The sequence below is a fragment of the Candoia aspera genome, chromosome 15 (genome assembly GCF_035149785.1).
Source record: "Candoia aspera isolate rCanAsp1 chromosome 15, rCanAsp1.hap2, whole genome shotgun sequence".
Lineage (NCBI taxonomy): Eukaryota > Metazoa > Chordata > Lepidosauria > Squamata > Boidae > Candoia > Candoia aspera.
Window position 1 is genome coordinate 9,660,554 of NC_086167.1, and position 119,648 is coordinate 9,780,201.

The 119,648-nt window shown below is 45.1% G+C and overlaps 3 protein-coding genes across 9 annotated transcripts; 1 reads left to right on the forward strand and 2 right to left on the reverse strand.

Annotated features, from left to right (window-relative positions):
- Positions 1–2,063: 2,063 nt before the first annotated feature.
- LOC134505551 (tRNA (32-2'-O)-methyltransferase regulator THADA-like) lies at positions 2,064–33,757 on the forward strand. Its single transcript, XM_063315304.1, has 31 exons — positions 2,064–2,286; positions 3,777–3,954; positions 4,289–4,375; positions 5,849–5,876; positions 6,617–6,765; positions 7,290–7,412; positions 7,933–8,092; positions 8,393–8,535; positions 8,930–9,014; positions 10,497–10,633; positions 11,799–11,996; positions 12,822–13,530; positions 13,770–13,922; positions 14,276–14,385; positions 15,292–15,452; positions 16,940–17,106; positions 18,224–18,409; positions 20,380–20,525; positions 21,167–21,310; positions 22,106–22,210; positions 22,540–22,740; positions 23,057–23,207; positions 23,872–24,124; positions 24,820–25,056; positions 26,526–26,739; positions 27,262–27,468; positions 28,131–28,363; positions 30,017–30,193; positions 30,940–31,215; positions 31,762–31,967; positions 33,459–33,757. Exons 1-31 carry the CDS (start codon positions 2,156–2,158, stop codon positions 33,698–33,700), a joined length of 5,697 nt encoding a protein of 1,898 aa, XP_063171374.1. The 5' UTR covers positions 2,064–2,155; the 3' UTR covers positions 33,701–33,757.
- A 2,581-nt stretch (positions 33,758–36,338) lies between these two features.
- On the reverse strand, positions 36,339–67,510 carry SLC25A1 (solute carrier family 25 member 1). The gene is made up of 9 exons (XM_063315959.1): positions 67,345–67,510; positions 49,155–49,262; positions 47,671–47,770; positions 44,475–44,613; positions 43,195–43,279; positions 42,498–42,602; positions 40,699–40,814; positions 39,220–39,293; positions 36,339–39,043 (listed from the first exon to the last, which is right to left on the reverse strand). The coding sequence occupies exons 1-9, from the start codon at positions 67,472–67,474 to the stop codon at positions 38,929–38,931; spliced, it is 972 nt and encodes a 323-aa protein (XP_063172029.1). The 5' UTR covers positions 67,475–67,510; the 3' UTR covers positions 36,339–38,928.
- Positions 67,511–70,111: 2,601 nt separating this feature from the next.
- Positions 70,112–115,957, reverse strand: CLTCL1 (clathrin heavy chain like 1). Of its 7 annotated transcripts, XM_063315861.1 has the most exons (34): positions 115,864–115,957; positions 109,197–109,404; positions 102,919–103,187; positions 102,168–102,329; positions 101,925–102,038; positions 101,219–101,392; positions 100,358–100,555; positions 98,961–99,161; positions 98,175–98,327; positions 97,085–97,207; positions 96,563–96,700; positions 96,204–96,368; positions 94,837–95,017; positions 93,984–94,147; positions 92,553–92,678; positions 92,010–92,152; positions 91,317–91,551; positions 90,985–91,107; positions 89,960–90,105; positions 88,260–88,443; positions 87,223–87,415; positions 86,377–86,534; positions 84,661–84,825; positions 83,550–83,657; positions 82,761–82,928; positions 81,190–81,339; positions 80,764–80,895; positions 80,341–80,451; positions 79,312–79,482; positions 77,737–77,958; positions 76,849–76,869; positions 74,321–74,396; positions 72,890–72,922; positions 71,374–71,497 (listed from the first exon to the last, which is right to left on the reverse strand). In XM_063315861.1, the coding sequence occupies exons 1-33, from the start codon at positions 115,903–115,905 to the stop codon at positions 72,897–72,899; spliced, it is 4,950 nt and encodes a 1,649-aa protein (XP_063171931.1). In that variant the 5' UTR covers positions 115,906–115,957; the 3' UTR covers positions 71,374–71,497; positions 72,890–72,896. The 7 variants fall into 7 exon arrangements, with proteins under 7 accessions (XP_063171928.1, XP_063171929.1, XP_063171934.1 ...); XM_063315858.1 differs by lacking the exon at positions 72,890–72,922 and having other exon boundaries at positions 70,112–71,497; XM_063315863.1 differs by lacking the exon at positions 76,849–76,869.
- Between the last annotated feature and the right edge of the window lie 3,691 nt (positions 115,958–119,648).

Genomic DNA, 119,648 nt, shown 5'->3' on the forward strand with positions numbered 1-119,648 from the left:
CTATTCAACAAAGCTGCTTTGGCGTTCCCACCTATCTAACCATGTGGGCCCCATGCATTTAGCCTCTTAGTCTCCACGCTGATTGCTTTCTTTGATTTTCCCCACACCTTTCACTTTGGAAAAATAGACTGGTAATGCTTCTTTTATCAAAGAATTATGGGATTTAAGACCCAGATCTCAGAAAGAGGAGTTTTGATAAGGGCCGGTAATCAAATCCGAATCGGCTAGGGCTGCTTTGTGCCCAGGTCCTGGGGGAGGGGGGAGAAGGGCCGTATCGATGTGTGTTTATTGAGATAAGCATCTCCCTGGGCAATTCCATCTTTTAAAGAAGAAGAAGAAGAAGAAAGAGGAAAATAAAACTAGGGAAGTGGAAGCGAGGGAAAATGTATAGACACGCGCGAGACAATGGAGAGATATGGAGGCAGAGAATTGAAAGAGCGCCTTTATCGTTTTCTCATTGGGTAAAGAGATTCTAAAACCATTATGAGGATTAACCACACAGAGAGAGAAGGGGGGGGGGAGTTAATCTGCTTTAGCTATTCATTTGTCAAAAGTGAATTTATAGGTTGGATTCCCACCTTTCTCCCCCAGCCTGTGCAGCCAGCTGAGAGCAGTAATGCCATCTCTACCCACCGCTGTTCTTTTTTTACTCCAACACAGATGTCCAAGGTAGGCTGCGAAGGGTGGGCACTCTGACCCAATGCGGCAAGAAGATGCTACCTTAGGGAAGATTTCATTTAAAAGTGGTACAGGCCTGGTTCACCCCTCTCAAGGCTAAGCCATTGTGTCTGTGTGTCTGTAGGTATGTGAGAGAGTGTGTATGTTTGAACTCAGGATCAGCCAGTTGCTGCTGCTTCTCTAGATCATGGTTAAGCAAATGATGGCTTTGGATAAGGCGTAAAGCCAAAGACAGCGAGCTGTGCAGGCTACCTAGAAATACCTCACTATCCAGATACAACAGCTCACCGAAGCCTTTTGACTTTCAAAGCGCTGTCTAAAACTTCTTTAAAACTCAACTGATGCGGAGTTTGACATCTTAGAGAGGGAGGAATGGAGTGTGTTTGGAAACAGCAGCTGGTCCAAACTGGGGTAATTAGGTTCTTTAAGTAAGATATGGGAGTTGATCCCTGTTAGGTCTATGCATGTATTTCTTATTTAGAGCACTGAACTCTGCCGCAAAGATTCTCCGATTAGATCCTGGAAAACTAGTAACAAGGCCATCCTTTCCTGCATAGCTATATACATATCTAATGGAAACAACCCAAGAAAAGATAACTGAGTTAAAAGCAAAGATATTTCTTCTGAATAAACTTTACCGCATCGGAGTTCACTTGATCAGATGCCGCTGATGTGGGAACGCCACCGAGTTGGACTCCAGGCTTGAATAAGACTTGCGTTTGTGGAACAAAATGGCCCATGAAACTTTGGCCTGAACACACAACACACAACATCTGTAGTATGTCTGCCTTAACTTTTGCTTAGGCTGACTGTATCTGGGCTGCAAAAATCCAAACAACCACAAGATGGCCACCAAGTGATAGAGGAGACTGTCGCTTTTTCTGGCCACTTAGTGGCCCTGTGGCATTTTGCAGTCCAGACTTAGTAGTCCTGCCTAGTGTGTCGTGTGAGCCAAGCCACCGTAGTTTGTGAACTGTAAGCCATCCGTCAAAAGCTTAGGCTGGGAGATGAACTCACCAATTGCAAGGTACTTAATAAGCGAAGCAAATCACGGCATAAAGGAATGTGTGAATCCACGTAGGCGCTGACTTCACTCGCTCCATCAAGCTATAAGGTGATGACCTTGGTTTGGATATTGCTCAGTATGCAGACACTGGTGTGGGGGGGGGCGGTTCCAACCAAGATCTACGGGTTAGCGTGATGGAGCAATCCAACTAACAATGCTTTACTTCTGAAGCCACAACTCAGCGCAGTGGGTGAAGTAGCCAGTTTTCTCGCACCCTGATGGATGGCGTGGCATCTGTTGTACCCACTAGCTGGTGCTGTTGCGCCTGGAAGTTCAATTCTTTCCGGTCTGGGCTGTCTTGTCTTTCAGATTCATGCAGTACTCGCTGGTAAAGCCGTGTTGTGCTGCTACAGAAAGTTGGAAATATCCTTTGGGCTCTTGGGGTGATCCAGGAGTGGTCTCATCCTGCAAATGATGAATGTCGCAGTGCAGGAGCTTGAACGATGCACAGCATTCTACAAAAACCTGGACTGGACAGCTGAGCTGCAGGAAACCAGCAGGCAGATACTGCTTTTCTTGGAGAACCTCAAGCAGTTTGCGAAGTAAGTTGAAAAGTCAATGAATGAGGTTGATGCACAGGTGGGTGGTTAAGTTTAAGAAGAGAAGGTTTAAAAAAATGTTTAGGGGCAAGTTTCTCTGGAAGCCAAGGCTTGTGGCTTCTAGGTTGAAAGTTCCACTTACTCGCTTTCTATCAAGTTATGATCTGCAGCTGAGCAGGCAGAAGGTCAAAACCCATACATGGAGTTTGGGGCATCTGCCTTTCACCCAAAATACCTTGCCTGGGAAAATGGCTCTTAAATTTCCCCCATCAGGATGTGCCAAGACAATTGGGAAATGTATCTCAAGGAAGGGGTCACCAACCAGTTGACAATCTCAGTGCTGTGTCCTCTTTTGGGAAATTTAGAGATCCGATGGACAAAATCTGAAAGAACAATGCCAAATGCCAGCCCTTGAAAAGACAGTATCCTTTTTTTTTTTAAAAAGCATGAAAAATGTTCTTCTAAGAAGATGTTAACAAAAAATCACAGATTAAGCTCAAAGGGAGTTTGCAAAACTTGCACATGGGTGGCTCTGAATTGATTTACAGAAGGAATGGATACCGCTGATGAGCAGGGCAGAATGAGAACCAAGAGAAAAGGGACAAAGGATCTTAAGAGAGAAAAACAGGTGGTGGACAGTATGGGGGGAGGGAGCAGAAGTTTCATCTCAGTCTCCCTTCTTACTGCATCCTTGGTGGAGATTTTTTTTCTTCATCAGGCAAAATCAGTGTCCCGGTAAATGGAAGAAATTCAACATCTTACCGAGATGCTTTGGATGGGTTGGACAGATGAAAAGGGGTGTTCCTTCTGCTCATTTAAAATATTAAGCTGTACCTTGGAGGAGATCCCCTTCCATAGATGGGGTGTGGAGCGTTTGCCCTCCCCTCAAACCCTTGTCCGAGCATATGGCTTAGAGGAGGAGAATGATATTGATTGAAACATGTTGGGTTGGAAGGAGAGCTGATGGAATTCATTGAAGCTTCTTGATCAGTAAGCTTGTTTAGGATTATAGCCTTGGAAGGATTAGATAGTGAAATCCATGGGTCTTATTTCTGAGCAGACACGCTTAGCTTTAGATCATTAAGAAGAATTGGTTTGTTACTCGGGAAGATTTGGTTTATCACAGGTTACAGAGGGACTGAAGAATCCAGTACTTTGCTATTTCAAAAGAACATAACCATTCAATGATGATGATGGTTTTTTTTTTCTCTTTTAGACTCCTTCACAATCTGGGCATTATGTATCCGTCTTCCTGTGCCCTGCCCTCCAAATCCCAGAATCCCTAGCTAGAATAACCAGGTGCTGGCTTTGAATACTGGGAGCTGGCATCTCAATAAATTTGAGCAAGGGGTTGGGAAAGACTGCACGCCCCGTGCAGATCATTATTTAAGGAAGAACAGTAAGATAGCAAAGCAAGTTTTGGAGAAATTATGAAGCTAAGCGTGATCATTCATTACATGAAGTTCTCATCGTTGGGTTTTCTGTGTCCCCAGAAGTTCTCTGAAGCGATGCAAAGATAAAAACTTGGAGGAGGCTTCTCAGCTCTTGGCGAGACTGAGCAGGGGATTGTGGGAGTCAGATCGGGACACCATGTCACCGTTGGTGCGTTGTGTGCTCACGTGTCAGTTGGAGACCACAGCCAGCTCCAGCTTGTTCTGCCGACTTGAAAAGGTGCACAGAGCTTCCCAAGGCCGTTATCCATTTCACCTGACCTGGAAATGTGTTAACAAAATGATAGTGGGGGGATATGTGTACACACAGACACAAACCCACACATTCTCTTTCGGTGTGTTTCTTTACTCAGTGCCTACAGACCCACACAGTTCCCCACCAGTGAACTCCAACCTTTTATGCAAAGGTTGATTTACGTATTATCTTTCCCTCAGAAAGATCTTAAGGATGGACCATGGGTGTTGAAATCTTTTTGCCATCACAGCTCTGACTATCCTTTGAAAGAAATTCTCCAAGTTGTGGCCCTTAGAATTTTTTTCTTTCCTCCCCTTAGATTGTTGGGAAGCTATCCGAATGGAACAGAATCTTGGTCTCTGAAGAGCTGAATAAGGTGATGGACAGTCTGATTGAAGATGAAAAGGTAAAAGAGGTTGAAGTGAGGGAGGGTCAAGATCCGGAAATACATATCCCATAAAGGGGTTCATTTTTCAGAGAAACTCTGCCCAGTCTGGCCCTATTTAAACAAGCCCTTTATGCTGGTCTATGACCTAATAAAGATTTGATTTGATTTGAACAAGCCCTTAAAATCTGGCTTTGGGTTGGAGATGGACCTCGGGTGTGGTATTTTGGTCCTTGAATGGCTGTCACTTTTTCTCTGGACTCTGATGTAATTTCCTTGTCTTTAATCTTTTGTTTATGGTTGGATTTTGTAAGCTGCCCAGAGCCGTGGCAAGATTGGGTGGCCTATAAATTCCATAAATACATGAAAGAATTTAATTGCAGCTTTGGGCATATTTGGTGATTCTGCCCTTCCATCCACTGGTAGCATATGAAGTTGAGATCAAAACAGCAACGCAGCAAAATAGAAGGATTAATCTTTATTATTTATGGACAGTATTTTATACCACTTTTCATTGCAAAGGAGAACAAAGTGGTTTATAAGTCCAATAAATATTAGAATGAAAAAAACATGATCGTAAGTTTCTTTTTTAAAAAAACAAATCCTCTAAAGTAAAAGCAAAAGCTGGAGTGTTTCATTGCAACGACTTTCTCAGAATGCCACTAAAAGACACAACAGACTATTTGAGCCTTGGCATTTTCTTGCTAACTAGAACATGAAAATGAGGGCATTAACTGGATTTTTCTGTGAGGCATTTCTGTAGCAGCACTTAGATTATAGATTATTTGCCAATCTAACCTTTCTAAGTGGTTGATTGTACGATAGCACCTCTGATCTCGCTTTTCCACATACTTGCCTGAACGTGGGTACTTGCACCAACTTTTTTTTTTTTAATCCAGTCACTCGGGTCTGCAAGTCCCTGCAGTTTTCCTGGCAAGGTTTTTTTACAGAAGTGGTTTGCCATTGCCTCCTTCCTAGGGCTGAGAGAGAGGGACTGGCCCAAGGTCACCCCTCTGGCTTTGTGACTAAGGCGGGACTAGAACTCACAGTCTCCCGGTTTCTCGCCCAGAGCCTTACCCACTACACCAAACTGGTTCTCCTTGCCTTTGAGTCGGTCCTGACTCTTGGCATTTGCCAGGACAAGTCCCTGCAGTTTTCTTGGCAAGATTTTCAGAAATGGTTTACCATTACTTTCTGAGAATGAGTGACTGGCCCAAGGTCACCCGCTGGCTTCGTGCCTAAGGCGGGACTAGAACTCACAGTCTCCCGGTTTCTAGGCTGTTGCCTTAGCCACGACACCAAACTGGCTCTCACCAGCATTGTATGTGCATATAATAAACAACTTTAGAAAAAGAAAAATCAGGGTAATGTTTTCTCCACCCATAGCTTGCAATAAGCTCAGTGCTGCAGTTGGGAGCAGAGACCAAAATGTGGTGGGAAGTAATTTGGTACAAAGTCACCTGAAAATCTTAATGCGTTTCCTTCTCCTTTCAGCCAATGTCTTCCGAAGTTCTCCAGACAGGTCAGTCTTCCAACACTTCCATCCTTCCCAGTTTAGAAAATCTACCTTTGCCATTCCCAAACCAGGTCAGAGCCAGTGTTCCTTTTGCTCCAAAGGAATACAGCCACTGGCTTCAACGTGGCCAATTTTCATTTCTAAAAATCTAATCATTCCAACATGTAGCTCACCTTTTACTGATTGATACCCCACCTTATTTAGTTGATTTAAGCCCCAGAGAAAAGTACAGGTAGTCCTCACTTAACAACCATAACTGGGACCTGAATTTCGGTTGCTAAGGGAAGTGGTCATTAAGTGGATCCGATCCAATTTTATGACTTTTGCGGCGGTTGTTAAGCAAATCACGTGGTTCCCCATTGATTCTGCTTGCCAGAAGCCAGCCAGGAAGGTTGAAAATGGCAATCACACGATGCTGCAACGGTCATAAATGCAAACCGGTTGCCAAGCGCCCAAATCGTGATCACACGACTGCAGGGACACTGTGACAGTCGTAAGTGTGAGGACTGGTTGCAAGTCATTTTTTCAGCACCGTCGTAAGTCCAAACTATCACTAAATGAATGGTTGTTAAGTGAGGACTACCTGTAGGTCTTTTAATACGCCCCGGGCAATCTAATGAGCATGCTTCATGAGTCAAAGTCTCCCACCTCCCTGGAGAGGATTGTACCACGTTGGCTCCTGCTCACATACGTGTGAACTCTTTTAAAAAGTGGTAATCAAAGTTCTTTGTTCCATTGCTGAATAGTAAGCCTCTTTCTTGAAGAAAGTTCACTGGGACGCCAGTACTGGAAAAACAACCTGTTGAGGCTCTTGAAAGCCGTCGCTGCAACTTTTGATTTCGTCCTGCAAGACCAGATCACCACTCAGGTGGAGTGGCATTACATCACAATAAAGGTAAAGAAAAGGGGGCTATCACCGTGCTTGAAGCCTTTTTTAAAAAATTGAGTAGGGTCAGTGGTTGCAGCATGGCCCCACCCAAAGTTAAGCCTTGAAGGGCAAGGTAGAAATTTAAACTGAAGCATCTTCTTGGCTTCGGAAAAAGTTCCCTGAGCTACCATCCATGCGATCCAAAGTGTTTCAGGTGGAGAGCAAATGGTTGATAGGACAGATCACCCTCCCAAAACGAACCACGCAATTCCTTACAGGGCAGGGAAGAAAAAAATTAAATTCTCTTAACGCAACAGGGAATTGTCTGATCTTTTGCAGTCTTTAAGAGAAACTGCCCTGACTTTGGTTTAAAGCAGGGTTTCTCATCCTCGGCAGCTTTAAGATGTGGGGACTTCAACTCCCAGAATTCCCCAGCCAGCATGCTGGGGAAGTTCAGATGAGTTCAGATTAAATGTGGGATGGAGTGAACAACCCCAAGGAGCAGAAACTGGACTTTGCACTTGGTTGGTGTCTTCTCCTTGCTTCTTTAGGTGTGCCTGCATCTCTTCAAAGGGCTGTCAAAGGAACTTCAGCCACTTGTCTGGGAGGAAACAGGTCACAGTGAAATCCTGCAAAAGATCTTGAGGTCCCTGGTGCATACCATCACGGATCAGGTGAGGGTATCCTGGGAGAAGATGTGGATTTTTTTTTTTTAGTCCCATGTGACTTCCACAGTTTCTTGACCTAGTGTGTGAAGAAGTCCTTGGGTTTTTGTCTATCCTGAATCTCCCATCATTCAGCACTGGTGGAAGGTCCAGCTTTCTAAGATCGTGAAGGAAGGGGAAAGGTTTTACAGTTGCATGAGAAAAGAAAATCCAGCTGGTCTTCTTTTATTCTCCTATTTCTGGTGTTCAGGCTATAGATGCACGCATCATTTATGCCGCTAAAGGACAGACACCCACAGAGAAATCAGGATCCCCAGGTTTCCAGGAGACCCAAAATTTGCAGAAAAATCTGAAGGGGGGGGGAATTCTATGGGGGACTCCAAAATGGCCAGATCATGTCTGAGAGCTGTGGGGTGGGGGAAGAATGGCACGAAGCAGCTGGAATCTTGAACTGCATCATTTTGTAACAGATAAACTCTCTACTTAAACAAAAACTGGTTTAGGTTGACCTCCACGTTGTTGATTTTAGACTTCCTGCAAAGACAACCGTCTCCTGGCTGGGACCACAGTGAGCATGATGGTGAATACTGCCCCAGAATTTACAGCAGGAGCCAGAGCAGTCTTGAATTTTTACCTCCTAATGGATTTTAATGGATGTCCAGTTGCACAAAGAACAGGTGAACACAAAGGTGTGCTCACATTCTTTTTTTTTTTCTTGATGCACAGGGCCCACTCTGTTTCTTGCCCATTCATGTATTTTGGGGGGGGCATCATTTGGTTACAAATATTGGATAGCTTATCCCTCTTTCAGGAACTCAAACCAGGCTACATATTCTGTGAATCCAGGAAGAAAATTAGGCTGATGGCCCCAATGATCTCAGCCAACATGAATAAAGTGAATTCATAATTACATTGGCAGGATGATCCATTCTGAGTCAACTGAATGATGGATTTGGTGTTGATAGCACACTGGGGTTTTTTTTGCCCAGGTGGGTGCCAGTTTGGGGCCCTTTGGATCCCTGCTCCCGTCTGGAGGCCAGATGGTTTGGAGAAGCTGGTGATGACTCGTGGCTTATTAACCTGTTGCAAGAAAGAGATCCTGATCTGTCTTCTGGATGGTACCCCACAGAAGGTACCTTCAGCGTTATCATTTTTAAAATATTTTAAACAATAATTTGGTTCCAGCTAACATAAACCATAAAGCAAAGTTGGGTAAACATCAGGGCTGAAGAGATCTGTTTATTGAACTGATTGTGCTTTTTTGGGGCAATTGACCATTCTGGGAACTGACCAGTTCATTAACATGAAGAGCGATTGATGAGTCTATTCAGGTTCCATAAGTACCTTCAAATTCCATATATTTATAAAACTGTTTTAAACTTGCCTCTTGTCTGTTGATTGGCATGCCCTGCTTTCCAGGAAAAGTTGCCTTGTTTACAAAAACAGCCCTCCTAAATCCATAAACAGTCCAGACTTGATTGCATTTCCCCCAGTTTTTCCTTAACCTGATTATCTTTGCTCTGCAGCGATGCCTGTTGCTGGATGTTCTGTTCCCAGCTATTTTAGACCTGATGGAGGAGCCCACAAGCTGCCCTTACTACTGCTTTCAAGGTAGGCAAAACCGCATGCCAACATCCCGTTCAGAAGCAAGTCCCTGATAGGGCAGCCTGAGGTCTCTTCTCCCTTCCTGTAGAATCATCTATTCTCTGAAAGAGAGTTAAGAGGACCTTCTGAGGTCAGTGGTGATGGTGAGGAACCATGTATGGGGAATAGAACTATCAGTTCCCATCACAAGTGGCTGTTTGCAATAACTGCAATAGTAAGATGCCTAAGATGTTCCTCCTGCTCCTCCTGCTCCTGCTGTGTTGTGCACTTTTAGATTACAAGAGTGTTTTCTTACCCTGTAAGCCATTTTTGGAGCTTTTCCAGCTGAAGAATGGCATGTAATTATTGGCGTGAGTGACATTGTAGGAAGACAGCTGTGTTAGCCTGGTGAAGAAGATGGAACTTGCTGAGATGGCTAAATTGACTTCTTTGCTCAGAGAAAAGACAGTATCTATGTTTATTGCTGATTGGAAACCCCTTATGGGCATTTTGCGTGAAACAGAAAAAAATGAACTTAGGATTTATGGTTTCTGTGATTGGACAGAATTGATTATAGAAAGAAGGGAGCTACCTTGTAACTATAAATCGTACTTATAACTACTGTAAAGAAACTCAGATGCTACTTTTTTGTATCTTTTTCTTTTCTTATTTTCCTTTTCCTTCACTTTTAGCTTCCACTTTTAGCTTTCTCTTTGATTTCTCTCTCCTTCTTTTCTTTTTCTTATTTGTATTCATTTGTATTAGCTTTTATCTTCCTTTTTTAAAACAATCTTTAATTAAATCTTTAATTTAAAAAAAAGGGAGAATGCTGGGTTAGCCTATGGTGGCAAAAAATTGGGAATCTGGTAGCATCTTTTCCAAGTAATAGATTTGGTTTTAAAGACATCAGCTTTCTTATTAAGAAGTTGATGCCTTGTCATGAATATTTGTTAGTCAGAAAAGGTGCTACCAGATTCCTGACTGTAGGTGGCTGAGTGAATGAAGGAATCAATCATATTTTATATATACAGTTAAAATAATAGTGCATGTATTGCTTTGTTTATGGGGGGATTAAAATTTATTTTAAATTACTGTTGTAAACTGCCAGGAATTGTTGGAACTCTTCAGGATACAAATATTTGTAAAAAAATAGATAAATATTTTATAGCCGAAGGATGAGCAATTGTAAATCAAAGGAGAAGTATCAGAGTCGACCAAGGTTTATCAATATGGTGGACTTCCAATTTTCTTTTTCCCAGAGGAGTTGGAGTGGGATCTGGGCAAAGTCTGGGAAATAAATTGCAGAGATGTTCGAAACTGTCATGAACCTTCCTGTCAAAAATAAGACCATGTTGGTCCAAGATGACCGGAGCTGAAACCCAACATGTTTGGAGAAGACCAAGTTTGGATACAGGCCAAAGTTAAAGGAATATGAATAAGTAACTAGGTGGCAAGAATTGTTTCAACATTGCCTTTGACAGCTTAACAGAGCCCGTGTTGCCTTTCCAGCTTTTTCTCTGTGGCTTCAACGTCTCCGAGAAAATTTGGACAACATTTGGGAAGTAAAGGAGAACTTATTGCTGGGGGACAATTCGACACTTCTCCAAAGGCTAAGCAGGATTGTTTGGAACAATGCAGAGAGCCCAGTAAGGCATCGTGTTTATTTATTTATTGGGGTGGGGGGAAATGTTTTATTCTTTTTGCTCTCCAAATATCACCCAGTATGGCTTCCGTTGCAAGTTGAATGAACCCCACAAAAGCTTTGCTGTTCTTAAATCTGGGAGGAGTTGGCATGGTCTATAATTCCATCGCTGTTTTATATAATTTGGTTGTTTTGAATATTGATACCTCGTGGGGTTTTACCTTTGAGAGATGCCTTTGATCTTCCGATGCTAAATGGTGTATAAATAAATAAATACCACTTGTACATGATAGTATGGTATATAAATAAGAGAGCCAGTCTGGTGTAGTGGTCAAAAGCACCGGGCTAGAAACCGGGAGACCGTGAGTTCTAGTCCTGCCTTAGGCATGAAGCCAGCTGGGTGACCTTGGGCCAGTCCCTCTCTCTTGGCCCTAGGAAGAAGGAGGCAAGGGCAAGCCGCTTCTGAAAAACCTGCCAGGAAAACTGCAGGGACTTGTCCAGGCAGTCACCAGGAGTCAAGAGTGGCTCGAAGGCATATGCCCAAAAAAGTAATTAAATAATAAAGAGTGATAGCATGGGAGAAGACGCAAATAGCAAGTTGAATGAACTAAAAATAGATCTGAATGAAGTAAAGGTCTTGGCTGGACAGCAGTAGACAGGGAGAGAAGGTCAGGTCCAACATTTTAAGGGCTAATTGATTCCAAACTCCTATCATCATCTTTTACAGGTAGTCCTTGCTTAACGACCACAATTGGGACCGGAATTTCAGTCACTAAGCAATGTGGTCGTTAAGTGAATTTGACCTGATGTTACAGCCATGTTTGTGGTAGTCATTAAGCAAATCACTGTGGTCAGTAAGCAAATCACATGGTTGCTAAGCAAATCACGTGGTTTCCCCATTGATTTTGCTTGCCGGAAGCTGGCTGGGAAGGTCGAAAATGGTGGTCTTCCAACTGCAGGGACACTGAAATGGTTATAAGTGTGAGGACTGGCAGCAAGTCAGGTTTAGCGCCGCCGTAAGTCCGAACCGTCACTAAAGAAATGGTTGTTAAGCGAGGACTTCCTGTGGTCTTGAAAATGAGTCATCTGTATCTCTTTTCATGTGTAATAACTCCTGTCCTGCACCTCTTTTACTTGTCTTTATGTACTTCTCTCCCATGGTGATTCAGACAGAAGGAGTGAGTGATTTTGTCCACAGCTCCTTTCAGATTCTCTTAGAGATCTACAGCCTGGAGTGTGATCACTTTGAGGACCCAGAGAGACCTCTTTTTAGAGAGTACCTGCAAAGGGTTATTTTCATGCCTTGGGAAGCTAAAGCTCGGTATTTCGCACTCATTGCCATCCTTCCCTACCTGGGTCCTGAAAAAGTAAGTATCCCTTTTGCTATAAATGCAATTGTATTTATAGATTTCCTATTTATTGATAAATAGAATTGGCCATCTGGGTTTTGTTTTTTTTAATTACGCTCTCAATCTTCAGAATTGCCTGGGTGTGCAATGTTTGCCCCTTGCACTGCAGAACCATTTAATGGATTATTGTACATTTATCCCACCTTCCTACAATCAGGGATTGGGGATATTGTAATAAATTACAAATAACATCCAAAGGAAAAATAAAAATTAATCAGCACTGAAAATGGTAGAAACAAGATGCTTAAAAGCAACAGCAGTGAGCAACAGGGGCTGAGAGAAAATTATGAATATTATGATGGGCTAAAAGATGGCCTTTCTTCCTCTCCAGCTGCTCCCCTTTGTTCCAGTTTTCTTTGCAATTAACACTAAACATTCTGGGCCTACTTGCTCTGTTGGTGGTGTTTTTCTCATCCGAAAAGTTTGTTTCTGTTTCTGCAAAACTTAACATTCCCCGGGACATGCACAGATATCCCTCTCTTCTTTGTTAAAGTGTCCTGATTTAATTCCATGCCAGCTGGCACTTGCTTTTCTTCTCAGTGGAGCAGTGAGGTTCTTTCCATCATCTGCTCAAAATTCACCCAATAAAACAATACAACCACCTTGAGAAATAACTACAAGGATCCTTTATACTGTTTCTCCTTTATATCAGCACATTCCAGTCTTAATCTTTGTTCTTCCTGAAGTTCCTCCTCAACCTGTCCAGGTATGAAATATGTTGGGTAAAGGAAGCATGGCTTTTATGGATTCCAGTTACGTCATTTCATGGATCTTTTTGCCCAGGTTCTGGAGATCTACGTCGATCTCCCACAACATCTCCTCAACTGCTTGTCAACCAACTGTTTGTGCCCTGTGGCTTCGGATTTGTACAAAACTCTCCTACAGCTGCAGCGCAAAGCCTGGACCGAGGTGCAGGATGAAGTCTCCGAGGAACAGCTGGCTCACAAGTGGGCTTGTTATTGGTCACCGACCCTCTCTAGAGCCTTGACCTCTTCTGATTCATTCCTTCAAAGCAATACCTCCAGCCACCTTCTTGGGTGGACTTTGAGACTCTTTCCTGCTTCTTACACGTTGCTTGCCACCAGATTTGGTGGCAGAGATGCCTCTCAGCTCCGAGCATGGATCTCCTTGTTGAACGTTCAGAAGACAATTGCAGGAGACTTGCTTACAGATGGAGAGAACCTCAAGAGACTCACCTGCTGTCTCTTCTCTAAAGAAGAAAATGTCCGTCTGGCAGCGTTGGGCTTCCTATGCTCAGCTCCCAGGACTAGTCAAGCCTTATCTGAGAGGGAGATCCAACTCCTGAAAGAATTCTTGCCCCTGAATTTGAGTTGTGATTCTTCTTCTTTTCGACAACTCCTTCAGGCCCTGGTCAAGAAGGCTTTGGTGAGAATGAGGGACAGTTCTCTTGCTCTGCTTCGGCAACAGACGGTGATCAAGAAGGAAGGCTTGCTCGGAAAGGATCCAGAAAGGAGTCTCCTCCAAGCTGTAGGTGAGTTAACTCCTAGCCACACTTTGGAGGCTGTGCCAGAACCAATGGGTCAAGTAAGCCAATGTGCCATAGAAATTGCTGGAGGTCCTTACCCAGAACAGAAGACAAGACAAATCTCCTTCTCCCAAAGAGAACAGAACCCAACCTTTCTCCACCCGGATGTTCTCAGCACCATCATTCATCCTGCTTTGTGCAGGATCATAACATGTCATTAAAAATATATATCTTTCTGGATCTAGATTTTGTGGATTGGCTGCTGCAGCTCTGCATGACGTCTCTGATGTCCGGGTCCAACTACCAAAGAAGGAAAACAGCTCTCCTTCTCCTGGCAGCCATCATGGAGACCTTCACGGACACTTGGAGACCAGAGAGGAAGAAGGGGCAGCCTCCACGTAAGTGTCTTTACTCCAGCTCTCCCCAGCCCAGTGCTGTCTAGGAGTGTTGGGCTCCAGATCTCGGATTCCCCCGGCCAGCACAAGCCCACAAGGTGATAAACCCCTCAGAAATGGGGGTCCAATGAAGACTTGGCTTTCTGGGTTCATTGTGAATGCTCAGTCCTCAGTGTTAGAAGAAAATTGGAGGGTGGGTGGGATGTACAGAAGAGATGGAGTAGAATAATTTGGAAAAGGGCTGGGGTGGCAGGCTGAATAGCAATCTTCTACCCCACCATTTTCCACGTAAGATCTATTTCACGAGACATGCTTCAGATATGCTTCTTTCCAACCCATGCTTGCTGTCTCTCCAGGCAACATGGCTACGTTACTATGCTGGTCCAGAAGCACAGGCTACTGGGACTTTTTCTCTACAGGCAATACATTGACGTTGCTGAGCTGCTTGCAGGATAGCACAAATGAGGTATGGTGGTCCACCTCTCCTCCCCTAACATTGACCATCCACAAAGGTAAGAATTTACAGACCAGCTTCAAAGATCAGTCATGTTTCTGCAGCACACTCAGGTGAACAATTCAGCAGTTGAACTTGGAATATTCTTGCACAACTAAGAAAAGAACAGAAAAAGACACCTGGTGAATTAGTGCCTTGCTTCACCAGTTGACCAGATCTAAGCAATGAACGTAGCTGGTCGTGGTGCTCCAGCCCAAGCAGGGAGTATCAGATCCAGCCCAACCAAAGATTTGGCATCTTGGACACCTCAGTTTGGACCTCAGGATGAGCCCTTTTTTTTCAGCTTGGAGGGTGCACTTGAGGTGTGGCTGGTGATATTATGACATTGCCAGAGTGGGTGGAACCAGAATTTTCTCTTTTGGGGGTGTAGTTTTTTCTGGTCTGGGGTCAAAGGGAGAAATTGGTATCTTGGACCTTGGGAGGTTGAAGGCACTTAGGGATGTTCAGAGCAGCAATTCTGCTTCTTAAAGATTACCCTAAATCTCCAAAAAGTCCAAACTGTTAATTTCTGTCCACTGGGGGGTGGAGGGGCCTCTGGGGACTACAGATGGGGTGGGATCCTGCATGTGGCCAATAAGCCAATATTTCTGATCATGGTCTTAGATGCAGAGCTGGGAAAATTTGGGGAGCCACAACACTGATGCACTTTTAATAAAACCCCAAAGGCTGGTACCAAAACTGGCTCCAGAGAAGATTACATGTGTGAAAACACCTCCTCCCACCCTGTCCAATATTCCTTTCTGAATAGGCTTGGAAAGCTTGCAGACTGTTTCACAGTTTGCTGGGCCCAGGGCATGCATGCAATCCTACCATCTGCTAGAGGTCTTCTCCTTATGGAGTTCTCCTATCTTCGCACAGATCCGCGAGTTGGCATCAGAGCTGCTCATCTGCTACTTCCCACCAGCTTTCCCAGAATCCACTGCTGTAGCTCTGTTTGAATGGGCCCTAGAAGCCCTAAGCAGTCCCAGGGTTCAAGATAGTGAAGCAGGAGCAGTACTGATGAAAACCCTTCTTCACAAGTAAGACCTTGCTTCCTTGTTTTCTGAGCCTGTAAGTTACTGTAATGGTATGTGGGAATGATCTTGGGAGACCAGGCAAAGAGATGCGGCCAAGGGAATGGCCAGATAAGAGGCAGCATAGCCCACAGCTGGATGGTGGGTGGGGCAAGAGACTCAGGAGGGAACCTCCCTAAGTTATCGGGCTGTAAAGGAGACGGGATGAGTCTGAAGGGAGGGTGATGTAATAGCCTGTGAGAATGACCTCGGGAGGCTGAGTGAAGAGTTGCTGCCTAGGTAATGGTCAGATAAGAGACAGCATAGCCTGCAGCTGCATAATGGGAAGTGCAAGAGGCTCAGAAGAGACCCTCCCTAGTTTCTCAGGCTGTAAAGGAGATGGTGGGGGGGAGGATTGTACTTTCAGACTTCCAAGATTTTGTCAATGTAGCTTTACAATAAAGTAGAATTAGCTCATCTGGCCGTGTTTCTTGGCTGGTCTACCTGGTAAGTTGGCAGTTAGATTGCTGAAATAAAGATGCAGGTGGGGAGGAAGGCAGGAAGACAAGTAGTCATCCTTGCCCATCACTTAATCCCTTTTGAGCCATCCTAGTTTCTGTTGAAATGCCTAAATCACTTGCTCCTTTCTCAGATCATAGAGGGGTTGCATGAAGGCACCCATGTTGTTGGCACTGCTCACTGAAATTAAGAAAAGCAGAGATAAGAGGGGTCCTGTGAAGTCAACATGGACTCCAAATCCCGCTCCTAATCAGCCATTACCAGCTCAGATCCCATAAATGAGTAGGTGAATTTGGATTTGTTTTTTGTACCAAAGAGCATTATAAAATGTGTCAAGTTCTTGGCAGCTGACTACAACTGAAAACAAGATTTTCCCAGAATTTCCTTAAATAAGATTTATTGAAAAGGGATGAAATAAAGCATTAAGCCCCTGTTAACGGCAGGGCATGATCAAGGGATCAAGAACCACAGATTTCCTTAAGGGGTTTCTAAAGCAAAGATTAGGAGTAAGGTACAGAATCTTGGAAACGGTGATAGGACCTTGTAGCCCTCATTTATTCCTGAGTTCCTTGAGGAAGAACTTCTTTGAACTTTTTGAATCTCTTGTTCTCAGGCTTTCTGTAGACTGGACTGAGCTGCTGTTTATGAGATAAGCTACTAATGGAATCCTCTCCCATCTATTGATGGTTTATGGCTGACATGTTACAGAAATCTCAGCAACTGGGTTGTTTTCACTTTGGGAGCTAATTGATCTCCCATCATGTTAGAGATTTCTCCAGGTTTTTTCCTAGTGAATTCCCTGTGAATGGACATGGGGCTAATTGAATTTGCATGTTGTGAGATGTGATGGTATCTTCAGGCTCTGAACATATAATCACAGTGAGATTTCTTTGATTGAGCATCACTTGTTCCATCAACCCAACAGTCATCATTTGTTAACCTCTGTTCAGGGTTGAGCCTGTTGGGCAAACCTGACCTCTGTTTACCTCCACCAGGCTGGATAGACATATCTTGAAGCTGTTATTGCTGGAAACAGGGGAGGAGCTCTCTGTGCCATGCAAATACCTCTGTTTTCTTGAATATTTGCTCAATGTGCTACAGAAGCATTTTGTCACAGCTTGTCATGACTTATTGCTGGCAGCTCACACTACACCAATACATGGTCAGTACTTTGTTATTTTTTCTCTTGGAAGATTAGAATAAAAGGGGATGTATGTATATGGAAGATGACATTAGCAATTTTCCTTACCCTCCAGAAGGTTAGGATGCAACCCCCAGAATTTCAAGTCAACTTGCTGGCTGGGGATTCTGGAATATGCAATCTCACTCCAAAAGGTGATTGGGAAAGGCAGCTAGAGTGTTGGATGTGGGACTGTAGAGATCCAGGTTCAAATGCTCACCACGTTGTGAAGCTCACTGGTTAGTCTAGGGCAGTGTTTCTCAACCTCAGCAACTTTAAGAGATGCGGACTTCAACTCCCAGAATTCCCCAGCCAACTGAAGTTGAAGCCAGTTGAAGTCCTCATCCCTTAAAGTTCCCGAGGTTGAGAAACACTGGTTTAGGGGCAGTCCTGATCAGTTTCCTACCTTACAGATTTGTTCTGAGGAAACACGATGACAGAGATCCTTTTGCTTGTTTTCTTACAAAGACGAAAGCCCAGCATTCCTGTCCATGAGCGTCATTTAGTCTTTGCAGAAAATAAAAACTGAAATGCCAAACCGTGAATTCTGTACTTGATGCCAAATTCTACAATGGCCCAAAATTAGGGAAGCAGTGATCTTCCACCTCTTATCATCCCTGACTATTAACCATTTGGTTGGGGATAGAACTACAACTGGACAACAACCAGCATGGGCCATTCCCCATTAGGCGATGGCCTGTGTATAGAATATAAATAATTGGACCTGCAATTAAGCATTGCTACATGGAGTACCCCTTTATTAGGGTGCCAGTCAGTCTGGTGCCCTCTTCCAGGATTCTCCATTCCATTTCCCTATTCTTCCTTTCCCATAACATCAGTCTGCGTCTGGTGATCATAGGACACACTCAGTCCTCATAAAAAAAAAAACAACCCCAAAGAAATGTTTCTACTTCTTCCAGCTTTGGAATTTGTCCAACTTTAAGAGGTCTCCTTTGTCAGACACAAGTCGTACAGTTTGGGCTACCTGAGAACTTGTCAAATGAATTCAATATTAGTATCTAGGTTAGACTCCCCAAATGTGCAGCAGTCCAAACTGGCATGAGACTATGATTCCAGGCCTTCTGTTGGTTCCCTGCAGGGATGGTTTTGGCTCTAAGGCGATGCCTGCTTGAAGTACCGGAAGTTCTGTCTTCTATGTTAGAAGCACAGAAGATGCAACACTGGCGGTTTTTCTTCCAGCGTTTGGTGACAGCAATGAAAGACATCAGCAATTTGCTCTTGGGTGTGTTGCAGAGCAACCAAGCATCAAGCACAGACCAAGATGGTAAGCCCAACCTAGCAGGGGGAACCAGCAGCCAGCAGCTTTTAAGCTCTCTAAAGAAATAGTGGGGTGTCAAACAGACAGAGGCAGAGTTACTCCATTAATCTTAATGGTGACCAGGTTTGAATAAATAGATCCTTCACTGCCTAGTTTTTCTAAGTTCTCCCATGCTTTGGAATGCCACCAATGTGGTTTCTTTGATGGCCATTTTCCCCCCTTATTTTGAGAACTACCCAGAGTTGTGTTTAGTGAGATGGGTGGTCCTATAAATTAATTGCAATAAATAAATAAAGGGTGTATTTTAGTTGTCTAGTGATATGTGATAGAACACGCTTAACAACACAAGATAATCTCTGTAGCTCAGGGTTGAACTGTGGAGTCCTTGGTGCTTGGTGTTGGCTTGCAGACATCTCATTGCTCCGCTAGGTAACCCTATCAGTGCAGGGGAGGGTGGGGTTTGCTCCCTGTTTATATACAGTAGCTCGCCCTGCCAGTGTTGGTGGGGTGTGGTTTTCTCCTTGGCAGTGAGGAGGCAGGGCATTGTTTTCTGCTTCATTGTTTGTCTGTTTGATGGTTTGTCTCCTTGGTAGTTCCTTGAATCTGATGTTTTGATGAACTCGTAAAAAGACAGTTCCAATAGAAGAGAATCTCTGTAGCTCAGGGTTGAACTGTGGAGTCCTTGGGGCTCTCTGAGCTTGGTGGTTTCCTTGCAGACATTTCATTACCCAACTAGGTAACATCATCAGGGCTAGTGAAGAGAAAACAATGTCCTAATCAGGAACTACCAAGGAGAAAACCACACCCCGCCAACACTGGCAAAGCAAGGTACTGTATATAAAGAGGGAGCAAAGCCCACACTCACCAGCACGGATGGTGTTACCTAGTTAGGTAATAAAATGTCTGCAAGCAAACCACCCAGGGTCCCCTGTGTGGGGGAGATGGGCAGTGATAAAAATATGATAAATAAATAAAAATAAATAAATAAATCCCTTTGGGGGAGATGGGCAGTGACAGAAATTTGAAATATAAACAAACAAACCACCAAGCTCAGAGAGCATCAAGGACTCCACACCACACCGTTACTAACTGCAGAAACTTAATATCTTGCATTACGTTAATTCAGGTCTCTTAGAAAATATGGGCAATAAACCAACTGTGGAATTCCTGGTAAACAAATTGTTGGCTGATTTTGTTTTTCCAATTTCTTTGGGAAGTTTCAACCAGAAGCATTAATCAGGGTTAACTAATGAGGCAGTGCCCGCAAAAATGGTCACATACAACAATTGACTTACAACCCACTAACAGTGAGAACATCTGTAATTTAGGTAGAGGAGCATAATGCTGCCTCTGGTTTATCTTCATGCTCAATCCTTGTTGCCTGGCTGAAATTGATTGAAAAAGAATTACTCCATAAGGACTCTGAGGAGGACTGCCCCCTGTTCTCTTCATTCTTCAGTTTCTGACATAGCAACCTGTAATGGTATGTGGGAAAGACCTTGGGAGACTGGGCCAAGAGACGCTGCCAAGGGTTCCCCAGCATAGCCCGCAGCTGGATAGTAGATGGGGCAAGAGGCTCAGAAGAAACCCTCCCTAGTTTCTTGGGCAGTAATGGAGATGGCGGGGGGAGAGAATTGTGCTTTCCGACTTGCAACATTGATGCCGGTCTCGAGGGCATCAATGGGAATCACAACTAGGAATCACAACTAGATGAGCTAATTCTACTTTATTGTAAAGCTACATTGACAGAACCTTGCAAGTCAGGAAGGACAATCCTACCCCCCCTTGCCTCCTTTACAGCCTAAGAAGCTAGAGAGGGTCCCTTCTGAGCCTCTTGCCCTGCCCACTATCCAGTTGAGGGCTAGGTTGCCTCTTATCTGACCATTCCCTAAGCAGCGTCTCTTGGCTCAGTCTCCCAAGGTTTTTGCCTGTACAATTACACAACCTAATGCCTATTTTTTATTTTATTTCGGCAGCTGCATCACCTTCCTTTGCAGACATGGGAAATGCCATCGGCAGCCTCATCCGGCTAGGGAAAGGCTTGGGACCAGACATGGAGGATGCAGTCCTACTCTCAGAGGAACACAGCCTCATCTTGACCTGTTGCTGGGTCTCGGTGAAAGTGAGCCGTTTTGACAACACTTGAGTTTTTTGCATGGAAGATTTAATTCAGGCTCTCCATGGCCAAAAGGGCAGCTATCCTGGTGCTCCAGTGGGACATCTTTGGGAAGCTACCACAGTCTCATGGCTTTAAGCATGGCCCGACTTAATCTCCATGCCATTTTATTTCACCTTTTCCCCCAATCAGTTGTGGCTTTGATCAGTATCCAGGTGCCTTCATTTCAAAACAAAGATGGGGAACCTTTGGCCCAGCCTTTCCTGAGACCCTGCCCTTTCCCTAAAACCCCACCCCTTGGGCAGAATGATCTAGCTCTATGCAGGCAGGGAACTGAACCTGATTACCTGAGTTAGTGGTTTATAGCTTAGCATATTGCACAAATGTAGCCCCCTTAACATATGGTTCAGTGCCTTGGGCCAACTCAGAAAAATGGGTTAATTCAGTTATCCTCTTAAACCAGTCAGTAGGCAATGGACTAAAACGCTTTCATGGACTTTCCAAGGTTACACCAGCCCATAGATTGGCGATACGATACCACCGTTGGGATTAAGAACTATATACATCCAAGACCTCTGTAGCATCAAAGATGTGAGGATGCCTGTCTTCCCTGTAACTTTTTCTCACTTTTACTTTTAACTGCCAAGGAAATTGGGCTACTCTTGGGAGGCCTTGCAGAGAAAGTTCTACCTCGGCCGCTACCTGCAGGATGTGAGCCTCTGCTACCTCTTCAGGTTGTAAATATGGCTTCCAAAGCATTCCAGGACATCTTGCTGAAGTGCCGGCACTGGGTAAGAGATCCTCCAACAATTAAATCAAAACAGGCTAAGGGAAAGGACTTTGATCCTGGTGGGTTGCCACCAGTGAAATATGAGTTTGATTCATGATTTGGTGGAAGAGTGATGGGAGAATTAGACTTGGGCTGGAAGGACCCATTGTTTGACTTGGTTACGAAGGACAGTTGGTGACTTCAGGCCAGCCTCTGTCTCTCAGCTCCTTCTCCCTGAGCACAAAATAGGATGTGGGGTGAAGCACAGAATCAACTACATCAACTTGAACTTCAAGTTGTGTGTGTGTGTGTGTGTATGCCTGTGTCTGTGTGTGTACACACACACACACACACACACACACACTGTACATACATACAAAGATACATACTGTAATGGTATGTGGGAAAGACCTGGGTAGACAGGGCGAAGAGATGCTGCCTAGGGAACTATCAGATAAGAGGGAGCGTGGCCCACAGCTGCATAATGGGCGGAGAAAGAGGCTCAGCAGGGACCCTCCGTAACTTCTCAGACTGCAAAGGAGACAGCAGGAGATTTGTACTTTCAGACGTGCACGATTGATGTCAGCCTTCCCAGGTGGACCAGACAGGAAACACAACCAAGATGAGCTAATTCTATTTTATTGTAAGGCTACATTAACAGAACCTTGCAAAGAGTTTGGAAGAGTATGCAGTTCCTAGTTTCCCCACCCCTTCCAGATATGCAGTTTTTTTCCCCCTCTGTCCATGAATCTGATCTTTGGTGGCTGAGCTTTTGACAAGAATAAAGTCAAACTCTTTTCTTTTTCTTTTCTGGCAGGGAGCAGTGGAAGGCTGTAGTATGGGCTTCACCAAGTTTTGCACCACTTTGCTAAGTCACCCCAGCCCAGAGCTACAAAATATCCCAAGGATGATGCTAACACAGGTGGGAACTCATCTGCCATGCACGTATGAACATACGATTAGTGCTCCCCCAGAAATATTCCAGAAACAGTCCTAGAACTGGACTTACCAATGCACTAAGCCATGATTTGATCAGCTCTTCAATCACTGAATAAACTCCCCAAGGATTTGCATAACACACAAGGGTGATAAACCCCAAAGGCTGGGACAAGTTATCAGCTAAAAGCAAATCCAAGTGAACCTTGGCACACTCTATGAATCAGGCCAGCATCAGGACATTAAATGCAACGTTTAACTTTATTGTTATCTACTGGGTTCTTCTCGTTCTTCTTTTCTTAAATCTCCTTCAAGGGTTTGGCTTTGTTAAACAGCCCCAGGGGCAACTCCATTACTCGCAGGGCAGCTGGCTTCCCAATGCTCTTCCTATGCATTGTGGCTGGGGAAGACCCCGCCAAGTCACGGCCTCTTCTGGCTCACTGCATTCAGACGTTGCTCGCCTTGGCCAACGAGCCTATTTCCCACAGCTCAGACCAGACAGTGGATTTGCCCCAGGTAAGGACACGGCAGGAGCATGAGGTAGGGCCGTTACGTGAGTCCCCCAAATAAGGTGGGATCAGATATTTCAATAGAGTTCTGTTGGCTTTGCATTCATACATCACACTAAGCCATCTGACAGTTTACTTGGTTTGTTGTGTGAACTCAAATGGCTGAGGCTCATAAACTCTACTTTATGGTCCAGCAAATGTGTGAACCATTGAACCACAAAGACGACAAACCAGGACTTTGCGTGATGTCTGAACCCAGTCCTGATATTCTTACTAATTCTGGCCCAAGTGCAAGCTGATCTCTTTTCCTTTATCTTCTGTAGGTTTTGGCAGTCCACGTGCTTCAAACACTTGTCCGTGGTTCCAATCTTGGACCAGCTCTGCAACCATACATCACCTCCCTGATGACGTTGGTTCTCAAGGCCCTAAGCTCCTCTAGTTGGGCCATGAGAAATGCAGCCAACCAACTTTTTGGTAAATCATTCTCTTCCCTTGGAAGCTTAGATCTGTTTGATAGCTGAGTTGACTTCAGTCCAGGTTCTTGGTTTCTCCTTCTAGTAGATCTCAAATATTTTTAAACTGCCAGGATCACATCAAGGGAGTAAGCATACGTGTGGACATTTGCTGCCAGCTGTGTGCAGTTCCTGAAAGGAACAAAATCTTGCTTGTGCAAATGATAACTGGAAAGAAAACCAACACCCTCATTTTGATTGCATCTGCTTCAATGTAACTCCATCAAGATCAACAGGATTGCAAAACATAACTATTATTTCTCTTTCAGAAATCAAGGAGGGGGTCTAATATGTTTGATCACCTTTGCACATACAGACAGTCCTTGTTTAGTGACTGCTTCATTTAACAACTGCAGTTACGATGGTGATGAAAAAGTAACTTTGCGACCAGTCCTTGCATTTATGACCTTCGCAGGTCTGTAAAGCAAAGGAAAGCTGAAGGAAGATCATAAGCCCAGTCGTGGTTTCATTTAGAGACCGCTTCACTTGATGGCCTTGTTTAGTGACAATTGTGGTTGCTGAACGAGGACTATTTGTACATTCGTTGCTTTTTTTCCCCACCACTTCCACTACGAATGCAGTCCAGAAAACAGTTCTTTCTAACTTCCTATCTTGCTTCACTCCAGGTGCCTTGACTGTTCGCCTGCTTGGGCAGAAGTGGAGCCGGGATGATGGCCGAGCCAAGGATGGGGTAAGCCCCGAAGCTCTCTTTGGCCGATACCCTCATTTGAGAAGCATCCTACTTGGAGAATTGACCCTAGCTGTGGAAGTATCCATCTCTGAAGGACCCAGAAGGGGGAAGTTCCACCTCTGTCCTTCCCTGTATGCTGCCCTCACTTTTCTGGCCAAGCTGCAGCCCAGCAGAGACACCCGGGACAGGTAAGCTTAGAAATGGCGGAAGACTGTGGGGTAGGACATCAAAACCAAAGATGAAATCACCAAGGTGGGGTCATTGAATCATTCAGATTGGACAAACTGCAAGGACCGTTCAGCTCAAGGCTGTGCAAGGTGCAGAAGAACCATTTCAACAGCCGTGAGAGGTGACTAAGAAATGTTATTAAGAGGCCTAAAAGTCTGTGAGCTACATCTCACGACAGCTTATACCTTTAAATAAGGTGTATTAGTCTGAAAAGATACCGCCAGATTCCTTGGATTTAGGGTTAGCAGAGACTAAAACAGCCCTTCTCCTACCATATTCAGAAAAAGGACACTGTATTTTGGCCTATCTCAACCAAGACAGACATCAACTCCCAGCAATAATTTCCATTCAAGCTTTCCTTGTATAATTGATGTAGATTATATTTCCCGGGGCATCGCGTGCATCCTAATTATTCCAATTTCCTTTTCTTGATGGTATTCACAAGTCCCCACTCTTTGGCCTACCTCTGGAGGATAGCCTTATTCTGTACACATTCCACCCATCGTATGTCCAGTAACCTTTTTAAAATCCACATTTCAGAGGCTTCTGTTCTCAAGATTGGCATTTGAGTTTCTCAGTTGTCATTCATCATTCCTGAGCTCCCACCCAAAACTGATATTTTTTCTTCCCTTTTGCTTCTTTTTTTTTTTTACAGCACTCTGACCTGCTTCCTGGAACCCCTGATCCAGCTGTCAGGAAACCCCATTTATGCAGTTCGGGTGATAGCAGCCAAAGCCTTGGTGCCTTTCATTCTTGCAACGGACTATGGAAACATCCTCATGCAGTTGGCTTCCAGGTTCCCACAGCCAGAGACTGCTTTGTCCCATAATGCATTGCACGGATGTCTGTTGCAAATCCAGGCGACGTTGAGTCAAGCTCTGAGCGTGGATCAGTACGTTGCTTTCCAACAGTGCAAACATGGTCTGTGATCTTGGCATCACACGCACTGAGTCCAAGGGGGTCTTATTCACAGAGAGAATAGTAGGAGAGTGTAATGGGAAAGACCTTGGGAGACAGCGCCAAGAGATGCTGCCAAGGGAACGGCCAGATAAGAGAGGGCATAGCCTGTAGCTGGATAGTGGGTAAGGCAAGAGGCTCAGAAGGGACCCTCCCTAGTTTCTTGGGCTGTAAAGGAGATGGAGGAGGATGAGTCTGAAGGGGAGGGTGATATAATGGTATGTGAGAATGACCTTGGGAGATGAGGCAAAGAGAAGCTGTGAAGGGAATGGTCAGATAAGAGTCAGCTTAGCCCTCAGCTGGATAGTGGGTGGGGCAAGAGGCTCAGGAGGGACCCTCCCTAGTTTCTTGGGCTGTAAAGGAGATGGGGAGTGGAGAATTGTACTTTCAGACTTGCAAGATTCTGTCAATGTAGTCTTACAATAAAGTAGAATTACCTCACCTGGTCATGATTCCCATCTGGTGTACCCCACGAGGCCAACAAAGAGCACAGAAAATTTTTTCCATCCAGGGTTGCATTCTTTTCCTCTTTCTGTCACCCTTGGGAGACAGGAGGAAGGGCTGCAGGCTGAACAACCAGTGTATAAAAGGCATCTCAGCCCACAGAAGGAGAGGGGCCATGGGAAGCCTTTCAGAAGGGACCCTCCCTAGGTTTCTGAAGAGTAAAAGGAAAGGAGGGGAGAAATGCTTTCAGCCTTGCAAGATGCTGTTGCTGTAACCTTACAATAAAGATAGAGCTAGTGCTCCTGGCTGTGCTTCTTGGCTGGACTACCTCGAAGGGCTAACATCCATCTTGCAAGTGTGAAAGTATTTCTCCCCTAGTTTTCACTGAATGGAAAACTAGCCAACCACCTCTGAGTGTAGCGTTTTGCACAAATCCAGCCCATGTATTTAGTTTATGGCCAAGTGTGTCCTACAAAGCCAGAGCACCAGGAGTGAAGACAGTCTTCACCTCTGCCATACTGCTTCTCCCAGTTTTCCTGCCCCTCCCGTTTTCCTTTTCTGACCCTGTCCTTGCTGTCTCTTCACTGCGGGAACTGAATGCTAAGTACCCTGTTCATGGTCTGTCAAGCTCAGAGAGAAATAAAAACATGGCCAGAATCCATCTGCCACATCCAGGCAGGGGAAGGCATCACGAGTTTTGCACGCTTCCTCAATAAACATTTCTCCTTTTCCTGAGCATCCCCTCTCCCCCCCGATGTTGCCATTAAAAGACGGACATCAGAACCAATCCGGGTGCAAACTCTTTGTGCGCATCTTTTTTTAAGGATTTCGCTGCCGTTGAACAACTGAACTTCAGCGCACGCTGCTGAAATCTTCGCTGTTTCATTCTGCAGAACGTTGTTTGCAAGCCACAGTTTTGCCCGCTAACCTGACCTGCTGACGTTTCAACTTCTCTTTCAGGCTGTCTCCTGACTCGCTGGACTCCTTTACCTGCATGATGGAAAATCACATCTGGTTGCTGATGGGCACAAAACGGTGTCCTTTAATCTGCGCAGTTTACCTTCAGGTTTTGTCCTTGCTGCTGGAAAACTGTTCCCCGAGTTTTGTGCAGCGAGTCCGGGAGCTGGTGTGCAGGGCTCTGGCCAGTCCCAAACCTGGTTTCTCTCCAATCCAGGTATTCACGAATTTCAGGGCTGAGAGCCAACACAACGGACAAAAAAAAAGGTCCCTAGTTTTGCTCGAATTCCAATGTTTTAATCCAAAAAGGATAACATAAGGAGGAAATTGGGAGGCTGACATTCTCAGTGTGCTGGTGAAACTAACAGTAATAATTCCTGGTAACCCACTACTTTCACACCAGCGATGCTCACTTACTTGTATTTTATTAATTGTATTTCATTATTCTATTTTTGTTTGCTGTCTTTTATCTTTGGTGGTTTATTTTTAAAGCATTTAATTAAAAATATTAAGGTGGGAGGGAAGACAAAGACCTCTCAACATCCTTCATTCTTGAGATATGTGGGACTACAGCTTCCATCCTCCCCACCCAGCCTGCACATTGTGAGTGAGCGGGATGAAAGTCACATGCTGAGGAAGGTGGGTTCAGAAGCAGCTCGGGATAAAGCAATGGCTGAAGATGGCTTGTCACATTGGGAAAAAAGACATGGACCAGTGGCTTTTTTTGATCCTGTTCCAGCTTGGTTCTTCCATATTCTGCCAACGAGCTGTTAACTTCCTCTGCTACGAAGCAACAAGACAGGGATCTCCTGAAAGACTGAGTGAACTTAGCTTGCTTCTGCAAAAGGGAAATGTTGACATGCAAGCTGCCATTCTAACTTGGGTGTTGGACAACAAGGAAAGGAAAGGTTTGAAGCCCAGCAAGGAACTGCAGCTGGTGTTCATGGTAAGGTCTGGTTTTATCACAACAGCAGGACACATGGAATCGAGGGGGGGGGGTTCTACACCAACCCTGGGTCCATACGTGTTTTGCAAAATCCTGAGTCCTGTGGATAGGACTGCAAAAGACATGGTTCAAACTGGGGTCTACAAGTATTAGGGATTAGCCAGAAGATCTCCAGAAGAATTTCTGGTTCCAGTTTTGACCAGGGGCGATCAACATTCCTTTGCCAATTCAAGAAGCCAAGGACCAAATCCACAATGGTTGGGTTCACACGCTGCACAAAGCCATAATGTGAACAGTTTGGTTTAAGGTTTAATGCTATGTGTGAACCTAGGCATTGTGGCTTGCAAGCCATAGTGTAGAGCAGCATTTCTCAACCTTGGGAACTTTAAGATGCGTGGACTTCAACTCCCAGAATTCCCCACCCAGCATGGGTGAAGTCCACACATCTTAAAGTTCCCAAGGTTGAGAAACAGTGGTGTAGAGTGTCAAATATCAACTATGACTCATTCCTCAAACCATCAAACCATGGCTTAGCATGATATACAAAAACGAGGAACTCTACGCTACCCTTTTAATTTATATGAGAAGCCCTTTATATTCTCGATTCTGCTAGATGGGCATTTATTTTGGACACTAAATATGTTTCCCTTTCTTTGCCTTAGGAAAAATTCAGGGAGATCCTGAAAAGCACAGGAGACCCCACACTCCTGAAACTCTACTTGAACGTTTTTGTCTACCTGTTCGGCACTCCCCTTTCTCAGAGACAGCCTTTCCCAGGGAAATCACTGGCTCTGGAGTGCAGTGAAGCCCTGTTCTCTATGGTGGAAAGTGACCGTGAAAGCCCAGAGCTCCGAGATCATGCGCTCTGTGTCGCCACTTTGTTCCTGATTCAGCGGTAAGTAGCAGCTGCAGGTAGGAAACCAACAAAATCCCTTGCAAGCAGGGTTGTCCATCAGGTGTGGTCAGGAATGTCAAGGTGGTGGCCCCAGTGGCACAATCAAAGATTTGCTTTGGTCACACCATCACGGCCACCACCTTGACTTTTTTTATAGGCAATCAAATGTGATAAAAAAAAGTGTTCCATGCCCATAAAAATTGGACAGAGCTGTGATCACACTCTGATGGCCAATGACATTTTTTTACTCGATGAAACATGATAACAAAAGAGCATTATATGCGATGCCCATAAAAATGGGCAAAGCTTCACTGGCACCAGCATGGCAACGTTCTCAATGTTTTTGACCACATCCTATGGCCACCCCTGCTTTCAAGGCTCCATCTATCTTCTTCTCCAACGTTCCTTGTTCCATGTCTCGCCTCCATCTTCCTTCACTCTTCTCCGACACTCCATATTCTATGAACTCTGAGAATTACCCCTCCCGTTACAGGGGCCCCCTCCTTTAGATTTTTAAAAATTTAAACACTTCCTTAAGCGTGCTTCTCCACATCCCATGCCCACTTCTTTTAGATGGATGTTGCCTTTGTAGCTGATTAAGATTCACATTCAGAAAATGAAGCTTGCTATGTAGGGTATCCCCAGAAGTAATGATGAGTCAAAATTTGGCAATAAATCAGGATAAAAATTAAAAACGCCGTATCTATATATGTGCAGAAATAATTACTACAATAGTAATAATAAATTGCAGTGACCGATCCATGTTTAAGTGACTGCCCTATTATTTATGTGATGTCCTTTGTCTGTGGTTCTCAAAGTGTGGTCTGGGGACCCCTGGGGGTCCCCAAGAGCCTTTCAGGGTGTCCGTGAAGTCTAATCAATAAATATTTTAAAATTTACCAGTTTTAATTTCTAAAACAGTAAGTGTCAATAGATATAACCCACATAAACCAAATCTCTTTGGGGTCCTCTATCATTTTTAAGATGTAAAGTGAGACCAAAATATTTGAGAACCACTGGCCTATATACAAAGGGTGACAGCAGATGGTGGCTGACTGGTTGTTCTCAAAAAGGTTAGCAGAGTTAGATCTGGTCAGTATTTGGATGGGAGACCACTAGAAAATTCACTGGGAAGCCAGAACAACATGCCAGAAGGAAGCAACGGTAAAGCACAGCTCTATTTTTGCCAATAAACTGCACGGATGCTTCTAAGTCAGTGTTTCTCAATCTTGGCAACTTCAAGATGTGTGGACTTCAACTCCCAGAAATCCCCAGCCAGCATGCTGGCTGGGGAATTCTGGGCATTGAAGTCCACCCCTGCTGGCTAGGAATTCTGGGCGTTGAAGTCCACCCCTGCTGGCTAGGAATTCTGGGCGTTGAAGTCCACCCCTGCTGGCTAGGAATTCTGGGCGTTGAAGTCCACCCCTGCTGGCTAGGAATTCTGGGCGTTGAAGTCCACCCCTGCTGGCTAGGAATTCTGGGAGTTGGAGTCCACACATCTTAAAATTGCCAGGGTTGAGGAACGCTGTTCTAAATAATCACAAAGACTTGAATCTGACATAAGAGCAACTTTACCTTTATATATCTAACAGGGGATCTGGTTGAAAGCCAAAGAAATGAATCTGCAGTGTCACCTTCTCTCTTTTGGGACAGCCCCGGAGATGATCCTTTATGGGAACGATGGATTGCAGTGATAGGACAGTGGAGTTATTCCCTTTCAGCCGAGGTGCTGAGAACAGCTGCAGCGAAAGCTCTGAAAATGGGTGGCCCAGATTGGATTTGGAGAGTCCAGAAATCAACCAGCTCACTCCTCCGTTCCCGGGTTCTGCGGTACGTACCTTCAGGAACAGCATCCGTACCACCATCCGGCCCTTCAGAACAGTTGCCGGGGTCCCTGGATCCTCCGGAACATAACCAATTCCGTTCTGCCCCCATTTTAACCTTGTGCCTTTGCCTTAAATCCTCACCACTGGATCATTTCCCACAATGCTCCGATTGACAAAAAACCTGGGGCATCATGAGTAATGGAGTAAGATTTAGAGGGGTGGGGCCAGAATCAGCCAACCTGGGCTGCCTGGAGCATTATCACCACTACTCAGGTGGGTTCCCAAGTCCTTCTGAGAAGTTGGATTTGTATCAAGCCGGTAAGTGGGAGGATGGATAGGCCTGAACGGTGTTTCCTTTTCTATAATGAGTTGCCCAGCATGACATCCTTTCTGCAGCTTTTTCAGCATACTTGCAATTTGGTGAGCTCAACCCAGTGTTGCCAAGGCTAGGAGGGGAATGAAATTGAGGGGAAAATGGAAAAAGAGGAAAATAGCAGGGATGCGCTGGATAAATTAAATGTTTTCCCCTTGTTCCAAAGTTTTTTACCTCCACAGCTCAGTCTTCCTTATTGCTATCATGTCCTTGATTTAAAGGTAGCCAATCCAGCCTTGACCTCAACTTTCTTCCTTCCCACCACCATTTTTCTCTAATGAATGGGATTATGGAGATGTGAACCCTTCACCTTGCTTCCCTATCCCCCAATAACCCAAAACTAGTTTTTCTTTCTTTCCTTCTTACCCTTTCTTCAGAGTGATCGAGGCAGCGATCTGCCTGCTCCAAGACGAAGACCAAGAGGTGCGTCATGAAGCTGCTTCCTTCGCCAGCTGTTTGGTGCAGATGCCACCCCCTGTCCAGCAGGTTCAGCCTCAGCACAGTTGCCTTTTGCTCCAGAGCACGAAGGCTCTGCTAAGCCTGCTGCAGTTCCTGCTGGAAACCTTTGGGGACCATCCTTCAACATTTGCATCATTGATGCACCATCTCCCCATGATGGAGCTCCATGAAATCTTGGAGCTGGAGACCCAGGGGTAAGCAAGACAAGGAACATGGGCAGCCAAGGCAGGGATTCTTTTGACAAACTGTGATGCCAGCAGAATGGATACTTCTCCAACTCCAATTAGGAGCACAGAGATCTGCCTTCTCCATGGTAGACTGCTGATCTAGCTAGTTGAGTAGTTGAATCCTGACTCATCTCTCTTCCCCAGGGTTTGAAGCAGATCTAACTTCAACTTGAACTTGGTTCCATCACAATGCTTTAATTGAGAAATCCTAATTAGAGCACTACAATCAAGCTTTCCTCAGTTCTAGTGCCCTTGAGATAATGTGGGATGATCAAAATCAGGTTGACTGGGGAGTTATGGGAATCAAGGTCCAACAGGCTGCAGGGTGGGTAATGTTGCTGCAGATAATCCAACATGAGGTCCATTTAACCTTTTTCTCCCTGGCTTGGATTGCCCAACATGCCTCCTTATTAACCCACTTAGGCTGAGTTCACACAACACTTCTAAGCTGAAATGTGATTAGCCTGTTTGTGGTTCAGATGTTGTGTGAATATTGTGTTTCTCTCTTTTCAGAGCCGTCAGTCTCTACCAGGAGGATGAACCCAATGTTTACGCCGAGCCAGCAATCTTCTCCCAGATGTTGCTACCCTTTCTACTCCAACTGGTTGGCAACACATCCACCTCTCCAAAACTTTGGGAACCAATACAATCCTGGCTAGAAGCCAATGGAGCTGGGATCATCTCCACCATACAATTCTGCAGGCAGTGGTGGAGCCAAGGTGGGTTGGACAATGCTTCAAGACAGAGGTGTGCAACTTCCAACAGCTCAAGAGTCACACCCCCAAAGTGTGCAAAACTAAGTCCCATTTTGGAAGGGGTTTCGGGAAATGGACGTCTTGGTCATCTGCAAGGCTAAAGCAGCCATTTTGCCCTTTAATCTCCCCAGTGGGATCACCTACTCTTAAGAGGTTCTGAAGGCTACTCACAAGAAATGTGAGTAGATTGCCTGTGGCCTCTTATGTCGTACTTTTTGCCCCCCTCCTTTAAAGACACTGGCAAATTGGAATATGGGTAAAAGGCTGATTAGAATGGTGAAGGGTCTGGAAGTCAAGTCTGACAAGGATCAACTCAAAGTTCTGGAGATGTTTACCCTAGAGAGGGGACATTTAGAGGTAATCTGAGATGACTAAGACATTTCCTGAAGGACTTCATAAGAGGCTGTGGATTCTCCATCTCTGGAGGTTTTAAGAAGCCGGACAGCTATCTTTCAGAGATGATTTCATTGGTTTTTCTGCACATTGCAGAGCATTGGACTAGATGGTCATTGTGGCCCCAACTCCACAATGTTATGATCCTGTAAAATTCAACAAACCTGCTCTGTTAATCCAGAGGGCAGGACTTGAATCAAAGGAAAGAAAACACAAGGAAGGACGGACGGTTAGGGCTAAACATAAACAGAAGCTCTCTAGCAGTGAATGCTATTGGGATAGTGGGGTGGAAGGATTTAAGGAAGGACTAGACAGCCATTGACCGGGATTGTTATAAAGGATTCTTCCAACTGTACATTTCTGTGATTTCTAGGCTAAAAAGCAGAGATCTGGGAGAAGAAAGAGAGAAACACTGCAAGAATAGCATGTCAGAGGGGAAAACCCAGCAAGTCCTAATTGTAGTGAATTTTGTGTTGGTGTGGTTTAACCTCTGTCAGAAATGTGATTTCACTTAAAGGCTGAAATAGGACCATCCAGGGTGACATTTTGGAATCCAAGCATTTTATTCAACTGGGCAGTAAATGCGTAGTGAAATTTTAGAGTGCCTAAATGCAGAAATTGGGGTATGGAGTGGCAATAGGATTTGGGAAGAAGATAAGGCGCCTGAAGAATTATCCGTGGTGAGCAAGTTGTGGCCGTCCAGATGCTGTTAAGCTTTATTCCGGCCATGCCACAGCCAATGAAATAAGATGCTGAGAGATACCACTTCACAACCTCCAGACTAACCATCTGAGCTATAAAAAATTGTAGTTGGTTTGATATTCCCAGAACAAGTTGGAGCCTTCTCAGGTTTAGTGTGTTGGGCAAATTCAGGTTAAAGCAAGGGTAAAACTGATCAGAGTTAGTGTGTTGGGCAAATACAGCCAGGGGCCTTGAACTGACCCAGTAAAACATGGTTTGCAAACACCATGTTAATATGATAGCTTCACTGTCCACCTAAGCTTGACCTTCTGGATCACGGCATCATCACTCACTTCCTCAATCTCAATTCCTGTCTTTCAGAGGACAGCCCTTGCCAGCATCTTAAAGCTCTGTCCTGTCCTAAAGTACATTCTGCTATCACAACACTGTTGGTTAAGGCCGTCCTTGTGGTCCACATCCTGGAGGTCCTGGAAACTGAGAACCAGCCCAACTGCATCCAAGGAATTAGTGTCTCATCCCAGGAGCTGAGCTGCACCATCCAGTCCTTACAGAAGCTGCTCCATCAACGTGGAATAGCTATTACAGTCAAGAAGGAACAATAGCAAGCAGGACTACAGGAAACTTGTTAAGCATAAAGGACTTTTAATAAAGCTTTATTTTTTTAAAAAAAAAGCAATGGGTATATCCCAAGATTAATATATTCCTTACAGTAGTACTAGACAGCACACCGATATTCTACCTTGGACAGACCTCACTCTAAACAGCTAGGGATGTCAGGGGCAGTTCATGAGGCTTGCTCAGTGGGAGGCAACGTGGGAACAACACAGCATCCAGGATGTGATCAAGACAAGGATTTGCTACCAAATTTTAACTGTTTAGCATCAGGTTGCATGAGGACCAAACTGCATTCCAGAAGTACAAGCAGGTAACAAATATCTTGACCCCGGCTTGATGCAAGTGCCCAAGATGTAAATGGCACCGGGTGTATCTTTCCATCATGCTGGGTTCCCTAATCTTAAGGTTAGGTAAAAGTAAAGGTTTCCCTTGACGTAAAGTCCAGTCGTGTCCGACTCTAGGGGGCGGTGCTCATCTCCGTTTCTAAGCCGTTAGAGCCGGCGTTGTCCGTAGACCCGTCCGTGGTCATGTGGCCGGCATGACGACACGGAATGCCGTTACCTTCCCGCCGAAGCGGTACCTATTGATCTACTCACATTTGCATGTTTTTGAACTGCTAGGTGAGCAGGAGCTGGGACTAGCGACGGGAGCTCACCCCGTCGCGCGGATTCGAACCGCCGACCTTCCGATCGGCAGCGCAGCGGTTTAACCCGCAGCGCCACCGCATCCCATAATCTTAAGGTTACACAAGCACAAAGACTGTATGAACAGTCATGAGGTCACAAAAACCATGGGGTTAGGCAAGTACTTGTAGATGAACAAATGGGGGAAAACATTGAGAGGTCTGGAATGGAAGCCCAGGTGTGACTTAATGAATACAACCATGGCATTTTCTTGGCAGTTCAGAAGCCATTTGCCAATGTCAACTTCTGAGATGGTTTTTCATCTTCCCAAGTCTAGTCTATGTTAGAGTTTCTTGGACATCTCCCACTTAAGTGCTAACCAGGTCCAATATAATGCTTAGCTTTCTAATGTCAGCCAAGATTATTAGGCGTGGCCACCTGTTGCTGATGGTATATCCCAAATCCAGCCAGATGACATCATTGGACTCCACCAGGATGCTGCCAGATGCTTATGCTGTCCCAATCCTAGAATTCTAAAGTTTATTGATTCACCCAGACTCCTCTATCCAGAAGATGGATTCATGGGGTGCATATACAATATAGGATGCCATCCAATACTGTTCCACAGCGTGATTTCTTCCACACCATCCCTACCTTGGAAATGTCTTTATCAACCTGTAAGGTCTTCTCCTGGTGTCCTTAAAGTCCATTTTAAAAGAATTGGACAGAATCTTAGCCACCTCTGGCAACAACAAAATCTAGTTTAAAAATAAAGCTATTATCTCCTTGTAATCAATGTTCTCAGCAAGAGAACACAAGCTAAGAACAAATGGAAAATTAAGATGATTCACTGCTGACTCCACAGCTGGGCCAAAGTGCTGTTTTTTTGTTCCAGTATGCAAGCCTAGTCTTTTTATTTATTCAGTTGACGATATGGTTTCCGGCAAAGATCAACAAAACTCTTAAGAGCTCTGGGGACAAATTAATAAACATTTAGGATGATCTGAAATCAATACATTCACACTTAGGCACTTCCCTATTATTTCTATGACAGCTATGGGTGTCTTGGGCATCTGCAAGCTATCCACAAAAATCTCAACTGTACATCAATTATAGCTTAACATAATGGGTTTTACCTTATGAAATATGTGGGAAGGGAGAGGGGGGACTTTTTCAGATGGTGTACTCATTCTTTAAAAGGGTTCTCTACAGTTGGAAGGGGACACAAGAATCATGGAATCCTACCATCCAGAATAAGCAGAAAAACTAATTAAGCCATCCATGAGGTGGCTATCCAGCCTCTTCAAAATATCCAGAGATGAGGGACCCACAGCCTCTAGAGATAGTCTAATCCACTGTACAGATCTTACCATCGGGAAGGTTTCCTTGAACAAAACCTAGGTAACTGCAACTTTGATTGATTATGTGCCATCAAGTCAATGTCAACTAGCAACCACATAGACTTTCTCCATGATGACCAACCTGGTCTTTCAGTTGTTCCAACAGTACACCCATTGCCATTGTAACTGAGTCCATCACCCTGCTGCTGGTCATCCCCTTCTCTTTCCTTCCACCTTTCCCAGCATTATGGACTTCTCAAAGGAGCTGGGTCTTTCCATTGATTGAGTGACTGATGATGTGCCCTCAAGTCAGTGTCAATTCTTAGCAACCACATAGACTTTCTCCAACCTGGTCTATCAGATTTCCCAATGGTGCACCCATCACCACTGTAACTGAGTCCATCCACTGCAACTCAGACCTATTATCCTTGGTCCTAGTTGCATGGAAGATCGTTCCTGGCCATCTTCCCTGTAGCTTTCCTTCATGTATCTGAATATGGCTATCACAGCTCCTCTCATCAGCCTTCTTTCCTCTAGTCTGGACACCCCCATGCTCCTTCAGCCTGTCCTAACAGGGCACATCCATGGAATGGTACTGTTCAAAATAGCTTCTGCAGGAAAGCAACTTGGCAGTGTTTAAATGAAACAAAGAGGCAAGTGACTTAATAACCAGGCAACGTTGGTTTTATTGTCAACATCCATGCCGGAGAGCTCAGGAATTCCAAAACCATACTAGTGTTAGGCTGCCAGGGCATGCAGCGAGACATTTAGAACATTTAATTTAAATCCTCAACCTAAGAAACACCGGATCCTGTAAAAAATACAAGCAACAACCCCCTACCCTTGGCCAGCTCTGCATTAACTTTGTTGTATAGGTAGTATAAGAAAGCATCTTGGGAATTAACAGCCCACAGGAAGGGAAGTTCACTTACACTGACATTCAGAAAGAGAAGGGAAGAACAAGCAGGATCTCTATTTGGACAATGCTATGCCTCAAATACAATCTCTCCCTTACTGGTACCTCTGAGATTGGATACAAGCTTTGTCTAGAATCTTTCTGGACCAGCTTAGCCCCACAGGAGCAGCAAACCAGACTTACCGTAGCTCTTTCCACCCACAACTCCGTACCATGAAATGCAGGTTGTATTTAGCTAACCTGGGTTAAATTTGGAAAGTGGGCGGGTTGGGTAGGCGGGGGAGGAGGAGACCACCACATGTAACGAAAGGGACAAAGGATGCAAAACATTTGGCACTGATTAGTGGAATTATCCCAACTTCTCTTGGCACCAGGGCAGAAGAGACAAAGGGGCTGCCTTCCCCTTCTTAATACAGTACAAGAATTGGTAAAGCAGTGTTGTGTTTGCCAAATCCCAGGGCCTTGTTGAAGGTCTTCCTAAGGTTCTCAAACTAAGGCAGTGTCTAAGGAGGAGAACAAAGTCCCTTTGAAAAGGATGAATGGGGAGGTCTTCTCTCCACTAGATGCCCCATGGAGCATGGTCTGAAAGAAGAATCATGTCAATTGCTCCCTTTCCCCCAACAACTTGAAAAGCTGCAAACCAATGAATCCTACAGAATGAGTAAATGGGCACAGCAGGGCAGGTTCTGTCCAACGGGAAGGCAACATTCCTGCATGTTCCAGATAGAGGACAAAAGGAGGTCCTCAACATATCCATGTAGATATTTTTTTAAAAAATCACACACATTCATCTGAACAAAAACCCAAACTGCCAGGCATGAGGGTGGAGAGGCACATAAAAGCCAGGGTTTGGGGAAGAATAATACTGCAGTTTCCAGACTGGCTAGATCCTCCCTGCCAAAGTTTAGCATCTCCATCACCGAAGATCAATAGCCACTACTATTTCTCTAGGTAGTTGATACATTAGTGCCCACCTGGGGCAACTTCCCACCTGCCCAAGCAGCCTTGACCCATTCTGTCTGCTGCATAACTGACTTGCCAGCCACCAAGCTGGCAATATCATCCTCTTCTCCCACATCCTGAAGAACAAGATATGCAATGCCTCTTTTGGATACAGGGAATGAAGGCCAATGGGGGGGCGGGTCTGAGAAAACACAGCACAATAATAACTGCTGTTCTTCCTAGTTTCCCTGCATCTGTGTTATCGGAATGTGGCTAGGAGAAGACCTACATGGAGAATTTTTATCCTGCACTGGAGATACCTGTCTAAGCCAGAAGCCTAGGATGTCCATTTGTGGCTCAGAGGATCAGACTTGATCATGAAGGACTGCAACTTGCCAAAAGAAAATGATGAAAGGGTGATTCTTGGAATGTATTCAGTGTTTTGGTTTTGATTACCACTTCTTGAAGTCCCAGAAGTGGATGAATATCAGGTTTCCACCAAAGGAGTGGGGTGCCAAGAGAGATACAGACCACCTCTATCTCCTTTGGGATGGAGATACTTTTTCTGGGCATGTTTTAAGTCTCAGAGCTTGCCTTCCCTAACCTAATGCCCTGAAAGAGTGTTGGACCACAAGATCAAGAAATCCTAGCAGACCCAGCAAATGGTTCTAAGGACCTGGGAAGCATCAGATTGGGAAAGATGCTTCAGACCACCTTGCTGATCAACCTAAGTCAACTTGAGATCCTTTTTCTTGCTGACCACTGGGAAGACCTCCCTATGTTCCACCTCTCTCTTTCCAAAATGATCTTTGGTGGAAAGGCATCAAATAAAAATGGCACTACAAAAACAAATTAGCACTCACACAGATGCACACGCACACCCAACCATTCCAGCCATCAGCACATTCCTCAATTTGTCTTTTTTTGAAAAGGAAGGACTTGCCTTGAACTTGTATTCTAAGGGTGAACAAGTGAGAGAGCCAACGAGCATGTGTATTCCCTCCCCCCTTTCAAGAGTACCAAAGAAAACCACTTCACCCCACCCATTGACCTCATTCCCTGACCCACCACCGGAAGAAAACCATTTGAAGATGACCCATGAATTCATTCCCGTGACCCCATCCTGCTTACCCCGCCAGCCGTCTCACACAATTGATCATTACAGACAGAAGAATCCACAGTTCATTTCGATAAATAAGTATCATAAGATGTGATAGTGACTTGGGGACTGGATTCATGTCCTCTTTGCACCTGGGGCACCACTCCCAGTGAGAAGAAAAAGAATGAAGAAACGCACCACCCTTTCAGATGCCTTCTGCAGTTGGTCACGCCTTTTTCCCAGCTGTTGCCTGATGGGGTGGGCAGATGACCACCCAGCTCACGGCCGTGAGCTCTCAGTCTGTTTTCCACACTTTGTTGAGTACCTTGACCACTTCATCATAGATGATAAACACAATGGCTACATCTAAGCAGACCCTTCCCAGGCGAGGAATCGTCCCCTTGTAAAACCTACAGAGGAAAAGGAAAGGGAGTGAGAACCAGAGATATCTCAGGAGGCTTCTGAACTACACCCATGAACTTGAGAAGAGTCAGATGGCTTGGGGGTTGCTCACCCTTGTGGTAAGCATCCTGGAGAACCAAGTTGCCCACCACCCTTGTATCTTTCAAAGCCATGCCAAACTCACGCAAGAGGTCCTTCATGTTTCATAATTTGGTAGGCGCAATTCAAGGTGCTCTTGTACTTATGCGCTTCAAGACCCTACAAAAAAAAGAAGGGAGAAGGAAGGGGAGGTAGGATGAGCAATACTAACAAGAAGTTGGGTACTACATAATCCAACAGCTTGTCTCACTGGGGCTCAAGCTGGTCACACCCATTTCATGTCTGCTTCTGGTCTAAATCCAATGAGACTCACAACTGAACCTCCCCTCTCTTTTACCAACCCCCCCCCCGGAAAGTCACAAAAATCCTGCCCCTCCCAAATTCACAAAAAAGGTCCATCACCGGATCAAACCACTGCAGCATCAAATTCAGTATTCTTCCTCCAAGCATAGATAGGTTTTCTCCAAGAGTATCTCTCCCCAACCTGGTCTTCAATGTGTATCATGTGCATGTGAATGGCTGTGCGGGTGTATTGTTGCACTACATGCTCTAAGAAAGTAGTCAGAAAACAGCCAGTTATGTTCCTGGTGTTCTGGTGGAATCTTCGCTATGCTCTGACATGGCATATAAGGTACCTTTCTCTCTCATCCACAAACACCTTTAGACAGTAACCTATTGTGTCCTATTGGCTGATAGACATCTCCCAATTCTACTCTACATGGATGGCGCAGTTCTTCTCTCCTTGTCTTCTACAGCAGATGAAGATCATTGGTTGGTAGATGACAGCACATAATCTCAGGAATTAATAAACCACCTTCAGTCATTGGCCATGTTTGCTAGGCTGAGAAAGGTTAAGAACCCAGAATCATGTGGGGATCCTGTGGGTTCCCCAGTTCTGACCAACACAGAAAAATTTCTGGTGCATGGACCCCAATGTAGTCCAAACAACAGCCTCCAGGCAGAAAAGGGATAGGTTTGTAGAGGAGGAGGACCCTGAGTTTTGCAGAAGGAGAAACTCTGAAGGGAGAAAGGAAGTCTCTGTATGAGAATGAAAACTGAACATCCCGCAAGAATTCCACAAGGCTCTCTAACTCATGCATTCTGAACCAGACAAAATGCACACATCTGCTGAAAAACAGCTCAGCTAATCAAGAGATGCTTGGAATTTAACCTTCTCCCCACTGTTGGACCTAGCCAAAGACGCACGGGCCTCAAGGGTCAACCCGCTGCGTTCTTCTGATCATTGGAAGTGGAGCTCAGTTCTAAAACCCAAGCAATGGGTTACCCGAAGAGCTGATTAAGAGAGCCAGTTTGGTCTAGTGGTTAAGGCAACGGGCTAGGAACCAGGAGGCTGTGAGTTCTAGTCCCGCCCGAGGCACGAAAGCCGGCTGGGTGACCTTGGGCCAGTCCCTCTCTCTCAGCCCAACCCAACTCACAGGGCTGCTGTTGTGGGGAAAATAGGACGAGGAAGGAGTACTAGGGATGTTCGCCGCCTTGAGTTATTTATAGAAATAATAAAGGTGGGATAAAAATTAAACAAACAAACAAACAAACCCCAGCCTACCTGCATCCTGGTCTTCACAACATCTAACGGGGTGTTACCAAAGACGCTGGCAGCACCAGCGAGCGCCCCAAATACTCCCGTCACAAGTGGGTTCACCTCCTTGCTTGGATTGTCCCCTGAAAGGAAATAAATATGGGTAAGGAAAAAGAAAAGGGAGGGGTTGTTCTTCCTTTTTTATATATATAAATTTTATTAAAACTGCTGAAGAGAACATAAAAACCAACACAAACTAATACAGAATAACCAAAGAAAGAGAGAGAGAAAATAAAAAAAGACAACAGGGCAGAAAGAAAAAAGAAACAGAAAGAAACAGCTTTCAATTTCATTTGCAGCAGGTACAAGTCATGAAGAGTCGGAAGCGACTAAACGAATAAACAACAAGTATGATTACGAAGTTATCTCATGCCGAGATTACAAAAAAGGCTCACTTTTTTCTATTACCTAATTTTTTTTTCTAATCAAAAGCACAAGTCATAAGTGCGTTTTTTTCCCTGTTTCATGCAAAAAGTCTATAAGGGGTTTCCAGGCAGCCATGCATGTAGATGTTGTCTTTTCTCTAATCAAGGAAGTCAATTTAGCCATCTTTGCAAGTTCCATCATCTTCACCATTCCTCCATGGTGGGTAGCGTTGAGCCTTTCCACTTTTGAGCATATAATAATCTCACTGCAGTCATCATAAATAAAAACGAAGTTCCATGGCCTTTCTTCTAGTTGTCTATCCATTAGTCCCGAAAGAAAAGTCTCTGGTTTCAATTGTACATTAGTCTTTAAAATCTTCTGAATTAGTGTGGGGAGGGTATTCTTTCAATACATATCTGGCTTCTTTGATTAAATTAAATTTGTACTGATTTATGGTCAACAAGCCAAACCACCCCATTCATGTTATGCATTGGAAAGACCAATCTATACAGAGAATAAACAAGGGGTTAAGCATCCCTTCACTCAGGAAATGCCATCAGCACAAACTTTTCAGTCACCACCCTCCACTACAGGTAGTCCATGCTTAACAACCATTCATTTAGTGACAGTTTGGACTTATGACGGTGCTGAAAAAACCAACTTACGACCAGTCCTCACACTTAGGACTGTCACAGCATCCCCAGAGTCATGTGATCACAGTTTGGGCACTTATCAACCAATTCACATCTAACACCACTGCAGTGTCACATGGTCACATAATTGTCATTTTCAACCTTGCTGGCTGGCTTCTGGCAAGCAAAATCAATGGGGAACGGCGTGATTCGCCTAACGACCACACGGTTTACTTAACGCCCACAGTGATTTGCTTAACAACTGTCGCAAAAAAGGTTGTAAAATCAGGTTGGATTTGCTTCATAACCTCTTCGCTTAGCAATGGAAATTCTGGTCCCAATTGTGGTCACTAAGTGAGGACTACCTGTAGTTTAGAACAGTATTCTGTTTAAGATCCTTACAGCTTCTTCTCCACCAGGTTTTGGGAAGATGGGTTGACTGGATCTCTACGCCATTTTGGAAACTGCTTCTCGCCTTATCAATGTGAGCACCAGCATTCCCAGGGAGAGCGATTTAGGACTTCCATATTCCCATCTCAGACTAACTCCCTACAGCTATAGGCGGAAAGCTGTTGTTGACCTTGGTGCATATTAGCAAAAGAAACATCAAAAGTCCTATTTGTGTGTGTTTTAATCATGGCCTGGCCCCAGAAAACTTTTTAAAAGTTAAAACAATATATTATTCAGGACCCAGAGCAGGATAATAGAAGCAGAGGATCAGAGGAAAAGGGACAGGAAATAGTTTTCTAAACGCTGGGCGCTACTTACCTTTGTACCAGTTCCTAAGAGCTGTCATGACAAAAAAGCGGATGGCTTGGTTGGAACCTTGTTTGAGGACTGTGGCGGTTAAACCCTGATAGGTTCCTTTTAACCCTACAAAACAGGAGGTGGGGGAAGACAACAGCTGAAGAGTTAAGAGGAAAAATCCAGCATTCTAAAATGAAATCTCTCCTGGCCAGAAAACACACCCACGCAAGTTTAGTTTCTGGCTAAGCGGAGACCAGGAGTGTCAGCCCCTCCAAACTGCAGTCCAAGAACAGGAACATTTCTACCAGCTTTGCCAAATTGGACATTTTCCAGCGGGCAACCCCACAGCTCACAAACATCTCAAAACAACAGAAACGGATAGTAAGTGGAAGTCTGATGAATCCAGGAGGCATTATATTCGGCATGAGGTGGTGATCCCCATTCAGAAACCTCAATGGTAGAACAATGAGACATCCACCCAAGTAATCACCCAATTCAAGAGGAAACTGCCTCTTGAGTTTCCTAAGACTGACAATCATCTCATCCATTCTCCGAACTCTGGGATTAAATCGGTTCGACTACTTTCTAAATTATATTCAGCGTGTTCTAGATGAGACTATTCCATCCTGGTTCATGGATCTTTAAACACAGCCAATTTCCAATCATAGAGATAAGGAGACAGACCCCCATCCCACCACCAGTGATTTCCATTTCTCACCTTGTTCCCGAACTATCTCCCGCACGCCATGAAAGAAACCTCGGTATTTTGGATGGGGGGAACACTGGTCATGGATGAACTTCACCTGCAGAAAAATTGCAACAGAGAAGACAACAGGGGTTGTTAACTCCAGAGAAGGATTTGCGTTGATACTTTGCATCCTGGACTTGCAGCCCCTGATCCTCCTGTTCAAAGGACGCTCCCCAGGACCCAACAAGAGATAAAGATGAACTAAAGATAAAACTGGTTTAGATGATGGTTATTTGCATCTTACAAGAAAATACACACCTCCTAGCTACTTCTGCCTGATTGCCTATGGAAGACAGGACCTTTATTAGCTGTGAGATTAACTCAACAGAAGGAGACAATCCATCCAAAGACAGAAGGAAATGTGCCCTTGCAGTTCTTGCCATTGATCGCAAGGGGGCATCTATTGTAAGGTCAGTTTTCACAATTCAGCTGTGCAAAATCCTGCAGGAGTTCTGTATGCATTCTGCATACTAACAGTTACATGTTTAATATTATTACGTATTTGCACCCAGCTGTTTTAGTTTCCTGGATTGCCACATGCAACATGCCACGTGCCAAGTGACAAAACACAAAACACTTTACCCATGTTAAAAACTCACGTTTCAGCTTTCAAACACGCGAAGATGCAAATGTATTTTTTTCTCTCTCTCCCCCAAACAAAAACTCAGGCAGTTTAAGGGCCTTATTCTGGCCTGCTTCTTGCTAAGCCATCATGCAGCTCTGCTTGCTTCTGGCTTAATTTGCCTTGTGATCCCAGCCACTGTGTTTTCTAAACCATGGTTTTACCAGGTAGGGTATTGGCTGAACTTGGCCGATAGTGGGTTAGTCAACAAATGTGGCTTGGTATAAGGTGTCAGCCCAGATCCTGGGTCAGATCCAGCTCCTTGGAATGATGACCTGGTCTGTCTATTGCAACGGACTTCAGAGCCAGGAGGTGGGGAGTGTCGGGATCCCATCACCTTTGCTGTGAAACTTCCGAGTTCTCCCTTACTATCATAATTGATGGATGATGGTTCTTAAGTTGATGGTTCTTCACAGCCTCTCCAAAGGAAGGAACTGAGAAGAACAAGGCAGACTCAGGAAAGCCCTTAAGATGCATGGGAAATGAGACAGAGGGAGATGCCCCACCTACTCCTCCTTTTAGCTCCACCCACCAACTGACCCTTATCCCACTAGGGAATGCAAACAATGTTCTTCTCCACCGCCAGGATGCCATAAACAGCAGGTCCAGTTTCTGTCAATGCTTTTACCTTGATGGTTTCCATGGGACAGACCACCACCACAGCTTCAGCCACGCCAGCCCCCAACCCGGCAAGAAGGCCACGCGTGCTGTCCAGCTTCCCATCTGCATCTCTCATGTGGTTGCTCAGGAATTCAAACATGCCAAACCTGCGCAGGGGGAAAAGAACAGCCCGGTGGGCACAGGGAGAAAAATGAAAGTCATCTATCAAAGACTAGACCTGTACACTGTGCATTTATCATTCTGCAAATAGAGGAAAAGCGTCTTCATTCACCCTGAGCTGCCAACAGCCAATTTTCCATGAACATTTGAAGCAGTAACATCTGCCCTCCCTCTCTTTGCTGAAAGACAGTTTTAAACAAGCTGATAAAGCCATTGTTACAGTGGGTTTTAGCCACACCATCCTGAGGGCTGCAAAAATAAGGTTGGGAAGCAGATACAAAAAAAGTCCAGAAACTTGGTGGATCTGTCCTGGTTTGCCAGGGAGATCAAAGATGGATCACGGGCAAAAGGGTGAAGCAACACTGCCGTTTTGGATCTGGGCTGCCAGGTCTGAGACACCCGGAAGCACACTGGGGAGGCCACAGAAGGCCCAGGAGAGAGATGATTGAACTCAAGAAGTGCTGTTGTTTATCTACTGCCACCAAAATGGAGAAAGAAGCTGGTGGGTTCATTGGCTTGCCAGAATGAAATTCCATCCCCTCCTGGGAACACAGGGATGAAATTCTCTCCCCCCTGTCCAGGAACATGGGGACCAAATTTCATCCCTTCTACTTGGGAATATGGGGGCCAATTTCCATCTCCTCACTTAGAATCTGAGGCCAAATTCTGTCCCCCCCACTCAGAGATCTGGGGTCCGAATTCTATCCCTCCTACTTGGGAATACGGGGACCAATTTCCACCACCCCCCACTTAGAATCTGGGGCCAAATTCTGTCCCCCCCACTCAGAGATCTGGGGTCTGAATTCTATCCCTCCTACTTGGGAATACGGGGACCAATTTTCATCCCCCCCACCTAGAATCTGGGGCCAAATTCTGTCCCCCCTACTTGGGAGTACAGGGCCAAATTTCCATTCCCCACTTAGAATTTGGGGCCAAATCTTGTCTGCCCCCAGAAATCTGGGGACCAAATTCCATCCCCCCAACAAATCTCCAGCCCTCTCCCCTCCTGACTTTATTCAAATAAATCCTCTTTGCCCAACCTGATTATCCCTTCTCAAGGCCTCCCATCATCGCTAGATACACACAGAAAATCTGGCGTGTTTGAACTTTGAGCGAGGAAAGAGGTAAGAGAGAGGGGGAGGTTAACAAACTGTCAGCAAGAGCTATTATCTGAAGCTTTGTTCCCTCTAGAAAAAAGAATGAGTGAAAACAGCCACTGCTAAAACCAGATTCAAGGGATCACCCCAAGCAGGTTAGTTCAGCTTGGCCATTAAGCACTGCACACCCCTGAGCAAAGCCAAGATTTGCTAAAGCCTGGTTTGCTGATTTAAACCACAACTGACTGAGTACAGATAACCCATTAAATCAAATCTTTATTATGGCCACAGACCAGCATATAACACAGTAAGCTAGAAACCACAGCTTAGTAATCACAACAGGCAACATGAATCCATAAATGAATGAATTGCTTATTACGGTCACAGACCATCAAATTCCATAGAATTAACACATCAAAGAAAATGAATTATGGGATATGCAGTCCCCAAAGATGTTTATGATGCTTGGAATGTTATTAGAAAACATAACAAGGATAAGGTCCCTTAAGACTACAGAATACTCAGGTCAAACATGCAATCCAATGATTTAATATATTATGTCATGCCCACTGATTACTTCTTTTTATGAGCTGCTTATTGGGGGTTTTTTATAGGAAAAAAAAATCTTTGTTTCAATCCTTAATGTCTCCAGCATGTTTGCTGGTCTATCTTCCCTTTTATTGCTTGGCTAATTCAATTCCTTAGATTAGCTCTAAATTAAATTTTATCAGCTTAATTTGGCATCAACTGTTTCTCGGATTAGCTTTTTTTCTTTTCTTTTATGTTGCTTTTTGGTGACGTTTTAAGCGTAAGCAGCAAATGAAGGGAGTCCAGTAACAAAACCAGTCGCAGCAGACTGAGTTCATAAGTGCATAAAGAGAAAAGCAAGACAATTTAGAGCTGGGTTAATAATCCACAGACTTAGAGCAAAGTTTGTTATGTCACCAAAATGTGGTAGTAAAATGGCTTGATTTCAGCGGCATGATTTTCAGCTTTTGTCAGCGCGTCAAGGTAGACCAGATAGGGAGATACGAATGCTAATACTTATTATAAGGTTATAGTAACAGAATCTTGCAAGTCTGAATGGGCTTCCTCCCTCCATCTTTGTGAGAACTAGGGAAGGTCTTGTTGGAGGTGGTTCCTCAAATTACATTTCTGCCCCGGACTCAGATTTCTTTTATCTGATGGTTGTCTTGGTTGCGGCTCTTCCTTCTGTTCCTCAAGTTAATTCCTTCTTCCCGTTACAGTTTTTCAGATGGTTTCCACTCCTACCCATAAAATTTCTCTAAAGGCCAATAAGAAGAAAGAGGAGGAGGAGGAGGAAGAGGAGGAGGAGGGGGAAATGGCAGCCATGCTTCTGGGGATATTAGCCCATCACTAAAGGACCTCCTGAAGCCCTTTAGAAGGTTATACTGTGGGACATGCAAAACATTTTGATCGTGAAATATTTCTTCTGATTACTGATGCTCAAAACAGGTCTCTTGAGTTTGAACAGATTGTGTGTCACCAAGTCAGCGTCAATTTTCTCCACAATGATCTATCCCTAAGTTGGTCCTTCAGGTCTTACAACGGTGCACCTAGCACCACTATAATTGAATTAATCCCCCTTGCTGCTGGTTGTCCTCTTCTTCTCTTTCCTTCCACCTTCCCCAGCATTATAGACCTCCAGAGAGCTGGATCTTTGCCTCACATGTCCAAAATATGATGATTTGGGCCTTGTCCATTGTACCTGGTGGGAGAACTCTGGATTGACCTATTCTATGAATGATAAACTTGAAACTGGCCCATATCTAGAAGGAGGAGGAATAACTTTTCATCCCTGAAACATTTTCAACTCAAAAGGTTCTGCATACTCCTAAGGCCTGATGTGTGACTCCTGTCACACATCACCCACCTGTGTCTTCACACCACCCCTGACCCCCCAATGTGTGTCCAGTAGATGTTTACCTCACAGCAGCCTTCGGGATGGACCCATACACCAAGGAGCTGAGTCCTCGGTAAAGACCTTTGATCCCATGATCCTTCACCGTCACTTGGACGCAATCCACTGAGCATAAAAAAGAAAAGAATAAGGGAAAATACCTGCATTATTAAAAGGCAACCAGGTCAAATGGGTGAAAGTCAAACAGAGAGACAGAAGGAAACAAATCTGTAAAAATGAAGACATGTGTAATGGTATGTGGGAGAGACCTGGGGAGACTGGGTGAAAAAATGCTGCTGAAGGAATGGTCAGATAAGAGAGGGCAGAGCCCGCAGCTGGATAGTGGGTGGGGCAAGAGGCTCAGGAGGGACCCTTCCTAGTTTCTCAGGCAGTAAAGGAGATGGGGAGGGGAGGAAGAGCCTGAAGGGGAGGGTGATGTAACGGTATGCGGGAAAGACCTTGGGAGATGGGGCCAAGAGACACTGCCAAGGGAATGGTCAGGTAAGAGAGGGCATAGCCCGCAGCTGGACAGTGAGCGGGGCAAGAGGCTCAGAAGAGACCCTCACTAGTTTCTTGGGCTGTAAAGGAGACAGGTGGGGGGAAGATTGTACTTTCAGACTTTAAAAATTCTGTTAATGCAGCTTTACAATAAAGTAGAATTAGCTTATCTGGCTGTGTTTCCTGTCTGGTCTAGCCTTACCAGCCAAAAATACAGACAGACAAAACGAAAGGATTCCTTATTGTTACAATCAACTGAACACTTACACCAAAGACCTTGTTCTCATCACACCAGCCTTTATTGCAGGAGAGGTGTGTTAGTCCAAAGCAGTAAAAATCAGAAGGTGCCTGATTGATTTAAAGGCATACTATATATACTTACAAATAAGCCAAGAATTTTAACAGCCAAAATACACGCAAAAAGTCAGGTTCAGCTTATCCACAGGTGGGTTTAATATGCAATAATACTTCTTAAAAGTACCTGTATTTCCTGTATATACTCACATATTAACCCATCCGCGGATAAACTGACCCTTGAATTTTTAACCAAAATACCATGGAAAATGCAGGTCATCTTATCTGCAGGTGGCACATTTTTCACGTTATTTTGGTTAAAAAATCCAAGGGCCGGCTTATCTGCGGATGGACTTACCCGTGAGTATATCTGGGAAATAACCATTTTAAATTTTAAATAAAATGCATTCAGCAGAAAAGGGGCCACCGGAAACCGTGAACTAATATCCCTGAGAAATCAGTCAAAATTCAGCCTCTTTATAAAGACAAAAGATGGTTGAGAAGATTCCAGAGGCACGCAAGGGAGGTCACTAATAATGGAAAATCTTGCAATTCCGGGTTCTCGTATCATCCTCTGAGATATGGATGGTACTATGTAGTTCCCTCAAAAGGATTAGATGGGCTAATCTGATTGCTGGCTTGTTCCCAGGAATTTGGGGTAAGCGAATAGCGGTTTGGCGGACTGATCTAGAAACTGAATGGTCCAACCCAGTCTTACCGATGCCTTTATAGCGTGGCGGGTTGGCCTTCTCGTCGAGCTGCAGCTGCGTTTTCACATATTCCGTGGGGAACGTTATGCAGATTTCAATACCTCCCGCGATGCCACCTGGAACGATGAGCAAGAGAAGCGTGATGAATCTGCTGTGGGTATGTAGGAAAGAAAAAAATATTAATCACGTCAGCAGCTTTTTTTCCCCGGCTACTGTGAGCTTATCCTGTCAAGGAGGGGGAAAATGGCAGCCGCTTGGCACGGTTTAGATGGCACTGTGTTATGGACCAGGGCGCAAAACCTTTTCTTTTCCCCCAAGGTGACCTTCCAGAAATATGCCAGTGGGGAAGCAGGGCCAGGAAAAAAGACTGGGTAAGAGGGTACGAAAATGGCGTCAAATTAAATCAAACTGTGGTCCGTATGGCGTGCTCTGGATTCAGAGGCAAAAAGGTCCATCAAACTCCACGAGGCATGAACGGTGCTCCTTTGAGACTCCTTGAAACAGCCTGATTTTTCCCAGCACGTAAGGCTGCACAGCTTCATGCGTAATAATTTTTTTAGAAATCAGTGTATGGGCTGTGTCTCGGTATCTGGATGGAAATCTCAGAGCTAGAAGAAGGAAGTGTCTTGAGAGAAAGTGGTGACGTGCCACCTCCCAACTTCTTCCTAGCTAATTAGCAAGTGAGGTACCATTAAGTCAGGTCCAATGTCTGCTGAGTGCCTGGATGCCGGCTGTCCACCTTGAGCTACTTTTAGCAAGAATTAGCAGCAATTCCAAAGACAGAAGCTTCTCTGGCCCATCCACCCCAGTGATCCATTGTTTTCCACTTCTACTTCCCTCAACCTCCCAAACTGTGATCTTTTCCTTCTAATCCATCATCTGCTCACGTTGCATCATCTTCTCACCAAAGACTTGAGGATCTCCAAGAATGTCTGAGTCTACTGGGTGGGCTTAGCATGGTGTCACTCCCCCCCCCCCCCGCAGTGTAAGACCATAACATCTGTCTTGGAACAATTTGCCCACGCTCTAGGAATAAGTCGCTAACTTTCCCAGCTCCCCCTTGGAGGAAGGGTACATCTCAAGAGGAAGGATTTCCAAAGCAAATTTGCCCTGCAAGTTAAATTCTGCCAGTAGACATGTTAAGGCAACTTCACAGCTAGCTTTGCACCAAATTCTGAAGCAATAAAGCCTGAATAACTCAAGGCTCGGCTTGTTTGGCTAGTGTGGCGTGTAAAATCTGGCCTGAACCCAAGATCCTGGCAAAGATTTATCGCGGTTCACTGGACACAACATCGAGTGATGAGCAATGCTTTTGCTGCACTGCAGTCCCAACAGCTTGCTCCATAGCTCAGAAAACCTTCGCCCTCATATTTAGTCCAATGTTTCACTTCTTCTCCCTAGCAACGCCAGAGGCAGATTCAGACAACCCGCCTCACCCTTGAACGTGCAATGCTTGGGCTGGAATCACAAATGGACCAACCTCCTGCAGCAAACAACTAACATCCCCCAGCCATCAAAAACGCTATTCTTAAAGTAAAAGAGGTGTGTGCAATCCCATCCAAGTCTTAACCCACCTATTTTGCTTTGGACTGCCCTAAAAATAAGCCCAAACCAAATTAGCGGGGGCACCGGCTGCTGCATTTGTAAATTTTCCCCAGAACTGGAAGATTTCCTGAAAATTGCAAATTTTAATCTGCAGAAAGCCACGGTCCTTCCTAGGATCTATTATTACAGCCATCCTACAGAATATAAAACTTATTTTGCTGCAGAGGCACAGCACTGGCAGGCAAGCTTGAGTCCGGGGGTTCCGAGAGGCAGATGGGTGGGGTTGGCCTGCCCCCAAGGACACCTCCAGATCTCCTTCTTCAAGAAGGTGGAAACAAATGAAAGGGCAGGTTGCAAGCCCATCAACAAGGCGAGCTGTTTTTCTTCCTGCTATTGTCCACAGAGCCCCAGCTCAGCATGACTGTGCAAAGGAGGCTTTCTCTAGCGTCATTGGCTGGCCAGAGACACAACCTAGGAACACCCACAGCAAGGATTTAAAAGGAAGCCAGATCTGGATCCAGACAGCAACCTCACCATGACAAAGCAGCCGGAGAGCCTAGAGGGGGATTTTTCTCCCCCGGAATGAAAAATGCCCATTTGGCACTCAAGATGATTCTGGCCTGGCTTGGTCCTTTGGAGACATCATATCAGAAGCTGTCGTTCCAATCTTTTTTGTAGCTTACAGAATATTTTAAGATGTCACCACATCTCTGCCGTAGAACACCAATTGCTGCATCCTTTGATTCATGGAAAATATTGCCTTTCCAAAACAGATAAAATCACAACCTCTCCTTGACAACATTTATTGCATTTTTCAACTAAGAAGTGAAAGTGGGACCCACTGGTCCCACGTCTTCCCCACCTCCCAATGCCTGCAGTTCCTCATGAGTTAATCTTATAAAAGATTTCTTCCCTTACAAAAACTCTTTATGAGAACTCCCTGTTTTGAATGGATGATCTTGGGATTTATGGATTTAAAAGGGCGGCTTATGGGAAGAAGGGAACCATGATATGGAATTTGGGAGGGCGGAAATGGTAATAACCGTGTTTGTAATTGCTGCAAAGATGATTGGAAGTAGTTTCTTTAGATATTTTTCTTTTTTTTCTCTTTTCCTCAACTTTTACTGTTTCTCAAACTGTTTCTTACCTTTTTTAATCTTTTCGTATCTTTTTCTTTCTTTTAATTTTTTCTTTATATTTCTGTAGTTTTTAATCCTGTATAAAATTCTTTCTCAATAAAAATTGTATAAAAAGAAAATGAAAATTCTCCCTTTTTGTGTGTGGGGGTGAGTACACCCCCAACCCCAAAATACCTTGGCTTCAGCTCCAGAAAATATAAAAAGCCAATTTTTCTCAGGGACGAGAGTGACTCACAGTGACAGCTGGCTCTTTCATCTATCCCTGCAGGAATGCCATATTTCACCATCCTGACACTGGAAGGTTAGAAACAGTCTGGGGTGTTTCTCAGAGCTGCGTTGCTTGGAGGCCATCATGGAGAAGACAAGGATGCCTCAGGAAGAAGAAGGAAGTACACCATTCCTTCTTCAAACCTCCCAAGCAGGTGCAAAGTACAGCAAAGGTAATAGTCCTCTGTTTTTCCTGCCTTCTCACCCTCTTCTGAAGCAACCATATTTATGAACTTCTTATTCAACAAGCACCCCTTAAACCTGATAATGCTTTCCACACTTTTTCCTCTGCCCTCCCCTCCCCTCTTCCTCTCGTGCCATTCCTAAAAATTACAAAACTGTGAGAAGGCCCTCTTGCATGTTGATTTCTTTCCAACCTACTGTGAGAAGCTTTCTGGTGAAAATGCAGGATATGAATGCTTTAAATAACAAACATCACATGTCTAGACTTTGGGCCAACTTAGTTTAATTGGATGGAAGCAATGGGTTCAGCCTGCTGTTTAAAATTTAAATAAATACAAATCCATAATTTAAAATATAAATAGATCCCACGGGAAAGAAAGTCCTTGGCCTATAGGAAAGGCGAGAGGGAGATCTAACTTTCCTCGCTCCATAATTTTGAGAAAATTTGCTCGAAGGATGTTTTACAAGACTAAACAGCAGATTTAGCAAAGGATCCTTCAGCAAAGGATCGTTACCTTGCCGTGGTGCTGGAGCTTGAGCACCTCAATGATGCCATGAGCTAAACCGTGAAGGGCCACCCAAGACGGGAAGGTCATGACAGAGAGGTCAGACTAAATGCGATCCCTGGGGAAGGTGATGGCAACCCACCTCAGTATTCTTGCCGTGAAAACTAAATGGATCATTTAAAGCCTTTGACTGTGTGGACCATAACAAATTGTGGCAAGTTCTTAGTGGTATGGGGATACCAAGTCATCTTGTCTGCCTCCTGAGGAATCTGTATAACGACCAAGTAGCAACAGTAAGAACAGACCACGGAACAACAGATTAGGAAAGGAGTACGGCAGGGCTGTATACTCTCACCCTACCTATTCAACTTGTATGCAGAACACATCATGCAACATGCTGGGCTTGAGGAATCCAAGGCTGGAGTCAAAATCGCGGGAAGAAACATTAACAATCTCAGATATGCAGATGATACCACTTTGATGGCTGAAAGCGAAGAGGAACTGAGGAGCCTTATGATGAAGGTGAAAGAAGAAAGTGCAAAAGCTGGCTTGCAGCTAAACCTCAAAAAAACCAAGATTATGGCAACCAGCTTGATCGATAACTGGCAAATAGAGGGAGAAAATGGAGAAGCAGTGAAAGACTTTGTATTTCTAGGTGCGAAGATTACTGCAGATGCTGACTGCAGTCAGGAAATCAGAAGACGCGTAATGCTTGGGAGAAGAGCAATGACAAATCTCGATAAAATAGTTAAGCGCAGAGACATCACACTGACAACAAAGGTCCGCATAGTTAAAGCAATGGTGTTCCCCGTAGTAACATATGGCTGCGAGAGCTGGACCATAAGGAAGGCTGAGAGAAGGAAGATCGATGCTTTTGAACTGTGGTGTTGGAGGAAAATTCTGAGAGTGCCTTGGACTGCAAGAAGATCAAACCAGTCCATCCTCCAGGAAATAAAGCCAGACTGCTCACTTGAGGGAATGGTATTAAAGGCAAAACTGAAATACTTTGGCCACGTCATGAGAAGACAAGACAGCCTGGAGAAGGTGCTGATGCTGGGGAGAGTGGAGGGCAAAAGGAAGAGGGGCCGACCAAGGGCAAGGTGGATGGATGATATTCTAGAGGGGACGGACTCGTCCCTGGGGGAGCTGGGGGTGTTGGCGACCGACAGGAAGCTCTGGTGTGGGCTGGTCCACAAAGTCACAAAGGGTCGGAAGCGACTAAACGAATAAACAACAACAACAAAACAGCAGATAGGAAGCATTTTCATCTGCATAGGATCTCAGCATAGGATGGAAAGTTAAGATTTTCCCAAGCACCATAGCATATTCTCCTGGTTATTTAAATTAAAATAGGGATTAAAAAAACACCCTGGATACCTATCAGCTGCATTCGCACAACTATGATGACCGTTTGGGCCCAATGCAAGCAGTCAATTGCACCGTCAAGGGCTAAGCAGCTAATTTTATAAGCATAATCGTGCTAATAAGCAACTCAGCCAAAATTATTCCTTTCCCCCAAACAAAAACCAAGAAGGAAGGAAGAACTCTCAAACTACAAACTTCCTATTCAATGTGACTCTAATCTCCAGCATTCCCATTCCTCAACTAATTGAACAATCTCTAATTCTTAATTTTTCACTCCAGCCTTACAAGAAGCGACTGACGGTTTCCTGTTCCCCAAATGTTCCTAGCTGATTAAATTATGCACATTCCTGCAAAACTCCCATCTCTCGGTGATTACAGCTAATTTATAACTAGGTTCTTTCTGACCTGCAGTTTCCCTGACTTTGGCCCTTGTTCTTATTCTTCCCAAGTTTTCCTACCCCAACGTGTTTCAACGAAGCATAGAGGGTAAAAGTAATTCTCCTCCCCTGCAATGTTTGTCCTGCCAGGATTTCCACGTCACTGTGCCAAAGGACTGCAACAAGAACATCACCAAAAGAAAGAGGGGGCAGGGATCGGCATCACATGCCCAGGATGCAACCCCCCACCCAAAAAAAAAAAAAAAAGATTTAAGACCAGGCGTTGGAAAACTTTCTAGAATCACTTTATGTTGCGATAAAAGATGAGATATGTATGGGACAACAAGATTGGTTTTTTTTTAAAGAGAAAGTGGTAAGTTGTTAAAATTGTTTTTACTTGTTGGGAAGAAAGGGGAAGTTACTTCCTTATATTTCTTCTTTCTTTCCTTGTTTACATTCTTCTTTTTTCTTCCTTTTCTATTCCTCCTTTTCTATTCTTTCTTTCCCCCCCCCTTTCTTTTCTGCACTTTCTCTTTATTTTTTGTAGTTTGGATTAGTTTTCATCTGGGTAAGTGCAAGGTGTAATCACATTATTTTTAAAAGAAAAAAATAGATGGCTTTATGTTGCATCCAAGTTTGAGAATTCGCCCCACGCTGCACGGTCTTGGCAGGCTCAGAGCTGCCCAGTTTAGCCTAAACAAAAGAGTCTTTCTGCTCTGTGATTCTTTGAGATACAATTATCCAAGGGATTAAAAAAAAAAAGCCTCTTCTAGGATACATAGCCAAACCCCAAGAAATGCAAGGGATGGTGTGTGGGTGGGGGCAGGCTGGATAAGTATAAAACCAAGCGTAGAACAACAGCCTTCAAGGTCCACAATTCGTCCATGAACTACAGAAAACCAAAGGGATGCCACGGAAGCAGTATCGTTCAGGGCACCTAAATTCAGCGATCAACTGACCTTTAAAACACACACACACACACACGCACACACACAGCGTAGGCTCTGCAACTCTTGAAGCTCCAAAACTTTGGAAGAAAGCAGCTGAAAGCAGCTGTGTCTTGTGTTGGGGACCCTGCGGCTGCTCTACGCAACTCCCGTGCAATCCGGAGAAAAGACACAGCTGCTTTAAAGCCACAGCAGACGGGAGTCGCTGTAATGGTATGTGGGAATGACCTTGGGAGACGGGGTGAAGAGATGCTGCCAAGGGAAGGGTCCGATAAGAGGGGACATAGCCCTCAGCTGCATAATGGGTGGAGGAAGAGGCTCAGAAGGGACCGTCTCTAACTTCTCAGGCTATAAAGGTGACGGCGGGAGATCTGTCCTTTCAGACTTGCAAGATTCTGTTAATGCAGCTTTACTATAAAGTTAGAATTAGCTCATCTTGTTGTGTTTCCTGTCTGGTCTGTCTGGGAAGGTTGACAGTTATGACGAGGCTCCTGCACACTCCAAAGCAGCTTCCGTAGATTGACTCTGAAGCATCCCATAGCCCAACAATTCGGGTTCCCTCCTTCTTCTACCATCCCCGAAGACCAAAAAAAAAAAAGAGGGGAGGAAAGAAGATGACGATGATAAATCTTATAAAGGAATAGATGCTAGATAAAGTCAACTTAGACAGCTTGCTGGAAGTACTGACAGCCAAGCTAAACGTTTGAGGCCCATAATGCAGAGGGAAGCATCAGTGGAGAGGACCCCACTGCTTGGAAAAATCAAAGGCCATCAGAGAAGAACCCAACAGAAGATAAGGCAAGCAAAGAGTTGGCAATAATGAAGACTACAGTGATGGACGATCCTGCAAGATGATGTTCCTCAGGTCAAGAAGAGACAAAAGACACTGAACGTTTCAGTAACCACAAGCTTCATTCACACATTGCACCTACCGTACAGGTGGTCCTCACTTAATGACAGTTTGGACTTACGACGGTGCTGGAAAAAACGACTTATGACTGGTCTTCAGACTTAGGACCGTCACATCATTCCCCCAGCAGTCACGTGATCAAAATTCAGGTGCTTGGCAACCAGTTCACATTTATGACTGTAGCAGCATCCCATGGTCATGTGATTGCAATTTTCAACCTTCCGGGCCAGCTTCTGGCAAGCAAAACCAATGGGGAACTGCATGATTCACTTAACAATCGCGTGGTTCGCTTAACGGCTGCAGTGATTCGCTAAACGTCCGTCACAAAAAGCCTGTAAAATCAGGTCAGATTCACTTAATGACTGCTTTGCTTAGCAATCGAAATTCCAGTCCCAATTGTGGTCATTAAGCAAGGACTACCTGTATAGCATGTTCAGTGAACTCAGCTGTTTTGCTATCCAAACCACCTTTCATTGCTTAGCGTGGTGCACAAATCCAGCTAATTGTGGTTTATTCAATAGTCCGGGTTAAATATACCATGGCTTAGCATCACATACGGGTTGGAAGTTTGGGGCTTTTTAATTAAAAAAAATAGATTTTGCATTGTTTTTCAGTCACTACAGAAAATTATTTTGATAATTTTAAATTATGATTTTATTTTTGCGCCTTCGAGTCAGTGTTGACTCCTGGCAATTAACTGATATACTGTAAAGTGACAGTCTTTATTTTTGAAAATATAGACTACTAAGGATAAGGATAAAGTTAAAAACATATTTGGGGATTTTTTTGTATCGTGCATTGTCTGTCTCATTCTGGGAGCTGCAAAGAGCAACTGATGATTGCGGCAAGATAGAAATGCATTTACCATATAAATAAAGAAAGAAACATCAATCTGTCCTTCCAGCAACAGAGGATGGAGGGAAACAAAGCATCGCTGACCCATTTCCCTTTGTTTAAGCAAGCATAAGCCAAGTTTTTTAAGGGCAATCGCAAAAAAGGCAAAAATATATGGTTAGGAAAAAAAAACGTTTCAGGAAATAAACCGAGTGAAACTCTTAGAGGCTGATTTTTCAAATACAGTACAGAAGAAAATGGGAATTAAGGTCTGAGCAAAACAATCCAAGCTGAAAGCTACTTGCAAAAGCATTTGGTAGCTGAAAAGACACTCCTTCCTTCAGGCCATATTAGAGCTGGGCATTCTTGCATTCAACTGGGCATCCTGCCCAACAGAAATGCCCTGGGTCCAATTTGGCACCAAGCCCTCTATTCAGAGAACGAAAGAGACAGCTCAAACTATTCAGCTTGGAAAAAAAACAACCACCAAGCAACTCACACAATTAAATTTCCGAGCACATTTGCAAATGCTCTGGCAGAAAACCCAGCCTTCTCTCCGTTCTTTACCAGGAGGGCTCATAAGGACTAGCTACTTGGCTGCTTTTGTTTGTTTTTAAACCATTTCAAAACGGTACAGGTAGGTCTGAATGAAGGAGGTTAACAGATCCCACAAAATGGCCACCTTCTTTGAATTAATAACCATTTGTTTAGTGATGGCTCAGACTTACAACGGTGCTGAAAAAACCAACTTATGACTGGTCCTTACACTTATGACAGTTGCAGCATCCCCATGGTCACGTGATCATGATTTGGGCACTCCGCAACCGGTTTGCATTTATGACCACTGCAGCGTCACGTGGTCACACCATCGCCATTTTCAACCTTCCCGACCAGCTTCTGGCAAGCAGATCAATGGGGAACTGTGTGACTCGCTTAACGGCCACATGGTCCGCTTAACGCATGCGGTGAGCAATGTGCATCTTCCCAAAAACGCTTGGCTGGACGTGTTCTGCAAAACCTCCTCCTTGCCTTCGTGGGCTGTGACGTTTAGCTCAGTTTACTGGGCCTGCTCAGCCCACCACGGTTTGTTCAATACTCAATGGTGAAACAAGCTTTGTGCAATGTGGGAACTCAAACTCAGAACAATCTAGCCATTAAGAAATAAGACTGCTGGAGTACACCATGTGCCAAAAGGGCAGGAGCGCAATCTGCCAGAGTTGCAGCAAGCTAAATGAAACAACTCCAAAGGTAGAGTGACATCCCAGTAGCCAGGTGGGGCAAAGGGGAATGCATGGGGCACTTCCACGGCTTTGAAGAGGGATGGCTGGCTCTGACCTTCAGCAAAGAACGCTTGCCAGCGCCTCTTTGGCTGAAGCTCAAGATGAAAAATGCAAAATATGAACGTCACTCCTTTCCTTCAACCGCAGGAGGAGGGTCTGAATCTGGGGAGAGGCTGAGGATGGCCGGGGGGGGGAAATCAAGTCTGCAGGTTTAAGGTCCTTGCAGTGTGAACCAAGAAACAGCCCCGTAATTTTCTGTTTGAACATCCTAGAAAGAAGGCACAGTTTGTTCCAATTTTTTCACTCTTATCATCCCCGCTGCATTTTTCCCAGCTAGCTCCCTCCGTACAACGGCCCCAAGGGAAAGCACAAAGCAAACAAAACCTGGGCTTATCCCTTGGGCTAAACCACAGTTCGCTTTGGAACAGATCACCACGCGCTGACGCATGCAGAAAATCAACCCACGGAAGAAATTAGACAATCCCCTCTGTATAAATTGGCCTGATCCCACATCAGGCCAAGCCAACCCAACTCTACCCCCCCCTTTTGGTTTACCCCGTGGCGTGGATGCGGCCACCCCAGTTTGCAAGCCCTCCATTTATTCTAAAGGAAACCACGGCTTAATGCATGAACACAGCCAGGATTTGCTGCAAGTGTTCTGCCTCGGCGTTTTGGGCTTAGCCATTTTCTCAGGCGAGTGCCAACCTTTGCGTCTGGTGAGAACCGCAGATGCAGCTGCACACTGAGAAAAGGGCCAGGAACAGGTGGCAAAGCCCTGCTCTCTCTCCTGGGACTCTTCTCCCCACCCCTTTGTTGGCTCTGCCTTCCTTCTTCTTCTCTGGAGAGCAACTTCTTGAAGGGCCAAGTCAAGAACTGGAGGAGCAGGAAAAGAGAATTTACAATGGCAATAAAGCGCCTGGCCATTGTGAGAGCATAACAGGAAAGTGGGTCCACGTTGCAGAGGGCCAGGGGTTTTGGGCAGCACACAAAATGTGCTTAGCTATGCTTCGTTGAAGTTCCTGGGCTCACACAACCCACTGAGATGTAAACCCAGGTTTGAAAAGCACATCAGCAACAAGCCAGCATGTGGTTTAGGAGGTTTGAGCTTCTACAAGTAGCCCTCGCTTAACGACCACAATTGGGACTGGAATCTCAGTTGCTAAGCAAAGCAGTCATTAAGCAAATCCAACCCATTTTATGACCAGTTTTGTGGCAGTCCTTAAGCGAATCACCATGGGCATTAAGCAAATCACGTGGTCGTTAAGGGAATCACGCACTTCCCCATTGATTTTGCTTGCCAGAAGCCGGCTGGGAAAGTCAAATATGACGATCACTTGACCATGGGATGCTGCGACAGTCATAAATGCAGTCAAGTGCTCTAATTGTGATCACGTGACCTCAGGGACACTGCAAAGGTTGTAAGTGTGAGACTGGTCGTAAGTCGATTTCTAAGCACTGCTGTAAGTCTGAACTGTCACTAAATGAATGGTTGTTAAGCAAGGACTACCTGTATGCCAGTGTTTCTCAACCTTAGCAACTTCAAGATATGTGGAGTTGAAGTCCACCTGTTCTACACGGTGCAAACAGGTTGGTGCACACCCACTGTTGGCTAATCAAGCCGAATTTTAAGATCGCTCACCGTATCTTCAAACAAATGTCTGGTCCAGGAACCTGGCTCTAAATCAAAGCTTCTGAAATTAAGGATCAAAGGCTTTTACTTAGGGACAGACAAAGGGGGATATTTTGGTCTAACCAGCTCCCTTGGTTACAATCAGAAGCGCTTTATTTACAGAACAGAAAGAGTTTGCTGAATGATCTTTTTCTTCTTGTCTCTCGTCACTGGCTGTGGCTGCCGTGGGCCACGTAAAGATGTCACTGCTGGATGATAAAAGGGCCTCCCACACTCCATGCGATGCTTGCACCAGAACGGCAACTGCGAACGCTTCGGGGCCTCTGGAGCGATGTCGTCAGGCCGGTAAACATGGTGAGTCAACACTAGTTGCGGATGGAAGTTGAGAGGAAAGGATGAAGCAACGCAGCTTGTCCCTCATTTTACAAGAACTGGTTCCTACGCACAGCTTTCACAACCTGACGGCGTCAACACTCCCAAAAATCTGCCTTTGGAGCATGACTAGGTGTTCTCTAACATTTCAGGGGGAACAAAGTCAAGGCCCACCAGGCACCTTCAGAGCAAGGGTCTCCGTCCCCCAGAGAGGGAAATGCATGGTACAAATCCGGGATCTTGCAATTTGCAAATGGTTTCCAAATCTTCTGTATTTCCATTGCGATGCAGCAAACCAGGAGTAAAGCCTTCTAGATTCTTGTGGAGAAAGCCGTGAAGGCAAGCAGATCATCTGTCCTGCTACAAGTCCATAACTGAGCTGGTCTCCTGGGGAATCCAGAGGATTGTCCACATAGTTTTCTTGGTCGCAGGAAGACTTTACCATGGTCCTTCCCGCAAAATGGAGGGGTTTTTTCCCAACTTCCCAAACTAGCCTACAATTCTGAGATTTTGTGGTCATCTCCCATCCAAATCTAACCAGGTCCAACCCTGCTTTGCTTTTAGGGATAAGGCGATGTTGGCTAGAGGCTGCTGCCTATTAAGATAGGAACCTAAGGTGATGGGTTAAACCTTTGAAAGAGGCCTACAGAGTTACCACGTGGTACTTACATTGAAGTGGATCTTCTCCGTGGCCCCAATGGGCCCTTTCCTTCTTTATAATGCTCCCCGGGCATGCACCAACTCGGCATGCTTTCAATTTCTGTAAAAAATCTCTCTCTACATCCAAAGCTTTGAACTTCTGAAACTACTCTTAATTTTGATGTAATTGTTGCACCTTCTACCTGATGCTGTTTTGTGTTTGGGTATGGCTTGCTTTTAGATTTTTCTTCATCCTGCAAGACATTCACTTCCTCCTGGCAGAAAGTGGCACATATATATTGATTAAATAAAGACATGAAATAAACTGCAGGCACAGGAGGTTCAGAGGGACCTTGGTTTGGGGACGAGAGCTTCAACCTCCCCCACTTTGTTCCAGTGGGAGGGCAGGGGGTGCTGATATAGCCCCAAGTCCAGCATTAAGGTCTTCAAAAACAAAACACAGAAGCAAGGGCTAATTTTCTGTGAATGATCAAATCTATCTCTTTCAGTAAAAATGTTCAAGATAATACAACTAAAACGCTTTAAGTACATAAGAACCACTTGTTTTTAACTAGTCTGCCTGTAACTCCATGCTGCTCAAACATTTCTGGATCTGGACTGTTTCCAGATCAGCTTTAACCGAGTTAAAAACCCAGCAGCTCTGTCTGCACCACATGCCAATCTTGGTTAGCTTTAACCTCAGTGGGGGCCAGCTTAACATCTCATCACCAACCCTGTTCCCTTGACTGAGTCATAAACTAACGCACCGTGTTGGGTTGTGCAAAGATTTCATTATGGAATTTGATCAGAAGGCATCTCCATGTCCAAATCAATTCAGCTTTCCTTCCCTCCGTTCATCAACCCTTTTCTTCCCCAAATCCATTTGAACCAGATCAACAATCCAAAATGAACCAACAACTGGTTTGGAGCACGCCCGTAGTAAGATACCATTCACGATGCTGTTTGTTGTTTCTGCCTAAGATGATGTCTGAACATGACTACCATGGTTTGTAAACAGTGGTTTACAGCTAACGGTGATAGGCGATAGATTAACAATTAATTAACAAACTAACAATTAAATCTCGTTCAAGAAAACAGAGTTAGAACAACTTTTTAGCAGAGGTTGACAGGCAAATCCAGTCTGTTGAAAAGGCATGTTTTCCTAATTCCTCATTCTCCTCTTCCCTCCACACTTCTCCCCAACAACTGTCCCAGTGGATGGAAGGTCAGAGGACGGGTCTAAATACCCCACTAGCATACTGCCTGGTATCCTGAAGGACTGCTGTGAAACCCAGTATGATTTAGTAAAGCCTTCTCCAACTTGATGCCGTTGAGAAGGTGCTGGACCATTTCCAACCTCCATGGGGATGGGTTGAGAATCTGTACAGCTGGAGACCAAGGGAGGGTGGCTTAGTGGGAATGACACAGCAGATCTTTCTGGAGTGTCAAACGATCGTAACAAAACCAACTAAGGTTTAGGGCAACGTGACAGATGAATTAGCAGCAAAAACATGCTTAATGAGTTCTTTTTTCAGAAGAACACGGGATGACATCTTACACCCTTGGTTCATCTAGCGTAGATTCTCCATGATGCTCGGAGGCTGCTTCTAAGTGTTCCAACCATACCTGGGGAACGGATAATGGGACCCAGGGATTTTTGGTAGGCAAAAAACTGCTTTATCATTGGGCATGATGGGGAAGCAGCTTGGGAAACAACATGGGATTTGCTTTTATGCAGCAACAAGAATGTTATATGTACGAAGATGGAAAGATCCAGAAATACCTTCAGTGGAGGACTGGATTATCAAACTGATGGAGCTGGCCCGAATGGCCTAGTTCACAGCGCTGATAAGAGAAAACACTGTTTCTGGATTTGTTTCTACTTGGCAACCACTTTTAGACTACTTGCTTGTCTCAGAAAAAAATGAAGTTTTGATTTTGGGTATTAACGATTAAACGGCTTGATTTGATAGAAATAATGTGACTAAGGTTTAACTAATGGTAAGAGATGATACTTGTAAAGGTATTCATATCTGTATTGGAGAAGGTCAGAAGTCACTTTCTGTTTCTGTTCTCTCTGTTCTGCACTTTTATAGTTTTTCTTTTTTCTTTAGTTCTGTAGTCTATCTGTTCTATATTCTGTATTTTAATTACATTTGGAAAATTTATACAATTCTTATTAAAATATTGCTTTATCATTGAGCTACAGTTCTTCCTATTTTCTGGGCCCTGAAAATGAGCCTTCTTTTTAATATTCACAGCACAAGACCTGCCAGTGGGGGGGAAAGTGGAATGTCCTTGTAACATCAGCCCGCTTGTCATCAGGAGGTACCCAGAGAGCAGATGTGAACAGCTCACAGCAAGACCTTCAGGCGCGGAAGGAATAGGCACCAGCCACGAAGAGCCCAGAGCGAAGAAAATGGCTGATATTGGAGACAATGAGCTAGACCAAAGATATGGAGGAACTTAGACAAAGAAACATTTGGCCTCCTGGCCATCACTGATTAACAGGAGTGGAAATGCAAGTAAGTGGCAGCCACTCCAATCTGGTAATGCAAGAAAGAGAGCCAAGAAAATGTCAATTTCAAGCAATTTCATCTCCCCCTCGAGCTCAGCTCTGGTTAGTGACAAAAGCCTATTTTAGGCCCTCGGTCAGCCATAGGAACGTACGGCTCTCCCAATTTTGCCGAACTTCATTTCCCACAGCCCTACCAGCATGGGTGCAAATGAAGGGTACTGGGTGCTAAGCAACATCAGGAGGGGCGTCGGTTTCCTACCTGCGGGCCAAAATAAAGATGAACAGAGGACAAGGTACAACCCAAGTTTGGTCTATAGACTCAAAGTTCTCCACTCACAATCTGTACTAATTCCAGGTGGATTTTTCCACCCCAAAAACTTTGGTTGGTTTGAATACACCATCACTGCTGGGTTCACTGTGTAACTGCTGGAGACAATGTAAAACCAGCTTTTTCTGACCAACTCCCTCTAGATGTGACTTTGGTCCGCGCCAGCATTTCTTTAAAAATATTTTGCTGATAGGAAACTGCTAGACTCTTGATGGTGGTGTTTCCAGCCCATGCTTACTATGGTTAAGCCAATCCTGGTTGACTGAATTGATCTAATTTTCTGGGCTTGCAAAACCCAGGGAACCGTGAAATAATCACAAGGACCGGGCTTGCAAAACTCAGCCGTGCTAAGGGACTAACACAGGACAGGAAAATAAATTGCACCATGTATTTTAAGGTAGCAAGAAGCACTGTAAAAGACGAAAGCTCCTGGAAGAAATCCGTTCTATCTAAGAGGATTGATGGCTCTGTTACCAAAATAGCTACTTATTAAAGACGTGTAGAAAATTTCTTTAATGCAATTAAGTTCAGAAGATGCTAGCCAGACTTGCTCTGTAGGCTTACTAATTTTTTGTTGTTGTTATTTGCTATCTGCAAAAACAAAGTCTTTATTCGTAACATTCCTGTCTAAACAAACTTGCAAGATGCTTTTTGCTACAGGCGAGATGGGACCCACAACAGACACGGGTCACTGTTGATCGATTTTGCTAGATTCTAAGGCAAAATGCTGGAGAATCCTGACCTCTTTCAAAACAGCAACATCTCAGGGACTCCAACTTTATTCCGCTTGGTCAATGCTGCCAAGAACCCAGCCCTGCCTGGTTTGTAGGACAACTGAACCAAAGGTTCTGACGCATGCTCTCCCAGGCTTCGCTTGCAATCTGGGTTGTGAAAAACTGAAATGATGGCAGCATGCAACTCAACAAGCCATTCCTGGCATGTTTTCCTTGTTGTAGTTCACGCTGCAAATATGGAAACTGCTCTGAGAGAGCAGTGATTTTATCCTACCTTTTGTAAGTGAATGGTCAAGGACCTGAACTCTGGACTTTGGTGCTCGCAGCAGCAATCCAGACTTCCTGGCATCACCAGCCAAGTCAGTTTGCTCATACAAACTACCAACCTTCAGCATTCTTAGGGTTTTTTTTAGCCACACTGGGAAGAACAGACAGGGCACACTTCTTGTCACCGTTGACCAAACTAACAACACAGTTCAAACATCCCACCAAAGTCTAAACCCTGGTTTGGGAAGCAAGACTGACTCAAATAGTCTATGAGATGAACCCAGACCAACCATGCTTAGGATGGTGTAGGAACCAGGCTGGTGGGGACAAGGGTTCACTCCATGCTAGAGTCCCAGATAGCTGGATCCGATGCACCCGCAAGGGCAACAAAGTGAACCCCCTCTCAGATGCCTCCTCAGAAATGTCCCCCATGGATGCTCCTTCAAGAGCGACGATGGCCAACTGGAGGCCTTCAGCAATGGGCCCAAAACTCCAGTCTATCGGTGCGTGTTATCTCAGAGAGGCTGAGAAAGGAACGGGAGAGGAGATCTAAGTGGTCAAGAGCATGGCACTTCAGAAATGGCAACTTGGCCCAGGTGGCAAGAAATCTGGGCCAAAGCCCTTCAGATCATTCCAATGAATGAATTTGCTATGACAGAGGTTGAGAAATTCCTCTTCCATTTTCAACATCCTGTATTTACCCCAAAGGAGCACCAACATCTCAATCTGTGCCTGAGGAGAGGAGAGCAGAGTGCGTATATTGCATTCCTCCTCAGTTCTCAGCCCTGCCACCTCTCATGGAGGATGGTGGACACGGATGAAGGTTTTTCAGCCACCATCTAACAAACCTCTCCAACCAGAGGCTACAGTCTTAGGAAGGTTTATGTCAGTCTTTTTCAAACTTGGCAACTTTCAGTTGGGTGGACGTCAACTCCCAGAATTGAAGGCCTGCTGGCTGGGGAATTCTGGGAGTTGAAGTCCACCCAACTGAAAGTTGCCAAGTTTGAAAAAGACTGGGCTGTACAGGAGCCCAGCCCATTAATTCCAATGACGATTACATCCCAGTAAGCCTGAACAAGACCAAGCTAAAGGTGGATGAGATTTTTCTTCCCCTTTAACCTCCCCCAGGGCACCTGTCTCTCTGGATGTTGTGTCCTGGATGAGTCTGAGATTATCCAAGCAGCTTTGCACTAGTGCCTGTATTTTATTTCTTTTTTTAAAAAAAAATTACATGCAGCTTCCCTTTCGGAGCCCGGCGCTCCCTAGCTAGTTTGTGCTCATTATCACACGATGCAGAAGTTCCAAAGCAATCCAGCAAAACTCCAGTTGAAGTGGGAAGATATTAAGGTAGGTCTAAAAACTAATGTGGGGTTTAAGTCAAGCCTGAAGGCTCAGAGGTAGCTTTTAAGGCCCAGAATTGGGTGGGTAGCAGACCCATTTTCTCCGAAGATGTGAAAACAACGACTTTAACATTCACCAAAAGTGTAATCCTCCTAGAATTACTTGAAGCCAGCTAATCTTTGAATTACATTTCTTATTCTGCAATGAGATTGTGCTAATGTCAATCACCCCAGACGTTTGGAGAGTAATACGCGTTTCTAATGCCACCCGTGTGTTTTCATTCCCAACCTCCAGCACTCATCATTTTAATCGACCGCGATCAGCGACCAGCCCCTCCTTTCCACTGCCCACATCCCTGATATTACTACTATGCAGGACCGCTAAATTTCTGCAAGCCGTTTTAAAGGGGCCGCCAGAGCGGCTGCCTTTCGCATCGCTCTCTCAAGACACCCCCACCCCCGTTCTGACGACAAACCCCAGGGACTAGGAACTTGAACCTCCTTCCAGCAAGCCAATGATCTGCGACCGCAGAAGGATGGCCGAGGCAGCCCGCCAATCCTAAGGCGGCAGCCGCAGCAGCCGATCGCGAGAGGGAAAAGGGCGGAGCGGCTGAACCGCCTGGTTCTCGTTGCCGTTTACTACCGGTCGCAAAACGAAGGGGAAAGCAGAGAAAGGAAGGAAGAAAGGAAGAAAGAGGGCAGGAAGGAAGGAGGGAGGAAGACGGAAGAGGCAAAGAAGAGAAAGAAGGCGTTTAGGCGGAAGTAGCGCGCCGTCCGATCTTTGCACCGGGGGGAGGCGGGGGAGAAGGGACCCCCCAGCAGCACAAGCGGGGCTGAGTCGATGCAACGTGGCCCAAGCGAAGAGCGGCTCGGGAGTCTCCGCGCGCCCCCTTTGCAAGGGGAAAAGTCCCGCCCGGGGCAGGGAAGCAGCCGCCCCGCGCCCTGCCCGGGCATGCACGCAACCCGCAGCCTTTTGTCTTTTCAGCGGGCGCGGCGCGGCCCCCTCCCCGGTCTCACCTGCCAGGATCGCCTTGCCCGGGTGCGTCAGCTTGACTTTGCCGGCCGGGGCGGCCGCGGCCAGGCAGCGGGGTCTGGCGAAGGGGCTGGCGAAGCCCGCGGGCGGCGGCGGCGGGGCGACGACAGACATCGCGGCGGGTGCCCGGGAAGCGGCCCTGCGCGCGCCGCGGCTCGGCTATACCCCTGCGGGGGCGGGATCGCCGCCAGCCCGGCCGCCGCCCCCTTCGCGCCCCCACCCCGGCGCGGGCGGGGCGTCACGGCTTTGCTCCGGGGAAGGCGGGGCCGGGGAGGAGGCGGGCTGCGTTCACACGACCCCGCTTTGCAGGGACTAGAAATCGGCGGCGCGGACGCCGTTCGTGCAGGCAGCCGCTGGCGCGGGGCCGCTTCGAGGCTTCCCCTTGCTCGGCGGGGAAGGCGTGGGCCCGCGCGCCCGCCGCTTTCTTGCAGCCCGGCCTACCTAACGGGGTTGTTGGCGGGCACAGCTCGGAGGGGGCCCTCCGTGCAAGGGGGAAAGGGGGTCGGGCGCTGCAGAGCCGGGGCACGGGACAGGCGCGCCCCCTGGAGGCGGCGGAGGGGATGGCAAGGGCCGGAGTTTCGGGGCGTGCGTGCGGCCCCCTAGCGGCCCTTCAGAGAATGGCACGCGGGACTTCCCGGCTTGACCTGGAGCTTCTCCGGCCCCGTACTCGCCGGGCGTGATGCGAAGACCCGGGTCTCTGATGCTGGGAAAGGTGGAAGGACAGAGAAGAGGAGGACGGCCAGCAGCAAGGGGGGGTGGACCCAGTTATAGTGACTTTGGGGGCACGTTAGAAGACCTGAAGGACCACGTGAGGGCCAGATCACCATGGGGAAGACCTACCTATGCAGTTGCTAAGGGTCAACACTGGCCGGAAGGCAGTGTAGGAAGACCAAGCTCCCTTGAGAAGTCCGTAATGCTGGGGAAGGTGGAGAAGAGGACCACCACCAGCAGCAAGGGGGATACAGTTGTGGTGGTGATGGGGGCGCTGAAGGACCAGGTTGGGGATAGATCATCAGGGAGAAAAGCTCTGCGGTTGCTAAGAGTCAAGCGTGACTTGATGGGACATCATAAATATTCCTGGGGAGTTGCAGACCTTCCCTGGGCTCTTCGAGGGATTCAGAGGGGACGGATGCAATTTTCACTCCACTCCATTTCTCTCTCCTATTCAACCTTTAAGGACAGAGCTGCTCTCTTTAAAAAAAAAAGGGGGGGGGTCAGCCCTGGGCGAAGCTTGGCCCGTGTCTTTCCTTTTCCCTGCCTGCGTCCACCATTTCTGATCCGCCTCCACTCACTCGGTGCCCGGGCAGCCACTGACTCCTTTCTGCCCCCCAGCAGAATGGAGTACCTGATGTTGGTTCGCTGGCTGTAACAGGTCTCCTTGGCTCCAACCAGTGCGCTAATTGCAACCAAATGGGCCTTTCTTTTTCCGCAAAAAGCAGTTTGTAACGAGTCCGGTGCTCATCAAATACCTCCTTAGCTCACTAGCCCTCCAAGCATCTTGCTCCTTCTGTTTTGGTGTTGTAAAGCTTGATTATCTCACCCAAGAGGGTGGCTTTATTGTTGAACCAACTCCAGCAGCAGGAAGCTAATTCAGTTTTCTTTTGTCATCTTGGTCAAGGCCACCTTACCACAATTTAAGAATGACCTGTCAGGAAAAGAGGCTGCAGAGAAAGAAGGAAATTACATCTAGCTAGCTAGCTCACTCTGGTTTTCCTTTTTTTTTTTTTTGGCAAGATTTCAGAAGCGGTGTGCCATTGCCTCCATCTCAGGGCTGAGAGGAAGTGACCGGCCCAGGGTCACCCAGCTGGCTTTGTGCCTCAGGCAGGACTAGAACTCACGGTCTCCCAGTTTCTAGTCTGGTGCCTAACCACCACACCAAACTGGCGCGCTCTGGCTAACTAGAACCAATCAAAAGACAAGGTTCTATCCGCTTCAGCTCAGTTCACACATGTGCACAAAACCGTGGCTTTCTGGCTGAGATTGGGCTGGATTCACAGGATGTGCTAATTGGCAACCCAGCAAACCATCACGGCTTGCTGCAATGTCTGAGCCCCACCAGTGACACACAAACAATTTTTTCCTTAGAGCTATGTTTAAAGCAAGAGCTTATACTGTTAGCCAAGATGGTTTAGACTGCATTATTCCCGACCGCGTTTAAGCCGGCCTATCCAGAGCTTCTCTGGTAGCCAAAGGGAGTTTGGGAAGGTTAATGCTGGTGGAGTCCAAATATTGCCAAACGCAAACATAGCTTTAGTTTGTAGATTTCAAACAGGAAGTTTTTAATTAAACGGCACCCTGTTCCTGAACAAGAAAGCAGTAACTGAGATGCACTAGCCCTGTACAAGAAATTCCAGCCTTTTATTTGTACAGCATCTGTAGTTTTCCACAGCTGCAGGAAGCTAAGATCTAGCTTGACTAGTCCAAGGCTGATTGGTAAATGCTAGATTAGGGGGGGAAAAACACGTTTTTTTTCCTCGTCTTAAAATAGGACAAAAAAAGAGCATTACAACCGTATTACTTATATGGTTGCTGAATTCATTACCTCACAGCAATGTTTCTCGACCTCGGCAGCTTTAAGATGTGTGGACTTCGACTCCCAGAATTCCCCAGCCAGCCATGCTGGCTGGGGAATTCTGGGAGTCGAAGTCCACACATCTTAAAGCTGCCGAGGTCAAGAAACAGGGCACTACAGGCTGCCAGATGTTCTGGTCCCTGCCATCCCAGCATCGCAAACCACACAGCAGAGACTGGTTTGGTTTATGTTTATAATTGGACTTCCATAATATTCATGATTAGCACAAGATCCATAGCCATAAATTATACACGGTTATCTAATTTTAAGTACATAAAATGTTAACAATATAACTTCTCTGAGGAAGTGGCACCAAAGTAGCACGTGTCAGGTGGCGCTCTCTACCGGGGAGAAGAATGCAGGTGCTTCGCCTCACAGAATTCCGGCAAAGCCAAGAAAAATAAATCTGAAGGACTGCGGTCAGCTCAGGATGCCCGGAAGGCTTAGAGAGACTGTTCAAATAACCACCAGGCCAGGAGCTTTCAGATTCAGAGCGGAGATACGAGGGAGCAAAACGATACACCGCTTTTGGTATGATTCTTAGTGTGATCCTGGAGGTACCATACATCTCCAGTGCTTATGGCTCCCCAGGCACATGGATACGTCGATGTTTGCTGTAAACCTTGGTAGCTGCACGTGGTTTTTCCTTTTAAACACCAGTACCCCTTTGATGCGCTCACCCTACATACTACAGAAAAAAACATCGGGGAAATATCTGCGCTGAGATAGGATCCAATTTATTCTCCAATCAAGAGTTTCAAAAACTACTCCAAGAAGCATAAAAGCGTTTTCTTTCCCCTCTTCTTTCTCGGTGGCTTTCTACCAAATCTACTACCCTTTCCCATCCTACGTAGTCAATTTCCCTTTTTTGCCAGGCACTACAAACGGGGGGAGAGGAGGAGGGTTACATAGGACTTTAGAAATATGTTCCTCCCACCAGGAAGATTCCGAAGCTAATTCCACATTATTCGCATGGCTGCGTCATTTGTTACAGTACTTCTTAAGCATTGACCACTGGATACCACCCAGAAACAACTGGGCTAGCAAAAAAGATTCGGCAGAAGAAAGAGAAAGCAACAGCAACATCCTTCTTCATTTCCCTGACATCTTCTCTCCCCGCCACCCCAGAATCTCCTCCTGGCCTCAAGAAGTTATTGCTGTCCTGCTGGTTGAGCAGAGATGCCACCTATGTTTTGAAGAAAGCTTTCCAAATGTCGGTACCAAAACAAAAAAAAAGGCAGGGGGAGCTGCCTTGTGGAGATTGAAAAGTAACAGGACTTAGCGATAAATAACAGCGTCCTTTAGATGTCTCTGAACCACGGGGGCCACGCAAAGGCAGTCAAAAGCCAACGGAGGAAGTTGTCTGGTGCCTCCTCGGACAACAAAGGAACATGGGGCGGGAAGGGAAGAGAGGATGACCAGCAAAAAGGTCTGCTGCAGTGCAAGTTACATATTGAATCCGTAAACCGGTGGCTGGCCGAATCCTGGTGCTGCTGTGTATCCGTATGGAAAGTTGGCCTGTGGAGGGACGGTGTTGGGACCGGCTGTGAGCATCAGTTGCTGGCCTGCAAGGAGGCAGAGTAGTTGGTTAGAAGAACAGCCACCTCCCCCAGACAGACTTTGGTGCATTCCAAGTGAGGCACACTAAAATAATCTAACTGAATGTCGAAAACAAGCCCCAGTTACAGATTCCACGGTGTGTTTTGGAGGGGGTCCCCAAGACAGAAACTGAAGGGGAACGTAACTTTCCAGTTTTGATCCCCAAACCTCTGCTAAATGCTTCAAAGCTGAATGAGTTGTTCACCCACTCTAATTCTGCCTACTCGCTCAGAGGCCTAAGCGGTCCTGCCCACAGTGAGCTGCGGCTTGACTGGATCACGCCGGTTCAACCGCTGGGTTTGCTCGTGAAGCTAAGCCAGTGCCAACCAATTCATGTTGTGGCTCGCCTTGTTGGGTGAATGAGCCCCCTGGGGCGGGCTTCCGAGGAAATCGGGCCGTCTTTCCCAGCACTGGTTTCCAGGTCATTTGAAGCAGGCATGTCAGGGTTGGAATATAGGGAATTCCATGGATGTGGAGAGCCAGTATAGTTTGCTGGTCAATATCAAATTAGGACTAAGGGACGGTGTTTCTGATCCCCCCTCAGCAGTGATTTTTATTGTGTGGTGTGTTTGTCACTGTGTCTCTCAGCCTAACTCAATGTTTCTCAACCTTGGCCACTTGAAGACGGGTGGATTTCAACTCCCAGAATTCCCCAGCCAGCAGTGCTGGCTGGGGAATTCTGGGAGTTGAAGTCCACCCATCTTCAAGTGGCCAAGGTTGAGGAACACCGGCCTAACCCATCTTGCCAAGTTGTTGTGAGGAACCGCCCAGAGTCCCCTTTTCGGGAGAGATGGGCGGTGATAGAAATTTGAAAAATAAACAAACAAACAAAGATTGGGAAGGGAGATAGAACCATTTAACCTCTGTGGGCAAAAAGATGAGAGATAAATGCAATCAATGGGTCTGTACTGAGTCACAAGTCTTTGAGATCTGAACGGAGGAACAGATGCCCATGAAGACATCAAAAAGTAGTTTGGGTGTTCCATTCAAGGCCCAAATTAAGCACCCAGTTTCCAAACAACAGGAGGGCGTCAGAAACGGAGCAGCTGGAAGGAATGACTACCGTAACGTGGGAAAAATCACTCTGAAGTTGCTGGCACAGTAGCAAGTGGGGTTTGCTTCGGGTATCTAATGTCACATCTACCACAGGACAGAAAACTAGATTAAGGGACTCTTTAATGTTAAGATACAATATAGAACATCTGCTGGGCCAACTGCAGTTAGATCTGTTAGTGGTTCATCCCCAGCCTAAGCAGATAATTAATTTTGCCACACGTCAAACACATATTGGGGTTAACGCTACACATGCCACATGCAGGGAATCCCCGTGTAAACACCATGCCCGCCAGAACACTGACCTCACCATCAGGAACTTCCTTTAACAGGGAGACCTAGAATGCAATTGTCAGTAAAATCTACCTTCTGCCAAATGACCTGAGATTTTAAGTTGGTGAGAAACACCATCCCATTCCTCAAGCAAATTCCCACCCGCCCACCAGGTTTCATTCCCCAATGTCTCGCTCCTCGTGGCAGGGAGGCAGACTGGGGTTGTGGTGAAGGTGCTGGACTAGGATCAGGGAGACCCAGAATCTTGTCCGCCCTCAGTCACGGAAGCCCCTTGCGTAATTATGGGCCAGACGCTCGCTCCTGACCCAACTTGAATTATTGGGTGGCTGTTGTGGAGATAAAGGTAGGTGGACAGAGGACTACAGGTAGTCCTCCCTTAGTGACCGCATCGTTTAGTGATCATTCACAGTTAAAATGGTGATGAACAAGTAACTTTATGACCAGTCCTCGCATTTACAACCTTTGCAGGTTTGTAAAGCAAAGGAAAGCTGAAGTAAAATCATAAGCACAGTTGTGGTTTCATTTATCGACTGCTTCACTTAACAACCGAGTTGCCGGTCCCAAATGTGGTCACTAAATGAGGACTATCTGTATGTATGCCACCTTGAGTTCCCGAATGAAAGGCAGAATATAAACATAATAAATAAGCACATCTATAAAAATCAGGCCAAAAAAGTACCAGAGGTAGCATAACGAATATTGATTGTGACCTGAAATACAGGGTGTACCACACGTCAGGTCCCCCTAGACCATTATATAAATTACATTAAAAGTTTAAATTGGTTGCCACTTTCTTCTAAATGCCTCCTTACTCGTTTGATGCATGACCTTTGAACATTCCTAAGTGCAGTAATATTTTCTATGGAAAAAAAAATCAATAAAATATATTGTGATTGGCCTATGGGGGTCTGATTTTTGGGACATCCTGTACTGTAGTTCTGGAAGAGTGCATCATTCTCAGGAGAGGTGATGTTTTCTTCTGAAACACAGCGAGTAAAATGTACAATTTTCTGACTTGGAGCAATCTGGGACAGGGTGGGGGAAAAATACATTTTGCTGGAATGGGTCACGCGTCTAATTTGCTCAGGAGATGTTCAAGCCAAAAATCCAGCCTTCACACACAAATCTTGAAAAAATCAAAAGGTTTTTTCAGGCACGTGAGCCCAGGCAACTTACTCAAAAAACCGAGGTATAAACCCTGAAAAACGCAGCGAGGCTTACTCCAAGCCAGCCAGAACTGTGTCAACGGCTGGCTTTTAAAACCTTAGGGAAAAATAAAGGGAGCTAGCTAGATTTCTCCTAGAAGGCTTATTGTCTGTAATCCTGAACCACACAGGAATTAGGAAAAGGAGCACAAGAAAGACAGAAGAGTTTAAGGTTTAAAAAAAATCATCTAAACTTACGGAAGGCCTATGAAACAGGAGAAAAAAAATTCCACCTACCAAATACTATGGGAGTGGGTTCGGTTACTTGCTCCTCTTCTTTTCTTAGGTTTTCCGAAGCATCGAGCTTATCCACCTAATTATAAAGTGAACAGGACACACATTCATGGAGGACCCTGAGACAGCCTGGGCTTGGTGACCACCCTTACTTCTCCCCGGAAGCACCAAATGCAGATTCCGTTTCAGCAGCCACCCAGCAGCTGCTTCTGTCTTAGAGGTCTCGGTGATGGTGCAGCCTGGTGTCAGGCTGACTCTTTGGAAGCAAACTGCCAAGGGATGGGTTGGCTTAAGGTCACGACTGCCACCAACAAGGATGAGGAAGTCACAGTGGCAAGATTAACGAGGGAGAGCCACAATGTCAATTCGCTTTCAGTGCGTCCCAAGAGATGAACTGCAGGAGCCCCTGCATCCTAGTAGTACTGCAGGAAGTAAAGTGAGGGGCCTAGGGAGCCCCTTTATGAGGTGGAGCGCCGATTGTGGGGTGCTCTTGCGAAATGGTAGCCGAGCGGGTTAAACTGGCTGTCTACAAAACCGATTCTGCAATGCCCGTGGCCGATCGCAAACCGCTCGCTGATCAACAGGCAAACTGGCAAGATTCCCTCCCAAGCCCTTTCCGATGGGAAGAGCTAAAGCTGGCAAGGTGAGAATCCGGAGAGACCCATTTGGTAAACAGGGAAGGGATGGGAGAGAGGTTCAAGGCCTGGAAAAGAACAGCCCAGAGCCTGTTGGCTCAAAAAGGCAGAGGAAGAAACCCGAGATTGGAACCTTGGCAGTGACATACAAATACAGGGCAGTTGTCCTGCGTGCTGCTAGACGCAGAACTTGGCATCCTAGTCCTCTGCTAGTCCTTTGCAGCTAAGCTCCTCTGCAGCTCTTCATGTCTGCTTGGGAATTCTGCTACTAGCATGGCAGCTTCCCATTTAATGTTTTAGGATTAAAAGTATTTAATTCAAGCAGAAAAGGCCCTTGGCCAAGTCAGCTTCCTGTTATCACCAAATGGTTCCTACTCATCAGCCATGAGAATAGCTTCTTCCCCGCATGTCTCTCTTGCCCCATGAAGAAGGCACCTATATTTCCCTATAAAGTCACTTCCAAGTCAAGAGCTCAAACCTTGCTCGTATCGTGGACATTTCCTGGCTTTTGCCGGGAAATAACAGGTGTGCTTTGCCACTGTCCTCTAGGATGTTTAACTCAGCACAGCTGCAAGGCAAGATGACGTTTGCCAGGTAGGGCCACCTGCTGAGGATTTATTTCCATACAAGCGATCCCATCGTCGGCAATTTTTATGGATGGGGCAGGGCATAATATCCATCGCCGGCTTCTCGTTTGTTTCCGATTCAGGATGAATCCCTCCGCCCTCAAAAGACGTAACACCTTGATGAGGATATTGGGCATTCTCACCACATTGTCAAAAGCATTCAAGCTTTGTTAATAGGGGGAATGTCTTTCGGTAACACGTCTAGCTGTTAGGTACACGCTTAAGTGATGGAGGTTAAAACAACTTTAAAGTATAAGGAGGGGAAGTTCATTACCAGTTCCATGTACTAGATTAGTTCTTATTTTAAAACCAGTCTTATTGTGCATGCTCTTTTCTGAAGACTGAATGCTTAGTAGACACTTACCACTTGTAAAATCCAACCAGACTTCAACTTGGAAAGGACCACAAAAATCCAGTGCACACTCCCCTTTCCAGTGCAGTCTAGCTTACTAAGGCCTTCAGACTTTAGTGAACACATGGGGAGGATATATTCCAGCTACCTCAGCATCACTTTCTTTTGCTACTTCCCACACAATAACTAACTAGTTTTTATTAATAGTCAGGAGTACCCTAGGAAGATTTACAACTCCAAGAAAAAAAATCTGCTGTGTAAGACTCATTCAAGAATGATTCCAATCTACAGGTAGTCCTTGACTTATGACCACAATTGGGACTGGAACTTCTGATGCTAAGCGAAGCGGTCGTTAAATGAATCACATGGCTGTTAAGCGAATCTGGTTTCCCTCATTGACTTTGCTTGTCAGAAGCCGGCTAGGAAGGTCACAAATGGTGATCATGTGACCCCGGATGCTGCAACTGTCGTAAATACATGCTGGTTGCCAAGCGACTGAATTTTGATCACACAACCACAGGGATGCTGTGATGGTCATAAGTGCAAGGACCAGTTGTAAGTGACTTTTTTCAGCACTGTCGTAACTCTGAACAGTCATTAAACGAATGGCTGTAAGTTGAGGACTACGTGTTCCGGATATAAACATGTATTGTTGAATGTCTTTTGGTAGTCAGCAGTAAAAAAAAAGTTCTTGTAAATAAGTAAATATTTGGGTTTCCCTTCCCAGTGAAGCAGGCAAAGTCCGGCTGGATTTTTCCAAGTTATTTGTGAAGTGATATTTACTACAACATTAGTTAGATGAAGCTAGATTATTCTGCTTTTCAGTGCAAGCTACAGCAAGACTGCTGTGTCTTAGATCTATTTTAAGGGACACAAATTAAAAACAACACAAGGGTGTAAAACTAGAGAGACCGTCACCTTATTAAACAGACCATCAACCTGCAAGAAAATTAAGAGGGGAATATTTAAAATCAAAAAGCCACGAAATCAAGTTCAAGACAAAAGCAAAAGAAAAGGTAACATTAGGGGGAGAAAAGGAAGAGATCCATACCACTAGGAACGAGAACCAGAGAGACATAATATGTGAGCTTCTGCAAAACCAGTATTTTACTCAACGTTTAGTGTCAATTTATAGACATGATAATAACAAGCTAAGTTACTTTTGTGGACGCTGTATTAAATTTCTTGTACTTTAGAGATTCAAAACTCTTCAGCTGCACTACAGGTCTGGAAATCACAACACCCGAGTCATCGTAACTGAGATGAGGGTAGGGAAAATGACCTCCCTGTGATGATGCAACGGTGTTCTGGAATAACCCGATGCTCATTACAGATATAAATGCCGCTTTTCTGGGCTGAGATGCAAAATTATTATTTCCAGGCCACCGAGACCATGTTCAGCTTCTCAACTTTTTAAAAAAATAACCAAAATGGGTCCTAGCACCACGCAGCTAATGGAGCCAGCCTATTCGCTGCTGGAATTGTTTCGTTGTAAACCGCCCAGAGTCCCTCCCTGTGGGGGGAGAAGGGCGGCGATAAAAATTTGATAAATGAATAAATACCGTATGCCAGGCTGAGACCAGTATCTAATTACAGGTGCCAACCAACCATCAATCCACGTCTCCAAAGAGCCACGCCATTTAAACCGCGTGGATGAAGCAAATGACAAACTGGCACTGTTTTTCCTATGGCCCTTGAGATTTCTTTAGGTCACCCAGCAGCTTTTGACAATTTTTTTTTTTTTAATTGGGGGAATATTTTGCTTTGAGCAGAGCAAACCCATCTTTCTAGAGAAGCCACACTTACTTTGGTAAGGTACTCTCTCATCACCTGAATGAAGTAAGGCATCGCAAAGTCCGTAATGTTGTGCCGCCATGCCAACTCCAGGACCACGTCTGGATGCAACAAGTCGTAGCATGTGAAGAGGGAAGCTGCAAAACACTCCTTTTTGTCTTCTTCCAGAAACCACTGAAGCAGTTTCTCAGCCAGCTCAGCATCTTTGGATTCTGCGGCATATTGCATGGCATCCTAAGGAACACCAATGTGACACAGCTATAAAATGACTAACACAGTATGGAGGGTATATTGTGCCCAGGCTGGCTAGAGATTAGCATACGCTGGCTATCTCTGATTAGGAATAATCGTACTTGGTGAGCCAGACTTTAGTGGGCAGGTATCTGAGATAACTTGGTTCCCTAGAGATAAAGTTGAAAGTCTAGGAATCTCTCTCCCTTTTTCAGAAAGTATGCAGCCATATCTAGAATGCATTGATAGCAATATTCTGTCACATCAGGATAAAGCTTCAATTTGTTGAGACTTATCCTGTTCACCTAAATCAGACATAAAAGGCATCTCACAAGGTACAGCTACGTCGCAATTAGTGTGAGTTCGAATACAGACAGTCCTCAACTTACAACCACAATTGGGACCGGAATTTCTATTGTAAGTTGTTGTGGTTGTAAGTCGAGTCACCACGTGACCAGACTCGAGTTTATGACCATTTTTATGGCGGTCAAGTGAATCACCGCGGTTGTTAAGCAAATCCAACCTTCCCAATGGGCCAATTTTGCTGGAAAATGGCAAAAACGGTTCCAAAGCGCAATCATATGACATATGACTGCAGGATGCTACAACCGGCTGTAAATGCAAGCTGGCTGCCCGGTGCCCAAAATACAATCATGTGACTGGGGGGGGGGGGAGTGCGACCTTATGCAATGCTCAGAAGCGCTTTACAGACTGTAAAGCACCCGTTCCGAGGCTGTTGTAACTTCGGACCGTCGTTAAACAAATGGTCGCAAGTCGAGGAAATTTGATTTCGTGCAATTTATAAATTGATACCAGGTCTCATTTAATGCGAGCCAAAATTCAGTTAGTGCAAGGCTAGTGCACGCACAGCTGAGGCTAGCACACACACAATTGCCACTGAGGTTTTAGACCCTAACAGTCATTTGTGCAAAGTGGGGAAAAGGAAGCTTCCATTTGAGGAAAGCGCAAAAAAAAGAAAAGAAAAAAAGGCTGCATTTGAAGAACTACAGCAGAAAACAGGAGATAGCAGGTATGCTTTGCATATGTGTTTATCCTCCTTTACTGTTATACAGTTTCATTAATAAACACATAAAAAATTATGTTTAAAAATTTTCATTGTCTATTTCCATCGAGCTGGAACCAATTACCCTATTTTCCATAGAAATATCACTTTGAATAGCGAAAATTGTGCGACCCTTTCGAGGGATTCATTAACCGCCCTTATCAAGACCTGCCTGTATTAAAGAAGACCCCACAGGTGTGAAAATGCCAGGCCGCCTCCCTTTTGCAGGGCCACTTCAGTGGAGAGGACTCCACCTCATCCTGCCCCCCAGTCCGTAGAAGAGGCTCACTGACCTTATAAAGCCGATCCTTCTTGCAAAGCTCCACGCTCTGTTTCCACCGGTTATTGCCTTTATACAAGTATGCGGCGATCCGCCTGAACTCAATCAACTTGTGCTTTTCCAGACGCTGAGCCAAGGTAATGTTATCAAAGTTATCGTAGGCGTCAATAGACGCTCGCAAGCCCTATGAGGAAAAAGAGAGGGCCCACGGAGGAGTCAGAGACCTTGCTGGGGAGAACCAGAGGCCCCGTTTCCCTGTTTCTAAATTATTATTCAACTTGTACGTCACCCGACTCCCAATAACTCTGGGTGGCTCACAAATAAAAACATTAAAAATGTATGTACAATCGAACGATCCACATTTTTAAAAGAGAAATCTGCAGAACAGGATATCAGTGGCTGCTGGTCTTAATGGCTATGTGGCACCTCCTGTATTACAGACCAAATACCAGTTTCTGGCATGGAAAAAGGTAGCCAAGCTCCCATCTATGCTTATGAGTTTCCCCAAGGCATCCAGCTGGCTGCTATGTGCTACAGGAGGCTGGGTAAGATGGCCCCACTGGCCTCATCCAGTAACTTTTCTTATCTTCTTAAGATGAGTTGCTAATGCTGTTGTTCAGTAGGACGAGAGGCCGCAGCAACAACTCTAAAGCAGTCACGATTCAGTCTTGCAGAAATGTTCGTGGGGACCAGTAAACCGCTTAAACATGCTTGTTCTTTGGGGAAAGACATACCTCAAAACAGTCTTAACCGGTGCCCTCCAGGTCTGCTGAAATTACAACTCCCAGAATTCCATGCAAAATGGGACTGTTGCCTATGAATTCTACAAACTGTAATTCCAACATATTTGGATGACTCCAGATGATTCTCACCACATCTACGGGGTCCACCAAACAAGAGCAGAGGACACATTTCATTCAGTTTGGCTTCACTGCTGCAACCATCGTGAATGCTGGAACAAGCTGTGAATCAGGTGCTCATTTGACATCCATATTTTATTCACACTGCTGAGGTCTATCCTATGACTACCTCCAACACTCACTTGGTAATCTTCCTCCTCCGTCAGAAGATTGTTCAGTGCCTCGTTGACTCCTTTATTATTGTGATTCTGGACTGAACGCAAATAAGGTTTCACGAGAGGTAGCTGATTAACCTATGCAGCACGGCAAACATTTAAGGCAAAAACAAAAAACAAGATTTCTTTGGTAGGTGTTCACCCAAGTTCACCATTCAAACAAGTGCAACCCTACAATGGAAGCTTGCCTTGTCCCCAAAACACTCTTTCAGTATAAAATGTATGTAAAACATCTGGAAAATAACTCCTGAAAACACCTGGGCCCACTTACACCAAACGGAAGCAATAAATCTGAAAAACTGAAAACCTTCCTTTCGCCCTTTTGCCTTGGAATGTTCCATCTGAACTCAGCACTGGCCAATTCTTTCCAGCAGCGGGTCTTTAAGTCACCTTGGAGAAAAAGCCGACTGTCCTGGTGTGATCCAGCCGCGGAGATAATACTAGGAGGAGATCGTTGATCAGCAATGGCTTGTAATCCAAATAAAACTGCAGGGCTTTGTAATACAACTCCACGTTGGCAACCTAGAGAGTAAGTGTGAGTTGAGAAAGCTGTCAGCCTCTTAAATGGTACATTAAATTTAATAACCCAATATTGAGGACCCTTTCCAAAGATTCATTCATGAAGAATAGAGTGATAAATAACTAGTTGCAACAATGGCCATGTTTGCCAAATGCATCTCAAGACCAGCTTCTGGGGAACGTAAGTGGAAGACCCGGAATGTCCTTGTGTCAGTCTTGAAGCTCCTCCAGGGCAACCTCAACTGGTATAACAGGGAAGAAGCCAAGCTAAGGAGCCTCAACATCACGCCTGTTCACCTTTGCAATGATGTCCTTGAACTGCCCTTCCTTCCAAGCATCTGTAGGATGATTCATCATGGTAACTATTGCATTGTCATATTCTTCATATTTATCATAGAGGAACACCAGCTCTCCCCAGAGATGGGCTTGCTCTGCCGCTCGAAGTACCTTGAAAACATTGGAGGATTTGAAAGTCAACACTGAAAGGAAGAAAAGAGTCCAAGGCACAATATTGGCCCCAGTAGGCTACTGGTACCCGATCGATTTCTAGGAGGAACTCAAGAGCACCAAGGATTACCAACTGGGATCGGGCTGTTTAAAAGGCAACTTTCTTGTCTGTCTGTCTGCCCACCCTATCTACTGGTATCGGCCACAGTTGCAAGACCCTTAGTGTTTTACAATCACAAGGAATGCAAAGATGTAAACAAAGTCTCAGCGGTAGGAACTAAAATAGCTAACTTCTAAAAATCATAATCCTAAAAATAATCAAACTGGGCATCCAATCACTCACCACAGGCCCTCTGCAATAACTCTGTTTTCAGGAGTTTCCAGATGGCTAGGGCCGTAGGGGCTAACCTAGTTTCTGAGTGGGGGGGTGCCATAAAAGGGGCATTGCTGCTGAGGAGCACAACTTACAAGCCTCCATTTGTACCCCGCAGAGCTGGGGGATCACTGAGAGTTTCTCCTAGAACGCACAAGTCAGGCAGTTTGATTCCAACTGCAGAAGGTAGTCCTGGAAGTACCAAGGTGCCAAGCCATATATGGCTTTATAGATAATAATCAGCATTTCGAATTGCACCAGAAGCTAGAAAGAAGCCAGTGCAGGGCCCAGATCTTCGGAATAATACAGGTAGTCCTCGCTTAACAACAATTGGAACTAGAAATTAGGTTGCTAAGTGAAGAAGTCATTAAGTGAATCCTACCTGATTTTACCTTTTTTGCAGTGGTCGTTAAGTGAATCACCATGGGCACTGAGCGAACCACGTGGTTGTTAAGCAAATCACACAGTTCCCCATTGATTTTGCTTGCCAGAAGCTGGCTGGGAAGGTTGAAAATGGCGATCATGTGACCAAGGGATGCTGTGACGGTCATAAATGCGAACTAGTTACCAAGCGCCCAAATCTTGATCAACAGTCATAAGTGTGAGGACCGGCCGTAAGTCGGTTTTCCCAGCACAGTCATAAGTCCAAACTGTCACTAAACAAATGGTTGTTAAGCAAGGACTATCTGTATCGTTGGTCCCTTACATTCTAGACATGTGAACAAAACTGTTCTCATTTGTGCGTGGGGGGGACCTATGACTTTCCAGATGTTGCTAACCTAGCTAGTATGGCCGATGATGAATGCTGCGAGTTGGAAGTTCAACAGTATCACATGGGTCATGGATCCCCACCCACCTTAGGTCATTGAAGGCCAGCCTCTGCAGATGAACACCTATGTTAAGTCTGTCATCACTAGGCCAATACCATTTTCTGCTATTTCTATTTGTTTTCTAGGTGATTTTAATCATTTTGTCCCTAGCAGTAGGGGAAGCTTGCAGGAAAAGGGAACAATATCAGTATTTACTTAACTTCAGGAATATCAAATACCTTTGGAATATTGACTCTGGACCAGAAGAGTTCCAGATGTTCTCTCATCTTCTGTGGTTTATATTTCGAATATAAAATAGCAAGTTCGGTAAACATTCCCATGTGAGCACGTTCCAGGCCAAGAGCCGCCTCCAGGAGAGCAATCAGTTCCTCAAAGTACCCACGCCCCTAGGAGCCAAGAGCACGGCACATTTAAGCGGCTTATGCCCACTAGACCCAGATAAGCAAGATAAAAGGATAATCCCCTGGACTGTCTGGGGCTCCGACCTTTTAGAAGGAAGCTTGTTAAGGGAAGAAAGGGGCAAGTCAGCGTAGACAGGAGAAATTCCAAACATTTGGACAGAACTAAAAATTAGCAAAAGGGACTTGTTCATCAAGGAGATAAAAACTGCACTGCTGAATACAATATGCCAAATTTCATTCTGAAATATAAATGCAAATTCATCTATATGCACAAAACTTCCAGGAATTGTCCAGGGATCCCTGAGTTTCTAGGGTTTGGTGGGGGGGTTTTAAATGCTATTGTCTAGTGCTTTCATTAGCATGAACAGTTCTGCTGCAGACAATACTAATCAGAGAGAGGGAGAGGGAGAGGGAGGGATACACACAAACACATACCTATATAAATATATATAAATATAAATAAAATGATGCTGGTTATACTCATTTCAACCATGAATGCTATACTAGCTCAATGGGAGGAAGTGCAGTATAAATATTTTTAATAACTCCTATGCCATCATCAAAGGTCAAGGCCCTTTATGTTTTATACAGCGAAAGGAATCCAACCTGATAATAGCTTATCAGCTCCTCAAGTTCATCCGCATGAATTACAATATGTAAGCCGCAGATCTGGGCAAGCCGGAACTCCTTTCCGTTCACACAGGCAAAACACACCTGCAACAAAACACACTCTTAGCAAAAGCGGACAACTGAATCCAACGATCCTACTCTACATTCCCGGATAGTTCGGCCCTTGGGTTCCGAAGCAGCTGCAGATGACATTCTCATCCCATAGGATGTTACAGATAAAGACATACCTGTGTACCCAAAGTCATTTTTTAACTGCAAAAGTAGGAACAGTATTGTGAGACAATCAGGTCTTCAAGGGGGCTACAACATTTAGGTATGATTTGATAACATGCCTACCAATGCATAACATTTAAAACATCCACGGTACACATAACAACTAAGCAACAATAAAACAGTAACTCACGGAAGAAGTAAAAATAAAAGCGGAAATAGCCCAGCTGGTTAGACTGCCCCCCGGAACGAGTTTCGTCTTCAGCATCTTTCTGATGCAACCTGCTCTCCACAGGAAGAGTACCCCAGAGAACCAGCTTCCCAGGCTTCAAGTCCCTTTACTTCCCAAAAAGGAGGGGCACTTTCTCCCTAGATGACCTACCAGTTGGGGCAATTCTGGCCGGAGGCAGCAGCCCTGGAGGTACCCAGATGCCAAGCCGTAAAGTCCAAGTTTCATCCCCCCTTGCAACTGGCCATGCTGCCTAGAGAACATGGGAGCCGAAATGCCAAAACCTAGAGCAGGGTCCCTCCACCAGGGTTCCATGAGAGGCCACTAGGGGTTCCCTGGGAGATCACCATTTATTAAAAAAATTATTTCAAATTTGGGCAGCTTCGCATCAAAGAGGTAAATTTCATTTTTTATTTTTAGTTTAACAACACTTTTAACGCATATATACAGCCTACCCATGAAACGGATATAATAATTTTGTAGCGTGTGGCCTATATTTGGTTCCCCGAGGCCTGAAAAATACTTCAGGGTCTTCTCCAGGAAAAGGCTGACCTAGAGCACGCCACACTGCCTAACCCACGTTTAACAGTTCCAAGCTCCAGTCCCAATCTCAATATCCTTCTCCTTGAACAACGCAAAGCAAGTCACCTCCTTCCACGTCCTGGTGCTGTTGGCTTTGCGAGCGCTGTCAACGGCTACTTGGTACTCCCCAAGATGAACCAAGGTGGAGGCCAGGCGAGCAAAATTCGAGACGTTATTGTAGAGCAGCTTTGCTGCATCGTACATTCCCTCCTCGTAGCAGCGATCGCCAACCTAAACAGAGACAGAGGGCTGTGACAGCAACACCAACCGACGGCAAAGGACCAGGACGGGAGCGCCAGCATCAGCGTGCTACACAGCAAACCAGAAATTGCAGTTAGTTTTTGCTGTTGTCCTTAGTGTTTGCCCCACTTGGTTACAAGGCCAGCTTCTTTGGCCCTGCGTTTGCCTAGTGTGCGTGGGGAAGCTACCGATGCACGACGCAACGAGGTTTTGTTTTCTAGCTAGCTTGTCCAGAGCCTGATGCTGACTAAGGCCGAGAGGGAGCGACTGGTCAAACTCACCTGATGAGCTTGCATGGCCAAGGAGAACCAGAACCTGAGCCTCCCCTCTCCTAGTCTAGCACCTGAAGCATAGCATCCCGCAGTATCCGAGCCAACCTGGCAGGGTTGGCACACTCCGTGTTCCTTAGATCAAGCAGTTGGGACCCAATACAGGTAATCCTCACTTAATGACCACAACAGGGACTGTTAAGTGGTGTGGTCATTACGTGAGTCACCATGTGACCGGACCTGATTTTACGACCATTTTTACAATGGCCGTTAAATGAATTGCCACGGTTGTTAAGCGAATCCAGCTTTCCCAATGGACTTTTTCACCAGAAATGGGCAAAAAAGGTCGCAAATTGCAATCATGTGACTGCAGGACGTGGCAACTGGTCGTAAATGTGAGCCAGCCGCCGTGCCCGAATTGCGATCACATGACTGCGGAGTTGGAACCATGTTTCGCGATGGTCATAAGTGTGAAAACAGGTCATAAAGCACTTTTTCCAAGGCTGTTGTAACTTCATACCGTTGTTAGATGAACAGTCGTTAAGCGAGGACTACCTGTATTATCTATTTTATTATAGGGTAACAGTAACAGAATCTCGCAAGTCTGAAAGTGCCTCCCCCCCTCCCTGCCCCTATCTACAAGAAAACTAGGGAGGGTCATGTCTGAGATGCAGCCTCAAATTACAATCCTGCTTTGGGTTCAGATTTCTCTCATCTGACCATTGCCTCGGCTGCACCTCTTCCTCCTGATCCCCAAGGTAATTCTCATGGTCCATTACAAACACTTTAAGTATAGTATCCCATAGTGTCTGTCCAGCCAATTCAATCTGGCAGGGTTGGTGAAGTCTACCTTCCTTAGATCAAACAATGCCATTTATTAGGACCTCCTGAAGTGCACCTCCTCTGTAACAGCGACTCCCTTCTGGAATGAGGTTCTCCCAAGATTAGAATGGTCCCCACCGCATTGGTGTTTTGAAGGGCCCTGAAGACCTGGCTCTTCACCCAGGTCTTTGGTGAATGTGATTGAAGCCCCCATTTTTCTCTATTCCCATATGGCTTTGTTATTTCTGCCACCTTTATTCTTTTTTTCCTTTTGGTTGTTTCCCAGTTTTTAAAAGTTTTAACAATCTGTAAACTGCCCAGAGTCTCTGGGAGTCAGGTGGCATATACGTTTAATAAAGTATTATTACCATTATTAGCCACTACACCATGCCAGCTCTTAGAAATTATGTTTAATTCATTGTGCTGAAAGTTTAGCAACGAAATAAAATACCTGTTGTATGTGTGCATTGTTAGGGCCGCTGACAAATTCTTCTAGCTCGGAAAGCCTGTTTGTTTTTGCTAAGGCAAAAATCAGTTCAGTCTCAACGTAAGACTCCCTTGCTTTCTTCTGAGCCATTTGCAAGAATTTGACCAGATCCTCCCAGTTATCTTGAAGGGACAGAAAAAGAGAGAACAAAAAATAATTTATTTGACAATTACCTTTTCGTCATGTCAGACATTTGCAAGAACCAGCAGTGGAATGATGGAATAACACACAGCAGTATGAGGAGGTTTGCTGATGCTGACAAACTAATCCCAAACAGAAAAGCTATTTTAAGAAATTATTTCTTTGATATCTTTAGGTTTCAAAGCAATTTTAAGCAACTGTGTACACTGTCGTATACAAGGATACACTTCCAGATTTACAGAGGCATGCGCAGGTTTTTCTGGCCAGATTCTATATGGTCCACATTTTTAAGCAAACCAATCCAACTAACGTTACTTAAACTAATATGCACATTAAAAAAAATATGCTTCTGCTTCACATTTCTGAATTATAAGACGGCTCTCAGCTTTTTCACATGCCAAAATGCGTATTTTAGACAGACGTGCCTACCAAAATATGTACTCTGGGGTAAATTACATACAAAAATGCAATTATTTTGTATGTAGGGAGGAAAAAGAATGAAAAGTAATGTATATTCTTACACAGACTTTTTGAAAAACAGACTGATGCAGTCAGAATCCATCCATTACTATCAAATAGTGGTTTACCTAAGGAATGGGCGAAGATTCCTGATACTCAGGTGCAAATTGAGAAGTTTGTGCTCAGCTGTGAAGGAGGCCTTTGGCTTACCGTTTCTGTTGGCTGCCTGGACAACTTCCATGTAGGCAGAGGGATCGTCAGCCTTTATATAAGAATCTATAGCTTCCTTAACCAAGTCCTTCTGAAGCTGCGCTCTGCCCAGCTGACTCCAAACCGCAGGTTCATTACACCTCTCTGCAAATTCATACGCACGATCCAGATTGCCAATGTGTTCTATCAACACCTAGAAGACGATGTGAGGTAAGACCTTAGAAACTCTTAGGAAATGGGAGTGGGGGGGAACTGTTCCAAGCTTTCAAAGGGAGGAGCTTTCCAACCACCTAAACCAACACTAGATTCTTTTGTGCACTAAGTTGTGTTCCACAACCAGTTCCTTCCCTTCTCCCAGCCCTTTGATCAGGATGGTGAGCTACTGTATGATAGCATTTAGTGGTTCTATTGACAATAATGGATGGGGATTCAGGAAGGTGTCATGCAACATATCTGGAAGATGCCAGCTAAATTTAGGACACACCTGGAGTGGGAAGGGGGAGCAGGAAGAGGTGGGACAATAATGCAAAGGGGGCATGGCCATATTTTCAGCTTTTGCCCTATGGCTTTGGCGGTGTTGCTTTTTTTAAAAAACTATTTTAGTTTTGCATTAAAATTTGCTTGTATTTCCTGACTCACAACAGCAAGAAACCACGCTGATGCTTGTCAGAAAAAGGGATTAGTCCACGGGCCACAAAAAAGGCCTTGTGGTTTGCATTCGGGCTGAGAGCAGCAGGTTGTTCAGCATGGGTTACACGGAAGTCAAATTCTGGCAAAGACATCAATGACGAATTAGAGAAGATTCATATTGTTTTGCCCCATGCACCCATAGGGAAGCCATTCTTCTCAGTACCAGAGGTATTCTTGAAGCTAGAGGCCCTTCTTATTCCTGGCTGTCCAAGAACAAAAATCTGCACGTTGCAGTTTTTGTCTGCATTTCATGTATGAACTTAAGCATCACATGTGGGGACTTAAAAAAACAACAACGAAAAATGGGAGTTCTTTGAAGGTTGACAAGCTGCTGATTCAAGCCTCACCTGAATGGCAGAAGTATTGACGTCAAACTTCCTAAAGATGGCAAACGCTTCTTCGTAGAGCTCATTGCTGATGGCAATATTGGCAATATCTGGGGCATCATAGTTGTCCAGACGATTGATGTATTCCATCACCCGAGTGCGGTCGGCTTTGATGGCCGTCAAGATCAACAGGTTCTGGAGATTCCTTTCAACGGTTCACAAGGAAATGGTTAAGCCAGCAGATTCCAGCAGGAGTGAGTTTTGTAAACAGTCATTTGCAATTTCTGTGCCAGTAAAATAAAACTGCAATGTGGACATAAGCCATCCATCTGGCCAACCAGGATTAATTCTCTACACTTGTTTCCAACAACTGAAATCAAATCCTTCCTTAAAGCAACCGGTGCCCCTTCTTCATTAACTTTTCTCAACTACAGAATAAAGGAGACTCTCATTCTTTGTATACCCTGCAACAAAGCCTACAAGTAAAAAAAAAAAAGCTTCTCTGGACCAGGAGGCTATGACGACAGCTTCCCATGCCTTTATCACCCAGTGTTTGGATTACTGCCATTCACTCTACGTAGAGCTCCCCCTGATGGTGCTTCAGAAGCTACGGAAGGTACAAAATGCAGGTGGCTGTTTGCCAATCAGTCAACACTGGTAGAGGAGAGTAACTCTGACATTGCTTGTGTCAGGGGGGTGCAATGGTTACCAGTTGGCTTCCTGGTCCAATCCAAGGTACTATCACCTATAAAGCCTCTTCTTGGTCAGGCCCTGTAATGGTGTGGGAGAAAGCCCTGAGAAATGGGACAAAGCAGTGCTGCCTAGGGAACGGTCACATAAGAGGGAGCATAGCCCACAGCTGGATAGTGGGCGAGGCAAGAGGCTCAGGAGGGACCCTCCCTCGTTTCTCGGGATGTAAAGGAGATGGAGGAGGATGAGTCTGAAGGGGAGGGTGATATAATGGTATGTGAGAATGACCTTGGGAGATGAGGCGAAGAGACACTGTGAAGGGAATGGTCAGATAAGAGTCAGCTTAGCCCGCAGCTGGATAGTGGATGGGGCAAGAGGCTCAGGAGGGACCCTCCCTCATTTCTTGGGATGTAAAGGAGATGGGGAGTGGAGAATTGTACTTTCAGACTTGCAAGATTCTGTTAATGTACAGTTGCTTTACAATAAAGTAGAATTAGCTCATCTAGTCGTGTTTCCTGCCTGGTCTACCTAGGAAGGCTGACATCGATCTTGCAAGCAGACTAGCGGACCAATCTCGCTGGCTGCAGACCAGGAAGCCAACTGGCAACCATTGCACCCCCCCAGTTTCTCAATGTCTTTCTCACATACCATTACCTTGAAGACCAACTGATGCAAGAGACTCCCTCCCACCTCACGATGCGAAGGGGACGAAGCTGAGAAGTAGGAGTGATAAAGATGGCCTCTTTCTTGTCAGTGTTCCAAAAGGCCGCAAACTCTTGCACGAGCTTTTGGGCAGAACATACAACTGAAATGGAGTTGCTTGGGATGGGGAGACTGAGGGAGGCTACGACTGGTTTGCCTGTTTGACACCCGGTATGCATGCTGGTTGACTTTTTTATGCTTTTACTGTTTGAACGTAAGCCACGTAGATGCCTTGGAGCCAGCGCCATTCAACTGCATGCACGAAAATATACAGAAGATCGATTGTCATAGAAATATTGCACACCTCAGGCAGAAATGTGCTTTCCTACCTGTGCTCGCTGAAGACAGAATTATCCAAGACGATCTTTTCAAGCAACTCAATCAGTTCGTTTGGTAGGTCAGCTGTCATGAACGCTTTGACCGTCACAGAAACTTCTTCTGGATCTTGAGTTTCTGATAACGCCGTCTGGACAACCTGGTATTTGGACAAAATCGACGCCACTTACCACCGTAAGGAAGGCACATTCATGGTCTAGTTTACAGCAAAGAGCAGAAATACACTTCGATATACACCAAAGGACAGCGTGTGGGGGTGGGAATCAAGAATGGAGGGGTAGTAATCTGAGTACAAGGCTGTTCAAGGTTTGCTTAGCATGGAAGTTAATCAGATATGACTAAGACAAGCTGTTTCAGATTTTTTTCCCCACCAAAAGGAAAAATTCTACTTAGAAGTGAGACAAAGTTTCTTCCCCAAATAGCTCTACCAAGAAGAAAAGCAAAAGTCACAAACTGATGATCGGGCATCCTTAGAGAAGGGAGGGAGGGACACAGAAAGAGAAAAAAGACTGAAAGGGAGGGAGGAAGGAAGGACAATGACACGGATGGATGGATGGATGGATGGATGGAAGGAAGGACAATGACTGATGGATGGATGGTTGGAAGGAAGGACAATGACAGGGATGGATGGATGGATGGAAGGAAGGACAATGACAGTGATGGATGGATGGATGGAAGGAAGGACAATGACAGTGATGGATGGATGGATGGATGGAAGGAAGGACAATGACAGGGATGGATGGATGGAAGGAAGGAAGGAAGGAAGGAAGGAAGGAAGGACAATGACAGTGATGGATGGAAGGAAGGAAGGAAGGAAGGAAGGAAGGAAGGAAGGAAGGAAGGAAGGAAGGAAGGAATGAAGGAAGGAAGGAACGAGCGAGCTATACTGATCTAGTTTAAAAAGGGAAGGACACACACGATTTTGATGCTGCCTCTCATGAAGAACAGGGTACACGTCTATCCTTATTCGTTCCTCAGTCGCAACTTGCGACCTGCAAATTCCAAATCTTTGACATACCTGATCAATGAGTGGTCTCCTGAAGGGGTTGTTTTCCTCCAAAACGTTGACCCACAGTTCTGGATCTTTTCTTCGCACCAAGTAACGAGCTTCACTCTTGAACAAAGAATTCTCGTTGCAAACCTGAAAGGAACAATGGGAAAGGAGAAGGCATGTGTTGAAAGGCAGCATTCCGATCTACCGGCATTTAAAAGGACTCTTTCCAGCATCAAAGCTAGCAACGTGGCCGGGCTTCCAGCTTGGTGGGTTTTTTAAAAAAGAAAACTCTTTTCATTTACGTTCGGGTCTACAGCCCTCTGCTGCTTCGTATCCAAGAGAATGGTGATGCTAACCTTTATGAGCTCGAGGTCACACTGCCCCCTTTCATAGGCTACGCAGGCCAGGTGAGGGTCCCTCTTCTCACAGTATTTGCCTACAACACGGCTGTCGTAAAAGGGATTCTCCCGCAGGAAGCGCTCGGGGTTGTTGTTGCTGTCGATGTAGATTTTAGCCAGGGCATTGTGCGTCGCTGGTTCTTCGCAGCCTTCGTGAATCCGAGACTCCAGCCAAGGCAGCAGCAACTTAAGCCTAGGAGGAGGAGGAGGCAGGGAGGAGGGAAGGAGGAGGAGGAAGAGAGGAACAAAGAAAGAGAAGGGCGCAGAGAGGAGGAGGAGGAGGAGGAGGAGGAGGAGGAGGAGGAGGAGGAGGAGGAGAAGGCTCTTTAGTTCACCCTATCGCTAGCCGTAGCCAACTTTTCACTGGTCTCGCCGGATTCATCCTTCTGCAACGTCTCTCCCCCAACAGAATGGCTTCCAAGAAGACAGGACCCTCTTACCAAGCAGTGGCTCCAGCCTCAACCCACAGTAAACATCCTTGGGGCAAGAAGGAACACAAAGCCTCCCCCCCGCCCGCAGTGCCTGTATCAACCGTCATGGTTTACACGCTGGTTTTACAAAGCAAACATGCGCCCAGAGGCTGTATAGGCAGAAGCAAATGTAATCATTCTTTGGAAATAAAAACATTCTGAAGACCCCTGTGGGTCTTACCTGTTCCTTTTTTCTACTTCAGCTACCAATTCGTCGGTTGAAAACTGGCCTCTCACCACCATGATCAAGTTCTTAATCACGTCTTCAGAGCAATCCACGTCCAGGAGTCCTCCCACAACCGCGGGGATGCGGCTCGGGTTTACCTAAAGGCGGACAAATCGTTACTTTTCAAGGCTTGCAATCAAACACCTTCCAAGTCAGCCTTATGAATGCAAGTCTGAACCCAGAGCACCATTTAAAAGGGAAAAATATCACAAACGATACCTAACTGGGGCCCACTTTCCTTTAAATCCCTTCTGGTGCTGTCTCCGCCATATGCCAGTGCTGAATGCTTACTGCTTCTTTTCTATAAAGCAGTGTTTCTCAACCTCAGTCACTTTGAGATGCATGGACTTCAACTCCCAGAATTCCCCAGCCCAGGTACAGATACATTCTGGGAGTTGAAGTCCACGCATCTTAAAGTGGCCGAGGTTGAGAAACACTGCTGTGGAGGATCTGCTTTAAATGCTGTCAAAACCCTCTTAACAAGGAGACGCAGGTCACCTTCTGAACGTAGATCTCAATGTACTTCTGTAAGTTGTTACGGTACAAGTAAAGCACCAGGTCGTGAACGAAGTCAAATCGATCGCAGACGATGATCAGGGGAAGCTGGTCTGTAAGCTTGGCTTCCTACATCAGCAGAAAAAGAAACACCCCCCCCCCAACAAACATAAATCAGACTATTAAGACCAGAAGAATGGTAATACATCATTCCCTGACCTGTGACCCCACCAACGGGGTGAAGGAAGCTGTAATTCAGCACATCTAGAAGGTAACAACAAAACATGAATTCAAGCCTGAAAGAAGTCATAATTTGAAGGGGACTCACATTTATTTATACAGTCCCCCATGAGGCGGAGATGTGCGGTGAATAAATTTATAAATAAACAAAAAATAAACACATTTATTTTTTTATCCCCCCTTTATTATTTTTATAAATAACTCAAGGCGGCAAACATACCTAATACTCCTTCCTCCTCCTCTTTTCCCCACAACAACAACCCTGTGAGGTGGGTTGGGCTGAGAGAGAGAGACTGGCCCAAGGCCACCCAGCAGGCTTTCATGCCTCAGGCGGGACTAGAACTCACAGACTCCTAGTCTCTAGCCTGGTGCCTTAACCACTAGACTCTGTTTTACCACCAAGCTTAACAACGGGACAGTAACATACAAGGAGGAAATGGATTTGTTACCTATACTATGTTCCATACTATGTATGGAAAGTGCCATGTTCCACATGGTTAGTTAACAGAATGTCACAATGTTGCTCTGTGTGTTTATCTACACACATGCCTTGTTTATGAAAAACCCACAGGGAGAAAGTCCTTTCCTTTTAGACATGGACTCTCCCTTCCTCTTGTTCTGTCTGGACTATTTTGGTAGCACGGCTTTTCCCAGGCTATGAATCTCTCTGCCTCTTGAGACCAGGGTTTGTTTATCTCCTCGGGGAAGGGAAAAATCAGCTTCCTGCTTGATCCCTGAAAAAGGCAGCCTCAAGATTAATCTCCCTGGATGGGAGGAAAGACCAGCAGAGAGCAATCCAAAGCTTTTCAAATCTTCCCCCTGCCACTGTGACCGGAGACATTCTTGCAGGTTAACAGTGGATCAAACAAAGGGCAGCGGTATTTGAAGACTCCAATCAACTGCTCGGTTTAACGCCACCCCCTTTGCAAAGATAGCCAGCCAGGATTAAGCCACCTTGATCCAGAACAAAACCAGAGAAGCTACCACCCGCTTCATAATTCTTTGATGAAGGGCTGTATACCCCAATTGTCTAAAACAGTGTTTCTCGACCTCAGCAACTTTAAGATGTGTGGACTTCAACTCCCAGAATTCCTGGATGCTGGCTGGGGAATTCTGGGAGTTGAAGTCCACACATCTTGAAGTTGCTATGGTCGAGAAACACTGGTCTCAAAGGTGGCATGCACAGAATCCCACCTTCAGGAAGTTTTTCACTCGTTCTGGATTGTAACAGTTGCTTTCGCGGCAGATCCGTTCAACTTCTTTGATCTGGCCAGTCTTGCAGGCAGCCTGGATATATTTAAAGTGGACATCTGGATCCTGGCTGAAGTTGACAATAGAACCCAAGAAATAAAAGAGCCCTAGATGTGCAGAGAAACAAGAGGTTAGTGGACACGCAGAGATGAATTACCTCAAGGAGATACTCAGTTTTTCGCACAAGTCAGAAAATTAGCAGGTAGCCCAACACTTAATCAAATATACTCCCCCAGGTCCTTTGAACAGATATGGGTTTAATCTGAGCTACAGAAACAAACGAACAAAACCGCTGAAAATACTTCCCAAACTCACACAGGTATTCTGTCAGTTTGACAACAGCTAAGAACAAGCACGTTGGTATTGGTTCCTTTAAACAGAGCATAGGATATTGCTCTCCTTCTGGTACTGACTAAATTAATCCTATCAGGTTAATCCTGATCTTCTAGTGATCCTCTTTAATCTGTCAGCCAGTTACTGTTTGATATAGAGGTTCTCAGGCAGTGGCACTGGGACACACGTCTCTTAATATACAGTAAGTCTTGCACTAACGTTAATTTATGCTTTGACGTCTAATTTGTATTCCGTACTTAACTATTGTTTATCAGTCCTGAGGTCTCAACTGAATAGAGTCAAGCCTAATTTTCACAGCGGGAACGTTGCTTAGAGGCTTAAAAACCAGCTGCCATTTTTCATTTCTCGTACATCCATAGAACACACGTCATTCCCTACTGGATGGGGTTGGCAAGGCAAGGTTACAGCGAGCCACTCCTGTTATTTCATTTCCTAGGCTTACCTTCATAGCTTTTGAAGGATTCAAAGAGTTCCACAAGGGATTGGGTGCCCAACTGTTCGTGATACTTCGAAGCTACCTGAACACAGAGCTGCAGATTTTGTCGGATGTTGGCAGACAACATAGCACGTAGGCACTCGACAGAGTCTTCGACAGACAGGGAGCCAAAGAAATTCACCAGCCACTGGGGGGAAAAAATCTCCAGAGCTAAATAGGTAAGCAGATGCGCGCTTAATCTATGACATGCAATCCGTACTAGGAACAAGCACTAACTAAAGAACGGTGATCTGTGATCACATTTTGAATGTTTCAGATCCATTCCAGATTTTGACAATACCCTGGCTGGGTTCACACATGATATTAAGCCAAAGTGGGGTTTGCCTGGTTTCGACTCAGCAAGAAAAATAAATCAGCTGCTGGGATTGGTATGATTTTTAGCTTTGCCAAGCCAGCCGACTATTACCTGCCCTACAAACCATGGTTGGAACAAAGTATGTCTTGGTGCGGCACCAAACGCAGGAATTAACGGATACTAGAATTTACATTCCTCCAAAGATTGTTTAGATTTTACATCCAAAGCTGAATGCAACAACTGCAAATATAACAATTGCAAATTACATCAAAATATTTGTTGTACAATAAAGGTTTCTATCTTCAGTTGCATGCTGAATACTACAGCGCTTATTATATTGCTACTTATTACTGCTTGTGCATGTTGAGAAAGAAAAAAAAAATAGGCAAAGCAAAACAGGCGGCAACAACAACAAAACAAAAAAAAAAAAGGAAAAGAAAAAAGAGGAAAAAAGTCTATTTGGTTTCCAGCTTCCCCCTTTTTGCGCTTTTGCTAATTTATGGTGTTTATAAACATTTAGGCTCCCTTAGAAGCCATATTGTAAACGATTATATTTGCCACGCTGTGTGATATATTGTATGTATATGGGAACCATGCTTGCTTAAATTGGGTTAAACTCCTGTTGTGAATATATACTGTTAGTTTTGCCTTTGCAAATTCTCCAAATTCAAGTTCCCCATCGGATATTGTCGGAATTCTGTCTTTCTTCCAAGGTTAAGGGCAAAATTTGCTTGTGCTGCCGTTAGCACGTATCTCAATAAGACTGTGCTAAGAAGTGACGAGTGTTGCCCAAGTTTCATTGCCTGAGTGGGGATGTCAGCCCCAAGCGTCTTCAGCTACTACAGTCCTCTAACTACTTCACCAAAGTGTAGGAAGAAGCGACCAACCTCTACGAGCAGAAGGGGGACAAGGAACGGGGGAAGATGAAACTGTAGCAGAGGAAGGAAGGACGAGAACAGCAAAGAGGGCAGCGGAGGCAAGAATTCGGTTGGCTCCATTCAAATGCGTCTCATCTTACCTCTGGATTCAGAAGGTGGGTATGTACAACGGCACGCTTGATATCATAAAGATCGGTGTAGTGCTCCAGGGCTCTCTGAAGCAAGCCAGCTTTCTCACAAAGCTGGGCAATGTGGGCTCGATCATAGTGTGTGAACATCTGATTTCCCAAAATGGCATCCGCAACCTAGAAGAAGTTAGCAAGAAAAGTGTTGGGTCAACAGTGCTACACCTAGATGGAACTCTATATGGAAGCATAAAAAAAAAAAAAAGACAGACTGACTGGCCATACCAAGCTGAAGCTGTGTCTAGAAGAGCAACCGTCCTCCTCAAGAGGAAATGAGAGGGTGCAGCTTCTAAAATCCTGTTGCAAGCAGTTACCTGGGGAGCATGGATGAGGTTCATCTCAAGAAGACGAGTCTGAAGGTGGCCTTCAGCAGGGCGATTGTTTTTCAACGCATCCAGCAAGAAGGAAGTGCACTGCTGAATTAAACTGTTCTCCATGAACACATCGACAATCTACAGCAGAAGAACACACGCTTCTCTTTCAGTTACGCCGACCATCACGCTGCAAGATGCTATAACAACGTTCCTTCTGTCTTTTGCGCACTGGACATGGCCCTGCTTCCATTGTCTGAAGGGAGGTCAATCAACTATTCTCACTCCCTTTAGAGTCATACCTCTGAGATCAGATCTTTCTAAGAAAATGCAGGGATCTTTTCTACTTCGCTGCCCTTTCCACAAGGAGCAATCAACTCTTAACAGGAATTATAGAGCCCTCCAAGTTTGTCTCACAGACAATGATATGCCTAAAGTCTAAGCAAATTCGACAAGTCTCTGATGAAACTGTATTAGGTTTCAATTTATCTTCTACAACTACCTGAGTCGGAAAGCGCCATTTACCTGATTGATGTTGGCCAAAGGCTCTTCATCCTGAACCAACATCTGGGCAAACTGAAGGCCCTGATCTGGGTTGACCCTCATCACACTTCTCAACAAGAAAATCCAATCCGGGGTATAGCCAACCTTTAAAGTAAGACATCGGGTTAGTTTCAACTGATGGTGGCTGAGAGACCCAAGAATGGGAAATTCAGGAACTTCTGACGCTTCTGCAGACTCTCCCGCTGAAAGCTCTACAAGCCCCCTTTCTCAAGTCACATTTGTACATGCTCGTATGAAACTGGGAACAAGATCACAAATACTCATTTGTGATCTTGTCCCCCCTGCAGAGACAAGACTAGGTACACACATTACATTAAACCAGGGGTTTTCTGAACTGTGTTTTGCAGAATCCTAGAGATCCGTGAGAACTTGATGGGGTTCCATTACTAAGGGCAAACAAACAAACACAAGCGTTCAGTTGAATACAGCCAATTTTCTATCACTTAGAGCAGGGTTCCCCAAAGTGGTCAATTCCAACCCCCAAAGGTCAATGGGACTATCCATTACTGTTGTTAGTAGCAGCAGTAGTAGTGCTATCGGTTAAAGCAGTATTTATTAAATTATTTCCATATAATAAATGTTTTGGGGGGGGTCAATGAACAATCTGAAACTTCATGAAGGGGTTGATGAGCTGAAGAGTTTGGGGATCCCTGGCTTACAGCTTTGCCACTGAATGAAAAACTTCGAAAACTCATGCAATAACATGGTTCTGGTTTATATGATGTGCAGACCAACTACTGTAATCTCTAAATCATGATTTATGAATTAGTGAGCTGTGTGACCTCAGTTACTCGTTACTGGGCATTTTCCCATGTCAAAGCAACTTAGCAAGGTAAAAAATCATCTCAGTGCCAAAGCAGGCTCCATTAAGATCAGGTGACTCAAACAGAAACTCAGCAAGTTGAGACTGTTACATCTCATACTTCCAAAACGCTGGAATGCTCCAAGGCCTTGTGTTATCTCAAGAAAGATAAAATAAAAATATGTGTTGACTTGCAAGGTAAGCATTGCACAAGCGTGTACGTTTAGACTGGAAGAAAAGGTAATTTACCTTTTTGGCGTAAAGAACAATTTTCTGGAACTGACTAGTTTCTGCAAAACACTGGATTACTTTGTTTGGTACGTTTGCACGGAGATAAACACTGAGGGCAAGGGTTGGGTCAGCAGCCTTCACTAAGTCTCCCAGCTCTTCGGAGCACTCCAGCTGAAAGAGAAGACTTCAGGATCAGTGCAAACCCACTAAAGAGGGCAACTAAATCAGCCTTTCCAAGTTACTGACATCATGCCTGCCCCTGCAAATACTTTCACATCCCAGCCAAGTCCAAACGACCAGAACTGCTGGCAAGATATGGCTGTCTGCATCTCAGTGAGCGACTCTCCTGCTCAGGGAAAGAACGCTAACTATTGTTAGCTAGATGACTGTGCCAACTTCAGTTATTTAAAACAGGGGGGGATACACCCTCTGCTTCCCCCAAAGCTTTTGGTGAAGCCACTCCGCCCTCATGCTGTAGTGTATCAAGAAGGGTAAGTTCAACAGATAAGGAATAATCTTAAGGTATTTGATTAAAGGTGTTGAAATTCCATCTGAATGCAATCCAGCTGAGGTTTTGTCCTCTTCCTGCCCACTTCTTGAAGAACAGCTGGTTTGGAGGCACTCTCCACCCCCTCCAAGCGCTCACATGGAAGCTGCAGGAGAGAGCAAGACCTGAAGCAAAGGAGCTATGAGTCTCTGATGGGTAGACTGGAGAACCTCACATGTTGTGCGTGGGCCCAACGACACATCCTTGTCTGTAACCTAACAGGCAGCAGAATCGCAAAACAAATGGTGGTGGCTCACCTTGTCTTCTTTCAACCATTTTTCTAGCAGCTGCTTGCGGCCTTGCTGAAGGACGGGACGGCAGAGTTCCAGAGATTCAAATTTGTTGAGCTGGCCTTGGTCAAGGAGGATGCCAAAGTACTGCAGCAAGGGCGAGGCTTGTCCAGCTTGAGCCGGGACACTCTGAAACTTCCGGATCGTGTCGCTAGTGCGCAGGATGCCCTGGATGTTGCAGTTGGATTGTTAATGCAGTTGATGGATTGCCCCAAGGGAGGAAAGCTAGAGCAAACTCGACCGCCCACTTTAGAATACCAAAAGCAACAAGAGAGTTGAATCAAGTCAACGCTGTCAGCATCCCACTACCCGGAAGAATTAAGCAGATGTTTCAGATTGTCCTAATCCTAGCCCTCTTCAGAAAAATCAAGAACGAGCACCCACAGTTTGGATCAATCAATCAATCAATATCTATCAAGAGTTATTCAGAGGTATAATGCCTCTGAACATGGAGGGCTCATTCAATTTTCTGAAGTAGCAAGAACCCCTGCAGAACTGCCCACTCTGAATTGTCTAACTCACAGCAACTTCTGGAAACATTCCAAATCTCTTTTAGTTCTGGGGAATCTATTGAAAGCTACAATATTCAACCTGCTTAAGTAAAGGAGTCAGTGTTATCCAACTTGGCGGGACTTCACTTCAGCACAACCAGCAATTGTTGGCTTCAAACTAAGAACAAGGCACAGAAGCGGGTTGATTCAGTTCAAATGTGTATCAGAAGCATGTATGCTTTGAAACACTAGAGTAACAACCAACAGAGTTGGGGAGGAAGAGAAAGAAGAATTACAGGTCAGAATTCAGTAGGGCTACTAATTTGGATGCCAAGTCAAGGCCATCTGCGGTGAACTGGGGACCGCAAAAACCTGTAGCAGTTGTTCTGTCCTCCTAAAGCAGGGTTTCTCAACCAGGGCTCTGTAGACCCCTAGAGTTCCACAAGAGGTCCCTAGGGGTTCCCTGGGAGATCACGATTTATTTAAAAAATTATTTCAAATTTGGGCAACCTCTCATTAAAGAGGTAAGTTTCATTCTTTATTTTTAGTCTGAGAACACTCGTTAATGCATAGATACAGGCATACCCGTGAAATGAATATAATAAATTTGTAACTTCTGGCCTACAGTATATTTGAGCCTGAATGTACAGGGGCTCCTTCCCCGAGGCCTGAAAAATATTTCAAGGGTTCCTCCAGGGCCAAAGGTTGAGAAAGGCTGCCCTAAAGAACAGCAAATGTTAAAAGCAAAATAAAACCAGAAATAAAGCAGGATTCGGGACCATCTACTGATTTCTAAAATCCAGAATATAGGTACAATTCCATCAATTCACACACGTACCCCAACACACACAGATATCTTCAAAAATTGTTTACCTTGGGTGCAGACGCGGCCACTTTGGCTGCCTCTGCATAGTTTCCCTGCGCAAAAAGAGTATTAAATTTTCTGGCAAAGAGTTCTTCTGCTCCAGCTAAATTACTTCGGATAGCCATCCGCAGACCTAAATCAGGATTCTGGAGGACGTTGGTGGCATAGTTTACAATGTTGTCTTCTTCCACACAAACAGAAAGGACCTATAAAGAGACAGTTTGTGGTGAAATATGGCAATTGGGGCCAAGGTATCCAGACGTTTGAGTCCTCCAAAAAGTAGGCACTGCAGTCATAATTTGGTTGGCCATCCTCTCCAATCTCCAGACTGCTGAGAATTCTTTGAACTGAAGTCCACACATTTGAAGGTTGCCCAGGTTGGGGAACTCTGTACCTTAGAACAGCCTTCCCCAAGTCTGCATTTGTCTGGCTAGTTGTAAATACAGTCTTGTAACTACTTTGACCACATTGGTTTGGCAAGATGGCAACCACCATCCAACGCAATGGCTTATGTGATGGAATGTGCCCCTGAAGGCGGTGGGTGTGATGTGATGGAGCTTGGAGCTGAGGAGGTGGAGAGCACATTCCAGGCTGATAAGCATTTTCACAGCTTGGAGAGTGTGGGGGGACCGAGGAAGAAAGGTAGACTGGCACCACCCTAGATTCCCAAGAGTATTTTCCCCTTCAGCTCAGTCAAGGAACCTTTAGTCTGGCAAGATTCTGTATATGGTAGAAACGATAAAACACAAGTTGCAGTTCTGACTCAGCGTGGTTTTTTTCCACCAACTATCCTGACACTTAGCCAGAAAAGGCACATTGATATCCCGGTTGGAGAAGGCCCATTTCTAATCTTCCAGCAACAATCTTACCTGTCCTTTCTTGTTCACCCCAATAATTCCAGAGGTAGGTTCGTGAGTCGAAGTTACAAATATCGTTTCAGCGCTGATTCGGTTCATGTAGATGCAGACTCCGGATTCCAAATCGTACATGTGTATGTATCCGTATTTTGTGATCAGATAGATAACGCCATGCTTTGTTCCAATCTGTTAAACATACAAGAAGAGGACAGTGTCATCTCTGTCCAGAAACGACTTACTTAAGTCCTGTTGATTTCCAGCTTCCCAAGCAGGAACATCGTGCCTGAGAAGAGACTGGCTTCTTCAACAGAAGATCCCAGGAACATTATGAACCCAAGGAAATTAACTAGCCCAGATTTTACAATTCCTATATTTTAATTTAGTATCAATAATCATCTCTGTTCTGTTCTTCAATTTCCTTTGTATTTCTGGGTGGTTTCTTAAATACACTGTTAGCAGTCTTGAACATTTTCACGAATAGAGGATTTAAAACTTGGAATAAATAAGGAGAGAGCTTTATTTGCTGACAGCTGTTTATTTCTGGCGCAGGTGCTGCCACTTTAGATGCACTTGCATCGTTCTCCCGTGCAGTTCGGTTTGCCTCAGGCAATTCCGCACACCAACGTAGCATTTCAGACAGCCTCGCATTTTCGAATCTGTAACGCCCAGCAGGTATAAAGGGCCGGAGCGGATGCAAGCCCACTCCCCATTCGTTTACCTGCATTGCAACTGGGAAATCCGTCTGCGCCTCTGGAGGAAAAAAGACGTCGACTGCTTTTTTGACAAAGGGCTGGTTTCCTGTGGCAGGTTGACCCACTTCAATTATGTGAAGCTGAAAAGACACCATGGAATTACAGCCACCGTTTTGCTTGAAACGGGAAAACCGAATGGCAATCTGCACCGGGTGAGGGTAGGGGGCTGCTTGCATTCATTCTAGTCAGGGGTCTCGTTCAGTTAGTACCTTGCCTCCTGCAGGGCTTCGCACGGCAAAACAGAAAAGGGTGGAAGGCTTGGCATTTCCTTCGGTTTTGAACTCAGCAAAGGCTGCAGCGTGCCCCTCTATGGGCTGGGAGACTTTGCGGTCCACCGAATACAGCTGCATGGCACCCACCACACGGTTTTGCTAAAACAAAACCAAGAGAGCCATGACAAAGTGTTCCAAAAACCATGCGCATACAGGCAGTCCTCGCTTAACGACCACAATTGAGACTGGAATTTCGGTTGCTGAGTGAAGTGGTCATTAAGTGACTCTGACCCGATTTTAACTTTTTTTTGCAGTGGTCATTAAGCAAATTACCCTGGGCATTAAGTGAACCACGTGGTTGTTAAGCGGGCTACGCGGTTGCCCATTGTTTTTGCTTGCCAGAAGCTGGCCAGGGAGGTCAAAAATGGTGATCGCGTGACCAAGGGATGCTGCGATGGTCATCAAAGTGAACTGTGATCACATGACTGCGGGGACACCGCAACAGTCGTAAGTTTGAGAACCAGGTGTAAGTCAATGTTTTCAGCACCGTCATAAGTCTGAACCGCCACTAAATAAATGGTTGTTAAGTGAGGACTACCTGTAAAGATTCTGATCAATCCATTCCATGCCCCTCCCACCACAAGAGATTCCCCCTACGAATACAGCAGAGCTGAGACTGAAAAAGTTCTCAGTTCTGTTCAATCAATATGCTTCAACCCGCCTTCGATTATTCCAGAGCTTTCCTTACCTGGGCAGATATGCCAATTAAGAGTAACCACTTTTGGTTCTCATCTGTCCTGTAGTTGATGATCTGGCAGCCTGCAAGGCTGGCGTGTCGGTCAAACATCTTCTGGGGCAGAGAGTCTCCTTCCATGCTCCAATGATACACTGCAGTCTCTGTCACTAAAGCGACGGTATTCACAGAGATCCACTTCCAAAAAATCACTTCTTCAGCCATGGTGTGTGCTTTCATTTTACTTTTCATCTCTATGTTAAAAATCTGGAGGGTTTTCCCCGCTGGTTTGCAAGACAGAAAGACAAAAAGAACCACAGATCTCCAAAATATTCAGCCAAATTTACTTCTGCTGTGCCTCAGCCCTCTTGGGACAATTTAAATAGGGTTACAGTGGCCAATAGTCTTGGCAACACATGCAGAAAAATGAAGTACTAAGAAAGGGACTGTGTCACTCACTTCAGACAGCAGCTAAAAAAAAAAGTTGTTGAATGCTCCCTCAGTTGCAGTTGAAGTGGCTTGGTTCATCTTACCATCTCAGCAGGCAGACCTCACGTGATTCAGAACAAGAATTTGGATGACAAATTCCTATCTAATGGGAAAGTACTTTATTTTACTTATTTCTTTCTCACATTTCTGCACCGCCCATCTCACAAGCGACTCTGGGCGGTTTAACTTTACTTTGACTGCAAGACCATCTATTTCAGTGGACTCAAGATTCACCTCACTGCATGTGGTGCTGACTGTTTTAAACACTGATCCTTAAGCAGACGTATTCAGAGCTCCAAAAGTGAAAATCAAGCGTAGCTGGCTAAAAGGAACACACGAACAGCCATCTGCTGATGGGGCATCATTTCCAAACTTTCAAAGTAAAGGCCTTTAGGGAAAGAAGAAAGACAACAGGCCTCTTCAAGTTTATGGCATCACATGGCATGTTTAAACATGCAGTAACTTGCCCTTTTTGCAAAGCCTTGGGGAAAATATCCTTTTTGTAATGTAAGAATAGCTTAAAATAAATCTGTTCCAATTAATATTGAAATACCCTTTTTGGCCTTGCTTTTTCTTTCATTTATCTCTAGTTGTGCCCCCCCCCCAATGGGATGCACCTATTAAGCACCATCCATAAATTGTCTGAAAGTGTTTAATTAGCAGTCAGATTATAGAAGATCCATCCCGGTGGCTGCAAGGCGGAAGGAGCAGATCTTACTGCTCTATCACACAAAGACAAAGCAACCTGGTTGAAGGGCTGGAAGGTTCTAAGCAGTTTTGGTTCCTTCTAATTTAGCTTTATACAGCTGTGGTCTTTTTATGCACACACCATTTTGTCTGTGTACTGCAAGAATATGGCTCATGAATAAAGCCTGATGTCTATGGTCAGCATAGCTTGACCACTTCTAAGCAAAACAGCTTTGCAGTAAAGTGTCACTTCCATAAAAAGGGTCTCAAAGGAAATACTCTACGCCGTAGGAGCATTCTGCCTCTGTGTCTTCTCTCTCAGTCACGGCTTCAAAGCAACGGGAGACTAGGACAGCCAGAGAAAGAAGCAGGAAGGGTCAGGGATCGAGGCAAAACAACCCTTGCAGATTGCTTTAATGCCAGGGAAAAAAAGAGCCACATGAAAAGCTATTCCCCAAGTGCTTAACCCATAAATGAAGCAGTTATGACTGACTTCCAAATCCCCATCCAGTTCAGCCCTGTGTTATTTACAAGGCACAAGAGGCAGCAGGAAAACCAGACTGAAATGGAAAAACATTCTCTGGTAAAGCTAACTGGGCGTTCTTAAAAGAGAAGAGGAAAGGAAGCTGCCACTCCAAGCACTGAAGGATGCAAGGACCATTATTTAGGAGAAGGTTTTAAGGAGAAAACAGCACCCATCACCCCAACAGATGATTAATTACAAAAAAAAAAAAACACACCCCATCCTTTAACACAGGGTTTCTCAACCCTAGGGTTCTGTGAGAGGTCACTAGGGGTTCATGATTTATTTAAAAAATCATTTCAAATTCAGGCAACTTCACATTAAAGGGGTAAGTTTCATTCTTTATTTTCAGTTTAAGAACACCGTGAACGCGTAGAGACAGGCCTACCCATAAAACAAATAATGTTGTAACTTCTGGCCTACAGTATATTTGAGCCTGAACATGCAGGGGTTTCCTGAGGCCTAGAAAATATTTCAAGGGTTCCTCCAGGATCAGAAGGTTGAGAAAGGCTGCTTTAACCTTTGCTTTTTAAATACTTTTGTTCCACAGCTACAGAAGATCAGGGCTCTTATCTGTCAGGGCTGTCTGTGCACCCTTCAGAAATGAAACGGCCAAGGGGCTCCTCACACAAATGCAGTGCACCTCTCATTAAATGAGTTTAAAGCAGCGGTATCTTTTCCTTGGGCTCAGATCTAAAAAACATGGGCTGCTTTAATGAGCAGCAGAGAGAGGCAACAACCCTGCAAGGCCTAGAGCTTCCCTATCACTTTCACAGTCGGCATTGCTTTGCTATCTATACAGCTACGATGGCTATACATAACATCTCATACAATAGGCTATCAGCTTCTCAATACCAAATATTGAGGAAGGCTAGTAGAGAAGGGTTATGGCATGAATGTCCTGCTCACGCATCTTCCCTACAGGCTTCAATCTGACAAGAAAATACGTAAGCACTGAGACTTTGGTTTGGCCCGGCAGTGGTCATCTTCTGTTTTTCACGATCCAGCTGACTGCAACCTTAAGCTAAATAACTTGAACCGAAGCTTGGGGGGCTTCGACGGCTGACGGTGTGCCACCCCGGTGAAATTACCAACTTAGTTCTAGAGTTCTGGAAATTCATCTTTCAGAGACGCTATTTTGTGGCTCAAAGGCAGGTGAAATAGGAGCAGGCTTGGAAAACTCTCACATATCCGGCAAGCTTCTTTGAAGTAGTATAAAAATACAGCTGAGATCAGAAGCGGCTACTAACGTACCACTGATGTACATCGTCAAGTCCCGCAAAGCCATACTTCACTCCTTCTGGAATCAGGATGGACTGGAGGGCAGTACCTTACCTGCTCTCCTATTTCCTGAGCCTATTTCTTTCTTACAATGAAGAGAGACGCTCACACATCCCAGGCAGAAATAACCCACGCTTGTAAGGCAGGACTACTGAACACAGCCTGGAAAAGTTACGGAGGGAGAACTTTTCCTCAAAAAAATGAAAAGCAGCCGCTTGGATTCTCCTTGGATCCGTGTCTGAACTAGAGAGGGGCATATCATCGTCCTTTTGTGGATTATAACTACATGGGAGGGCATGATGGGAGATGGGAGAATCCAAAACTGGAACCCAAGAGCGTATTTGTAACAGAATCGCTGAATTGGCCAACCCTAACTTCCCACTCAGTGCAAGAATCCCAATTAACACATCCCAAATGTTCTTACAGCTAAATATACCCCGCTTGGAAGAATCCAGTTCATCCTTCACTTTTCCTAAACATACAGCTGTATTTTATTATTTCTATTGCTGTGCAAAAAGAAGGTATTCCTTTACTAGCTTCTTTCATACCGCGTTTGTAGGTATCTTCTTCTGCGCCCGAATTGAAAAAAAAAAAGATGTACAATCTACTATGGTGTCTTAAATCGCAAAAAAGAGGCTATACTGTTCCAGTAATACCATGATGGTGGCTAAAATCACAGAGATAGATCGTGGCTCTCCATCACGATGTATCTACAAGCCCTTGGAACACAGAAGTATTAGTCTCTGGTAGTGCAAACATCTTGGGGAACTAAACAGATCCGATGTACTGCGGGATAAACTTTTTGAATTACAGCCTAATGCAGATGCAGGCAGAGTCATTACTGGTTTCAGAGTTCATACTTGGTATCGGTGCTGGGCAAGAAACAGGAGCCAGAGGCCAAGATGCCATGAAACGGAAGTGATAGTATTTTTGTCCATCACCTGTTCAACTGTTTTGAACTGTTGGGTATCGGTAGAGAGCCTCCCCACAAGGAAGGGAGCCCCAAACACTGAGTAGGTTAAGGGCAGGAGTACGCCAACAGAATTTAAGGGCAGAGCAATATGAGACAATTTCACTCAGCCTTTCAGCAGATTATATTGTATGTTGCCACCCCATCAAGGAAGCTTAGCCACAATAGAGTCTAGCCTCCGAAAAGGATTAATCTAAAGCTGCAAGTAACACAATGGAATGATATTGCTTATCTTAGAAAGGCAGGCATCTGTTCTCTATTCAGGTGAACTAAAAAAAAACAAAAAAAAAAAAAACAGGCATACAGAGACATACAGGCCTGAATAGGTTGGTCCCATCCAAGGGGGTGGGGGGAAGAAAAGCTTTGAACACTTCACATCTGTGCAACAGAGAACACAAAACTGTGGTTTCTGCATTCCCATGCTGAGTGTATGGAAATGGCTTCGGTAAAGCGCTGCATTTCCCCATTCTGTTCAACATGGAGGTGCTTTTATGATACGTTACAACCGGGAAGTGCTCCTGGGGTACAGCACAACATAGGTGACACAGATACAAGGAGAATGCTCTGATCACTGGGGAATGCCACATGCAATCCAGAAATGCAATCTGTATGCACACCACCACACTCTTACCACAGTTCAGAGAAGCATTACATTTCTGAGAGGCTGGGATTATTATGTTCACTGCTTGTACAAGGAAAGCAAGCTTCAGGCAAGACTTAATGTATGGGCTCACCGTAGCCTCTATCAAGGAACATTCACCGTGTACTGCTAAGGCAAGATTTCCTTTGCTTTAGGACAGAACTTGATCTATGTATCTCTTGGACATCAAGGCTTTGGGGCCAACTACAGTTCTGCTGTTACCAGCGAAAAGGACGGTCATACCTACTCCCCAGGGCTTCATGTATGTAAGAAGAGGCAAAAAAAAAATAAAAAAAATACAGCAGTGCTATAAGTGATCTTGATGGGGGCACAAACAATGCAGTTATTTCTGCGTACCTACAACCAAATATGGTAGAGAGAACTGTGTTCCAGGTTGTCACTAAATATGAGCTTTCCTGGTCAATAGACTGATTCACAGGGGGCCAAGATAATTGGAATTAAAGCATTATGAATGCTGAATCTTTGATTGCTGCTTATAGTAGGGTGATTCACCCATGCTGTGCGTTCACACCCCACCAATACCCCCAGGTAATTTTTAGCAAGCTTTGCAAACAGCAGTTGCCCACATATAGACAGCTCTTGCTTGCAGATTTCCAATATAATTGATTCATTATATATAAAATCGTGGACCCCTGCAAGTTTTATCATGGATTTCTGGGACCAAAGACCACACTGAAAATCAAGTAGATGACTAGCACACAAGACACCATGCTGGCAAAGGTCTCTCATAAAAGTATTGTGACTCAGTTCCTTGCTATTCATTAACTGTACGATTATGGGATGGATTTGCTCATGGCCATTCCTCGGTACAGTTATAACCAGCAAGTCGTGAAGTAGTATGTCACAAAGGAGGATAAAGATTTCTCCAAAATTCAAGCCATCACATCTAGATCCCAATTAACTCCACCATTAAGGTGCCCAACTGCTTTTTTTTTTTTTCTTTCCAGATTTCAGTACTTTTTATGAGATTAGACCATTCCATACTGTTAAACATCAAGTTTGCCAGGACAAGGTTAACTCACCATCTGTATTAAGACAAGAATGCAGGAAGAAAAGTTCACAGTCAGTTGACAGTGAAATTATTTTATATCTAAAGAGCATGTGTGCCTACTTGCAGAGAGACATTTTAAAATGCTGATCAGGCAGCCTCTGGATTACAGGTTACTTCGCAAGCCGAAATCAAGCTCCCGCAAAAGCAACACGTATCACTTTTATTTGTTGTAGCTAAAATTGCTGCATAATCTAAGCTTTATCAGACATGTTTTTTTAAAAAAATCAAGTAAAGTTTCATTAACCAAATGTTAGATTCGTTGTTTTGAACCCAACACCATAACTGCTGCTGAAGAAGACTATCCTGTAGAAGCAGTCTGTGGCTAGGCAAAACTTTCCGGAGACTTCGAAATGGCAGCACCTGAAATTTTCTGTGGCCTGAAATACCTATCTTCTGGTCATGGTGATGTAATCTGAAGATTAATTTTTAATCACTCCCTCTGGAAAGCCCTATGCTGAGCAGACCTCCCCAATCACTTCCTCACAATTCAGTTTCACGATTGCCATTTTCAGCCTCTCAGTTTATGGCTGTTGTCAACAATGAATGGTTTGGGTCTTACAGGCTGAGTCTCCTTTCATATTACGGTTGTCCCACAATTCCCTTTCAGGTGAAAGCAAGTCAGCAAACGTACCTTTCAGAGCAATTACTTTAGAAGCAGGATTCATAATGGCACTTTCTGCAGAGATAGGACGTCTAATGAGAGTTGTTGGATCACTCATGTCTACAATCACAACCTGTGCTTGTTCACCAACTTTTTCTCGGATGCAGATGAATTTGTCCGATTCCATAGTCAACGTGCTGAACCCAATGTTGGCTGGATTAATTCCAAGATTCTGGAGCTAAAAAAAAAAAAGAACTCCCATTTAGTCAGTTTAGTTCTTAGGCCAATTCATCTCTTGACCTGATTTTTGGAGGGTGGAGAAGCAGAAAACAACTCTCTCAACTATTCAACAGAAGCTTAAGCTCAGGGTCCACCAAATGTATTTCAACTCCTCGAATTCCAAATCAGGAAATGCATGCTGGATGGGAATTCTGGAGATTAAGTTGGACGTTCCAGGAAGGCACCAAGTTCAGAAAGAACGCCCAACAGAAGAGTTCATTCTTTCTACAGTCAGTTCTTGTTCAATATCTGTAATATTTGAGCTCAGTTCTTGGTAACTACTCAGACATGGCCATGTATTTTTCTTGGCAGTTACACAAAACTGGCTTGCCAGTGACTTCTTGTATTATGTCTTTCAATGTTCCAGTTTAGCCTACAGCCTTGGGATTCCTTGTCCCCCATTCCAGTCCTGATCAGGTTAAAAAATAAAAAAAAAAGCCAAGGATGAATAAGTGTTCTGTGAACACTCCATGATCTACCGAAAGCATATACAGTATAAATGAAGGAATATGCCGTGTTTGAAAAGCTCTGCATTAGTCACTAAAAAAACAGTCCTTTAATATCTTACAGGGAAGGGGAAAATGGGAGGCTAGGCTTCCAACACTGTACGCTTATTTTGCCCTCTTAATATAAATTTTTTTCATGTATGTTCTTGTGGAAGTTGCTTAATAACTCTGCCCAGAAATCTATTTATAGGTAGCCATCAATTACCAGGAGAGGAGGAGGAGAAGGCAAAAAACAAACACATCACAGATTGCATTATAGAACACCAAGCAAAGAAGGTGCTCTTACTACAGCATTTGTCATGTTTCTGCAGCATTCAGTTATGAGAGTGTTCACTTCTTACATCAACAGGCTTGTTCACTGCAACTATGAACTGTTCTCAGAAGTCGTTTTTGCGCAGCAACAACGCATCAAAAAAAGTAGGCACAAACACAGCATCTAAAAAGAATTCCACATGCCTTTCTGCAGAAGACACAGCGTAGCTTCCAAGCACTCGAAACCTCGAATGGTCAACCAACGCTATTATTAAACAGAACCTTGGAGTCATCTGCTACAATATCCTCTACGTAATTTTGAAGTCTCAATTACAAATGAGTCAAAAATTCTCATCACCCACTCTTGACATCTCAAATTCTGAGCAGAGGGGTTGAAAGCAACAGCTCTCTGCTCTGGAAAAGAGAAAATTGAAGCCTGCTCAACCAGTCCCTATCTAATCCTCCTCTTGTTTAAGGAAATTTTCCCTAGTGAGACCATTATTCCAATATTCTGTTACCTCTTTCAGAGAAAAGTTCAAGCAATTCCCTGGGAAACTGATAAGAAGAGGCTTACGGTTTTAGTTATCCTTACCAGCAGAAGTATAAATATTTTGACATACCTCCTTCCTTCAAGTTGAAGCCTACTCACAATTTCCCTTTAAAATCCAAGCTATTAATTTTTTTTCTCAAAATTTTCCACTATATGTTATAGCATCTAGCAAAATAAAGCAACAGAGTCTCCCCTCTAAGTCAGGTTTGCGTTAACAGAAGTTCTGTTCTGCATTCTGCTGCATCCCAACCTTGTACAAGTCTGTCCTGCAGAACAGTTAACTGGAAGAAAACAAAACTCCCATAAAGATCTGCAAGGTTTCAAATACACCAAAAGAGCCACTGATCCTGAGCAATCACTGGACATTCCAACCTAGTTCCACATATAAGCCACTGTTTGTTTTAACCAGGGTAATAAGCCATAAACACTTGCAAGGGCATGCAAGTGTTTTTCAGCCAAGCACTGCACTTTCTGCTTTACAATACCTTCCAGCTCCCACAAGTTGGTGGGATTATAACAAAACCATTCAACCCCTTGGGGCTACAGGGAGTCCTCATTTAGCGACCACCATTGGGACCAGCAATTTGGTTGGTAAGCAAAGCGGTCGCTGAGCGAAACTGTGACTGGGCTTATGGTCTTACTTCAGCTTTCCTTTGCTTTACAGACCTGCAAAGGTCGTAAATACGAGGATTGGTCACCAAGTTACCTTTTCATCAACGCTGTAACTGCGAACAGTCGCTAAACGAGATAGTTGCTAAATAAGGACTACCTGTGCTTATAAATTACAACAGCCGGGCTTGTTATTTCCAATTCCTACATGGTTTGGGAGGGAGAAGCCAAGGATTCTGGTTCATGTATCACAAACTCAGCCAACAACAGGATGAACCTTCATGTCATTCCTGCTAGGAATGAATGAATGAATGAATGAATGGAATGAATGAATGAGAAACAAGTAGCCCAATGCTCCCTGCTAATACAGCCACTGTGGTGTGGCAAAGAAAGCATCAGACTAGGAATGGGAACACCCAGGTTTAAGTTTCCCTTCAGCCATGGGAGCTCCCTGGGGGCCTTGGGCCCATCGCTCTCTTTCAGCTGGACAGTGGAGAAGATGGTGGACTAGGATGGGGAGACCCAGGTTCTAGTTCCCCATCAGCTTCAGAAGCTCACTTTGGGCTAGTCATTCCCTCCAATCAAACTCACCTCCCAGAGGGGTTATACAGAGGAAAAATGGGAACAGGAAGCTCTATGTATGCTGCCTTAAACTCCTGATATAAATAGGTAATATACTCAAAATTCCAAAGAATTCTAGCTCACTGTAATACCTAAACGGAGCCACACTTCCCAGTAGCAACTCAACAGATATTGAGCAGATAGTTCTACAATGCTGATGAGTCAAGACCGTTTCCCAAGGTTTTAAATGAGCTTTCAGTGGATATCTGTCTCCACAGAATTAGCTGGAAAGAATGGATAAAATCAGCTGGAATGCCTCAGCTCCCATTCTTCAGGGCAAAGAATTGCATTCTCTGAAGAAATTAGTCTGTCAATAAAAGTTCCTTCGCATAGTGATTTGCAATCTATTCCTCTTCAAGAATCGGCAGGTGCTTTCACAGCGTTCACCAAAGTGTCTTGCAGGCTTAAACGCAGCATTCTGCGCTACTTCTCTTACGTTAGCATTAAAACCATGCAAGGATATATATTAAGACAACTCCAAATGAAGAGTATGTACGTGACTCAGGGTTGAACTGTGGAGCCCTCGGTGCTCTGACTGTGGTTGTTTGCTTATTGTTGTCAGAATAAGACGCCTAAATCTATAAAGACAACATAATCTGATCACGACTGCACATGAAGTTAGTGGGTCCTAGTATACAGCTAAATTACAATTTATACTAGGCTTAAAACAAACAAAACTCTTATGGATCAGAAACTTTTTAAATTAAGGTGATAAGATTTTTTGAAGAACATCAATGGGTTTAGTTCCTCCAGAACATTTCAGAAAGCTGCAGAAATTAAAACAAAAATTCCATTGTTTCCAATAAACTTAGGCTTCTACACATACCTTTCTCCGATTTATATTTGGGTCATATCCACTGAATTTAATCATATTAATTTTTCATAATTTTAAACTAATATTAATGAGCACTGATGACTTTGACTCTCCTCTTATAAAAATATGGGATGCTTCAGAATGTGAAGTTGATCAACCAATTAAGCTGTTTGCAATCCAGACTCTGTAACTGACTAACAATTTTGCTACTGCATAAAACAGCAAAGACATGGAAAGAGATTGCAGAAAATACCAGATAGGGCAAAATAGTGATAAGAGAAGGGGTAGTTACCATGGTATCCTAGACAACATAATATGGCGGCAGCAGCAGCACGGCAATGTTTTTACATACAAACTCCCACATGCCTCAGCCAGATTGATCAAGAGCACAAGTCCTAAAGGACACCATGCTGCCTATCCTTGGCTAAAAATTCAAGTTAAGAGTGGGGACAACCAAGTTCAAATCTCTACAGGTAGTCCTCAAGTTATGACCATTTGCTCAGCGACCGTTTGAAGTGGCTTATGACTGGTCCTCGAAGTTCTGGCCGTTGCAGTGCCCCCACGGTCACATGAACAAAATTCAAGTGCTTGGCAACCAGCTTGCACTTACAACCAGTTGCAGCATCCTGCGGTCACGCGATTGCCATTTGCGACCTTCCCTGCCAGCTTAACACAAGCAAAGTCAATGGGGCAGGTGGCAGGGAAGATCGAATGTTGCTCAGGCAAGTCTCCCCCACCCCCAGATTTTCTTCACTCACACCACGCCCTCCTTCTCCCCTTCGCTCGCATGTACCCCACGCTCTCTTTCTCCGGCCTTCCTGAGACCATGCTGCGCTGCAGCACTCCCTCCCCCAATTTGTGTGCGGCCTGTGTTGGGCCTCCCCCATCCCCTTGCGACACCCCAGTCTTTATGTGGGACTCTCTCCGTTTCCCACTTAATGACCCATGTGTCTGGGTCATAACAACTGGGACTGCCATTGCTAAGTGATGTCATGCTTTATGATTATCTTGCTTAGCGACAGCAATTCCGGTCCCAATTGCAGTTGTAACTCGAGGACTACCTATATTGAGATAGATCTTGGGTCCATCCTCCCTGGGTTGTTGTGAAAATAAGGGAGGAGGCAAATCACCAATAGCTCTTGGGGAAAAGATATAAACTGGAAATGGCATAGCAGAAAACATTCAGCAACATGGAGATGGAACAAATTATACAGAACCTAAACATTCTAAAAAGGAAATACGGGACAATTGTAATTAAACTTATGATTTTAAATTAATCTAGTTAGTCAGTCAGTCTCTGGTAGCCAAAAATCAGGAGAAATCTGAGCCCCTTTTCCAACTAACACATTTTGTAAAGAGGTATAAATGAGACACAGCCGACAAAAGCTTATACCTTTTAATGCAAATTGTTTGTTGGAAAAAGAGTTACTGGACTCCTCCCAATTTTAGTCATGGGATTGTGCTTTCATCCCAAAAGATTGGTATGCTCCACAATCAACCAGCATGTTAGACAGAACAGAAACACGGTGATTGCAGCCACAACTCTTTTTGAATTCTGGTCCAAGCTTTCAATACTGCTGGCATTCAAACGGAATTAAGGCTGCAAGACTATTTATATGTTTGTGGGACTTCCAAGTAAACATGTTGAGACTCCCGCTGCAGAAGAGTAGTGAAGTTCTTGGTCATGCTCACAACCTACATTTCCACGATTAAAGTGCTAAAATAGTTGCTGTTTCTCAACCAGAGCAATCCCAAGGCATCACCCACATCTCATTCTACATCTCATTAAGGAACCCCCTAAAAGCTGCTGAAATAACTTGCCAGGGAAGAACATTAAAGACGAACACTGGGTCCTAAACGTGAGACAACAAAAAACAAAAGAGTGGGGTTGGAAGTGGATGCCTCGGAGCCCAGGGAGGGGCAAGCAGAGAGTAATTGGCAAATCCACTTCCTGTTCCCTCATTCATTTAGCAAATTCCTTTAATTCCTGCCACAAACTCTTCTTTTTTTCTCAGACTGGCACAGCTTTCTCCCCATGCCCTCTTTTGCACACCAGCTCTTTGATGCAACTCTCTGCAGCCCTTCCTATGCCCGTTTTGGGGGGGGGGGAGAAGGGAGCCCCCCCTCTGCTAGAGCTCCACCAGAGATGCCTGCAGAGGAGCACCAAGGCTGGAAACGGGAGCTGGGCAGTGCCCGTGCCCAGTCTCTCTGGTCCAGGGCAGGACTGAAAGTCTGGAAGCTGCTGCTGCTGCTGCCACCCCCTTTGCAGATCCAGAGAACAGAAGGGCACAGATGTCGCCCCCCCAACAAACCAAGCTCCTCTCTCCTCCCCCCCCCCCCACTTCATTCCTCGTGGTGTAGTAATGCAGGGAAGAGCCTCCCGCCTCCCTCCACACCCAAAACCAGGAGGGGGAGGAAGGGAGCCAGTCATCCAGTGACTCTGCACAAATCCCTGCAATCCAAACTAAACGACCCCCATCGCCCCCCCAGCCAAAAAGCGCCCACTTCTCGCCTCAAGAGCAGCAGCAGACGTTCTCCCCCAGCTTGCCCACCCCCCAAGGCAAAGCCATAAAAATAAAATATTAAAATAAAATAAAATAAAAAAACCCAGAGCCGTTCTTCAGGTCCTTCTCTCCCCCCACCGTTTTTTTGCATAAAAGGGGGGGGTGCATGGATATAAAAGGATCTAGACACCCACCCCCCATCCTCTCTCCCCCCCCCAAACAATACAACGAGGCTGCCTTCTTGGGCCGTCTTGCCCAAGAAAGAGGGGGGACCCCCAAGGGAGAGTCCCCCCTTCCCAAAGAGGAATCCCTCCCCCCAAGACCCAGGAGGGGGAGCTTCCCCCTTCCCCCCCACCGCCCCCAAGGGACTGACCCCCCCGAGAGAAGAGGGGGCTCACCCCGACGCCCCCAAGGGGGTCGCGCCAGCCCCCCTCGCCCCTACTAGGCCGCAGCCCCCTACCTTTCCCCATCCTTCCCCAAAGGCTGGGGGTTTCGGGGGAGGGGAAAGAGGAGGACCCCCCCCCCACAGGCATGCTTCTTCTCCCCTCATCCCCATCCTCACCTGAAAATGCTCCTGGAATCTTATGGGGAGGATTTGAGCCATGGTGGGCGGCACGGGGCAGCCCTCTGCGGCCCCCCCCGGAAAAGAAGCGGGAGGGGGCGGGCCGGGGCAGAAAGGGCCGCTGCGGGGGCGAGAGACCGGGCCGGGGGTCCGGGAGGCGCCGCCGCTTCGCCGCCCCACACGAGCGCCCGGCAGGGAGGGGTGGCGAGCCGCTCTTCGGCGGGGACGGCACTGCGCAGGCGCCAACCTCCCCCCTCCCCTCTTTCAAGGCTTCGGCTCCTTCAGCCGCCTCGCCGTTCCATCCCCCCCACCCCGCTCGGGAGATCCCTCCGCGCCGACCCACCCGCGAAACACGAGGGTCCTCCGAGGAAGAAATAGTCCCGGAGCCTGCTGGCCTCCCAGCCGCGGCTTTTTTCTGCCTTGCCGCCCCCGCCCCGCCCGGGCATCCTCTTTCTGCAATTTTCTCAAGGAGTTATTGAAAGGGGTGGGGGCGGTGGTTAAGAGGCAAAGCCCACCCTACTGGGGTGGGGAGAGGAGGGGGTGGGCGCCCTCCCAAAATGGGTGAGCGGCCTGTTTGCAAATTTGCACCCCACCCCACCCTTGCAAAATGCTCTCTGACATCCTGAGAGTCAGGATGATGCTAAAGCCGGGTGCTTCACTATGCAACAGGCTGGCTTCCTAATTCTTTTTTAAGGCTTTTCTTTTTAAGTCTCTGGGGAGAAGCTCCAAGGCTTGCACCTGGGCACCTGGGTACCCACGGCTACCTTATGCGTATCACCTATATTGCTCTTGGACCCTTCCTACCATTTCCACGCTTTTTCGTCACCCCTTCCCCACAAAGTTGCTGTTCTAAATGCCAGACTTGTAGCTGTGGCTTCTGGGAGTTGTGGTCCCACCCCAGCCTGGAGGATAGCAGCCTGCTCTGCCCCACCGTCTGCATGTCTCTCTCAATTTTGGAGAGATTTTTTTTTTAATTAACCAACGCACACCAATGCCTCTCATTTTTCCCTGGCTTCTCCCAACACGCTTCCCTAAACGTCAGGCTGATTCACTGTGTCATGTGAGAACAGCAAAAACTTGGGTCCTTCAGTAAGCCACTGTCAGGTCTACCACAGGGGGTATGTGTTGAGCTGACCCAGACAGTATTACATTCTCTGCATCTTTTGTGAAAGCACCAATCAGCTCTAAAATCAGTATTTGGGAACAAAGTGTTATTACCCACAGTGTAGCAAAGCTGCTGTGAAAGTGTGCCAGCAACTATCGCGCATTAACTGACATCCTCATACCTGATTCACTTATCTTATGGCTACATGGATGGTTGGTTGGTTGTTTTTCTTTGCTGTATTTAGTTTATACAGGCGGTCCCCGCTTAGCAACCACAATGGGGACCGGCAACTCGGTTGTTAAGCAAAGCGGTTGCTAAGTGAAACCGCAACTGTGCTTATGATCTGACTTCAGCTTTCCTTTGCTTGACAGACCTGCAAAGGTCGTAAATGCGAGGATTGGTCATCAGGGTGGTCACTAAACAAGACAGTCGCTAAATGAGGACTACTTGTAGATGTTTTGTTTCATCTGGTCACTGACCAAAATAATTATCTATCAATCAGTCAATCTAGGAAAGAAATCCATTGCTCAGATGCTACGTTCTGAGTTGCTTTCTGGAGAGAAGCCTTGTGCCGGGTTACTGAGAGGACACAGTCCCTTGCTTGACGAGCATTCCCGAAACCACTTCCCTCCATTTCAATGGGCCATTGATGCAAAGGGACGGTTTGCGGTTCATCGCCCAGGCCTTGAAAGGGCACGGACGGCTGCCAACTCCGTCGCCATGGCCTCGCTCTTGGGAAAGGTTGCAAGTGCACCATCAGCTGCCAGGGCTTTGTGGCTGTTAGAGCACACAACTGTATTCTGTGGCCTAGTTAGCTGGCAAAAAGGAAGGGAGCCAACCCACCAGCTCTTTCAAAGTAACAGCTGCAAAGGAACCAGCAGTGACTTCATCTAACAGTTTTGTTTTTTTTAAGTGTAAAGCAATGCAGAGCTGATGCCAGCTCCTGCTATCGCCACACCACCCATCATACACAAAGCTGGGGATCTAGTGTGCTCATGTTACTCTCCATGGACCATGCAGCTAGGGTCAAAATGCAGTGATCCTGGCTCCTTGCTATATAAATAGCTAGATGTACAACATTCAGCTCAAATGGTGAGCAGAATTTAAGTGCGCACGCAAACATCTGTCAGCGTTGGTCATGTAAAGTGGAACTCAAACACAAAAACCTTGTTAGGGTTTTTTTCCCTTCCATTTTCCTTACAGCAGGGTTCCTCAACCTTGGCAACTCTACGCTTCTTTCTACCGTGACTGTTTTAAAAAAGTAACCGTCGACTGGAAGTGTTTTAGAAGCAGGTAAAGTAACCACGAAGTCTGTTTAGATTTTCTGGTGGAGTTGAAAGTTTCTATCCTGTCACAACATTGCCTTTAATTTGTTGCTGTTGTCCAGATTTACACAATTTGCTTCCATGCCAGCTTTCATCCAGCTGATTCTCTTAACCATATACCACAGGATGCCATTTTGAATGCTGTTTGAGAAAAGACTTACATGTGAAGGAAAGGCAAAAAAGAAAAAAAAATCAAAGAGCAATGACATATATAATGATAAAGTCAAAAAGAATTTGATGAAATGGAAATAAATCCAGGGCAAGTATTATTCACCACCATCTGAAATCACTGCACTTACCAAGTCACTATTGATAAGCAATAGTCTTTTGTTGTGTCCACTCAACACGTTAACCAAAAAGCTTAGTTACTATATCCCTATTTACATCCTCCAATATATGCTAGATTTTTAAAACCAATGTTTGAGGTTTATTGTATTACCAGAACCTAACACGGCCATTATTTTGGGTCTGTGCAGATTACTTACAACAAGCCTACCTTTCAGTATATGTGAATCTAAATTAAGCTTTCAGTATTTTAGTAAGTGTTTCTCAACCTTGGCAGCTTGAAGATGTGTGGACTTCCGGGAGTTGAAGTCCACATCTTCAAGTAGCCAAGGTTGAGGAACTCTGTTCTAGATGAATCTATACCAATCTGATGACTGCCAAACATACTGGAACTACAATTTCCAGAATGTTTAACTCGGCTAGTAAGGAAATGCAAATCAACAATATATGGCTCCACTTAGTCTTACTGAAGCCCATATTTTATTTTCAACCACAGGGGAAGCCATAACAAGGATAACATGGATACTTAATATTTCTAACCGATTTTTGAATCATCGTCATCAAAAAACAGGAGAATCAAGATTGAGAATCATCTTTATTGACCACTCGACGGCACATTCGGCACAGTTCAACAATCCAACACTCAATGAAAAATGAAAGAACAGCTAAGTATGAAGCTTGAATAAGCTCAAGTTACAGCAAAAAGATAGGGAAATGGTTTCACAGATCATCTACTTCTAAACAGCAAAAAAGGAAAATCTTTTCCCCACCCCTGAAAGGAGAACCTGGAGAGGAGTTGGTTACAAGAATGAGAATATTTGGTTAGAGAAAGACAAATTCCCTCTGCAAAACTCTGTTTGGACTAAGTAGAAAAAACACAGCAATATTTTTTTCACCAAATGCCTGAAAAAAAGACAAAAGACTCCATAGCCTTGGGAAACCAGCGGGTGAGAAGTGAACTAGTCAATAGATGAGCTATATTTTCCAAGGAAAGAACTAATCATCTTTGGAGGTCTTCAAATCAATTTGTCTGCAATTCTGAAGCCACTTTATTCTAGGTAATAGGAAAT

Excerpts from the sequence above, each read along its gene's own strand:
- LOC134505551 (XM_063315304.1), top strand. The coding sequence starts at position 2,156 with ATGATGAATGTCGCAGTGCAGGAGCTTGAACGATGCACAGCATTCTAC. Across the intron at positions 21,311-22,105 it reads TGCTGAAGTGCCGGCACTGG|GGAGCAGTGGAAGGCTGTAG; the intron begins GTAAGAGATCCT and ends CTTTTCTGGCAG. Across the intron at positions 27,469-28,130 it reads AACTGCAGCTGGTGTTCATG|GAAAAATTCAGGGAGATCCT; the intron begins GTAAGGTCTGGT and ends TCTTTGCCTTAG.
- CLTCL1 (XM_063315858.1), bottom strand. The coding sequence starts at position 115,905 with ATGGCTCAAATCCTCCCCATAAGATTCCAGGAGCATTTTCAG. Across the intron at positions 91,108-91,316 it reads GTGACCTCGAGCTCATAAAG|GTTTGCAACGAGAATTCTTT; the intron begins GTTAGCATCACC and ends TGTTCCTTTCAG. Across the intron at positions 80,452-80,763 it reads CAGTCGGCTTTTTCTCCAAG|GTTAATCAGCTACCTCTCGT; the intron begins GTGACTTAAAGA and ends CGTGCTGCATAG.
- SLC25A1 (XM_063315959.1), bottom strand. The coding sequence starts at position 67,474 with ATGTCTGTCGTCGCCCCGCCGCCGCCGCCCGCGGGCTTCGCCAGCCCC. Across the intron at positions 49,263-67,344 it reads GGGCAAGGCGATCCTGGCAG|GTGGCATCGCGGGAGGTATT; the intron begins GTGAGACCGGGG and ends TCATCGTTCCAG. Across the intron at positions 40,815-42,497 it reads TCTTAGGAACTGGTACAAAG|GGGACAATCCAAGCAAGGAG; the intron begins GTAAGTAGCGCC and ends ATTTCCTTTCAG.